The 142,302-nt window shown below is 40.5% G+C and overlaps 9 protein-coding genes and 1 non-coding gene across 16 annotated transcripts; 4 read left to right on the plus strand and 6 right to left on the minus strand.

The window, feature by feature from the left end:
* Positions 1–6,397: 6,397 nt before the first annotated feature.
* LOC115264861 (uncharacterized) lies at positions 6,398–9,298 on the minus strand. Its single transcript, XM_029868896.2, has 5 exons — positions 7,539–9,298; positions 7,312–7,480; positions 7,106–7,252; positions 6,920–7,051; positions 6,398–6,853 (listed from the first exon to the last, which is right to left on the minus strand). The coding sequence occupies exons 1-5, from the start codon at positions 7,922–7,924 to the stop codon at positions 6,431–6,433; spliced, it is 1,257 nt and encodes a 418-aa protein (XP_029724756.2). The 5' UTR covers positions 7,925–9,298; the 3' UTR covers positions 6,398–6,430.
* A 1,751-nt stretch (positions 9,299–11,049) lies between these two features.
* On the minus strand, positions 11,050–22,404 carry LOC109422701 (uncharacterized). The gene is made up of 5 exons (XM_062856864.1): positions 21,908–22,404; positions 11,948–12,116; positions 11,731–11,877; positions 11,542–11,673; positions 11,050–11,487 (listed from the first exon to the last, which is right to left on the minus strand). The coding sequence occupies exons 1-5, from the start codon at positions 22,321–22,323 to the stop codon at positions 11,068–11,070; spliced, it is 1,284 nt and encodes a 427-aa protein (XP_062712848.1). The 5' UTR covers positions 22,324–22,404; the 3' UTR covers positions 11,050–11,067.
* An 11,025-nt stretch (positions 22,405–33,429) lies between these two features.
* LOC109412327 (uncharacterized) lies at positions 33,430–36,546 on the plus strand. Of its 3 annotated transcripts, XM_062860574.1 has the most exons (8): positions 33,430–33,904; positions 33,970–34,138; positions 34,206–34,352; positions 34,410–34,517; positions 35,203–35,226; positions 35,292–35,601; positions 35,780–35,871; positions 35,996–36,542. In XM_062860574.1, the coding sequence occupies exons 1-7, from the start codon at positions 33,525–33,527 to the stop codon at positions 35,836–35,838; spliced, it is 1,197 nt and encodes a 398-aa protein (XP_062716558.1). In that variant the 5' UTR covers positions 33,430–33,524; the 3' UTR covers positions 35,839–35,871; positions 35,996–36,542. The 3 variants fall into 3 exon arrangements, with proteins under 3 accessions (XP_062716558.1, XP_062716557.1, XP_062716556.1); XM_062860573.1 differs by having other exon boundaries at positions 35,780–36,546; XM_062860572.1 differs by lacking the exon at positions 35,996–36,542 and having other exon boundaries at positions 35,292–35,710; positions 35,780–35,804.
* A 13,391-nt stretch (positions 36,547–49,937) lies between these two features.
* LOC109422540 (uncharacterized) lies at positions 49,938–68,349 on the plus strand. The gene is made up of 5 exons (XM_062860576.1): positions 49,938–50,567; positions 50,626–50,794; positions 50,852–50,998; positions 67,732–67,863; positions 67,930–68,349. Exons 1-5 carry the CDS (start codon positions 50,200–50,202, stop codon positions 68,347–68,349), a joined length of 1,236 nt encoding a protein of 411 aa, XP_062716560.1. The 5' UTR covers positions 49,938–50,199.
* Positions 68,326–82,354, minus strand: LOC109412329 (uncharacterized). The gene is made up of 4 exons (XR_003896380.2): positions 81,923–82,354; positions 81,708–81,857; positions 68,702–70,193; positions 68,326–68,642 (listed from the first exon to the last, which is right to left on the minus strand). It is a non-coding gene; the product is annotated as an uncharacterized LOC109412329 (transcript).
* LOC134291987 (uncharacterized) lies at positions 82,355–82,683 on the minus strand. The gene has a single exon (XM_062860575.1). The coding sequence runs from the start codon at positions 82,610–82,612 to the stop codon at positions 82,355–82,357; it is 258 nt and encodes an 85-aa protein (XP_062716559.1). The 5' UTR covers positions 82,613–82,683.
* Positions 82,684–82,717: 34 nt separating this feature from the next.
* On the plus strand, positions 82,718–84,677 carry LOC134283935 (uncharacterized). Of its 2 annotated transcripts, XM_062860583.1 has the most exons (4): positions 82,718–82,871; positions 82,991–83,309; positions 83,368–83,564; positions 83,624–84,677. In XM_062860583.1, the coding sequence occupies exons 1-4, from the start codon at positions 82,859–82,861 to the stop codon at positions 84,529–84,531; spliced, it is 1,437 nt and encodes a 478-aa protein (XP_062716567.1). In that variant the 5' UTR covers positions 82,718–82,858; the 3' UTR covers positions 84,532–84,677. The 2 variants fall into 2 exon arrangements, with proteins under 2 accessions (XP_062716567.1, XP_062716566.1); XM_062860582.1 differs by lacking the exon at positions 82,718–82,871 and having other exon boundaries at positions 82,882–83,309.
* LOC115268117 (uncharacterized) lies at positions 84,583–98,292 on the minus strand. Of its 2 annotated transcripts, XM_062860579.1 has the most exons (4): positions 97,830–98,292; positions 97,510–97,767; positions 97,102–97,434; positions 84,583–85,986 (listed from the first exon to the last, which is right to left on the minus strand). In XM_062860579.1, the coding sequence occupies exons 1-4, from the start codon at positions 98,017–98,019 to the stop codon at positions 84,698–84,700; spliced, it is 2,070 nt and encodes a 689-aa protein (XP_062716563.1). In that variant the 5' UTR covers positions 98,020–98,292; the 3' UTR covers positions 84,583–84,697. The 2 variants fall into 2 exon arrangements, with proteins under 2 accessions (XP_062716563.1, XP_062716564.1); XM_062860580.1 differs by having other exon boundaries at positions 84,584–85,986; positions 97,510–98,291.
* Positions 98,293–98,306: 14 nt separating this feature from the next.
* On the plus strand, positions 98,307–100,116 carry LOC109417047 (uncharacterized). 2 transcript variants are annotated; one of them, XM_029875157.2, is made up of 4 exons: positions 98,307–98,456; positions 98,576–98,894; positions 98,953–99,149; positions 99,209–100,116. In XM_029875157.2, the coding sequence occupies exons 1-4, from the start codon at positions 98,444–98,446 to the stop codon at positions 100,114–100,116; spliced, it is 1,437 nt and encodes a 478-aa protein (XP_029731017.2). In that variant the 5' UTR covers positions 98,307–98,443. The 2 variants fall into 2 exon arrangements, with proteins under 2 accessions (XP_029731017.2, XP_029731016.2); XM_029875156.2 differs by having other exon boundaries at positions 98,340–98,894.
* Positions 100,117–100,281: 165 nt separating this feature from the next.
* On the minus strand, positions 100,282–113,888 carry LOC134291989 (uncharacterized). Of its 2 annotated transcripts, XM_062860577.1 has the most exons (4): positions 113,439–113,888; positions 113,119–113,376; positions 112,711–113,043; positions 100,282–101,571 (listed from the first exon to the last, which is right to left on the minus strand). In XM_062860577.1, the coding sequence occupies exons 1-4, from the start codon at positions 113,626–113,628 to the stop codon at positions 100,283–100,285; spliced, it is 2,070 nt and encodes a 689-aa protein (XP_062716561.1). In that variant the 5' UTR covers positions 113,629–113,888; the 3' UTR covers position 100,282. The 2 variants fall into 2 exon arrangements, with proteins under 2 accessions (XP_062716561.1, XP_062716562.1); XM_062860578.1 differs by having other exon boundaries at positions 113,119–113,888.
* Between the last annotated feature and the right edge of the window lie 28,414 nt (positions 113,889–142,302).

Genomic DNA, 142,302 nt, shown 5'->3' on the forward strand with positions numbered 1-142,302 from the left:
AAGGAGAACCCTTGGATTACGGTTTGAAAGAAGAAGGAGTTGAGAAAAGTGAGGCGGATAGATACGCCAAGGCGCTGAGGGCGAAAATCGTCTCTCACCGCTGGCCGCTGATTTAAAAATTATCCGGTGAACCAGGAGAGATGATGCTAGTGTTGAAGAAGGACCAGAACTAGAGAGATGATGCTAGTGCTGATGAAGAAGGCGGCAATGAAGGCACCCTCTCAAGGCACTATCTCGGGGGGTTTTGGTTAAAAAAAAGTACAGGTAAGAACCCTAACGGCGGAGACGACTCTCCAGTGCAAAAACCTTGACGAGATCGCCGACGCAGAGGTGCTCGCAGCCATACTGAAGCAGCAGTGCGAGGTAGATGCACCAAGTGTATTGATCTGCAGGGTTTGGCAGGCACGCAGATCGCCACGATCAAGCTCCTTGTGAAGCCCGGGTGAACAAGGCGACTGCAGTCGGCATGATCAGAGTAGGCTGGTCAGTGTGCCTGCTCAGCATCTACGAATCTCCAGAGGCGCGCTTCAAGTGCTTTGAGCAAGGACACAAATTGTGGGTGAGTAAATGCCCCGACAGGAGTAAACTCTGCATGAAGTGCGGAGTAGAAGGTCATATCGCCAGGGACTGCAACTTGACACCAAAAGGCCTGATTTGCACAGCCAACAAGGGTAACTCGACGGGCGGGCCTAAATGTCCAGTAGGGTGGGGCTAATTTCAAAAAATCTCTCCGATATATGATTTCTCAAGTGGAAAGTGATCTACTAGTCGAAATAAGTCAGCTGTACAAAAATGAGCGATTTCAGTTGATATTTAGGGGTGGCGCAAAGGGTTCAAGTGAAATTTTTTTGCTAGAACAAACTTTCAAAAATCATTTCAAATTTAATTTTCAAACTTATTTTTTTTAGACTAAATCGGTGATTCTAGAACCCAATTGGGCCAAATTTGTGCTCAAAATTGCGATATCTCTACTGGTTTCCGAGATATTTGAGAAAAATGTCATATTTTGGTACCAAACCCAAAAAATACTGAAAAACGACTTTTTTTTTAAATATGTCAGAAACCAGTAGAGATATCGCAATTTTGAGCACAAATATGGTCCAATTGGGTTCTAGAATCACCGATTTAGTCTAGAAAAAATAAGTTTGAAAATTAAATTTGAAATGATTTTTGAAAGTTTGTTCTAGCAAAAATTTCACTTGAACCCTTTGCGCCACCCCTAAATAACAACCGAAATCGCTAATTTTGTACAGCTGACTTATTTCGACTAGTAGATCATTTTCCACTTGGGAAATCATATATCGGAGAGATTTTTTGAAATTAGCCCCACCCTAATGTCCAGGCACGCGAGGAAGTCAAACCAACCGACGATAATGCAGGTTACACAGCTAAAGGGGCTGTCCATTAATTACGTAAGGGTTGGTGGAGGGAGGGGGGGGGGGGGGGTTGAGAAATCTTACGCGCCATACAAAAATTTTTAGGTTCTCATACAAAAAATCTTACAAGGGGGGGAGGGGGTGTCAGAAAATCGCTAAAATTCCCTTACGTAATTAATGGACAGCCCCAAACCTGAACCACTGTGAAGCAGCTGAACAGTTGCTGTGGCAGTCAGTCTCGGAGTCAAGTACAGACATCGCACCACTATCGGACCCATATCGCATCCCTCCCGATAACGGGAACTGGGTAGCGGGTAAGGCTAAACTAGTGGCGATCTGTACAACCGGTCGTTTTCCGATCCAGGAAATAATTTCCACGTCACACGAGGCCTTCGCAATAGCGAAGATCAACGGGGTATACTACTGCAGTTGTTATGCTCCTCTCAGGTGGCCGATAGACCAGTTCTCGTCTATGCTGGATTCGCTATCAAGCGCACTAGTGGGATTGAGTCCAGTGGAGACTACAACGCCTGGATGCTTTACTAACGCGACACGCTGGCCTCTACTCGAAGCTATGGCTAGACTGAACGTGGATGTCGCGAATGTGGGCGACAAAAATAAACCTACATTAGGAACGGTGCAGAGTCCATCATTGATGTGACCTTCTGGATCCCGAGTCTAAACCCTAGTTCGGAATGGAGGGTCATCGATGGAAACACGCACAGAGACCATCTGGCAATTCGATACAAGGTGGAACACGGAGAAAGACGGCCACAGCCAAAGGTCATCGACCATCATTACGCGTGGAAAAGCTGGCATTTGTTGAGCAACTGCTTCTGGAGGGCAACACCGACTATCTATCCAGCGATGATCTAATCAGAACCCTAAGCCGTGCCTTTGACGCCGCAATACCGAGGCGATCCCTACCCAGAAATGGACGTAAACCGTTATACAGATGGTGTCCAGAAATAGCGGGACTCCGTACATTCTGCCTAAGAGCTAGAAAGAGGATGCAAATAGATCGCACCGATGAGGGTAGAATGGAACGAAATGAAGTCAACAGGGCGGCTCAATTGGCACTGAACAAAGAGATTAAGGCGCGTAGCGGGCGTGCTTCGAAAATCTCCTCCAGGCAGGCAACACAACCCCTTGGGGAGATGCCTACAGAGTAATTATGGCCAAAACGAAGGGCGCGTCAGTACCCCTAAGGTTTATAGGTACCCCTAAGATACTGCAGAAGATCGTGGAAACGTTGCTCCCGTGCCACGATAATAGACCATAGGCCCCCTCCGCTATGGCCAAAACGAGGTCACCCCGGTAACGAACGACGAGCTCATCGCAAAAGCGAAGTCGCTTAAGTTAAACAAGGCTCTGGGCTCGGATGATATCCCGACAGTAGCCATCAAGACGGCCATCGAGCCCAGACATGTTCAGAATGGCTATGCAGCTGTCTCTAGACAGAGGCGAATTTCCGGAGAGGTGGAAAATGACAACGAGGAAGGCAAGAGCACCTACAACATCACCGCGGGGGTACCGCAGGGCTCCATCCTGGGCCCGGTACTATGGAACGCGGCGTATGATGGTTTATTGAGGCTCAAACTTCCACCGTGCGTAAAGCTGGTCGGCTTTGCCGATGATATTACCCTCGTGGTATACGGCGAGTCGATAGAGAAAGTGGAACTGACAGCAACGCACGCAATTGGCATAGTGGAGGACAGGATAAGGTCGAGACAGTTGGCACTCGTGCACCACAAAACGGATGTGGTGGTAGCAAACAACCGCAAGTCTGATCAACAGCAGTGGTCACCACAGGCGGATTCACGATTAATTCTAAGCGCTCACTGAAGCAATTGGGGGTCATGATCGACGATAAGCTGAAATTCGGAAGCCATGTAGCATAAGCCTGCGAAAGGGCAAGCATGGCGAAAATGGCATTGTCAAAGATAATGTCAAATAGCTCGACAATAGTCTCGAGTAAGCGTAAGCTGCTTGGAACCGTAGCGCCGCTGCATGGTCGAATGCGCTAGTGGTCAATCGAAACGTGAAGCGACTCGAGAGTACCCAGAGTATGATGTGCCTTAGGGTGGTCAACGCATACCGCACGGTCTCAAAGGACACGGTATACGTGCTAGCGGGCATGATGCCCAAAGCACTGGTGGTGGCCGAGGACGAATAGTGCTTCGAGCGACGCGGCATAAGAGGCGCGAGACGGACAGCCAGAACATCGCATGTCCGGAGTGTGCAGTGCAGACTGCGACGAGATCGCGGAGCATGTGCTCTTTGAATTCCTATGGAGCGAAGGTCGAGTATACAAAAGGTATGCTGTAGAGATATCATGCCTGACAAAATTGTTGGAAGGATATGTACGGAGGCGGACAAGTGGGATTCGGTTACTTCCACGGTATTTCGAATCGTACTTGAATTACAGAGAAAATGGCGGGCCGACCAACAGCAAGTTTAGTTCGCCTCCCTTCCCATCCTGGAGCTTCAGTTCAACGATTTGTCTAAGTACTAGCCAGGACCCGAGGCTCCAGGGGAAAGTGAACAACTTAAGACGGTAGCTGATAGAATGCTTACTCTTAGAGCGTACTCATGTACGGTACCCTCCTTCTCGAAGTCATCTCTGATGGGCGTACAGCGAAGGTAAGGAAGAGAAACAATGAGTTTTTAGTTGGTCGAAACCCGTATAACAAAATACCCAGGGCCAGTGCTGCAATTTTTCGACAGGCCTTTATTATAGCGATATTTTGCTTTTTTCTTTTTCTCCGTTTTGGTTTTCCTGTCAATGTTGCTTTCCGATCAGCAACACGGGAGCGAAATGAAATAGGTACTCACACTCGCACGCAGCGTGCTGAAATCGACAGCTGACAAGGCTAAATTTCCATTCAATTTTCTGTAGTTGAGTGTTTTCACCCGTGGTAGCGTATAGGGCACTCACTCTCACAAGCCACCGCTTGAGACGAAGCCATTCGTCATGAGTAGTAGTCCTGTTCAACGATGTAGGTTGAACTTGCTCGAAGTTGCTGCATCCTACTCTCACCCGTTTGTTGACTAATGGGTAAGAGCAAGATGTAGCAACTTCGAGCAAGTTCAACCTGCGTCGTTGAACAGGACTAGTGTGTGGATGATTGGGAATTGATCTTGTTGGGTCGCTCGCGAATGGAGCTCTCCGACACTGTCAGTTTTCACATCGAGGAACTGAAAACGACCGCCGCAGTCATTCATTTTCGGCTGAAAAACAGGCACTGAGACTGATATTTTGCAGGACTGCCCAGGGCATGCCAACCCTGTCCACAGGTTGATCCCGAGGGTAGATAGTTAGGTTAACGGACGCCATGGGGAAGTAACATTCCTCCCAAATTCCTCCTGAATCTGGTCCTTTCAGGCCATCGCTGCTTTCGGTTGTCCGGTTTGTGCTGGTTTAGAGGAAACGGCGGAACACGAACAAAAGTACCCACGTTTTCTCACTATGTGTGGCCGCATGCTTGCTACATACGGGGAGGACTCAAATCCGGACAATCTTGTCCAGAGGATGTGTAGGGATGAATTTGGCTGGAATGCTGTTTCAACGGCTATCACCCACATCGTCTGGGAGCTACAGAAGAGGCGGCGCGGAGAATGGCTAGTTCAGATGCGGTACAAGAAGTGGTCCAGAAGGGTTCGGAGTCGGCTTCGTAAGTCATACCGTACTCTACGGTCGAAATCGACCCTTACAGAGATAAAGTGGCCGCGGAGAGGAAGTCCTGGTGGCGTTGCTGTCGTGGCGTCGGTCTACTGGGTTGGATCCGAGCCCGCGGTTGGGAAGAGTTCGCCGTAAGGTCGAGACAGGCGGAGATTCCATGTCATCACGTACTTCTGTATTAGGGTGGCTCAAGCTTGTATGGCAAAACCACATGTCAAAAAGTTCGATGGGCCCCCTTCTCATTTCGTTCTATATGACGCCATAATGCTCTGGCCAAATTTTCAGCTAAATCCGTTAACATTAGGGCGGTGCTAAACTCGTTTGAATTTGTATGGGAGTTTATATGGGAAAACATCGTTTTTTGCAGTTTTCTTCTGAGGGGTTCCAATTTCCCTTAATACACGTAATCAATCCTATAGAAATATAGCCTGGGATATGCCGAAAAACTTTGTCGAAGACCGCTACGTGATCAGATACTTGCGAAAAAAGCTATAGCCTAGACAATACGGGCCCATTTAATGAGATTTTATTGCTATTGTTATTCCTTTACATGTTAAATGTTAAGCACCACCAGATGGTCTGCGTGTAATATCTTTTCCTACAAGCTTCGGATGACTTTGCGGTCTTCGACAAAGTTTTTCAGCACATGTGAGACTTTAGTTCAATACAATCGGTTATGTGTTTTAAGTAAAAATAGTGCCCCTCATGAGAAAATTGCTAAAACCGATGTTTTCCCACATTAACTCCCATACAAAATTCAAATGAGTTAAGCACCGCCCAAATGTTAACGGATTTAGCTGAAAATTTGACCAGAGCATCGTGGCGTCATATAGAACGAAATGAGAAGGGGGCCCATCGAACTTTTTGACATGTGGTATTTTGAGCCACGCTATTATTTGCGGGAAGGTCAAATCGCTGATACTTGAGGACAAAGGGAGTAGTGAGGATCACTCGGGAAGCTGGCTACGAAGGAAGGTGGACTCCCCAAAGCGAATTATCTATGTTCGTTGCTGTAGGTTACGCACATCACCTCGAGGGAGCGATGTGCACTAGCCCCTCTCTGAAGCAATGCCTTCTTGATGGTTCCGGAGAGACGAAGGGTTTGGCGACCTTGGGATTGTTGCTTAGTGGGTCGCAGAAAGAGCAGTACTGGTTTTTACTTTTGTTGTAGAAGACGATCCTTAACCCCCCACTACCTGAACCACCCTGTTCAGGTGTCTGTTGAGCAGATTATCTCCTATGGCTTAGAAGAAAAAAAAAAAACAATCCCTCCCTTCCCCTAATGTTGGACGCACCATGTGAACTTTCTTTAACCAATAACCATGATTATCAAGCGAAATCCTTGTGAAAGTGGCTGTATATATTTACAAATTTACAAACCCTCCGGACATTTCAAATATCCCCGTTCGAACAGGAAAGGCAACAATCGATCCACAACTTCGACAAATTTTTCGTTGTGATATAACTTTCTTCTGAACGCTTCACCTTCCGGCTCCGATGAAGACATAAGGTCCATGCTTAATTCTCCCACCTTACTGTAGGTAATCATTGGTATCGCCTCTATAATAAGGAGTGCCGCCAAAAACCCGTGTCTCTCGATGTCTGCTTGCAAACTTTCTAACGAAGGCGACAAGTCGGAGTGGTTCAATGTGTCAAACGCATCCTTTAGTTCCTGGTGGTAATACTCGACGAGCTCATCAAATCCATTGAGAATTTCGTGTACTTCAACCGTGCACAGGACGAACTCTAGGAAGTCGAACGTGAAGCTTCCAAAAAAGGCAATCTGAAAGTCGATCTGGAATAGAAGGACTCGGTAATAAGTATACTAATTTGTCGGTTATAGATTCACAGCAGATTTTACCATTAGAAGATCGCTGTCACCAAACATCACGTTATTCATCCAGAGATCACCGTGGTTCAAGACATTGAAGTCTATGTCATTCAAGCGAAACAATTTTGCTCCGGAGACATAAGGATTTGCGTTCCATTGATTCTGAAAATATACTGATAAGATTCTTACATGTACGGATTGGAATTGAGCACTTACTATCAAATCCAAGAACTGACTAGATACGTTGCGATCCTTCATGCTCGCCACCAAGGACTTGAACAGATTCCCAATATAAGCCTCACTGTCGCCCGCTGTTGCTTCATCGTACATACCGGTTTTGAAAGACTTGGAATATGATCCATTCTGAAGCAGAGAGATTAATTTCAAATTGTTTATGAGAGATGTATTTGATTGTTCAATACTTGTTTGTAGTACACAGCAGATGCGGCATGGAACTTGGCCAGTTTGGACAACACTGTTCTACTGTCCGACAAACTCAACCGATTGCAACAGTCCTTCATTTCATATCCAGATGCGATCAGATCCTCCAATACCATCACCGTGAATGGCGTTGCAACTGCTTTGAAGAATCTACAATCATAAAAATCGCGTTTTTTTTTTGCTTTTTACCAGTAATTGACAGACGTACCTAGGCCCAAACTGAACTTCATGTTGAAATAACTGTTCAAACTCCGGAATTAGCTTCTGGTACGCTTCAATCTCCTTGTCGAAAACGTTGAACTTCTCCACCCAATCCCCACCGAACACATCGCTGGACTTCTCCTTCACGACGTACGATTTGCGCTCACATTTTCCATTCTTGAACTCGACATCTACCTTGACACGGTGTAGCAGGGACATGAAACCCGACTGCTTACCGGTGGCATCGTTAACTTCCAAGTTGCGCAAGCAGAATTCATCCTTCGAAAGCCCTAAATCTTGTGATACCACATCCCGGAAGAAGTCCAAATTCCGCCAACCTTCAGCAGCCTCGCCGGCGTTGTTGAGTGCGATTATTTCGCCAGTCGAAGTCATTGCAGAGTGAGACGCACGTGAGGCTGTTGATAGGTGCGCGGCTAAATTGATACTGATAACATTTTATGTATGCGCGGTCCTCCGGCGTTTTGCGGTCAGTGTCTAGGTCTGCGTTCATTGGCAGATGGAGACTTCTCACAGAGTTTACTCTGTTCATGATTAGTCAATTTAGATCGCATTGAGCTGATTGCGATTTGCTGAGAACTCTTCAAATTTTTAGATAGCATGTAGTACGCACTAATTTCGAAGCAATCCAAAAAAAATGTTATTTGATCTAACCCCGGGACAAAGTTGAGAAACTGATGATCAAAACGTGATATGGATTTAATTTATATAAAGTAATTCGTAAACCAATTGTTGAACGGTTAGTGAATAATGGTAAAATATCCATTGAACGTCTAGATCAAGTCATTTCCTATACTTCCCATCGAGCTTCATTTACTATTAGAAAATAGAACATTTGTATCGGAAGTCTGGAACCCAAATGTTGAACGCTTCCTTCGTCAGAATTTCATTACCAAATTGCATGGAAGTTTCAGAAGGGTTTCAGAGGAGTTCCTGAGGATTCCTTGGGGCTTCTAAGAAGGGTGCCAGGGATGTTTCATAGGAGTTCCAAGCAGGGATTGGCGGCATGCACCGTGCGGTGCGAAAAAAGCGTGTGTTTCACACAATCGCAGGTGCTCGTCTCCCGTTTTGCCGAGAGACAAGAGACGTATGAGTGAGAGCTTTCGTAATTGTGCGAGAGACAATCGCAGCACTAGCTCTACGGCGCAGGGAGTAATGCGCGGTGCTTGGGACTCTGCTCGTCTCCAAACAGAAAAAAACAATTAATAAACTAATTGAAGAGTTTATATTTTCGGCAAAGTTGTTAAGCTTGTCAAGGGCTGACAAGTGATGGATCGTTTGATTCGAAATTTTTCCAATCATGCGTAGTATCAAGCCAAGTGCAAAGCACAGAGACAAGCACCGAGAGAGTGCATACGACAGAGCGTGAGAGACAGGAGAGCTCCAGCGCGCGGCAAAGTAAGCGAGCAACACACAACCGATTGCGCGTACTCGTCTCCTTCTAGTTTGTTGTGCTGTCTCGTAGCAGAGTGTGCGGCACGCAAAGAGTTTTGAGTCGCACCCTATCCCTGGTTCCAAGGTGTATCAAGGCTTTTCAGGGGCTTTCAGGATGGCTCCAAAGTGTTTTCGGAGAATTCAGAGGAGATTTAAAGGGCTTTCATGAATATTTCAGGGTATTTTAGAGCGTTGAAAAGTTCAAGAGGATATCAAAGATATATCCCTAGAAATGTTCTAGAAACACTGTGGGAAGACCTGGAATACCACGGAACGCCTCTGAAACCCATTGAAACGTCCTGAAACTCTCTGATACCTTCTAACAGCCCTGGAATTCCCTGAAACCACTTCAATACTCCTGAAACGTCCCTGAATTTCCATGGAACACCCATGAAACCCCCTTAGGCTTCCTGGAACGCTACGCTCCTGAAGTCGTTTGAAAATCCCTGGAATACTCCTGGAACGCTCATAGGACTCCCTTAAACTCATAGAACCCCTGTGGAACGCCTCTGGATACCTTTGAGATCCCCTGAAATACATTGGAACACGCCTGGAGCCCCCCAATACCCCATGTAACTACCCAAAAACCCCTTTAATAAACCCCCTGCAACACTCCTGAAGCCCTCTGAAACCTCTTGGAACATCACTCGAACGCTTGAAACCCTCTGAAGCCATATGGCGTTATGGTCTGTTCGTTGATTTTAGAGCAGCAAACGGTTTTGTGAAAAGAAATGTAGCTTGGTAGAGAATGTCTAAAGAGGCTTTTACGATGAAACCAATAAGGCTCACACATATGTGCAACACTGGATGAACCAAAATCAAGTGCTCCAATAGCAGACAAGGTGTCTAAGTCGTAAGTAACCAAGTACGTAGTGAAGCTGAGTGATGCTCTTACAAATTTACTGTTCAACTTTGCCTTTTGAAATTTTACCGAAAATCACCCAAGGGTTTCTAAAATTCCATTACCCAGTTCTTAAAAAAAGAAGCAGTCATTTACATTCCTTGGAAATTCATTGACCTTCCGTAACTTGCGCGGTTGGCCACCACCGTCAGCACCACGCTAATGCAGAGAACAAAAATTGAAATTCTTACAACTTGTTGTACAAAATACAACAGAGCGATCCCTCGAGGGTTAAGGAATTTTTCCAATAGTTTATTCTGAAAATGCATCGATTTTGGGAGAATTTAATCGGTAATTTCTGCGGATGTAGTATTCTTTAGAATTTTTTCGGCAAATTCTGTTGAGATTTCGTTCTAGAACTTCTTTGTGAATTCATTTCTGAACTCCTTGACAATGCCTTAGGAAATTTGTTCAAAAATGCCTTACAGCATTTTTATTTTGATTTCTTTGGAAATTTCAATAAATATTTATTGAGGTACTCCTTCAGCAGCTACTTTCTAATTTATTCCTGGATTTTTTTTCTTTGAAATTTTTTAAAAAATGCCTCCAACAATTGCGTTTGATATTTTTTTATTGAAAACCCTTTTTTTGGTATTTCCCTTCTGGAATTCCTTCCTTGAAAATCTCTATGTAAATTCTTTCGGTAATTACTTTAGGAATTGTTCCGGCAGTTCCACCGGAATTTCTTTTGGGAGCTTTTCGAACAACTTTTTGAAAACTTAATTATTTGAGAATAACTTTGGAAATATTTTCCAACTTTGAACAAATATTTGGAAGACATCTTGGCGGAATTCCTACAGTGATTCCCGGTGTGATAACCTGGAGGTATTCCCAGTGAAAATTTTAGTGGAATTCCCAGTAGAATTCCTGGTGGAATTTCTGGTGTAACTTCTAAATGCATTCGCGGTGAAACTCCTAGAGGAATTCAGTGAAACTCCAATTCAGAAGAATTACAAATGGAACTCATGCATGAATTTTTCGTGAAGCTTCTGGAGGGATTCCTAGCGGAACTCTTAGAAGATATGAATCAACATGTATCTTACGCCACAAGCCTCCATCAAATAAAAATCTTTAGCAATGGTTTTTCTTCTTCAGAAAGTTTTATAATGTATACCAAACAGAAAACCAAGATTACTTCGGAAATGAATGTAAATAGAAGACGATCTAAAACAGTTAAAAACTTTTATTCCATCCCGTCTACCAGAAACCCTTTCTCCCACATAAAAGGCATCAGTTTTTCGATCATCTTAACAAATCGGGCATTTGTAAAAAGTTTCCTCCTAAATTCAACCCCTGCAGGCTCCATCGATCCCAGCAGATCCATGTCCAGCTCCAGATCGGGCATGGCCAACATCATTGCCAGCCCTTCCATGGAAGTGACGCAAACCAGAAATCCATGAGCCTGGATGTCCGCATGAAGTTCTTGAAGCGACGGGCTTGGAGTTTTGGCGTTCAGCTTTTGCATCCCTTCCACCAGATGCCGATGGTAGTGATCGATCAAGTGGTCGAACTGTTCTGTTCGTACATCAAGCGAAGCCGAGTTTATAATGAAGTAGAGCAAGTCGAACGAGGGCGATCCGTAGAATGATATCTGGTAGTCAAGCTGAAATGGATCAAGTTTAGTGAACGTTTCCGTGAGCATGCTTCACTTACTCACTAAGAGAAGATCATGGTCATTGAATTGAATGTTGTTAATCCAAACATCTCCGTGATTCAATACGTTGAACTTCGCTGGATCCAACTTGAATAGTTGACTGGTTTTTGAGTAGATTTTGCCTCTCATCGGTTTCTGCAATTAGTACAGATTCTCAGTTGTCGAAACAATTGACACTAGATAGTCACTTACGAGAGCTTCGATGATTTGCGCTGAATACCCGAGCTCCTCCAACGCCTGTAGATACGAATCGAACAAAGGGGCATAGTACTGTTCGAACTCCGCTATCAACGCTTCAGAGAACATGCCATCCTTGAAGTCGTCTGGGTAGGGACCATTCTTAAAGAAATATTTCAGAATTCAGAGAATGCTGCTCATAAGCTGGAACACAACATAAATGCAGTCATACCTTCTCATGATACACTACTGAAGCAACGTGAAATTTGGCTAATTTCTTCAGAACTGTTTCGCAATCCTGCTGGCTTAATCCATCGTTGCATTCCTTCATTCTGTAACCGGTCAGTTTCAAATCCTCCATCACAATGACAGTGAATGGAGTTGACGTGACTTTGAAAACACTAAAAATTTGAAGAAAAACAGGGTTCTGTAAAGACTGTCAGTAGAAATTATCAACCATTCGTAAGCAGTAACTAATTAGGTGACTCCGTTAACCCTCTGAAGCCGGAATTTTTCGAAGCGTTATTATAGAGTTTTTTCAACGTATTTCAGTAGTTTTGATGCTCAACAGCATAAAAAGGGTAGAATATGATGCAAATATTTTTTTCTGGATATCCTAGGCCATCCAAACTGTTCTGGAGTTTAGATCCTGCAGTCCATGTCCAATAAGTATTATGAAAGTTCAATAGACAGTCGGGATATCATAGGTCATCCAAACTATTCTTGAGTTCAGATCCTAAAGTCTATGGGTGTAACGGTAACTTCTTTCATTATACAAAGCTACGATTTGTAATCTTTCATTCCAGTAAGCCTTTTGAAAGTTTAATAGGCAGTATCAGATCAGTCGGGATATCCTAGATCATCCAATCTGTACTTGAGTTTAGATCCCGAAGTCTTCAAGTGCAACGGTAACTTCGTTTATTATACAAAACTACGATTTGTATTCTATCATGTTCAGTAAGCCTTCTGAAAGTTCAATAGACAGTATCAAATTAGTTGAAATATCCTGGGTCATCCAAACTCTTCTTGAGTTTAGATCATACAGTCAACGGGTGTAACGGTAACTTCTTTCATTAAGCAAAGCTCCGATTTGTATTCTATCATATCCAGTAAGTGTTCTAAAAGTTCAATAGACTGTATCAGATCAGTCGGAATATCCTCGACAATCCAAGCTGTTCTTGAGTTTAGATTCTGAAGTCTACGGATGTAACGGTAATTTATTTTTTATTTAAATCTACGATTTGTATTCTATCATGTCTGTGGTATTGTACATTGATTAATAAAGCAATGAACTATGAACTAAACAATTATAGGATGATTATTTTATTGGACACAGGAAAGTGACAATACGTATGGGAGCCAATGCGTGTGTCCTCCAGTGAAGTCGCTGTCAGGCTGCTTCCTTCAACTATCGGCCTACTAAGTATGATCGGAATCACCACATCTCCCTTTTTCTACCAATTGATCGTGGAAGTAATCTCCGTGCCTGAGGACTGCGGACTGAAATTTGACAGCAGCCAGGCTACTGCCAAACCTCCAAAATGATCAGAGTGTGCCTGGATGCAAGTTCGGTTTGCTTGGTCACGCTAAAACAAGTGAAACGTTAAATGACACACAAACTTTGCCACCAGATACGAAAATGTTTTTCTAACGTTTATTTATTTGAAAATTTTGTGTGAAACTTGTCCAATGTTTGCAAATTATTTTTCCAAGCCTACACAGGACCAAATCAGCTGAATATATACGTTTGATTGTAAGTTTTGCTGTTATTCATCTGTTTAAACATTGTGTGGAGTAGTTTATGCGTGCACTTTTAAATAAATCTCCATAGAGATAAGCAACTCAACAACGGGGAGCACTGGAAGAAAACGTACGCGCTCAAATTGAATGAACAAAAACGTTGAGTCCGCACACCTCAGCTCCGTGCTAGGAAGGTTGAATCATCTTAGGAGGAAGAAGACGTGTCGGTGCCCAACCTTGGTGGTGCATCGGGTTGCAGGATCTATAACGGATGACGTCTTCTCATAAGACTTTGCTTGCCGATTGATCCTCCTGATATGCCCGATATTTCTTCCAAGAATGCTTCCAAAAACAGGATCTATAAGTTTCACATGACCTCATCCTCCCTTCACGACTTTGTAATCTATATTGCTAAATATCGGAGTGACTATTCTGGATGATATGAGATTTTCTTCATTGATTTCTCCCAGGCTTCCGCCAGAAATTTTATTCAGGGATTCAATTATTATTCCCGAAATTCATTTAGGCAGTCCTAAGGAGATTCCAGCTTAATTTTATAGATCGACTAGCTGTCCCGGCAGACGTTGTACTGCCATTTTGGTTGTGGCTGTTTGACAACTGTTGTGGGGTCATTACAGCATCGCACTCTAGATTGATTTTATTGTGATCGTTTTGAATTGCTGCCCTGCTCATAATAATTTCAGTAATTTCACAATTGTTTTCAATTTTAGGTGATTTTCGTAACTTTTTATGCATATAAACACAGCCACCATGAATACGAATCTAACCATGCAAGATTCATTCTGATCGGTTCAGCCGTTCGTGACTTTTGTTGCCTCAAAGGGAAGTCAAACTCATTTTTATATATATAGATGTGCGAGCAGACAGTGCGAACGGCGATGATTTCCTTCTTCACTCCGAAACACTTCTCGACCATCAGCTTCTTCTTGGACACTTTGTAGATATCCAAGTGGCGGAAGCTCTTGGACAGCTTTCCGCGGGGTCCGTACACCGTCCGGCCGAGTCGCTGCTGTTCGAGAAATCCATGGCGTAGCTTTGCATACCGACAGGCGAAAGGAAAGGAGGCGGAACAGATCCGGTAGGGGTCGTGGACGTTGTGGAACCTTTCCCATAGTTCGAGGAGAATCCATCCCGACTGTTGCCCGATGACTGGTGATCTAAATTCGGGGATCGCCTCATCAACATCGAACTGTCATGTCCGGGAAACATCTTCTGCATCACGATTGATAACATGGCCGAACGCAGAGGGGAAACATCCTCTGGCAGCTTGTTGAATGGAAGTGAGAAATTGTTACCACCAGTCGGCGACTGTGCCATTGGAGAGTGGAGTTGTAGGCGCCGAAGAAGACGAAGGATGAGATTCTTGCTTCAGCTTTTCAATATCACTTCCACCGGCATGGCCACTTCCCAATGAGCCACCACCGGAAGATCGGGCAGAGAGTTTCGGGATTTCTACTGGGATACCTTCAGGGATTCCTCTGGGATTTCCGCCAAGATTTCTTTAGAGATTTTTTTGGATTTCTGGGTTGTCTTCCGGGATGCTTTCAGGGACTTTTCCCGGGTTTCCTTCGTGGATTGCTTTCGGAATCAAAGAATTACTCTCATGATTTCGCCATACAGATTCCCGTTTCATCTTTATTGCGTGATGGCTGTACCGGTCAAGGTACCGGCTTCATTTTACTGCCGACAGGATTCATCTCTCTGGGTTTCATTTTTGGAAACATTTCGATCCATACTCGTGTTATAGGCAGTCCATGATCGTATCCCAGTAGAAATCCCGAAATTCTCTGCCCGATCTTCCGGTGGTGGCTCATTGGGAAGTGGCCATGCCGGTGGAAGTGATATTGAAAAGCTGAAGCAAGAATCCCATCCTCGTCGCCATTTGTGGTATTGTACATTGATTAATAAAGCAATGAACTATGAACTAAACAATTATAGGATGATTATTTTATTGGACACAGGAAAGTGACAATACGTATGGGAGCCAATGCGTGTGTCCTCCAGTGAAGTCGCTGTCAGGCTGCTTCCTTCAACTATCGGCCTACTAAGTATGATCGGAATCACCACAATGTCCAATAAGTCTTCTGAAAGTTCGACAGACAGTTGCAGATCAGTCGGGATATCCTAGGTCATCCAAACTGTTCTTGAGTTTTGATCCTAAAGTCTGATCCTAAAGGTGTAACGGTGACTTTTTTCATTATACGAAGCTATGATATGTAATCTATGATGTCCAGTTAATCTTTTGAAAGTATAATAGGCATCATAAGATCAGCTGGGGTCATCCAAAATATTATGATGTCTAAAATCTAGCATTTACAGCAATTGAAGCTTCTGTTTTGGTGATATAGAGTTATGTTACATTATCTATTCTACTTACTGTAACTCAAAGAATATAATCAGAGACTATGAAATAGCTTCAGAATCGTACTCATTGTCATGCAATATATTACATGGAGTCTACAATCGTAATAATATCTTTTTTGTTATTTTGTGTTGCACAACAAGTGTAGGCCTGAGGCTATGGTTTCCGGTGTGGTTTGGTTGATCTGGAAAAACTCAAAAGTATCTTGGAATGACTCATAAAATGCCATCCCAACGTCCGGTCACATTGTGGGAATAACTGCTGTTGCTGTCAAGAGCTAAACATCAAGACAGTTTGGACGACCCTAAATGTCCAAAGGTTTATAATAATATCTAGTAGACTTCAGGTTGGTCCAAAAATGCATGGATTATGCAACGTTATTCAGTATATCAAATATGGTCGCTGTTACTAGTGTAGACCTGAAGTTCTGAACTCCAAGATTAATCTGGAATATCCCTATAGTGTATCTGAATTACATTTAAAATTCCAAGAGCTTCACGGATTTCAGCAGATTATGCAATGCTATTATTTATGGCGAAAACACAAAAAATATTCTTGTAGATTTAAACGACTTCATTATAGACCAGTTTGGACGGCCCTCAATGTCCCAAAGGTTTGTAATAATATCTAGCAGACTTCAGATTTATCCAATAACCGCGGTTGATTATGCAACGTTACTCAGCAGCATAGCAGATATGGCTATTGTTACGAGTGTAGACCTGATGTTCTGAACTCTAAGGTAGTTTGACTGACCTAGAATATGCCTATAGTATCTCTAAATGATATTTGAGGTTTGAAGGGTTCACGTATTCCAGCAGACTATGCAATGCTATTATTTAGGCGAAAACATATGAAGTTCTTCTTGCAGAATTGAACGACTTCGTTATAAGGCAGTTTGGACGACCCTGAATGTCCCAAAGGTTTATAATACTATCCAGTAGACTTCAGGTCGGTCCAGTAGCCGTGGTTGATTATGCAACGTTACTCAGTATAGTAGATATGGCTACTGTTACGAGAGTAGACCTGAAGTTCTGAACTCCAAGGTAGTTTGGTTGACCTGGAATATCCCTATACAGGTACAAATTCGTATAAACGCACATACTTCTTATAAAATTCTCTCCAAGTTGTTGCATAATAAAATTTATGATAATAGTTCAATGAGTATCACTAATAATAGTAATAACAGATATGCGTATTGATATTACTAAATTAGCAATACTGTATCAATAACAATAGCGCCAAAATCGAAAAAAGTGTGTTTAAACGAATTTTCCTGCAAAAAATAGATAATTATTCCTTCTAAGCCGAAAAGAGAGATGAGTTTGTGGAATAGGAGTGTTCACGGTGCGGTTTCGGAGTCAGTTTGGCTTTCTATTCCGCAGAACCATTACCTGTTCTGTGGCTTAGTTGGTTAAAGCGCCGGTCTAGCGAATACGGAGTCGTGGGTTCGAATCCCACCAGAACGCGATTTTTTTTCACAAATTTCATCTCTCAATTTGCCAATTAGCAACATTTCGTGCCTTCTAATTACAAGCTTTTCCAGTATGTTTCAGACATACCAGCTAATCTGGTAAAATGCCAGTAAAATGGGCAATATGTATCATTGAATTATTCCTTTATAAAAATACAACGAATTGATGAGAATTTCTGGCAACTTTAGTAGATTACGCAATTGGCCTTCAAGTAAAGTTTGTGGTTCAAAAATCAAGTGCGTTTCAACGAATTTGTACCACTGTAGTGTCTAGAAATGACATTATAGATTTTAAGAGCATCATAGATTCCAGTAGATTATGTAATGCTATTATTTATGAGGAATTCCACGGAGTCATGTCAGTCGATCCTGAGCGACCATTTCAAAAATATCTGAAACTTTGCACAGTTTTTCAATTTCATCTAAATCGTCATTTTTCGATATCAAACCTTCATATTCACTCACGACTAACTTTTCAGAAGGGTGTATGCTAAAACAGCTCAAAAATATTCTAAAAGCTGTACAGCAAAAACGGATTTTTCGATTGTTATGAATTTTTCAGCAAAGTTAGATAACTAAATGATGATTCCTTAGAAAATATACACTGTAAAAAATTTATTTTTTTACTTAAAAAAAATATGATTTTTGTCACAAAAACTCAAATATCTCAAAACCCTATCTTTTTACCAACGTTAATTTTTTAGGGGAAATGGCCCTTTATATCAGCTATCTACCATAAAATTTTGGTGATGGTAAACTGATAAACAAAAACGTTATGACATTTCAAACATTTCACAATTTTTACATTTAGTAACAAAAACAATTTTTTTTCTGTGTAAATTATTTTGAGAATTATTTTTTGATGCTGATTTTATTGTAAAGGCTACCGCCTGAATTAAACAAGTTGTTTTCATGATACTTTTGTTTGATTATTCATAATTTCTATAGTATCTATTTGAAACTTAGACGCGATCCAGTGTTTTGATCAAAAATATTGAGAGTGTCATACTTTTTATTGTACGTGACTGGTGAAAAAATCCCTTGATAGTGTTGAAAAGCTGTTGATTATAAGAAAAATGGAATTAAACTTATTTTTAAGACAAAAGCTGTATAATAAAAGTTTTATATACGCGTATACGTCTAGTTTATCTTCAAAAAAATACCTCTTAGAGAACAGACTTTATGATCGGAAGAATGCGAGTAACTTCAACAACAACAAATGCATGAGAGTTACCTACCACGCCCAGTTCACACTACCCCCACCTGGTGGAAATGTTTCACGAAATACTGCGATGTGCAATATCGTCATCAGAAGGCGCTAGTGTGAAACGTCAAACGCAAAGAAAAATGATGGGCACTCTTCTGGTTATGAAAGCCACAACCAAGATTCAAAATGATCGTTAAAGGCGTGGTCAATGAAAATTTCGCCAGTGTTACGTTTGTTTGTCTGTATACATACCATGACAATGCTCACGAAAAAGCAAAAAAAAAAATACTACCGCTATGGATATTAAATAGTAAATTTTTTCTTCAGCCAAGCAAACAACACCAAACTAGTCAGTTAAAACTAATAAGTGATTTTGTTTATTATAATCTAACGAACAACATGAACAGTCGCTTTCTCAAAGGTCTTCAACTCAACTCACTCTTGTAGACCGTTTGATGAAAAAAAATGATCAAAGGAGTTACGAAATCTCACCGAAAGCACCATAGATAATCTGAAAGAGACTGGTTATGCCCAAATTGAATCCAAATTTACGCATTTGCACGTCCTGCCGTCTAGACTTTGACAAACGAGCCATCTGTATATCATCGGTAAAGCAGGGCGTAGGAAGTTCGAAAACGACAACAACTGAGAAATTGCCAGAAGTGCTAAGTGCAGAGAGTCATGTCACCGTACCATCAGCGACATCAGTTTAAACAATTAATCACGCCCCTTGTCAAAAATGCTTTGATATATACTTCAACATCTATACCCATTTCAATATTTTTAACGTTGCAAAACACGCTTTCAACATTCATTTTGAAGAAGAGGGAAAACACTTGTCCTCAAATGTAACAGCAAATAATGAATAAACGACTAATGCGCGGAGGGCGTGATAAAATCGGAACATTACTGTACATATAATATACATAATACATATTGCGACATTTGCACCCATTTAGACTCGGCCGAAATTCATTATCATCACAGTCGAATTTCGCACACGACTTCGCAGCGGCTGGCATACACAAGTTCGGTTGAGTTCATGACAAGGGAGTCGGATGCACAACAGGTAAACAAAATAATTTTTGATTAGTGTGAAATTTCGCTGGGAAATGATGATTCAGTGGATTCTCAAATAATCACAGTAGTCTAAACATTAATGAGAAACCCAATAATAAAAACAGCTTGTTTTACTCACGCAAGGCCATTAACAATAAAATCAGCATCAAACTGCGATTTCCGGCCGAAATAAAGGCAGGAACAAATCTCATTTTCTTCTTTTGTCACAGCGCTCGTTGACTCGTTAAGGGGGAGGATGATAAATAATAAATGTATTCGATGGAAAAATATCCAAACAATTAGGCAACATAGATAAACTCATCGGATTTATTAAGAAAGTTTCTGTGGAACTCGAATTACACCTTAAATTTGTTGATTTTCTTGAACATTTTATTTGTGCCCCCCTCAAAATGTTGAATTCCGACCAAAATTTTCCGAGGGGGCGGTGACATAAGAGAAAATCGAAATTTGTATTAGCCTAATTTACACTAAAAAAAATTATTACTAAATGTGAAAATTGTGAAATGTTTGAATTGTCATAACTTTTTTGTTTATTAGTTTATCATCACCAAATTTTTATGGTAGATTGATAATACAATGGACTGTTTTCCCTAAAAAAATTGCGTTGGTAAAAAGATAGGGTTTTGAAATATTTGAGTTTTTGTGACAAAAATGATATTTTTTAATGTTAAAAAAGATTTTTTTTCACAGTGTATATTTTCTTAGGAATCACCATTTAGTTATCTAACTTTGCTGAACAATAAAATCAGCATCAAACTGCGATTTCTGACCGAAATAATTTACACAGAAAAAAATATTTACCAAATGTGAAAATTGTGAAAGGTTTGAAATGTTATAACTTTTTTGTTTATTAGTTTACCATCACCAAATTTTTATGGTAGATTGCTAATACAATGGACCGTCTTCCCTAAAAAAATTGCGTTGGTAAAAAGATAGGGTTTTGAGATATTTGAGTTTTTGTGACAAAAATGATATTTTTAATGTTAAAAAAGATGTTTTTTTCACAGTGTATATTTTCATAGGAATCACCATTTAGTTATCTAACTTTGCTGAAAAATTCATAGCAATCGAACGAACCATTTTGGCTGTACAGATTTTTGAATATTATTGAACCATTTTCACATACACCCTTTCGAAAAGTTAGTCGTGATTCAAAATAAAAATTTGATATCGAAAAATGGCGATTTAGATGGAACTGAAAAACTGTGCAAAGTTTCAGTTCAATAGAAAATCATGAATTAAAAAATTTCCTTAATTTTGATGCTGTTGCTTGGAATCGCTCTTATGACAAAACCACGTAAAATTATTCTTGTAGATTTGAAGGACTTCACTATAGGACAGTTTGAACAACCCTTTATGTCCCAAATATTTACAATAATATCTAGTATACTTCAGATTGGTCGAGTAACCACGGTTGGTTACACAACGTTTCTCAGTATAGCAAATATGGTCACCGTTACGAGAGTAGATTTAAAGTTTTGAACTTCAAAGTAGTTTGACTGACCTGGAATAACCCTATAGTGTCTCTAAATGGCATTTAAGGTTTCAAGAGCTTCATAAATTCCAGTAGATTATGCATTGCTATTATTTATGGCGAAAACACATGAAATTATTCTTGTAGATTCGAAGGACTTTACTTTAGGACAGTTTGGACGACTCTGATTGTCCCAAAGGTTTGTAATAATATCTAGTAGACTTCAGGTCGGTACAGTAACCGTGGTTGATGCAACGTTTCTCAGAATAGCAGATATGGTGGCAACTGTTACGAGTGTAGACCTGTAGTTCTGAACTCTAAAGTAGTTTGGCTGACCTATAATATCCCTAAAGTGTCTCTAAATGACATTTAAGTTTTCAAAAGCTTCATAGATTCCAGCAGATTATGCAATGCTATTGTTTATGGCGAAAACACATAAAATTATTCTTGTAGATTTGAAGGACTCAACTCTAGGACAGTTTGGAACACCTAGAACATCCCAAAATTTAAAACACCTTTTGATCTTCATAACGAAGGTTAAATGAATACATATGAACGTAATCTAGATCCAAATTCAGCTTTAAAAAATATATTCTAATAGAGGACTCAATTTGCCACAACTTTGCTGAAGGCAGTGTTCTGTTTTATGAAATGTGTGATGTGTGAATGTAAACAGCTGTTTTTATGTTGGGGTCAAATATGATCCCTCCGGCTCCAAAGGGTTAAATAAATAAAACGGTTAAGTGCGCCGTTCTCTGCTCGTTATATTACTGAAACACGTTTATACGCAATTTGTGTTCAAATGCGGCATAATTGATTACACTTCACAACACCCACCGTGGTCCAAACTTCACCTCATCACCGACATCCTCCCACAGCTTCTCAAACGCCGGCAACATTGTCGCGTAGACCTCCACCTCCTTCGGAAACGCTCTCATCATATCGACCATCTCCCCGCCAAACGCCTTCTCCGATTTCTCCTTCACGATGAAGCTCAGCTGTTTCAGCTGGCTGTCACCGGTAGCACTGCTGGTTGACTCGTCGCCGCGCACTTGAACGTGAAGCGTGACTCGGTGCATGAGTGACATGTAGCCGGCGGTTTTCTCCGTTGCATTCGCTACGCTCACATCCAATATTGCGAAATCTTCAACCGGCAGTTGCAAATTACTGGAAACCACATCTTGAAAAAAGTCGGCGTTTCTCCAATCAACCACGGTTGTTTTGGTCGACGTAATTTCACAATCGTTGTTCATCGTACTTAGCAGGAGAGATGTGACGAACAGAGCGTTGTGGACTGAACTACGCGTATGATAAGACTGACGCTGAGCGCTGAAATTGGCACGATTATGGAATACACCTAATTCGGCTAGGGTGGTACTTCAATATATGATTATTACTGGAACCACGTTGAACAAGGTGAATAATTCTACCGGTAATATTCTACCGGGTTCCATCCAACATCCAAGTTTGATTGAAACATGATTTCACGAAAAAAAAGAATGTAATGGTGTAGTTCCAAATACATTCTATAATGAAGATCCTCAATATCTGGTATTTTTTTCTGGCTCTATTATAGCACAACTTGTATACTATCTTTGTATTCTTATCCATATAGATACAATGCATCTATAATGAGGTAAAGAGATGAAAAATAAATATTGTCATATGACATTATTACTTAAATGCCGGTGCATCATAAAGTCTATTCCTCTCTGTTTCTCTATTTTTCTTTTACTTTCTCACTCTCATTAGCTCTAACTCACGCTCTGTTGTTGAAATTACTGAAGAAATTGCGGAAGAAATCTCTAGAAAAACTCTGGAAGTAATTCTTGGTTGGATCCCGGAAAGGACAAATGTCGTTAGAAATCCAGCAAGGTCCTGGCAAAATCATGGAATACATCTGGGCGGAAACTTGGGAGAAATTATAAATTGATTCCTGGAGAAATCCTGGAGGAATTCTTCACATGAAAATTCCGGAAGGAATCATTGAAAGTATTCCGACAGGAATTCTTGAAGAATCACGAAAGACAACACTGACGGAATCCCGGAATTAATCATCGAAAGAAGCTCGTCAGAATTCTTAGAAAGATACAAGAGGAATCACTTAAGCAATCCCGAGAGTAATCCCTAGAGAAAGATTCCTTGTAGAAATCCCGGAAGGAATCCCTAAAATCACAGAAGAAACCCATCAAGTAATTCCAGAAGAATTCCCGTAGAGAATCCCTGATTGTATCCTTAAAGAAATCACGAAAGGAATCCCGCAGGAATCTCGGCAGATATTCTTGAAAGAATAATTGAAGCAATCCTTTAATGAATGCCAAAAAACAGAAAGAATTTTCGAAGACACCAGGGCAGGAAGCCTTGCACGAATACCCAAAAGAATCCCGTCAAAATTCCCTGGAAAGGCTCTACAGAAATCCTTTACGAAATCCCGAAAGGGATCTTTGAAGAAATTCGAGCAGTAATTCCTGAAGAAATACTGACTTGAATACCTGATTAATTCTCGGCAGAAATCTTTAAAAGATTAACACGAAGAGTCCGCGAAGTAATTCCAGCAAGATCCCTGAAGCAATACCGACTAGAATTCTTGCAGGTTTTCTAAAGCAATTCTTGCAGAAATCTCTGAGAAGAGCCCTAGTGCACAGTGTTCGAAATCGATGATTATGCGATCAAAATTAAATAACTTTTTTTAGGTTGGTTCTAGAGGTTTGGCGTGTTCTACAAAGTTTTTCTGCATGTTAAAAGGCGTCTTCTGATAAAATGTAATTAATGATTAATCCCCCTAGAAGTGAGATAAAAATTTTATTTTTTCAAAAAAAAAAAATTTAGATGTTTGACGTCTTCGGCAAAGTTGTAGCTCATAATAAGAGAAAAAACTTCGTAGAACATGTCAAAACTCCACCTCTTACGGTTTTCGAGATATGGAGCGTTTTGTGCGAAGTACCCCTAAAACTAGTTTTTTCAGTGTAGCTTTAACAGATAAAATCCTACAGTTTTGTGACCTTCTACAAACTTGTTCAGAACGTCAAAATACACATTTCATCCGAAGATGTCAAGTCATTATATCCTAAAACATAAATGTTATAGGCAAATTTATCATATTTTAAGGTGTACTTTCACCTTAAGTAACTATTTCCGGCGCAAAATGGCGCAGATGGCTCAGTCGGTAGGTGAAAGATTAGACTTTTTGCTATCTCTTGAGAGTGGAAAGCCTCGTGGGCAATAGTGGGAAAGGTGTTTTAAATACAAGGCAAAAACGTATTATTTTGCCTGTAATACTGTAAAAATATATAAAAAAAATATAATTAAGATGCCCGCAGTAATTTTTAATGCACTGTGTTGCTTCCGGCCGAATCTTTACAAAGTTTTTGCAGAAAACAGTGAGTTTTTATCAGTAAAAATTGAAAAATCAGTAGGAAATATTGTTATAATCCGAGAGTTATAACTAAAGCTAGTTCTTAATAAAAGTATTTGAATTTCTTCAAACTTATGACAACATATGCTCAAACGATTGACTACCTACCCAATAGTCATACAATTGAAGGGCTATAATGGTTAGAATAGTAAATGCGTTTTGATAAATACTTTCGCAGTTCTAATTGGCTTCTTTAGCGATGTTGAGACACTTCCATATTCTGAATCTGCATGCCAAACTGAGCCAAAATTCAAATTTTCATTAATTTTAGTGCCCGGGACCCTATTTAAAATTCAATTTCAAGTTTGTATGAGAGCGATTTGTCGAATCACCCCTTGCCGCATTTTGTACTAGGCGGAGCTGTCAAGCAGTTGCCCAGCTGTCAAAAGTTGATCAAAAAATCTCTTTGAAGTTGATTTCGAGTACCGAAATAAAGTTCTAAAAATCTGAAAAAATATAGTGGCTCAGAAAATGGTGCTCTTTCGTATAAAATTAAAAAATCAATAAATTTTCCAATATTTAAAAACACTATTAAGATAGTTGTAATTTCGCACTCTTCAATTCACATTTTGACGATTTTCTGATGAAAAGAAAGCAATATATATTTCAATTGCTCCCCAGTTGAAAGTGAAACTCGTGAATTACCCAAAAAGCTGTTAATTTGCTATCGGGCGAATCAAAGCTTCTCCTGATATTTTCCGATACTGTGTCCGAAGTTGAAAAGTCAAACAACAACAAATATAAATATATGAAATCTACTCTGTGTTTTGATGCATATCTTGAACTGTTAAATATTTCCTCTCTCCTATTCCTATCGCTACATAACTTGAATATTGTCTCGAAGAAAAACTTCAAACAGTTAATTTTAAAGTAACTTTATCAGAAATTACCTGACCATCTGATAGTTAACAATATGAATTCAAAATCATCAAAAAATATTCTGTTTGGTAAGCACAACGCTCAAAAATGTTGTAAAATATTTCCGGAAATTACGCAATGCAGTAAAAATTACTGCGGGCATCTTGATTATTATTATTTTTATTTATTTTTCTTGTATTACAGGCAAAATAATAAGTTTATGCCTTGTATTTAAAACACCTTTCCCACTATTGCCCACGAGGGCTTCCACCCTCAAGAGATAGCAAAAAATCTAATCTTTCACCTACCGACTGAGCCATCTGCGCCATTTTGCGCCGGAAATAGTTACTTAAGGTGAAAGTACACCTTAAAATATGATAAATTTACCTATAACTTTTTTGTTTTAAGATATAATGACTTGATATCTTCGGATAAAATGTGTATTTTGACGTTCTGAACAAGTTTGTAGAAGGTCACAAAACTGTAGGATTTTATCTGTTAAAGCTACACTGAAAAAACTAGTTTTAGGGGTACTTCGCATAATACGCTTCATATCTCGAAAACCGTAAGAGGTGGAGTTTTGACATGTTCTACGAAGTTTTTTCTCTTATTATGAGCTACAACTTTGCCGAAGACCTCAAACCTCTAATAAAATTTTTTGAAAAAATAAAATTTTTATCTCACTTCTCGGGGGATTTATCATTAATTACATTTTATCAGAAGACGCCTTTTAATATACAGGAAAACTTTGTAGAACACGCCAAACCTCTAGAACCAACCTAAAAAAAGTTATTCAATTTTGATCGCAAAATCATCGATTTCGAACACTGTGAGTGGAATACCTGCAAAAATCTTGGAGGAACATCGAGAGGAATCGTGGGAGGAATACCGGGAAGAATCTTGCGAGGAATCCTCGAGGGAATCCCGGAAGTAATCCCTGAAGGTATCTCGAGAAAATCTCATCTCACCTCATATTTAATCATCTTACCCTATCCTCTACCCTACCCTACTTCTTCTTCTTTGTGGCTCTACGTCCCAACTGGGACTTGGCCTGTCTAAGTCTGTCAACTTAGTGATATTTGAGCACTTCCACAGTTGTTAATTGAAGGGCTTTCTTTGCCTGCCATCGCATGAAATTGTATATTGTGAGGCAAGTACAATGATACACTATACCCAGGGAGTCGAGAAAATTTTCCCGACCGGAATGGGAATCGAACCCGCCGTCTCCGGATTGGCGATCGGAAGCCTTAACCACTAGGCTAACAGGAGACCCCTACCCTAGTCTACCCTTGGTGATCAAACTCCGCTTGATCACCAAACACCTGTATGCAAATTTCACTCACTTGGAATCAGAGCGTTCTTGATTAACAAAAAAGTTAAACATTAATTAAGTAATCATCAATGATTAATTAAAGTTTCAATCTCTGTGATTAATGATTAATTTTATTGTTGAGATGATTAAAGATTATGATCAATGATGAAATTAGGGGTTTTCTGTGATTAGTGATTATGATCACACATTTTAAAGAGGATAGAAAATGACAACAGGAATTCACCTGCTTTTTTTTGCGTTCGATTTCGACGACGATGGAACTCCTACTTACCTTATCGGACAGACGAAGGCCTGAGTGTCCTCCTTGGTGTCCTCTGTTGTAAGGACTGTATCGGAAATTAACTATAAACGTTCACAATTGCCTGATAAATAATATGTTCAAAATAAACTTAACTTTATTTTTGGAAATACTATATAAATCTCTTAAATAAAGAATGGCAGTTCTGATTTTCAAAAAATAATCATTTAACTTGGACTTTTATCGCAAAGATTGCACCCATTCTTTTAATATTTTGTACACCTCCTTAAAATTTAAAATTGCGAAAACTGTGGGAAATTTTTTTCCCATTTTTTTCAATTTTTTATCTTATTTTTGCGCAAATATATTCTTTTCCAGAATGCTCATGATATCTTCTTCTTCTTCTTCTTTTATGGCTCTACGTCCCCACTGGGACTTGGCCTGCCTCGCTTCAACTTAGTGTTCTTTGAGCATTTCCACAGTTATTAATTGAAGGGCTTCCTTTGCCTGCCATTGCATGAAATTGTATATTGTGAGGCAAGTACAATGATACACTATGCCCAGGGAGTCGAGAGAATTTTCCCGAACGGAACGGGAATCGAACCCGCCGTCTCCAGATTGGCGATCGAAAGCCTTAACCACTAGGCTAACTGGAGACCCCTCATGATATAGGAAAATTATTTTTACTAAGAAAAACTCCCTCCGTAGTTTAGGGCAATTCTTAAAAATGAAAAAAGGCCATTTTTCGAAGAACTCTTTTTTTATGCGTCATTAAAGAACGATTACGCAAATAAAAAATACATAAAGTTGATAATTTGCATTTTTTTTTGATTGGGTATGTATTTAAATCTATTGAAGAGGTAGTTTTACCAGAGAACGGAATTTTATAACCTCTAAAGATATTTGAAACAGAGCGTCAAAGTTCGACCAAAAAGTAGGTGTTTTTTTGGGATAGACCATATTCTTAATGTTGTAGGTTTTTCTATCCAAAATAAGAATTTTAAAAGTCGGTATTAAGTGATATGCTATGTGTACATAACTGCTAGTGATAACCATTATTTTCCCGATTTTACCCAGTACAGTTTTTTGTCGCTACAAATTATTGAAACGTTAAAAAAATTAAAAAAAATGCAGTTTGTACAGATTGTTATTTTGTGTGAAATACTCATTGTTAGGATTAGAAATCCTGCAAAATAATGTTTAAATTTAATTTAGGTTGCAGAATCCCGCTTCTACTATAATCGCGATTGCAACGCATCCTTGCGCACTATTGTGCACAAACGCACTTTTTTCTATAAACCAATTAGGAGATTTTGTGCTTCCTCCTCTTTGGCTCTATCGCCCAACCAGAGCGGTCACCAACAGTATATAGATATAGATAGTTATAATAAAGCAACCACAGTGAACTGACCCACATGCAATAAAGTGTCTTCTCGTGCAAATAAATTCGGGTTTTCGATCTGTAATCGCGTCGTTTTATGTGCTCAAGTGATCCTCCGAAAAATACGCCCGTGATTTCGACCCCGTACAGAACACTCATAGAACCATATTTTCAATAATACTAAACATTTTCCAAATTTCTTCAAGCTGTTCTAATCTTAACTATATTGTGCAGATTTCATAGAAGAACCGGAATAAAAAGACCAACCGTGCTTCAAGATAGAGCATTTTGAATGTTTATAGTTAATTTCCGATACAGTCCTTACGTAAAGCCTGTGCTCGAAAAAAAAATGCACCACAGAAAAAAAAGTTTAACTTTTGATTGAACGCAACCAAACAGCTGATTTTTAAACAGTTATTGTATAGTAAGTGTAGATTATGCCATGAAAATTTCATAATAATCGGTAAAGTATTGGCGAAGATATCTCAAACTGAAAAAAAATTGAGATTTTTTAAATTTTGTGCACCACTGAAAAAAATGGCTTAGGCTATAACTTTACTGTTAGTTTGTAAAAACGTCTGAAAATTTGACTGCAGGTTCCCAACCTAATACATATTAAGTAGTAAAAATTTCATCAAAATCGGTTCAAAACTCAAACTGCGTCAAAGTTAATTTAGGCATTTTTTTACAACGCCAAGGCCCGTGTGTACTATCTGGACTATAAAATTGTCCGTACTGCCCCGTTTCTTATCAAAATTTGACTATTATATTAAACTGTTCTCAGACAAGTTTTGAGCCATTTTGGATGAATACTTTCAAAGTTAGAACACATTGAATGTCACAATAAAAACAACATGTTTGATTATTGCGACATTTGGCCACATATACGACCACAACTTTTTATAGGTCAGATTAAATTGAATGAAATTACCTCAAAATGTTTTCATGTATTTTCTGTATACTTACAGAAAAAAAACCATCAAAAAAGGATGAGTATTTCTGGCTCTAGAGCTAAAAGAGTAAAAAAGGAATAATTTTTTTAAATCTTCGTTCGCACAAAATGAAAAAAAAATCTCATTTTTGCGTCTGAGATATCTCCGGCTGCAAAATGGTGAGTCGATAAGGAGAGCGTCCAACATAGCTCTGGTCCTCACAAGTTCCTACCTCATGCTTCCACGGGACCGCCAGCTAAGAGTTGTGTGCTTACCTGGTAGTGCAGCCTGGGCACTGTTGTCCTTCTGACTTCAGCTAGATTGAGGAGGTACGATTCGAGCGTTTGTTCACCAAGGAGGTGCGGCTCAAATAGCGTCTGTTCTGGCATCCAGCGGCTGAGTAAGAAACGCTGCACCACGCCCAGCTAGATCCAAGGTGGTAGCCCCATCAGTGTGGTCGCCCTAGTGTTGGTTGGGACGTTAAACAGAACTGGCAGGATGGCCCTCCGGCGAGACAGGAGTGTTGGCGTAGGCCCAATAAGCACACCAATGTGAAGTTAAGCCTATAACCCGCCAGCCTGTCGCGCTTTCCCGTTCGTATGTGGGTGGCTTAAGCGCCACTCCTAAAGGAGACCACCCAACAGTTTGCAGGTTTGCCCGGCCTGAGACCCTTCCGGGGAATGAATTAATTTTATGGAACTGGGGAAAGAAGCTGACTGGCTGCGATAAATAAACCGTTGTACTTCTCAGGGGAGGCGAAAGACCATCAATACCCTACACAGATAAAAATAATGAGATTTACACGTCATGTAACCTTCATTTTAGTCATGTAAACTTAGTGTTATGATGGTTTACATGATATATCATGTAAATTTGTGTTATATGTCATGTAAACACTCAGAGTCATGCTAAATTACATGACATATAATGGAAGTTTACATGATATTTTATGACTTTTACATGATATGTCATGTAAACTTCTGTGATATCCCACGCTCCAATTATGTGCATCGTATGTCACAGAATTTTACACTCTTTTTTCGATCTGTGCAGAAGTCCCAAGTGCAAAAACCTTAAATGCTTCAAAACTTAGAGTCAACTGAGCGGGTTTTATCATCACCGGCCAGCTAGAAAGTCCATCCAATCGAATTACATCCGATTGGAGAGTTGCCAAAGCTTTATTCAAACGGACTAGATGATACACATGTTTATTGATTCGATCGATCTTCCCTTTACATGTTTGCCTAGGTCTTTCTTCCTTTCCCTCTATGTATCTATCTTACCCTAGTGTGTGTTTGCGGTTTATGTCATTCCCCTACCTCGCTGTCGTACTACTAACGCACAGCGGCACCGGCTAGATTCTCCCCTACAGCTGCGAGTGTGTGTTCTGTTCGTTCGGTGTCGTACGGTTCGGGTATCGGTATCGGTGTGTGAAATTGGGGCTACGAAATTACGGAACCCATTCACTGATCGAGACGGCTACGGGCTGTCGATTGTGCCGTACTGTCTCATGCGCATGGACGACACAACGGAAACATGCAAGCTTGGTACTTACGTTACTCTACCATGGATTTACGAGATGTGGGTGGATTGCGGGTGGACTGCGCGGTGACACGCGACGTCGGTGGGCACACGGAGTGTTCTCGGGCCTACTCCGGCCCGGGTTGAACGCGCGATCCGACGGTTCGCGCTTACTCCTACCTCCACTGGAAACGTGGGCTTACGCGTGAACGCGGCACATGCGTTCGCGTCCTACGGAACAATGGTTGTTGGTTGCTGCTCTCCGACGCGGAAAACGATGGCGGCCTGCCTGTCTAGGGCGCGTATCTGGACACGACGCGACCCTCTTCCGGCCACGTGTGCCCCGGGAATCCTTCGAACTCGCAAGGTGGGGTCAAGAGCGGTTTCTATTGGCTGGTGGTGTGTCGGCAATGGCCTGGCTGCCACGAATCCTATTCCCCAAAATCACAACGCACAAGTTTACTACCGGATCACCGGGAAAGCATAATGAAACTCTTACCCTTTCGATACAGGTTTCTACACACACACTTGACACAATCTACTAATCCTCTCTAGCAGAACTGACTACAACTTAGCGAAAACACTATTAGGGAAAGGGAAAGCTAATTAGTTATTCCTACCGTCGATGGGGGTGACAATGGGTCTGGGGGGTGAGATTGGGTCAAAACGGAGAAATATAAAATTTGAAATAGCTTATCAACTATCGCTAATTTATATTGAAAACTTTATATTATTTCAAAGGGAAGATGTTTTTACACGTCATGATGCAGATTAAAATGTTTGGCAATAATCGTTTTTTGTTAAATTTGTGGCTAAACTTATATCATGAAGCTACTAGTAAAAAATTTCTGAAAAAATTTCTCCTTCGGAATGTTTAACACAAGTACCTAACCATAAATTTTCTTATAAGTGGTAAGCTGTAGGTATTACCTGGTTGATGCAATGAAAAAAACGGGCTGTCATTGCTCTTTTTATTTTAAAAGTCAATATTTTCGACCCTATGTCTAAATATTAAAAATGGGGGTGAGATTGGGTCAAGCAAATTATCGAGTGCACATAAACTTAACTAAAAATTCAACTTGTTTTCAAGTCCCCATTTGACGTTAGAGTGGTGCCATGTTACCGTATCTTCATAAAAGCACGTTTTTTTCGAAAATAGTGTCATATAAGGATCATTCATAAAATACATAGAAAATACTGAAGAAAGAAGAATAAGTCTATCGTTTTGCTAGGACTAAAAAAAAATATTCAAAAATCTTTTTAAATGTTATTGCGGGAAAGGATCTAATAATGTGAAATGTTGTGTAACATAATATTTGATCGACCCTCTATCTTGAGATGGAGTGATTTGCTTTGGCTATATAGAGGCCAAAGATCATGTACGTAAGAGTTTATAACGGAGGGTTTGGTTAAACATGTCTTATGCAGTATACTAAAAATATATTTTTTAATCAATCTTTCAATGCGCCCCTCCCTCATTGCAATCCCCCCCTCCTCTCATGGAGGTTGAAACTTTAAATGAGGATGATTATGGTGGCTAAAAATGGCGATACAACATGCAAACGTTATTTTATCAAATTTCAACCATTTTTTCGGATGTATTAGCCCTTTTAGGCGGATTAACCATCTTTTAAAATTACGTAAGTCTTAATTCGTAATGATTACATCGTATTTCAAGTAGCTTTACTAGATATGATCAATAAAATTAACTTATATTTTTGAATAGGCGATTTTGAATACTTTGACCCATTCTCACCCCCTCTAAGGGGTGAGATTGGGTCAATTTTCAATCATTTGTAGTTTAGTAAGCAATTCATTTAATGTGATACTCTCTTGCTAAACTATCATAACCACATAGAAGAGTATACATACCAAATAAAAAGTTATTCTGACTTCAATTGCATTTGTTATTTAACAAACAATCTTTGAGTATCCTTTTTTGACCCATTCTCACCCCCAACGAAGGTACTTAGAATTCTCATGTAGATTCACCTATTAAATCACACCACGACGCGGGACAAGAAAACGAACCACTCTTGCCTCTTCCACATTTCGATTCGAAGTGGACGATCAAGTCTGGGATTAGTCCTCAGATAGGCCGCTAATTTGTGACCTTCGGCTTCGAAATCGCGAAATCAGACGAAGTCCAATTCCGCGAGTGCAACATTCTCAGAATTTGCACCCAAAACTTCAAAGGCATTGTGACCTCTCTTTCCAACGGCCGCCTTAAAACCTTCAGTCAGTTTCTCTCCCCAAGTTCGGTAGGAGTGCGCAAGCCGAACGGGAAAGGTCAATAAATCCTGAAAGGATTTTAGGACAGGTCGATGCCCGCCGATGGCATCACAAATTGCGCGCATTCAATTTTAGCTGGCTTGGGTCCATTGCATTTGGGCGCGTGTAACTGGATATAGGGAACTCATTTGGGCAAGCGTATGCCAATTACAACTCTTGAAGATAGAGATCTTTGTGCGGTGAATCAATTTTAAATTTAAATGAAAAAAAAACGAATGAACATGCAACATAATTAAATTGAAAAAGATTTAATATATTTAACAGAAAACACTTATAAATAACAAAGCGTACTTGTTACAAGCCTGTTATGTCAAACAAACCCATTTTTACCACCCTAGTACATCTGAGTTGTGAAATCAAAAATACGAGTTTAGCTTCCCGATAAAAATATGCCTGTAGATGGTAGGCTAGAGCAATGCGCAAACATTATATCAGTATTAAATAAGCCGCACATCAATCAACAGTTCCACGTCCATTTATCGTGATGTCTTCTACAGGCGAAATCGCATGCAACCACGGAGAAACTGTTGTTGATTGGCGGCATTTGGACTTCTATCGAGATGTGGTATCGCAAGACTTAGGCCTTCCGGAGGATGAATTCTGTTTGCGCAATCTGAGTGTGACTAATGCCACCGATGGCCAATCAGGCTTCACATCCTTGCTGCATCGGGTTCTGGTGGATGTCGAGCTGAAGAATGGAGAATGTGAGCAGAAATCGTACATCGTGAAGGAAAACTCCAACGATGCGATTGGTGGAAATGAGGAGGAAAACTATGCTCTGTTTGAAAAGGAGATCGAAGTTTTCCAGAAGTTGATTCCGGAGTTCGAGAAACTTTTTCAGTACAAGGTCAAATTTGGTCCCCGGTATGTATGAGCGGTATAAAATGAAAGCACAGTAAATAAACTATATATGTGCATATTGATTATAGATTCTATAAAGCAGTTAAAAGTCCTTCTACAGTGATAGTAATGGAAGATCTCAACGCATCTGGGTATATTATGAGAAGCAGTAGCAATCGGTTAAATTTGTCGGACAGTAGAGCAGTGTTGTCTAGACTGGCCAAATTCCATGCCGCATCTGCTGTATACACAAAACAAGTAGGAAATAATTTTCCTACTCTAGACATGAATCATGAATCATTTAAGATAATTTCGCTGATTCTAGAATGAGGCTTATTCGAAGTTCTTCGGAAGTGGTATGTTTGACGGGGATACAGCGGGTGCAGCCGAGGTTTATCTGGAGAACTTGAAGAAGTCCTTCGTTACGAGCTTGAGAGAACGAAACTGTTCCAATGAATTCTTGGATTTGATAGTAAGTACCAAACACAAAATACTTCATTTAGTAAGCATAACAAGAATATATTTCCAGAGTCAATGGAACAAAAACCTGTATGTGGTTGGAGCTGAATTATTTCGCTTGAATGACAATGACTTCAATGTTCTGAATCATGGCGATCTTTGGATGAACAACTTGATGTTTGGTGAAAGCAAATATATTGTATAAACAATATGATTCACTTCTGCGTTCCCCATACATTGAATTGGCGAATAGCTTACAGCACCATCTAGCGTCAAACGTGGCAATCCACCTTAAATTAAACCACATATTTGCTATATATGTTTAACCGTGTCTCCATAACATTTCCTTTTGTTATGGTCGTCAATCATATTTAGGGATGTACAAGATTCAATTCGCACAAACAAAATTATGATATTGGACAAAGCAAACATTAAGTTTATGTTTAGTAACTGTCGTATATCAGTGATGGAACATACGCAATTTGACGTTTCGCAATTATCATTTTTTTCCAGAAGTATATTTGTTTTGGAAGTACTCAGAAGTGAAATATTTTGGTCAAATTGCTGTGGCTACTGGGGATACTTGTTGGTTCATTTTGACTAAAAGTATATTGTGTGCAAAAACTATTACGCAAAGAATATGATTTATTTATTTGAACCCTAAACATTTTGATATTATTTATCGATAACTGAAGAGATTATTGACATCCCTAGTTCATTGATGTTGACAGCGTGTGTAATTCTGAAGGGCATACGTTTTTAGAGTGTAATAGTTGCCACGTTCGTCACAAGCGGCGCCACAAGCACAGAATAAAGGGTCGCCAGAAATAGCTGGAAGTGAGTTATATTATTAATATAGTATATTTGGTGAAAGCGATTTGATGATGGTAAAGCAGGATATAATATCTATCACACATAAGAATAAGAATCACACACGAATATTCTATTTCAGATCGACTTCCAGATTGCCTTCTATGGAAGTTTCTCGTTCGACTTATTGCAGTTCATCTTATGCACGGTCGAAGTCGACGAAATAATCAATAAGTTTGATGAACTCGTTGAATTTTACTGGCAAGAACTTCAAGATGCTTTCCAAATATTGTATCACAGCAGCTTGTTGCCATCGTTGGAAAACTTAAAAGCAGACGTCGACAGACATGGATTTTTCGCAGCAATCCTATTGGTGGAGGCGATTCCACTGATGTCCTACATGACGGTGGGGCAATTAAACATGGATCTGATGTCTTCTCCAGAGTTGAAAGGTGAAGAATTCAGAAGGAAATTGTATCACAATGATAAATTTGTAGATGTTGTAGACCAATTGCTGCCATTTTTATTTGAACGTGGATATCTGAAATGTCCAATGATTAAGTAAAATGAAAATATATTAAAGCTAAAAAATAAGTTATTCGTCTTGTTTTTTTTTGCATTTCTTTTTAGATACATATAAATCGCCTTTTATATGCCACAAACGACATTTTAATGTTTTATTTCGATGATCATACAAAGTCAACCAGGAATCGCAGAAGGATGTACGCATTAAATCGTATAAACTACTATTTCAAGTTACTATCGAATATGTATACGGCGAAGCAACAATTTTCATCGTATATGATTTTTTTCTACTTTTTCTTTTGAAAACCATTCATTTTCCAGTAAAAACTTCACCGGATGGCGTAGCACCACGAGCCAAGCTACGATTCAGCCGGCCAATTGAAATCATCCCGTAGATAAGAAAACCCGTAACAGCGATTTCAAAATGCAGCCGCTCGCGCGCATAGCTTGACTGATTTCACTAGTTTACAGCATTTTTGAACTCGGTAAGCTGATGATTGTTTTTGGTGTAGAATCATGCCCTGAGTTCGAAAACGCGAAGGAAAAAAATTACAGTAGAGCGGAATTTTTTTCGACTTTCCATACAAGGTTGATGATTTGAAATCGATTTTTGTTCTATTTTTAAGAAAAGTCGCTCACTTCACACATCTCATTCTCCGTAATCAATGCTCCGATTGAGCTGAATTTTTTACTGTAACTCGCCTACATGTGATATGTCAAATAAACGTTGAAAAAGAATTTTTAAATTATTTTTTTCTTATTGAAAAAAATAGATTTCTTCATATAATTTTGGAAATTTTGCTAAAATTTAAGGAGATCGACCCCAAAACTCGCCAATATCTTAAATTTCATCAATCTGATGCTAAATCTGTTTTCAGATGATCGGATGGTATTATATTCAGCTTTTAATTTATATAAAAAAGATTAAAAATTGGTTGAACAAAACGCAAGATATTTGAATTTTATTAAATTTCATATTTTAAAAAGTTGCAAAACTCGATATTGAGCTAAAACTCAAAAACTGTTCTACTTTAAATTTTTTGAAGCACGGTTTCGAAATCAGCGCTGAATTATACTTCAAAAATTTTGGTCGTTGACAGAAGTTCATGACTTTTTATTTATTTTTTTATTTATTAAAATTACATTCATCGGATTTTATATCCTAGTGAACATTACTAATTAAAACATTTATAAAAATTAAAACTAATATTCATTGTAAATTTAGAGCAAGAACCTTGTCCCTAAAGCTGGCTAACGACATGTTAAAATTAAAAAGCTGCTGCACTTTATTGAATTCGTTAATCATCGCAGGAAACGGCGCGTAACTTCCATAGTTAGTTCTATGCAGACTGGGGCGCAGGAGAGTGTGATTACGAAGAGCCCTTGGAGGAGCATAAACAGGAAGTAAGGAAAGAAGCGTACAAGAATCAATGTCTCCTTTCAAAAGCTTGGCAACAAAAATTGCTTGGTTCACGTGACGTCGGTGCTCTAATGTATCCAGGTTGAGTAACCGGCAACGATCTCGGTAGGGCGGTAAATCGACTGGGTCCCTCCATGGTAGGTTAGCGAGGGCATGTCGAAGAAAACGTTTTTGGATGCCTTCGATACGTTGAATCCATGTAGACTGATACGGAGTCCATACAACATCAGCAGTTTCGACTACCGATCGTACAAGTGAGCAAAATAGAGATTTCAAACAATAGGGATCCTTGAATTCACGAGAAATTTTGAAAATAAAACCAAGCTGGCGGTTGGCCTTATCAATGACAAAGCTCCTTTGCTGATTAAATGTGAGATTACTGTCCAACAAGACCCCCAGATCTCTTACAACTGATGATCTTTCAAGTGGAATGTCATTTATCTTATAGTTAAATATCACAGGGTTCAACTTCCTATGGAACGAGATCACTGAACATTTACAAATGCTCAGCGACATATGATTGCGTGAACACCAAGCAGCAAATTCATTCAGTAAAGTTTGCAGCAATAGGCAGTCGTTTTTACTCCGAATGACGACGTAGATTTTAAGGTCATCAGCAAACAGTAGTCTGCAGCCATGAGGAAGAATATCCGTGATGTCATTGAAGAAAATGGAGAACAATAATGGCCCTAGATTGCTTCCTTGGGGAACTCCTGATGTGCATGAGAATTCCCGCGAACAGCAAGATCCAATTCTTACTCGAAGTTTACGCCCAACCAGGTAGCTTTTAAGCCACATCACAAAATTATCAGATGCGCCAATTTTCCTGATTTTCTCCAGAAGAATGTGATGATTGATCCGGTCGAAGGCGGCGGTGAGGTCGGTGTAAACCGCATCAACTTGCAGTCCTTGCTCAATACTGGTGAGGCACGTGGTAGTAAATTCAACCAGGTTCGATGTTACAGATCTTCGTGGAAAGAAGCCGTGTTGGTCGGACGAAATGTATTGTTTAACTTTAAAAAACAAGTACTCATTTACGACTATCTCGAAGATCTTAGACCCAGCACTCAATGAAGTTATCCCACGATAGTTGGAGATGTCCCTTTTCGATCCTTTTTTAAATACTGGAAACATGATGGAGCTTTTCCAAACCTCTGGAAACTTACGTTGCCTCAAAGATAGGTTAAAAATAAACCGTAACGGCGCGAGAAGGCACTCGGCACACTTCTTGTAGATTACCGCAGGGATACCATCCGGACCAGGTTTATAGGAACTTTTCAACTTGTCTGTAGCGCGTACGATCATCGAGTCAGTTACTTCAAAAACATCAATATCCACAGCGTCTGTAGCAACATTATTGGTTGCTTGTTTCAGTTCAAAATCGGTACATGATGTATTGTTGAACACACTACAGAACCGTTCAGCAAATAACGTACATTTATCACTAGCCGTAGTACAGTGCTTATCGCCAAAGAACATGTTCACTGGAAAGCCGTAGTCTTTTCGTTTGCTGTTGACAAAAGCCCAAAATGATTTCGGATTACGACGGAGATGATTTTGAGTTCTCAGAACAAAACCACGGTAGCGATAGGTGTTCATCGTCGTATAAGCTCTGCTGATAATCTTAAACTCGGTTCTCAGGAGCGGTGTACGAAATTTTCGCAGTTTACGTAGCGCTGCATTCTTTCTGCGCTTGAGGGTCCGCAATTCGTGATTTTCCCAGGGAGGTAGCCGTGGCTTACGTTTAATTGGAACATGTTCGACTAACCAGTTATTCAGCACACATAGAAAATAGGCAGTAGCTTGATCCACATCACTGCAGTTGTGCATTGGTGACCAGTCAAAGAGGCTGAGATATGTTACGAGAGCATCAACATTTGTCTTTTTGAAATCCAGCTGCTGATCTTCATCATTGGTGCATACATCCTCAACGTAAAATGGTAAGAGTATTTCAAGCGGTGGGTGATGCAAGTCCGGTGCGATAAGTACATCGTTGGTTTCAGACACAGAGAAGTCAATTGAGTTGGAAAAAACCAAATCAAGAGTATGTCCATTTAGATTTTTAGTTGGATTGATCTGATGCAGATTGCAGAAGGCCATTCCATCAATTGTCGAATAACGTGCATGGTTTAGAGAAGAGATTGAATAGTCAATTGTAACTGAACCTTGCTCATCCTTCATCCAATGGATTTCAGAGAAGTTATAATCACCAAAAATGAGAATTGTGTCGTCACAGGAACTACAGGAGTCAATTTCACGTACTGACTTTAGATGAGATTCAATGACTTGTGAATCGTTCGTCTTATCAGGAGGAAGGTAAAACGAAGAAATGTATAGGCACTTGTTGTTGAAGTCGAGCTTGACCCATACTTGTTCCAAGCAGCTATCACAGATGCTGAGCTGCACAGAAGAAATCGTCTTCTTTACGGCAACGAGAACTCCTCCTCCCATGCGTTTAGAACTGTTAACTCCGTTTCGATCGCATCTGTATACGTCATATAGAGGCCCAAATAATTGGACGGAATGTATACGGTTATCCAGCCAGGTTTCAGTCAGCACAATAACATCAAAATCACATCCGGTCACGGCAAGAAACCAAGCATCGATTTTTGTTCGAAGACCTCGAACATTTTGGTAGTAGACTTTTAGAGATGAAGCGGCAGATGCAAGATCAGTGATAGGATTATCGTTCAGATGACTAGGTCGTGGATCACTGCGAGAGGAAGACAAATCACCAAGCCGGAAATGTTCAGATAAACGGTGGTACTTGCCTGGAGAGGCATTTTGGATGCCCCCTCCCGGCCCTTCGACGGCTGAGGTGCCAGGACGACTTTGTGTGTAACGTTGATCAAAATTAGCATTTAGGTCGAGGTGGTCAGGGGCATCCAAAGTGCTTTTTTGTGTGCATCCTGGAAGGCCTGTGCTGGGTTGTGACATGTCAATAAGGCTGGTGGTGTGAGGATGAGTCGCCTGGCTAGATATGTGGAGCGCATCTATGACAGCGCCACAAGTGGTGGTAGTGTTGAAGTAAAGTTGTCTGGGAGAATAATATGAATCACCGGACGGCGGATGCTCGGAAACAGATCTGTACTTGCCTGAGGAGGCATTTTGGATGCCCCCTTCCGTTGTTCCGACGGCTGAGGTGCCAGGACGACTTTGTGAGCAGGGTTCATCAAAATAGGCAGCTGAGACGGAGTGGTCAGGGGCATCCAAAGTGCTTTTTTGTGTGCGTCCTGGGAAATCCGAGCCGGGTTCAGGATTGGTAGTCCAATGATGCTTCATCTGTCTGGTCGTTTGATTAGATTCAGCGGTAGTGGCGTAGCGGGGGTTAGAGTATAATCGACGTTCTCTAGGAAAGTTCAGCAAATCAACGGACGGCAAATGTTCAGAAACAGAATTGTACTTGCCTGAGGAGGCATTTTGGATGCCCCCTTCCATTTCTCCGGAGGCTGAGATGCCAGGACGACTTTGTGAGCAGGATTCATCAGAACAGGCAGCTAAAACGGAGTGGTCAGGGGCATCCAAAGTGCTTTTTTGTGTGCGTCCTGGGGAATCCGAACCGGGTCGCGTTCCGACGAAAAGTTTAGTAGCCCAAGGATGATTCAGATGTTTAGTCGTATGGTGAGGCTCCGCGGTAACGGTGCCGCAGCTGTTAGGGCATACTCGACGTTCACTGGGAAAGATCAGCAAATCAACGGACGGCGAATGTTCAAAAACAGAGTTGTACTTGCCTGAGAAGGCATTTTGGATGCCCCCTTCCGTTCCTGCGACGGCTGAGATGCCAGGACGACTTTGAAAGCATGAATCAACTAATACGGCAGCTGAGTCGAGGTGGTCGGGGAATTCGTTTTATTTCGTAACTAGTGATTTTTAATTGTGCCTTTATTGCAGAAAATTGATAAAAATTACAAAATCTCAGGAATTTCGAAAGGGAGCATCCATTAAGTACGTCACGCTAAAATTGAGAATTTTCAACCCCCCTTCCCCCTTCGTACGGGTTTTCCCATACCTAATACATTGCTTGTCACACTTTCTCAAACACCCCCCCTCCCCCCTCTAAGCGTGACGTACTTAATGGATGACCCCAAACGGGCCTTTGTGAAATGGAAGTTTACGTAGTTTTTCATCATTTGCCATCAAATTCTAAAAAATAATAAATTTTAAGTTGTGTCTCTGTTTCCGTGAGGTCAAAAAAATGCCGGCGAGCCAGAGGAATTTGAACGGATGGGGAATTATGTCCGCGAGACGGTTTATGTATGCAATTTCGACTGCACTGGTAATGTATTTCAACGGCTTCTTTTATACAATGTACATTTCATATCGAAGACAATAATTATTAGCAGATACATTTCACCAAAGGCGTGTTATCATATTGAGGTAGAGAGATTGACATTTTGGAGATTCAATAGAGAAATAGTTGGGTTTCATGTTTAGCGCGAACTACAAAGGTGCCGTCCTCAAATTCTGCTAAAACAGTTTCTATTGCAGAAAACCGACGATACCTGGAGCACAGCGAAAATGATGAGTGGTCCAAGTAGAACGAGATCTAGCGAGCATCGAGCATGATAGAGAATAAAGAGCGAACCACAAACCCGCAAATGGAGTATTGTAGGTTACTTACCTTACCGATCAGGCTAATGGCTAGTTTCCACCTGGTAAGTACTGTGTAAAAGGATAGGACAAGTAATGGTCACGTAAAATTTTTGCAATCAAAATTACTTAAGCGTTCGCAGTTGATAAGTAATTCGCAGCCAGAAAGATTTGCCAACAGATGGCACTGTCATGCAATGCTGTCAGTCATGTTGTCATGTTTTCCGTACGGAATAATATGTCGATGTATTATTCCGTGAGTAAAAGCAAAGAATAAAAATAGATCTATTTTTATTCTTTGGTGTGGGGCTAGCAACTGAATGCGGGAGAACTGCGGTATGTACTAGGGTAAATGTACCAATAGTGGTGCCATTAGTAGCTCCTTGTTGTAAAATAATTGAATAAAATTGATAATACCACAAAATAAAAAGTCTGAAAACGTTAATCGGTAGTTTATCACTTAAATTTGCTAAGAAAAATGTTAAAATCATTGGTTAGGTCAGTTTTTGTTAATAAATTACTTGCATCAACTATAGGTACCCGGTTCCTATAATGGAGGTAAAATTTAACATTGGTTCCTATAGTGGCGCATCCCATTGAACTCTTATGGGACCCACCACTATAGGAACACTACCACCACTATAGGTGCAAAGGAGCAAAAAAGTTAAGGAAAACAATTGTTTAAAATAGTTTTTTCGTCAAATCCTGCACTCAAAACTGAATTAATATTATCAATTAGGTATGATGCATCTATTAAAAATGTCATTTGCAAGATTTTTGGTCGAAATAGTGGTAAATAGCCACTACCACCACTATTGGTACTACCTCCACTAAGGGAGCTTTTACCCTAAAACAATCCGCTGCGGCAAAATGCAATGAGCGCGGATTTCCTGCGGTTGATTCCAAAACAACTTCTGTTTAGTGAATATGTTTGTTTCCAAGAAGAAGTAAATTATGTAAGAATCTGCAGCATTGCTCTTGCTCTATCGAAAGAAATCTGAGGTTTCCTAAAAACGGAGGCTACGGTGGTAATTGTGGGACGATCTCGGGGACGATAATGTAATTATAGAGAGCAAATTAGTGCAGTAGAAATCCAAAGATATTAAGAACGAACTACCTAGCCAATCCGTGAGATATAAAGAAAACTAATACGGAAGGTAATTTCGAAACTCATAAGAGAAAGTTATGATTCTATGGTATTGTCCGCGATTCTACAGGAAGCGGGAAATACTATTTAAAAAAAAAACTATTAATTCGACGAAGCTCCTCAAGTTCTTCAAAGAAGCTGTGGGTCCAAGAGAAACTGATGATATCAAAATAAAGCCCGGGATTCTTGGAGTTTTACAAAGATGGTGTTTATGTGTTCCTCATGAAAATAGCTCCTAATTTCAGAAACAAGCTGACTAGTTCTCAAAATTTCCTAAAAGAGTTCTTTTAAGAGTTCCCCGATAATTCCTCCACAATGTCCCCAGGGGTTCTCGGGAATTTATCGAGACGTTCTCCTAAAGTGTTTCCTCTAGGAGATTATCAGGAATTCATCCAGGAGTTCCCCGGGAATTTCTCCATGGAGTTTCCTGGGAATTCCTCAAAGAGTGATCCGGAAATTCCTCCAGGGATTCTCCAGTATACCATCCAGAAATTGTCAGGTGATTCCTCCAGGAAATCCCCGGTAAATCTTCCGGAAGTTCCCCGAGAATGCCTCCAGAAGTTCCCCGTTAATTCCTTCAGGAGTTCGCCGGGAGTATATCCAGGAGTTCCTCGGAAATTCTTCCAGGAGTTCATCGGGAATTCGTCAAGTGGTTGATGTCTAAGCGATCAACAACCACTAATTTGACAACGTTTACTTCTTTCATTATACGCGAAATGGAGAAAGGTCACCAAGTAGATGCAATTTACACAGATCTCTCAGCAGCATTCGATAAGATGAACCACGATGTCGCTCTCGCCAAATTCCGTAAGTTGGGTATCGGTAATAGTTTGCTGTCTTGGTTACACTCATACCTCACTGGTCGCACAATGTCTGTCAAAATTGGAAATCACGCTTCATCTCCGTTTGCAGTTACCTCAGGTGTCCCTCAAGGCAGCCATCTTGGACCCTTTTTATTCCTTTTGTACATGAACGACGTGAATTATGTACTAGACTGCTTCAAACTGTCATACGCGGATGACCTAAAACTGTACCACATTATCAAGGGCCAACATGATGCAGATTTCTTGCAGCGGCAACTCGCAACATTCGCTAACTGGTGCCATGTCAATCGCATGGTCCTAAATGGGTCCAAATGCTCGATAATTTCATTTGGTCGGAAAAAATCTCTAATTCATTACGATTATTGTCTAAATCACACTCATCTAAAACGAGAGTCTACCGTCAAAGATCTGGGTGTCTTGATGGATTCTCAGTTGACTTTCAAGGACCATGTCGCCTATATGGTTTCCAAGGCGTCTTCACAATTAGGTTTTATATTCCGTTTTGCTAAAAACTTCAAAGATGTTTATTGCCTAAAGTCGTTGTATTGCGCACTTGTTAGACCGTTGCTCGAGTATTGCTCTGTAGTTTGGGCTCCGTTTTATCAAAACGAAATTCAGCGTATCGAGGCGGTGCAACGAAAGTTTATTCGCTTTGCTTTGCGTTTTCTCGCTTGGCAAAACCCCTTGAATCTGCCAAGTTATCCAAGTCGTTGCAAACTCATAAACTTGGAGCTCCTGCATGATAGAAGGAACGTTGCTAAAGCCTGCTTCATATCCGACCTTCTTCAAAATCAGATCGACTGCTCTTCGTTGCTTGGTCAGATTGGAATCCACATTCCAAGTCGGTCTCTTCGTTCCTATTCTTTTCTATCCATTCGCCATGCCAGAGCCAATTACATTATAAATGAGCCGATGCAGAGTATGTGCCGTGTTTTTAATAGTTGTTTTGCTGTTTTTGATTTCAATGTTTCTCGTGTAGTGATTAAGCATAGATTTAAGCAAATTTTATGTTAGTTAATTAAGTTATGTTAGAATAGCTGTGTCATTTGGGTCTGTATTTTTACCTGTTGACAAATAAATAAATGTTAAATGTTAAGTGGATTTTAGAGGGATTTCTGCAAGAGTTCCCCGTGAATTATTGTAAGAGTTCCCCGGGAATTCCTGTATAAAACCAGTTCCTCTGAAATTCCCATGCAATTCCTCCAGAATTCCTGCAGGACTTCCGCGTGAATCCCCAAAGGGATTTCTGGAGGAATTTTCCGGGGGAATCCTCGAAGGAATTTCTGGTGCAATCACCGCTGGATCTTCTGGAGCAAATCTGCAGAAATTCTTTCTGAGATTTCTCGAATAATTGCTCCGGATATTCCTCCAAAACTTCTTTCGAAAATTCCTCCAGGAATTCTTCCGAGGATTCCTCCATCAGGAATTCCTCCGACGATTCCTCCAGGAATTCCTCCAAAGATTTCTCAAATAATTCCTACGGAGATTCCTCAAGGAATTTCTCCGGCAATTCCTCCAGGAATTCCTCCTAGGATTCCTCAAATAATTCCTACGGAGATTCCTCCGGATATTCCTCCAAAAATTCCTCCGGATATTCCTCCAAAAAATCCTCCAGAAATTCCTTCGGAGATTCCTCCAGGAATTCCGTCGGAGATTCTTCCAGGAATTCCTTCAGAGATTCCTCGAGAAATTCCTTCAGAGATTCCTCCAAGAATTTCGTCGGAGATTCCTTCAGGAATTCCTCCGAGGACTCCTCCAGGAATTCCTCTGAGGATTGCTTCAGGAATTCCTTTGGGGATATCAGGAGGAATGTCTGGAAAAATCTCCGGAGGAATATCTGGAGGAGTTATTGGAGAAATCTCCCTGATGCCACTCCTGGTGTAATCTTAAAAGAAAACCCTGGAGAAATCCCAGAAGAAACTATGAGAGGAACCCATAAAGTTACTCCTAGAGGAGACCTAGAAGAAGCTTCTGCAAGAAGTTGCTGGAGGAAGGATTTCCCGGATAAATATAATAAACAATTCCTGGAGCAATCCCAAAAGGAATTCCTTGAAGATTCATATAAGAAACGCCCAGAGAAAACATAGAGGAATAGTTCTATTTTAGAAAAAAATAACTCCTGGAGAAATCTTAGAATGCATTCCTGTAGAAATTCTAGAAGAAACTCTTGGAATAATCCCGGAAGGAATTCCTGCGGAAATCTCCGAATAAATATCTGAGTGAACCCCGGAAAAAATAGTAGAAAAATCCCGGTTGAAATTATAGGAGGGTGGTTCGAATAAACTCCTGGTAGAATCTTAGAAAACACCTCTGGAGAAAACCCTGAAGGAACTCCTAGAAGATCCCATGCTATTATGTCCTGGAAAAAACATTAGAAGAAACTCATGGAGGGATTTTTTGTAGAACTTCTAATAAAAATCTCAGAGACATTTTATGAGAATCCCCGGTGAACTCCTTGTGGGTTTTCTGGTGGAACACCTGGAAGAATTTCTAGAAAATTTTCTGTGAAATCCCAAAGAAAACCCTTCGTATGGAATGCCAGGAGATTTATCACAAAGAATCCTTCGTGGATCCTCAATAAATTCCCCGTGAATCTTTGTCCCAGTATTTCTTCAAGAGCTCCATAAAGTAACCGCCAGAGGTCCAGCAGAATTCCTCCCACCGTAGATCGAACCCCAATATTGCAGAATTTATAATTAGTTTCTAACCATAGTTCTCGCTCTAATACCATCGAAAGTTTCTCTAGAATCCTGGCACAATGTCTCTCATCGGTATTTTCCCTGGAACACTGCACAACTCCGCTGGAATCTTACTATTTGGATTTTCTCCGGAAGCCCACCCAAAAGTTATAAATTAAATCATTTTCCCCAAACGCGCGCAAAAAAGTACATTTCATTTTCATTAGCATTTCCTGAGGAAACGAACAAAATTTCTCTTGTAAGTCCAAATGTAAACAACCAGGTGCTCTTTCCTTCGCATCCTTCTTACAGCATCGTTTCGTTAAAATGCTGTCAGTTAAACAAATGTCAAAGTTACTTTTGGAAAATGGAGGAATTTTACTTGAGTGCTCTACTTGGCAGCAGGAAACTTTGCTTAAGGCCGGGGTGGCTTTTACTGACATAGTAGCCGTCTCCATTCCACTCGATCCATGGCTGTTTGTCTCCAGTTCCGCACTCTGCGTAGGGTCCGCAGATCGTCCTCCACCTAGCTTGCTGTGCACCACGTCTTCTTGTACCGATCGGATGACTCTCGAGAACAATTTTATTCGGGTTGCTATCCGACATCCTGATGACGTGACCCGCCCACCGTAGCCTCCCGATTTTCGTGGTATGGACGATGGTTGGTTCTCTCAGCAGCTGATACAGCTCGTGGTTCATTCGCCTCCTCCAAGTCCCATCTTCCATCCGTCACTCCGCCGTAGATGGCACGCAACACCTTCCGTTCGAAAACTCCAAGGGCGCGTTGGTCCTCTGCACGTAGGGTCAATGTTTCGTGCCCATAGAGAACGACTGGTCTAATCAGCGTTTTGTAGATAGTTAACTTCGTGTTACGGCGAACTTTATTCGATCGTAGACACGGTGTACAATATTTAGAAGGTGATACCTTCCGGAAATCTGACAGTTTTTTGATGACGTAATTCAAATGGTTCATAGGCGTTTCCACAATGATCTAGTACTCCTCACCAATTTGATCAACGTAAAACGATAAGAACGACGTCACATGTTTACATTCAAAAATGATGTTTACATAGGTTACTAGCCTGCCTTGTGATATTTATGCCGTGGATCGTGGAGATCTGCGGAGTCCAAAGGAGATCGCAGCAGTCCGCGGGCGAGGTCGGACGTGAAAAAGTTTCGGCTGTCATATATTTCGCGTTTAAGTATCAGTTTTTTTTAACAAATATTCTTGCTGAAAATCCGCCTAATGTGTACCTTGTCACCGAACGTCCGCGTTTCGTTTATAGTATCATCGCGCAATGATTCGCCATTCAGCTAATTACCACCATAAAGAAGAAAGAGTGTGTTTGTTCTGGTACTCCTACAGCTCGGAGCAGCGTGTTGCTAAGCTACAGCTGCTGCTTGCTTCCCTGTGAACCTCAAGAAGATGGATTGTTGTTCTTTCGGTGAAGGTGGACATGGCACATATAAAAAATTCGTCGGTTCTGATTCCGGATAGTTTTTGGAAGAATCACGGTGGTTTTGTATATTGGTGATTTTGTGCCTTCATGCTCAAACAGTGAAGACAAAATAAACGGCATTTCGGATGTGATATCGAGTTCGGCTGATGCTTTTCAAGTCAAGCAGTTGCAGGAGACTAAACTTGGTGAGCCCGCCCATATAAAACGCCCTGTTTTGCTGTTCTTCTTTGTGTATATTTCAAAATAACTACACTAAATTAATTTCATAACAATTCAGTCCCCTAACTTAATCATACCCGACCTTTCCCGTACCACAATCCCTTCTCCTTTCTATTTACGAGAGCGTCGGTGAGTCGCTTACCATCCACACAACGTGTTTCTTATCGTTTCAGAGAGCGATAAATGGCGCTTAAGCCTAGGCTTGTTAGCCAGGACACATGGTCCAAATGCCTGTGCCCCATCCCGGAAGCAAAAAAAGGCAAATGGAGTGACAAATTTCTTTGCTATGTTACTCCCAACGTTGATGTTAAAAAAAAAAACATTTCCACTCGCATCAACACATCTACATGATCAACTTACAAAATACACTTACACAACCTGAATCTTGCCGCATCACTCGCTTATAGTGAAACCCCAATCAACCCATTTCAAATATCCAACTCCTTGACACCTATGGGGGCGCCGGTGAGTCGCCGGCCTTTCATAAAGTAGGTGTCATGTCATCACATCTTTTCCTTTCCTCGTAATGGAGAAGATGGGCGTGGCCGACAATGAAAATTCTCATGTCTTTTTTTACTTCAACCTCTGATATAGATAGCTGTTTCTTGCTAAATAGCATTCCATAAGCAATTAGAATTGGAGTATTAAAGTTTTAACATGACAACTTTCAGTATGCAATCTACGAATTACTCCGTTACAACGCAACGCAACGTAGAGATCTGCGGAGTCCAAAGTAAGCACGATTTCCTGCCACAATGTTGGGCTGCAAAACGGTGAGTCGATAAGGAGAGCGTCCAACATAGCTCTGGTCCTCACAAGTTCCTACCTCATGCTTCCACGGGTCAAGCGATGACAAAGACCGCCAGCTAAGAGTTGTGTGCTTAGCTGGTTGTGTAGCCTGGGCACTGTTGTTCTTCTGACTTCAGCAAGATTGAGGAGGTACGACTCAAGCGTCTGTTCACCAAAGAGGTGCGGCTCAAACAGCGTCTGTTCTGGCATCCAGCGGCTGAGTAAGAAACACTGCACCACTTCCTGCTAAATCCAAGATGGTAGCCCCATCAGCGTGGTCGTCCCAGTGTTGGTTGGGACGTTAAACAGAACTGCCACGATGGCCCTCTGGTGAGACAGGAGTGTTGGCGTAGGCCCAATAAGCCACCCGTTAAAAACCCCATTGCGAATAGCATAGGAGAAAATACGACTCCATACAATCGGCAAAGAATTGTTACTATTGTTTACTATGCGATATCACATTTGTGATGTAGTTCTAATGAATGTATGTACATATGCAACCCTATCCACATATTGGCCTAGAAATCATTAAGCTTGAGAAGCAGGCTGAGTTTTAAATGAACCGTGCCTCTACGAAAACGGTGACGTAGAATCAGATAAACTTAGACTATTATTAAAACCAAAGTCACATAAAACACTAATTAAATATTCATCCCCAACGACAATGCGAATCATTCATGCTTAGTATTTTGTTAGCAGCGAGTTTGAATACGTGTATTGCACCCCATTTCGCCCACTAACTACGGTGACGCCGCACTGGCCCCGTGGGATAGTGGCTGGGGGTTGGGCGAAGGCAGGCATCCTCATGAAATGGATTGTCAATATGCAGAACAATTTGGTGCCACGATACAACAATTCACGGAACGATTTATATGAATGATATGTGGGGAGGGCGGGGGCTGACCGAACACGCGTGCACTTCGGCGGCGTCCGGATGCGATAAACATCGTTCAACTACAATCGATGAACAAATGACCATTAGGAGCAATGTGACAGAGTCCTTATGGGGGAACACGGTGCAGGACTGCCAAACGGTGTCTCATTTTGGCAGTGTCTTTGATTCATTTTTTGAATTGAATAAGCAGACTGGTTCTTCGAAGTTGTATTATATTTTACTAGTATTTTATGAGAGTTACCACACTTTACATCTACTTGAGATATTTACAATAATGCAGAAGAAATTTCGCCATTGTGTTTTGCACAACTCTCCCCGTAATCTGCCTAGTTGAAAGGGCATCCAGGCACCCCTTTCATTCATGTGCGTTTCGACAGAGCGGGAATAGTGTATCCTGGCCATGAACTACAGTGAAGTGCTTTATGCAATATCATGTGATTGATTGATTCTCCATCAGTACGTAATGATTGTCAGTGGAATTCAGTTGTAGTCAAATACGCAGCATGTCCGAAAGCGTGTACTCAGAAATCACCTCCTGGCGAAATGCCAACTATTTCGAAAATGTGGTCGCCACGGATTACAAGATCAAAACCTCCGAGTTCAAAATCGCCAAGATTCACATCTCAACGGCAGTTCCCAAACACAGTGGAGCTGTATCGCTGGTGCACCGAGTGTTGCTACAGGTTCACTTCAATGGTCGAAGTTCACCGAAACACGTGAGTTACATCGTCAAGGAGCGAGCTGACTCCGACGAGGATCATGAACTAGCTGGGAACTCGTGCACGTTTGCCAAAGAAATTGAGCTATACACTCAAATCCTACCGGGGTTCGAAAAACTGTGGGCGAATGAAAACGTGAAGTTTGGACCGAGGTGATAAATGATCAAAAGTGGATTTCGGAATCAGTTGTAGATTGCCATTTACTTCCAGAGTGCTCAAAGTGACAATAACGCCGTTCAGGTTGATCGTCATGGAGGATCTCAAGTTGGCAGGATTTCGAACCAAAAAGAGTCTGAGGGGATTCAAGACATCCGATTGCGAAAAAGTGTTGGAAAAGTTGGCTAAATTTCACGCTGCTTCGGTTCAATATATCGAAAGAGTAAGTAGATGAACAAAATTCTAGAAATTCCATACAGAGCTTCACTTCAAATTTTAGAAGGGATCATTTTCGGATCAATTTAAAACTGGCATTTTGAACGACAAAACTATGAAGGCTTACGAGGTTTACTACACGCCGTTATTCGATTCATTCTACCAGATGTTGGATGATCTGAAATACCACCCAAAAATACTGGAAAAATTGGTAAGAAATAATAAGACTAAAGCCACCCATGGGCTGTATTATGCGATTTAACGCAAAATAGAGCCCCACTGCTAAGCAGGGCTTAGGTATATAGCCGTTGTCTCCCGTAGTTGAAAAAGCCGGTACCCTGCTTTCCAACTTCACTATACAGTATAAGGTACACCGGGGCAATTTGAAACGGCAAGATGTAACACAAAATTTAAATAAAAATATACATTTCAAACAAATGTAAAAAGGAATTTGGGTAAGTGTACCAATTATGGCTATAGTACCAATTATTCGCCATAGTTGATTTTCACCCTTTAACGAGGTAAATCAGCAAGAAAAATTTTGTGAACAACAGATCACGTTCACAAAAGATGGTTGCACTTATTTAAACTCCACATCATGGTAGAAATAAATCATTTTCCTTAAAATTTCGGCTTCCTTGCACCCTTTTTCGCCATAGTGTACCAGTTATGGCTAACACCATAAGAAATGCATGCAAATAGTGCGAAAAGGAACCGAAGTTAAATAATGTAACTATAACTGGTGCATGGTTCCTATCATTGGCACACGCTGTAAGAAATACTAAAAGTAGTTTTGGCTCAGTTTCGATATTTTTCCTGTAAAGTATGGAAACTAAGCTGTCTTTTAACTTATTGGTGACATTCGTTGGTCTTCTCGTTATTTTTGTATAAATAGCTCTCCTTAGGTAGTGCCATAATTGGTACACGCACCCTACTACCGATAGATTGTTTGGTTCAAAAATGATGTGTTACTCGACCAAGGTTAGATAACGGTTAGATAAAGGTTGCTGTTTCAACTTGCCCCTGTTTACTTAAACAATATACCAACCTATTACGAACATGAGCATATAGACTGGGTCAATAAAGTCGATTTTTCGGAACAAAGCTTTTTCGATTCCTTTCAGCGTCCAAAACAACTGTGCAAAATTTGGCAGCGATTGCTTGCTTCTCCGCATTCCGCATTGCGATTGAAATTTGCATGGAATTTAGTATGGGAAACCCTGCTTTTTTGCATTTATGCCATAAGTTGAAATTTTTCGTCTAAAACGATCTAACTAATGACGTTGAAACATAGCCTAGGATATGTCGAAAAACTTTTGCGGTCTTCAGCACTTGTGAAAAAAGTTATAACGTACAGATTGCCCGGTGGTGCTTAACATTTAACATGTAAAGGAATAACATCAATAACAAAATCTCAATTTTTGGCCCAAGTTTCCAAGCAAATAACTTTTTTCACAAGCGTCGGATCACTTAGCGGTCTTCAACAAAGTTTTTCGGCATATCCTATACTATACTTTAACGTCATTAGTTACATGGTATTATACAAAAGAATTCAACTTATGAGTAGAATGCAAAAAAGTACGTTTTCCCATACTAACTTCCATACAAATTTCAATCGCAATGCGGAATACTGGGACACAACCAATCGCTCCCAAATTTTACACAGTTGTTTTGGACGCTAATATTGATTGAAAAACCTTTGTTCTGGGTTGATATGATCAAATTTAAAGTTTCTCCATACAACGCACAGTGGGAAAAAACAGTGCAAACCAACACTAAATTCTGTAACTCACAAACGCATCCAGTTTTTCTAATGAACAAAACGGTTTTGGGTGTAAAATTGTCTGGAGAATCGAATGAAAGTGTTTAAACAGACCGCACGGATCATAATCCTGCTCATTTTGCCCTAATTCCTCAGTATTTTATTGATTTTTATATGAAACTAGCTCTAAAACACTTCTGAAACATGAATGCGGTTTGCCTTGAAGGACTTTTCTGAAGGACTAAGATGTAGAGTATCAATTCGAAGTGATTGCAGTGACCGCATGAATGTATTTATGCTTATTTTACCCTAATTCCCCACACATATTGTGTTTTATATGAAATTAGCTCTATAACTCACAAGAAACATATGAATGGTATTTTCAGAAGCGTTTATTTGGAGAACTAAGATACAAAGAATCGATTGGAAGTGATGACAGTGACCGCGCGAATGAATTTATGCTCATTTTAACCTCATTCCCCACATTCCACAGTGGTACCGCCATAGGCCAAAAATCGAAAAATTGATTTTCTAATTAATGAGTTTGTATATTTTTTATAAATCAATGATGTTCCCAAGAATGCAGAAAAACCATTTTTATGTATGTTTCTGTTGCATATTTTGCGTGAGAGCGTGGGTACTGTTATGCAATTTGAAATTTTAAAAATTTGTCGAAAAATTACATTAATTTTGAGTTGTACACCGCGTCTTCGTATAACAAAACCAAGTGGATTTTCAAATGTTTTTAAACGCAGAAAATCAGAATACATGTTTATCTTTCAATTTCAAAGCACCAAAAAGTGGAAATGGATGTTTTTGGACTAATGGGGCTGTGAGTAATGGGCACATAATTTTACCCATAGAATATATACACAATAAAAATTCATGTAACACTTCAAACATGTTCTTAACCACATTTAATCAATCGTCAGCCATCAAATGATCAGATTTGAGTAGGAGAATCAATCTGTGAAGGTTGTAGCTGCAGATATCTGCATATAAGTTTGCATGATGTATTGGAAGTTACCCGTTCTTTTTATAAAAAATATATTTTAAAAAAACTATAAAATTAAATATATAAACTTGTCCTTCTGTAACTGCCTGAAATGCGTACCAAAATTACTGCAATTTTAACAGGGGATAGTTCAATGCTTTTTACAATACTTGAGGGATATTTTATTTGAAAACAAATTTTGTAGATGTTTTTTATTAAGAAAAAAAATTAATAAAAAAAAACAGCCATACCTCCAGGCTTAAGGTATGAATAATTTCATAACAACTATTTTCATTTGGCCTTGTCAAAACTTACCTTTGCAATTGTTTTATTACTGCTAACATTGACCAAATTTCCTCAAAATCCATCCAGTACGTAAAACTGTAGTGTTGGGAAAAGAAGAAGTAAATATGTTCTTCGATTAATATTTACTGGACATAATTCTTCATAATCTCTTCTCAAATCTAAATATTTGATCAATTTATTTACGTTAAATCTCAGTGTTTGAATTAATTTCTTTGATACTATTGCAGGCACTTTGTCGTATATTTAGCAATGTAGAGCGATATTTGTATATATTTCGTTTATTGGGTTAGAGCTATCTTTGATTAAAATTCCACGTACTTAATTACTGGATAGCATTTCCAAATCAAATTGCTAGAAACAAAAACGACTGGAAATAGGTACTTTAATCTTTTTCAAAACGCAGGCCCATGAATCATATGATATATAACGGTGTAAAGCATTGTATTTATGGTTTTAAAATTTCCTTTTACGTACGTTATGTGAAATAATCCCGAATATTTGTCTAAAATTTTGCAATTGAAGAAGTAATTGATTCTGTGATTGCAGTATTGCTCTACTGTTTAAAAATTATTACTATTGGTAATTTGACACTGTAGTTATACATACTAATTCGATTTGTGATGATTTTTCTAGCAGTGAGTGCATGATTTAGGCAGTGAAAACTACCTTATTTCTGAGGAAAAGTCCCCAGTTTCATATATTGTTGTATTGCAGCAGAAATAAAACCTACTAATAAAATTACAATTTTAATGCTAATACTGATACTATTCACAAGAATCTATTATGATACTGTCATGTGATACATATTTTAACTTGTTATACTTAGCAGAAACTGATATAATTCGACCCACTCTTCATAATAGTTAAAAATATTTGATTACTGATATCTGTGCAAAATAAAGCTTTTATAATGATAATTTCAAATTCAAAACAGAAATGTCCAAAGTTAATATTTTTCAAGTGATGTTCATGAAAACGTAGTGGAATATGCTGTTTTGGCTATAACATGCTATTTCTGGTCAATAAAAAAGATTTTTCCCTTCAAAAAACGAAGAAAATGATTTATGACCGCTTCCCTGAACAAATGGAACCACTGTGCATTCCGGTGAAGACGTGGAGCCACAAAGAAGAAGAAGAAATTAGCAACCATAATAATAATTTGTACGAGTTTGTATGTTTTGTTGCACATAAAAAAACAAAACAAATATTGTTGTAACTCTGTTACAATAAATTCACTCAAAGTCTATTAGGGTAGGTAATCATTAATCGAATCAAAGTCCGGCTTTTTTAAGTAAATTCGATAATCTTATTACAAGTAATAATTATACAAATGGTCGATTCTACGAGAAAAAAAAAAAACATATGTCATCTTAATGAATTTCAAAATGGTTCAAACTAAGATTAAAAATTGGACTAGCTCAAAGTATGATTTCTTACCCGACAAATATCTTCAAGATCCCTTGGACCAGAACTGCTTTTGGTATTTTTAACATGGATATCATAATTTTGTTGTAATATAGTTGCGTAGTTTTGATCGATTGTTGACCGAAATAGAAATAAAACAATGCAAAATTTAGGAACCGGGCAATTAAATTTTCATCGAATAAGGGGCAGGTTACTGTAGGTAGTATTTTTCTCCAAATTTGAGCTTACCAAGATCTTATATTATTATATTATTATATTATTGTAGATTCTGAAATGACTATTGAGACGGACAGCGATAAAGACGCCTTACCATGCCAAGTTTATTCCAGTTCTGGTATTCTCGTTTGTAAATACGTGGAATCACCAGATATTGAGAATTCGATTTTCCATGTTGTCGAACAAAAGACGGGAAGGGGCATTGAATCAATCATGAAACAAACCGCGCTGTATATACAGAACAACAAAACCCTTCTTAGATGTGATTATTTGGACGAGTTCCATGCCGGAAACTCGTATCTGAATGAGGTTGATTATTATAATGCTACCGCCGTGTCCAACTTGTGCAATGCTAGCTTGATTATATATGACAAGAACGGAACGATCCGGGCACAAATAGAACCGTTTTGTGACAAACGAGACGAAACTATTAAAATTCAGATGTGCTACTTGGAAGATAATGATTACACCGAAAGAAGAAGATTCAATACTATCATACGATTTTATACCACAACATGCAGTACCAGTACTACTGTAGGAACAGCGCCAACAAGTCATCAGATGTCTATTCCAAGGATATGCAGTTGGAACATACGAGGATGCTGCAGCAAATCAAAAAGGGATATTATTGACGAAGAATTAACCAAGCGAGATATCCACGTTGCCTGTCTACAGGAGGTGACCGTGGAAGCTTCACAACTATCCACCGAAAACTATGTTTGGTACATTTCCAAACATAGTAGAAACAAATCGAGAGGACTCGCTTTTTTGGTGAGGAAAGGAACTAGGATTGTAGTTCAAAACGTGCGTTATGAATTCGAAAATATACAAGGAGTAGAGATAATACTACCCGTGCGTGGTAAAATGACTAAGCTGCAAGTGATCAATTTACATGCTACTAGTTCGGGATACGCCAAATTTTTAGGAGATCTTGGATCGTATATAGGGACCATCAAGAATGGAAAAGATCTAATCTGCTTAGGAGATACCAACGCTCAAATAGGTATTTTTTCTGAAAAGTAATTTATTTAGTTTAAATAATGTTTATACATATATAAAACAGGCGTAGATAACCCGAGTGAAGAGGAAAAACAACTCATCGGTAAATTTGTGGGTCATGAACAGTCGAATCAGAATGGAGAGCAATTAAAATTTTTCATCCGGCGTCATTGCTTAGCGTTGCGAACAACAATGGCGAACAAAACGTTGATGAGCACATGGGCATCCGGAAACAGAGCATCACAAATAGACCACATGATGACAAAAATCAATTCCAGAGTATTTCTAAAAAATATCAATGCGCAGTGGGTTCGAAATGTTAGCACAGATCATAAAATCATTTATGGCGGAATCAGCATCGTAAATAACGCAACACCGAATGGTGATAACTTTTCTCAGCTGGATGCGGAGAAATGGGACGTATCATTGCTAAAAGACGAAACGCTCAGAAACAAATACGCAGAAACCTTGGATACCATGCAGATTGACGTGACCTCCGGAGCTATTTCTGATGTCTGGAAAGCATTCATCGATAAGATCAAATCAGCAGCCAGCCGGACGATTGCAGAGAATAAAAAGATACCAACCACCCCGCGGAGGCGCAAAGCTTTGGCAAACGTCAAAAAGTGGTCCTTCAGATTAAAGAGAGATCCATTCAAGAAATCGGCATTGAACAATCTCAAAGATGCAAAACGCAACCTAACGAGCCTTAATAGACGTCACGAAGAGGAGGAGCAAGTGAAGTTCTTTGAAAATCTTCAAACATTCAAGATCGGCGAGAGAATTAACAGGACCCACGCGTACATGAAAAAACACCGGAAGCGAAACAACAAAGCAAATAAGCCTTACATCCCTATGCAAAATTGGCAGACTGGACATAACAATGAATCAATGCTCCCCAATCGTTTGACCGGGTCGGAGTATGACACAAACGAGGTCCCCAGTCTTGATAGAATAGAAATCATTCTGAAACAGAGCAAAAACGGTAAAGCCCCCGGGATTGATACTATAAATATGGAATTGCTGAAGTACGCATCTGAAAACACGATTGAAGAACTCAAGCAAATTTTCAAAAGGATATGGAAGGAGAACGAAATACCGGCCCAATGGAAAGAAACGCTACTAATACCAATTCCGAAAATACCTCACCCCAAAAATGTGGCGGACTATCGCAGAATCTGTCTTAGCAGTGTTGGTTATAAGTTATACGCATCATGGATACTGCACGAGTTAACGGCGAATACGACTCCTATAGGAACCCACCAAGCAGCGTTCCTGCAAGGAAGATCCACAATGGACCATGCCTTTGTAACAAAACGTGTGCTAGAAGAAAGATGGAATGCGGGGGATGATACGATACTAATGGCTCTTGATATCAGTAAAGCTTTCGACAAGGTAATGTCTTTATTGTTCTCAAAGTAAATTATTAGGCTCAATCGATTGAAATCCGTGATTGGTCAGGGACAGCTCAAAAAGATATTTGAGTTGTCATTTACATTTTGGATCACTATGAACAGTGCTGAAAAATTCATTTCATCATATCTAAGTTCGATCACCTACAGCTCATTTTATAAGCTGAACCTGAGAGTATGGTATATGAGAGGCTTGTGCGGATGGACCGGTTCTGCAGGAGGGTCACGGAAGGACCGCTATTTTTCGAGTACTTGGGGTGAATGTCACGGACTACCTTCGAAAAATGCAAATGATATTCACGGTGAATGTCATTTGGCATTTTCCGAAGGTAGTCCGCGACATTTACTTTGAATGTTCGAGGAATAGCGGTTTTTTCATGACTTTCTTGCGGAATTGGTCTAGCCGCACAAGTTTTCCATATACCATATTCTCAGGTTCAGCTTCTAAAATGAGCTGTGGGTGGTTGAATTTACATATGACGAAATGAAATTTTCAGCACTGACTATGAATAGTCAGGTGAAAGCTTTTGAGAAAACTAAATGTTGTAAATGGCTGATCGGCGGAAGGACAAGGACAAATGGTGGAAAGACCAGAGTGGACTGCCGAAATTCAAAAAGAAGAAAGAAGTATCTAAATACACAATATTAGTTCAACCTATGTTATATCAGCCATTGTTAATTTATCGGAGGTCAATTGAATATCTGTTCGAAAACCGTCTATTCATCTTTGTTAGAAATTTGAAACATGAAATGGATTGAAAGCGATAGCATGTCAATTATTTATTGAGTGGTGTATTCTCAGACTAGTCACGGTATTTTGATCATTAGTTTATGAGTGTCTAAGTAATTGAGGTCAAGAATATTTAATCTCATCTTCTTATTGAAATTTTTCTTAATTAAGGTGTCGCTGTTGAAGATCCCTGAAATTTTGAGGAAAAAGTCCGCTCCTCCTCACCTCATAGCGAGAGTAGTTGAATGCATAAGGGAAGAAACATTCGAAACTTTGTGGGACGGACAAAGATCTATTGCGGAAAACAGAAGAATGGGAATAAAATAAGGTTGTCCCCTTTCCCCTTATTTATTCGACCTCATAATAGAAGACGCACTACAAGCAGCCCAGCGAGAAATAGGAGAATCATTTGTCGTAGACCAGCAGACAGCACTAAAATTTCCTATAATATTAGTTTACGCAGACGACGTCTTAATTATTGCCCAGAACAAAGAACAATTGGACAAGATTGTTCCTATACTACTGAAACACTTAGAGCAGGCCAATTTACATCTAAACAAAGATAAAACAAAAGTGCTGATAAGAACACCTTTGGGAACACCTCCAGATAAAATCGTGATTGGAAACACGACCTATGAGGTAACCTCTGAACTGATATACCTAGGTATCACTATCACGTCCACGTTAAGCCGACCAAAAACCACGAGAGCGAGGTGTAAGAAAGCGGTTAGAGCTTCGAAGGTGGCGGTAGATTTTGCTCGGCAAAATAAGCCTTCAGTAGAAGTAGTATGTGCTCTATATGAGGCAATAGTAGCTCCCACTATGCTGTACGGTACACAGGTATCGACACTTACCAAAAGGAACCGCATATCAATGCGAAAATATGAAAAGCAGATAGTTGAGGAGTTGGCATCCTGTTGCAGGGACACTACAGGAAGGATAACGTTAGACCAAATGCTACGAGGGAAAAGTATCACAAAAAAAGTACGTGCTCTACAAATGCGTTATTGGAGTCACATCGTGCGGATGGATGACACACACATACTAAAGTTAGCAGCTAAATATAGGAAGCCGTACAAGAAACGAGGTAGACCGCCGTACACCTGGCTCGACGTAGTTCAACAGAACATGGACCGATTTGGAGATTTGAGTCAGTTGGAATGGGAGCAGTTAGCTTTAGACAAAGAAAAAGTTACGCAAAAAATTGAAGGAATATACTCTACTTGGGAATCTGCGGATTCGGATGAATAGCCTTCAAGAACAATAATATGTAATAAATTGAATATTTAAATAAATTAAACCAAACAAACACGTAGAATAAAAAGTAAATCCTTAACAACCCCCTAGCTTGAAAGTTGGCTGTCCCACTGAATGAGTGAAAGAATGAATGTAAAATAATAAAGTCCAAAATGCCTCTATATCATCAATTACAAGCAGATCAACACAGGCGCAGCGAACAGAAGCAATGGACCACATTACAAGCTGGCCACAAACTCAGGAAAGACCAACCGCTGAATTTGACACTGAAGATTAACATCCGACAAGCTGGAACTAGGTGAGATCTTTCTGATTATACCCTATATTATTATATGACTACATGTATTGAAAATTCGCTATTTTCAACATCCTATCATCTATTGGAAGCTGCTTCAGTTCTGGGCTCTTTCTAAGTTGATGAAGGGATCTATAAATGCTTGCAAGGACTTGGCCAGGTGTGTGGAGTTGAGTGGGTCTGTGTCATTGCAGATAGTAGCGACATCAGCAATGCCAATGGATATATTCAACTTTGCGACTCCATCCAAGATTTGTGCAAGTATTCATGCTATGCTATGCTATGCTATTTTAACCTCATTCCCCACATATATTAAGTATTATATATTATGGCTTTTCTGAAGGATTATGATACAAGAAATCGATTTGAAGTGATTTCAATGACCGCGCGAATGTAATTATGCTCATTCTACCCTCATTCCCCACATATATTGAGTTTTGAATGAAATTAGCTGTATAACTCACAAGAAATTTAAGGGTGGTATGCTAAGCAGGGGTTCTTCAGTGGATAGTACAAGGAATCGATTAGAAGTGATGGCAGTGTCCGCGCGAATGTAGATATGCTCATTTTACCCTAATTCCCCACATATATTGAGTTTTGAATGAAATTAGCTATATAGCTCACAAAAAAACTTATGGGCGGTATTCTGTGAAGTAGTCCTTTAGTGAATCAATACAAGGAATCGATTAGAAGTGACATCAGTGTCCGCGCGAATGTAATTGTGCTCATTTTATCTTAATTCCCCACATATATTGAGTTTTGTATGAAATAAGCTCCATAACTCACAAGGAAATTATGAGTGGGTAAACTAAGTCTGAATGGAATCCTAGAGGAATCCCTCAAGAAATCCCTGGAGGAACTCTTGGAGGAATGCCTGGAGAAATTCCTGGAGTCATGTTTGTAGGAATTCCTGGAGGATTCTCTTGAGATTTTTTTTAGAAATCTCCAGAGGAATTCCTGGAGGAATCCCTGGAGAAATTCTTAGAGAATTTATTCGAAGAACCAATGGAGCACTTTCGGGAGGAATCCCTAAACGAATTCCTGGAGGAATTCCTGGGGGAGTCCCTGGAGGAATCTCTAGAGGAATTCCTTGAGGTATTTCTAGTGGAATACTTGTAGGAATCTCTTGAGGAATTCTTAAATGAATTTCTGGACGAATCCCTGTGGGATCTTTCAGAGGAATTTTTGGAAGAATCCCTGGAAGAATTCTTGGAAGAATTCCTGAAGAAATCCAAGGATCAATTTGTGATGCAATTCTAGAAGGAGTTTTTGAAGAAATCCCACGAGGCAGTACTGAAGAAATCGAAACTGTGAAGAAACTGTTGAAATTGATGAGAAAATCCTGAAGGAATCCTTAAAAGAGTACGTAGAGGAACTCTTGGAGGAATCTCTACTGCAGTTCCTGAAGGGAGTGTAGAAACAGCAAACGTTAAAATACACAAAAATAAAAATTAAAAAAAAAGTTCCTGAAGAAATCCCTGGAAGAGTTCCACAAAAAAAAACCAGGAGGAATCTCGGAAGCAATCCCAAGATGAATTCCATAGGGAATCTCCAAGGGAATTTCCTGGAAAAAGTCTTGGATTAATTCTTTGAGAAGTTTCTGAAAGAATTCCAGAAGAAATTACTGAAGGAATCCCAAGAAGAATTCTACAACTCTGGAAGTTGTCCTGTAGGAATTCTTGGACGAATTTGTTAAGAATCCCCATGTTGAATCCCGAAAGCAATCCCAAGATGAATTCCATAGGGAATCTCATAAGAGATTTCTTAGCGAATTTCTGGAATAATTTCTGTAGGAATCCTTGGATAAAAATATCTCAAGAAATCCATGTCTGCAGTAATTTCTGGAAGAATTATTGGAGGATTACTTGGATGGACTCCCAAAGGGTTTTTGTACAATTTTTTTAAAGAAATTCCTGGTTAAATTTTTGGAAAATCTGTAGTAAAATTTTCTGAAAGAATTTCTGGAAGACATTCCTGCAGAAATACTTTAAATTATTCCAGATGGACCTATTAGAGCAATATCTAGCGGAATTATGGAAGGAATATATGGAGAAATCCCTGAAGAAATCTCTGAAGGAATACCTGCAGCCATACCTTAAAGGATCTCTCTGAGTAAATTCCTAAAGGAAATCTCGAAAACAGCATCTGAACAATCACTGGAGGAACCTCTAAAGATATCCCAGGACAAATCTCCGAATAAATGTGTGGTTGAATCCCTAGATGAATTCTTGAAGGAATCTCTGGAGGTATTCATGATGGAATCACTGCAGTAAGCTATGGAAAAAAAAACAGTTAACTAGAAACAAACCCAGCCATTTTGATTCCTCAAAACTTCAATGCCGATTTGCATATACACATATCGGGGGCCCATGCCACTTAGAAGTTTTCTCAAGTCTGGCCCCCTCTGGGCTCCCTCCAGAAAATAATCCTAGCTAATGAGAAGGGTATTGATATCTCACCAAAAACTACCATCGAACCGATGCTTGGAGGGCCGAGTCTCATATAGCTCAATCAATTCAGCGCGACGAACTGAGAAAATGTCTGTATGTGTGTGTAAAAAACACTCACGTTTCTCAGCCGCTTATCAACTAATTTAGGTTCTCTAAGCACCAAATGAAAGCTACACATCCTAGAAGAACGCTCTGGAATTTTATTTCGATTGGGAATTCAAATACTGAGATATTTTTCGAAAAGTACTTGGGGGTAATTTCAATAAATTCTGTTTTTCCTGCAATTCATATTGCAAATGGGTCTAGGTCTAACTAAACATCATTCACCATCATATAATTATTTTATTCGCATCTTAGACAAAAACTCCTCCGTTTTTCAGTAGATCTCTCAGGTATTCTGACAGGAGTTGCTTCAGAGATTATTACAGGAGCTCCTTCAGATATTGTTTCGGAAGGATTTGAAGATGCCTCCAGGAGATCCATCAGTCATACATCCAGAAAATCCTTATGGGATTCCTGTAGGAGATCCTTCAAACGATTAGTCTTGGAGATCCTTCGGGGATTGCTTCTGGAGTTCCTTCAGGAATTTCTACGGGAGTTCCTTCATGATTTAGTCCAGGTGTTCCTATAGAGATTCCTCCAGAAGTTCCTTCAGGAATTCCTCTAGAATTTCAATCGGAGATTTCCGGCGTTCCTTCAAGGGTCTCCCTAAAAGTTACTTCAGGGATCGCTTCAGGAGTTCCTTCACGAATCACTCCAGGAGTTCCATCAAGGGTCTCTACAGGAGTTCTTTTTGGGCTTCCTCCTGGAATTTCCTCACCCAAAAAATATGTTTAAGTCGAGTAGATTCCAAGAGGTTATAAACACCATCATAAAGCCAAAATAAAATCATGTTGGTTTTATAGCGGTTTTCAAAATCTCTTGAATGCAAATAAGGCATCAATTTATTTCTTGGGCAAGGATCACTGCTGTAATTCATTCGAATATTTCTCTTGGAATTCCGAAGGTCTTTTAGGAACTTATCTAAGAGTTTCTGCAAGGTATTCTTTTAGAAGTTCCTCGAGGATTAAACACAGATACTCTTTTCCTTTGAGGATTCCTGCAATATAGAAGTTTAAGTAGCAGTTGAGGTTGCTCCAGAGGTTCCTTCAGGGATCTCTCCAGGAGTTCCAGGAGGATTCTGGGATGTCACCAGATGTTTCTGTCGTATCCGAATTCCGAAAACACCTCACACTCTCGTAACCGTACCAAACACAATTTCTCCTATTTTTCCACTTCCGAACCGAAAACACCATAACCGCGCGGAACCTAACGTCCGTTCATCACGAATTTCTTCAATAGACTAACGATATTCTTCTTATTCATACCAGCTTCACTTTCCTTTTTCCCAACACATTTTCATCTCTCCTCCTTTTGCTCAAACGCATTCCTCTGTCAAAAGCCATCCTTTCACTCATCATCGGCCAGTCGTTGTTGAACGAGACAATTCATATTCGTTCAAAACAACATTGGGCGATGCGATACACTTTTATCGACTGGCTTAAACAACTACACTGAAAATGATTCGTTATTTAATTTCTCACGAGGTTACATAAGCTTTATTTAGTTTCTTCTTGGTCGTCTATTACACTACGGTTCCCTCAGGCAATCCTTCAGAAGTTTCCTTAGATATTCCTCCAGAAGTTCTTTAGAGATTCTTCCAGAAGGATTCAGGGATGTCTCCGGGTAATCCACCAGGAATTTCTCCAGAAGTTTCTTCAGAAACATCTACAGGAGTTCCTACAGGGATTAGTCCTTAAGAGATTCCTCAACCAGTTTCAGGGATTCGTGTAGATGTTTCTTCAGAGATTTCTTTTGGAATTCTTTCAGGGATTATCCAGAAGTTTCTTCAGGATTCAGAAGTTCACTCAGGGATAATTCCAGGAATTGCAACTTCCAGGAAAAACAACTTCAGAGATTTCTCCAGAAGTACTTTTAGTGATTCTTCCAGAAGTTTTTGCAGGGATCGCTACTGGAGTCTATGCTGAGTTTTTTCTTGGGGAATTCAGGGATGCCCCCAAGGGATAGATAAGAGGTTACCCCTTCCTTTAGGAATTCTTCGTGGAGTTACTACAATTTTTCTTTAGAATCATAATCACTAATCAGGCAATTCTCCAGGATTTCCTCATGGAGTCACTCTAAGAGCTCCTCCGGGATGTGTTTCAGAGAATTCTCTAGGTTTTCCTTCTAGAATTCCTCCAGGAATTTCTTCGGGAACATCTCCTAAATTTTTTTCGGGATTCCTCTTAAAAATTTTTCAGAGATTTCTCTTGGAAATCCTTCGGGTATTCCTCCTGGAAATCCTTCATGGACTCCTCCTGGAAATTCTTCGGTGGTTCCTTCGGATGTTGCTTCTGGGAATGCTTAGAGGATTTCTCCTGGAATTCCTTCAGGGATTCCTCCTGGAAAGCCTTAAGGATTTCGTCAAGGAAATCCTTCAGGGATTCCTCATGGAAATCCTTCGAGGTTTACTCATAGATGTCCTTCAGATATTCCTCCTGGAAATACTTCGGCGATTCCTCCTGAAATTCCTTTGAAAATTTCCTCTGGAAATCCTTCGAGAATTCTTCATGGAAATCCTTGGAGGATTCCACCTGGAAATCCTTCGAATATTCCTCCTGGAAATTCTTCGGCGATTTCATCTAAAATTTCTTTGGGGATTTCTTCTGGGAATTCTTTGGATATTCCTCCTGAAAATCCTTAAAGGATTCCTCATGGCAATCCTGAGAGAACTTCTTCCGGATTCCTCCTAGAAATCTTTGGGTATTTTTACCTGGAAATCCTTCGGCGATTCCTTCAGAAATTTCTTCGGAGTTTACTTCTGGGAATCCTTAGGGGATAACTCTTGGGATCCCTTAGAGGATTCCCCATGAAAATCCTTAGAGGACTTCTCCTGGAATTCCTTTAAGGATTTCTTCTTAAAACCCTTCGGAATTTCTTTCTGGAAATATTTCGGAGATTCCTCCTGTAAAGCCTTAGAGGATTCCTCATGGAAATCCTTCGGCGATTCCTTCTGGAGCTCCTTCGGAGACTACTCTTGGGAATCCTTAGAGTATTCCTCATGGAAATCCTTCAAGGATTTCTCATGGAAATCCTTCAGGGATTCCTCCTGAAAATGCTTTAGAGATTCCTCCTGGAAAATCCTTTGGGATTTTCACCTGGAAATCCTTCGCAGATTACTCCTGGAAATTCTTCGGCGATTGCTTCAGAAATTCGTTCGGAGTTTACTTCAAGGAATCCTTCGGGAATTACTCCTGGAAATCCTCAGAGTATTTCACTTGAAAATCCTTAGAGGATTTCTCCTGGAAAATCTTAGGGATTCCTCCTGGAAATGCTTTAGACAGAGGTTCCTTCTGGAAATCCTTCGAAATTTCTTCCTGGAAATCTTTCGGGGATTCCTCCTGGAAAGCCTCAGAGGATTCCTCATGGAAATCCTTCAACGATTGTTCCTGAAAATCCTTCGGCGATTCCTGCTGGAATTCCTTCAGAAATTACTCTTGGAAATCCTTAGAGGATTCCTCTTGGAAATCTTTAAAGGATTTCTCATGGAAATTCTTTAGGGATTCCTCCTGGAAATCCTTCTGGGTTTCCTCATGGAAATCCATCGGTGATTCCTCCTGAAATTCCTTCGACGATTTCTCCTGGAAATCCTTCGAGGATTCCTCATGGAATTCCATCGACGATTTCTTATGAAATTCCTCCAGGGATTCCTCCTGGAAATCCTTCGTTGATTCCTAATGGAAATCCTTAAGCGGTTCTCCATGGAAATTCTTCGGGGAATCCTCCTGGAATCTCTTCTGATATTCTTCCTGGAAATCCTTCAGCGGTTTCTACAGAAATTCCTTCGGAGAATACTTCTGGGAATTCTTCGGGGAATCCTCCTGGAAATTCCTTGAAGATTCCTCATGGAAATCCTACGAGAATTCCTTCTGGAAATCCTTCCGCGATTTCTTCTGGAAATCCTTCGGGGCTCCTCCTGCAAATTCTTCGCCGATTTTTCATGGAAATCCTTCGAAGATTCCTTCTGTAAATCCTTCGGCGATTTCTGCTGGACATTCTTCGGGAATTCTTCCTGGAAATCATTCGATGATTTTTTTACGTTTTAGTTTTTTTAAGGCTCGGCGCCACATGAGCATATCAGAGCCGAAGCCTTCGATGGTTCCTCGTGAAAATCCTTCAGAGATGCCTCTCAGAAATCTTTCGAAAATTCCTTTTAAAAATCCTTCGGGGTTTCCTCCTTCTAGGAAATCCTTCGCCGAATCCTCCTGGAAATCCACCAGGGATTCTTCCTGGAAATCTACCAGGGATTGCTCCTGGAAATCCTTCGGAGATTCCTCCTGGAAATCCTTCGAAGATTCTTCTTGAAAATCCTTCAGGGATTCCTCATGGAAATTCTTCAGGGATCCCTCCTGGAAATCCTTCTGGGTTTCCTCATGGAATCTTCCAGGGATTCCCTCTGGAATTCCATCGACAATTTCTTATGAAATTCCTTCGGGGATTCCTCTTGGAAATCCTTCGTTGATTCCTAATGGAAATCCTTAAGTGATTCCTCCTGGAAATTCCTCCACGGGTTTTTCCTCGAATTGATTTAAAAGTTTCCTCTTGAAAATCCTTTGGAGATTCCGAAAGGAAATCCTTTGGAGATTCCGAAAGGAAATCCTTTGGGAATTCCACCTGGAATTCCATCGAGGGTTCTACCTGGATATCCTTCGAAAATTCCTTCTGGAAATTCTTCGGGGCTTTCTTCTTGAATTTCAATTGAAACCTTCTGATTCCTCCTAAGAAACTCCCCTGAGACTCTTGAAACTTCCTGAATTCTCATGAAACAGACTCCCATGAGACCCCTTGAAATGCCCCTGAAACACCCGAAACATACGAAATCCCTCGAAATGCTCCTGAAAATGTCCCTGAGATGTCCCTGAGCTGTCCCTGAGATTCACTGGAAATGCCCTGAAAATAGGATATTGTAGTTAATACGACTTCCTCATTTCACTACACATGAATTACTCGCTATTATCAAAGCTTAAGCTGAGATGTACTAAACGTTTCTTTTTTCTAGCTACCTCTGAAAGGAAAAGCGTACGCAACAACTTGCAACCTATTTCGACTCAACCCTACAAAGTTCAACGTTCTCAATCATGGTGATCTACGAATGACCAATATTCATATCAGGGAATTTGACAAATTACTCGTAAGTACTTCAAGCTACTATGCACAACGTAGGTTTTAACACCATCCTATTTCCCCCGCTTCATAGCTCAATTACCAGACATCCTTCTACGGATCGCCATCGTTCGACCTGATCTACTTCCTGACGATGTCGGCTTCTTTCTGCACCCGGATAGACCGATTCGATCACCTAATCGACCACTACTACAAGCACCTGAAGGCCGGTCTACAGAAGCTAGGGGTGATGACTGCGATACCTACTCAACGCCAGCTTCGGGAAGATCTCGCTGCCCATGGATTTCTGATGTGCCTCAAATCCATCGAGGCACTGGCCGTTACGCTGGAAATGCCCAAACTGGAACTGGATATGAAGCTGTTTCGGTCGACGGGACCGGACGGAGCCGAGTTCCGGCGGAATCTGTACGCTAATGTGCAGTTTGAGAAAACGCTGGAGAGGCTTGTGATGTTCATGTGGAAAAGAGGCTTTTTTAATTTTTCTCAGATGTGAAGTTCATCTGAGGTGTCGTTTAATAAAAAATGTCGTTTCAGTTGGGATAAAAAGCTAAACACTTGGTTTACTCTTTCTGGTAAAACTGCAAAATTCCGCTCCCTCTTTGAAGGCTCCTCGCTCTCCGAAATAGGGAAGCAGAAGCTCCAACGCCTTGATGTACCGCTCGTTATTGTAGATACGCTTGCGCAACTCTCTACCCGCTTCACTGTCCTGCTGAATAAGTTCAAAACTGATGTCTTCCGATGGGTCGAGACACATAACAGCCATGATACCGAACATGTTGGATGATCCTGTGGAAGAGAATGGTCACTAGACAAGGTCAGAATAATTTAATTTATAAAACTCATACCGTAAACCATACGATCGTAGAAATCGTACTGCAGCTTCTTCAAAGTGGGCAATGCTTTGTCGTAACCAAGCAGCGCTAGATTGTCCACGAGTTTCTCGTGATAGTAGCGGATGAAGTAGTTCAGCTTGGAAAGGCGGATGTCCAGTTTAACACAGGAGAACAAGAAATAGTTCAAATCTAAAGCTGGTGATCCATAGAAGCACACTTGGAAATCCAGAAGCTTCGAATCAATCAGACGATCTTCACTGTCGTACTGGAACATCACATTGTTCATCCAGAAATCGCCATGGTTCAGCACGTTAAATCCTTCTGGATCGAGAGCGAAGTTTTCAAGTGTTCTACTAAATACGACGGGACGGAGCTTCTCCAGGTCGTCTAGGTAATCTTTTGCAAAGGCATGTGTTTTCAAGACTTCAAGACCTGTCTCGTAAGCTGGTCTGAACATGTATTCCATCGTCGACAGGTTGCTCCTGTTATACAGACCTTCGTTGAAGGAACTTGAATAGCTGCCATTTCGCTCATGATACACCGCTGACGCAGCGTGGAACTCGGCTAGCTTCCGAAGAATCGATTCAACATGCTTCTGATCGACACCCTCCTGTCTATCACCAAGCTTATAGTTTAAGCTGCACAAATCCTCCATTACGATGATGTCACTTGGAACTCCTTGGCAGATTTTCAAGCATCGTGGACCCATTTCTACGTACACGCCCTTATCCTCATACAATTTTTCAAAGGCTGGAATGATCTTTTGATACATCTCGATTTCCTTAGAAAATATATCCAGCTTGCTGCTGAACTCCGCAGCCATCCCGGTTGGACGGCTCTTGACGATGACGGAAAACTGACTCGTTGCTGATGTGGCTTTGACCAACACATCCAGTTTCGCTCGGTACATGGTTGATCCGTAGTTGTCTCCCTTTTTGGTTGCCATTTCCACCCAAATCTTCTCGATCGAGAACTGATCCCGATCCAGACCCAGCTTCCGCTCCACAACCTCCCCGAAGAACTCCTTCCGCATCCATCCCGGCAGCATCAAGTAATCACTCCAAACCTTACTTGGGGACTGGTATCCGCTGTGACGACAGTCGAACGCCCCATTGTCGTAGAAATACGGCAAAAGCTCCTCCAGTTGCTTCACATACACCGGGTTGCCGTACATCTTCTCTCGGAAGAGGTGCCCGGCCTCCCCGTCGGACATCATCGTATCGATGGACGCATTGTCGGTCTTTTCCATCAGACATATAGGCAGCACCGAAAACGACGACGAAAAGCCATACAGGATCTTGTCGATGAAGTCCAGGTGGAGGTCTTTCAGGGTTGGAATGGCTTTCGAGTAGCCTAGCAGTTTCAGATTGTCCACCAAGTGGCGGTAGTAGAACCCGATGATGTTGTTCATCTGCGGCATCCGAATCGTGGGGTTGATGGACGTGAAGATGAAGTAGTGCAGATCGATGACGGGCGATGACCATACGCACATTTGGAAGTCGACCTGTGGGGAAAATGAATATAAACTGAAGTTATTCAAATACATTTTTTTCTATAAAGCTGAGATAAACTGACCACTAAGAATATTCTTGTCTAGGTCATCCAAAAACTTTTCAGAGTATAAGCCTTTATGGAGTTGAGCCGAGCAGAGGATAGAATCCAATCATTTCTGGAAGTCCAGACCTTTAGAGCTTCAGATCTACACAAAGAGTCAATGGATATTGTTGTATTCTGTGTGATATAATAATAATAATCGCATACAAGGATGGAAATCTAGTGATCATGATCAGATCTCGAATGTGTCGCGGTTGAAAGGCATCGCGCGATCATAGCAACAACGATAACATTTTGTCGTCAAGCATCATAACAAACTACGGTCCGAGAAGAATGATTCGCTCGGCATGTGCGGGCGCGATGCGATCGCTATTATGAAGGTGAAATGATAAATTCGCGATTTCATTCACTTTTTGAGCATTCTTACTTATTCAACTTCAAGATATGCTTATGAATGTGTTATTTCTAATAATGAATGCGGTTTACGGGTACATAAGTGGCCTAAATTGTGATGAATAAAATTTATCACGACTTGTAACATGATCCGATAACGGGTCATCACGCGATAAAGCCGGCATCAGATGCTTTGATTGCTCTATGATACGAGTACGGTGTGAGGCGTCGGCATCATGCTACTGCAAGAACAAGGCTATCTTGGATTATTCGTATCCTGCATCATTCATCGCTTGAAGTGATTTTCTTCCATCCTTGATCGCATATCTTGCAATTTGTGTTAATATTGCGGATTTTTAGAAAAATTTCCACTCTGCGGTAGCCGCCGAGTTCTACCGCACTGAAGGCCAAATCAAAGCATGCTTGCAAGGTGAATTGAACTGAAAACAAACAACAAACAATGATCATCGGCGTCGTATCCAAGGCTATCCAAGGCATCGCTAGGGCTTGCTAGGGTAGATCGATGATACCTCAGTGAAAATCAGTAGTCTGACAGCTGCGGTAGCTTTTCGTAGTAAATGCTACCATTTAGATTTAGAGTGTTTGCTTTGTGTGTGAGAGAGTCAACCATACAGCTGGTTGTGATGCACGATACTTGGCTGTGTGGACGATGGAAACCTGATGCATTTTGTTCAGTTCTTTTATGTCGCTCAGGCGACTGCAGATCAGTTGACAGAGTAGGTACTACAGATATTATATAACACTAGCTGTACCCGGCAAACTTTGTTTCAAGCTTCTATCCAAAACCAAGTCCCCGGTCACAAAATGTATGGAAGATCGATTTTCAAAAACTCTCAATATTTCCATGTTTTTTGCCTCATAAACCTTCCTTGGGTGAAAACTTACAGAACAAAACTAAGACGATCAAAATCGGACCTTCCGTTCGCAAGTTATGCGCGGTCCCACGTATGCCACTACATTTTTATATATATAGATATAGATAAGTTTATGCCCCTAATCAAACACAATCGATTTAATTTCAGAGAAAACAAAACAGTAGTACTGATATTCATCCATGCATTGGAGCTCAAGGCCCATCCATGTCTTGCTTCTAGTTCCAGGACAACAAAGAAAAACCAAGAACTTCAGGCTAGTTGCAAAACTTAAATTAGAATATGTGTTCAGCAATAAGAATACACATGAGCCCTTGAATTATCAGTATTTATCAGCCCTTAATGGGTTAGTATGCAATTAGATATGAAAAGTATGATTGATTTCCTAACATCAAGTATAGTCTCGGGTAGGCAAAATCCAAGTCTTTAAGCTTCACGTACCCGCCCCAGAACCCAGAAATTGCACCAAGAATTCTTTAAAAAACAACCTTCCATGCTTGAAAAATTCCTTCAAGGATTATTTCAGAAATTTCTACGGAAATTATTTCAGAAAACCATCCATTAATTCTAGAAATTCTAACAGCGTTTTAGGGTATGTGTACCATCAGTAATCTCACACTCCCATATTCATCCTTTTCGAAAACAAGCGAATACGACACCGATTGATTCCGTTCCTTTTGTTTTCATACGTGCTCACTTCTAACAAAAAATACAAAAATAAGAAACAAAACAAACGCGCTTCAATATTTTGATTTTCGTAGGATGAAAATGGGAGCCACATGCTTGATAAGGGAACCAATACCCTATTTTCAGAAACACGAAAGTTTAAAATTCTTTCAGAAATTTCTCCAGAGATTTCTTCAAAAAATTCTCCGAATATTCATTCAGAAATATTTTGTGGGATGTCTTAAGTTCCTCCATAAATTTTCCAAAGATCCTCTTAATATGGCTCCATGAATTCCTTAGAAATTCCATAAATTAGGTCACGCGAAAGACAGCCATCTTCAACTTATTCCCCACAATGGCACACTTTTTGTAATGGACCTCCTCTGAAGTTTGTTCATGGATTTTCACACTTTTGTGAACCCCCTCCCATAACGTAATTCATAGAAGTTCCCCATTCATAAATAAAGCCAGGAATTAAATTTTCAAAGAAGTCTACAGGTTCTTTTAGGTATTCCTCGTCCTCCATCGATTGTTTCGAAATTTCTCCCAGGACTTTTTGAAAATGGTTTTTATGAAATTTCTCCAGGAAATTTTCCAGATGTTCTTTTATGATTTTGTTTAGTGATTCCAGCTGATATTCTTCCAGAGATGTATGCAGAAATTTATAGAAAGATTCCTTCATGAGCTCCTCCAGGTATTCCCTCATTTATTTCACCAAAAATTCCTCCTGGATTTCTTCCAAGGGTACCTTTAGGCAGTTGACTCGGATTTTTTAAGAAATTCAGGAATTTGTTCACATACAATTTCTTTGAAAATTTCTCATGTAGTTTGTCTAGGAATCTTTACATGAGTATCAGAGTTTCTCCAGACATTCTTCCAGGGACTCCTTTAAAATGCGTTCATGAATTCCTACGCAAACTGTTATACAGAAAATCCTCCATGAATTTCAAAAAGATGTTTCTCTTGGAAATTTTCAAAATATTTATAAATAAATTCTAATAGAAATTTCTCCAAGGATTTCTGAGGAATTGTTTCCAGAAATTTCATAAGCAGCTCTTTCCTGAATTTTGTCAGGAATTGCAGGGATTCGTTTAAAAATATCTTCAGGAATTTCTACAGGATTTGTAGAGTTATTTTTTCTATCAAAATTTCTCCAAGGATTCTTTCAATTTCCTGACAACATTCCTGAACAAATTTCATTGAAGCAATTTCAGTAACAATCGTTGGAGGAATTACTGGAGGAATCCCTCCGGAAAAACCTTGAAGAACTCCTTGAGATGGGAAAATATAGAAGAATTTTATGAGAAACTTTTGGACAAATGATCTGATTGCTTATCGACTGTAGGCTTGAACGGATATGGGGATTCTCTTGGCTTTTGCAGTCGTTGACAGCAGCGAAAATAAGTTTGCTTCAACTTCCGACGGTTTCGGTTTATTTTAAGTCCTCTTCAGGGGGTTCTAAAATAGAAGGGGGCATTTTAATCAGTTTTCAGTTGCCCCAACGAACGAACACGGTTCGCTAATCGGTAGTGACCCAACCAGCGAATCCAGGCTATAGCATAAAGTAAGTACCCTAGAGGAGTTTTGGGAGCAAATTTTAATCAAATGGAAGAACTCTTGAAGCAATCACCAAAAGAAATTTCATATTTTTTTTTAAGGAATCTCTGAAGCAATGCCATTTAAGGACAAACGTCTTGAAATCCCGCTTCAACAGTGCTTCAGAACTTCAGACGCACAAATATCAAGAAGCAATCTTCAAACAACAGTGCATTTTATTATTCAGCTATTGCTTGTAATAAGCTTAAAATAATGAGATCAGGTGCACTGGTTTTGTTAACGAAGAGATTTGTGCCATCCAAATCGTGAGTAGGTGCCATTGTCGGCCATTGTGGCGGCATGTTGGGATTCTAACAAGTCTGTCCTTAAGCCGGAGAATGCTGTGCAGTAATTATAAGAAGAATTTCTAGGGATATTTCTGGAGAAACGGCAAGAAATAAATACTGAAGTAATTTCTGTAGCAGCTCCTGAACGAATCTCTGAACGTTCCCCTGAAATTAAAAAAAAAGCACCTGAAGAAAGGCTTCTATAAATCACAAAACATGTTTAGTCTCTTGAGAATTATCTGGTTAAATTCCTGAAGAAACACCAAAAACAATCCCTGAAGAAATTCCTGAAAATAACCCAAAGGAAATATATAACGAAAATCATTTAGGAAACTTTCGAGGAACTCCAACACAAAAATCGGAACTTTGAATTTCTCAGAAGTCGATTTTATTATAAAGAACTATTGTCCTGATTGGGAAAAATCATTAAAACAATATAAATAAGGTTTAATTTTAAAATAATTCCTTAGGGCACATCAGTACTGGGAATTTTGGGATTTGAAAACCTTGATCTTCATCTCTGATAGTTAATAAAGGCTTGCAAGTGGCATGTGTACGGAAAAGTTTTAAATTACAGTCAGGTTTTAATTACGCGGTTTTCATTTATGCGGCCGTAAATGAAAACTCCATACAATTTTTTTTTTCATCGTCTTATTTTTGCATGATTCGTCAAGAAATGGTGACGCGGTTTTTCGAATTTTGAACTGAGTTTTTTTTACGCGGTACGTATCCCCCACATAAAAAAACCTGACTCTCAGCTGTTGTTTATTTGTGAGCGGTTGAACTTTAATCTTAATTATCTCGGACATGATCTCGGAATAAACTTTTTGGCCCTTAGTTCGGTTAAGCAGAACTCCGACAATACATAATATGTGTTGCTTGTGATTCAAGGTCATCCAAGAACTCCCGGGAACACAGGTTGCCATATCTACAATTATAGCTGCCGTCTAAAAAGATTCGCCACCGCACCAAATGTACCATGTACAAAACGAACGACTCGTGCTAAACATGATCTTCTGGCGGTGTGCTGGAGAACGGTGTGTGGTGGAGAAGGATAAATCACGAGCTCACTACACGTTAGAGCGCATCCAGCATCCATAAGGTGGCCAAAGCCGAAAGGGTACAGTAGGTAGTGAGTTGCAAGAATGCAGGATAACAACCCTGCAAAGTTGGTGTCCGCTTTCGTTCTGGTTGGCACGAAAAGGCGTGAAGCGTAGAGAGCACGATCAGCGGACCAGGTGGAGCGTAATCTGGCGAGCATTGGACATGACCGAGGATGAAGAGCGGCACCCACAAACTGAGTATTGTGGCGGATTATTGTTGATTATGTCTTATCTTAAATTTTGCATGCATGTTATAACGTTTCAGAGGGTTTTATGTAGAATTTTTGAATATTTCTGGGGATTCCAGGAGGGTTATTAAAACGGTTCAGGTGTTATGGACATTCCAAGACACTTCAGGCCATTTCAAAAGCGATTTAGGAGTCAGAGGCGTTTCAGGGGATGTCTGAAGTGTCTGTAAAGGCGCTTCATGTCGTTTCAGGTTGTTTCAGGGTATCTCAGTGGGTTTTAGGGGGTCTCAGGGACGTTTAGGGGGGGTCCGAAAAATTCCAGGTGGTCAGGTGGTCTCAGGGGGATCAATGGATCTCTGGAGAAGTCAAGGGGTTTCTGGAGTTTTAGTGACGAGTCAGAGTGTTTCAGATATTTCCTTAAGGATCCCCAGGACTATTTCAGGGTATTTCAGGGGGTTTCAGGAGGTTTACATGGTGTTTCAGAGAGCTTTGTGGTATCCATTAGGGACTTCAACTCTTTGAAACTTGGGTTTTTGGAAAATTCAAGAGCTTTTCCTAGAGCTCCCTTTAAACTCATCTAAAACTCCTAGAACCCCCTTCTTCTGGGCTCCCCTGGAACTCCTGAAAAGTTTCTTGGCCCCATTTTACACCTATTCTCACGAACGAAGAACTACTAAAGTTCTATATTATCAAAAAAAATCTCTGGAGTACTTATTTTAGTACATATTTTCTGGCGTAACCAATGATTGATCAAGGTTTTTGTGGTTACACAAAGGTTCATGGAGCGGAGCTAAACAGAGAATTGGGTTTTAGATTTAAAATAAATCAATGATTTTTAATTTTTTAAACAAAAGAGCACGTTTTTCAGAGCCACTATGATTTTTTTCCAGATTTTTAGAGCTCTGTTTGGTACCCAAAACAAATTTCTTGGAGATTTTCCGAAATCACCCTTTGACAGCTGGGCTTGACAGCTCTGCCCAGTACAAAATGCGACAAAGAGTGTTTCGAAAAATCGCTCCCATGCAAACTTTAAAGTGATTTTTAAATAGGTTCACGGGTATCAAAATTCATGAAAACTTGGATTTTGTCTCAGTTTGGCGTGCAAATTCAGAATATGGTATAATCTGCACACCTTTGAAGAAGCTAATTGCATTTGATGGATTTCAGAATTCGTACAGAAAAATAGTTTTGATTTTTTTAGATTTCTTCGCCAGATTTTTTCACCTTAGCCTTCCACTTTTTAAAATGATTGATTGATTGATTTATCTTTATTATAGAGACTTTCAGCCCTTGGCTGGTTCGTCTTTTTTTTTCTAATGTCTGGTGGGCCAGAAGGGCTCACCGAAAGAAAAATACAGAGTTTTCCTAAAATGAAATTTTGCCTAAAGTTGTCTTTAACATACTGTAAAAAAAGTATACGCTTCAAAAAATTCCCCCAACGGTGCCTCTAATATTTTGTTACACAAATTGGTTGAGATAAATTTGCCGAGGATTTTGCTTTAAACTTTGTCATAAATGTACTCAGAAAATGTATCATCAAAATTAAGGCACAACTTACTCTAAGACTTCAATTTTGAAATTAAACCTGTAAGAATGAGAAATCGGTATACTCTCTGAAGTTCATTTTACTTTACTGTCATATCCCTTTCGTGACAGAGCGCAAAAACGCAAAATTTCCATACAAATGGCTCAACTTTGGCTCTTCAGAACTCTTAGAATTCCCAACAAAACAACAATTATTGTTCCTCATTTGGAAGAACTGCTCTTTATCTTTCGATTTCTGGCTTTTACTGCCTAGAAAAATCGGAAATAAAAAATATGCGACGGATAAAACTTGTTCATGTTTTACCGTTTTTGTCAACTTCTTGTTCAACTTGTTGTGGAAAATCTCACATGCAACGTAAACAAAAGTATGTTTGCACGCTTACTACTATAAGTAATGACTGAATTATTAAAACAGTTTACATCACATAAAACAAAAGCTGAACAGAAGAAAAAAATATGCAAAACTGCTATCGCTCAAAAGCACAATTGTGCTGATTCGGCACGAAAGGGTATAGGATTTGCTAATGTGTCAGAACGTACTTGCAAAAACTTGAAAATTAGAAAACCCAAAATGATGATTACTTAATAGGCAAATTTAGAGACGAAGTTGTGATAAAAATCACATTCAAAAAAAAAATGTCGAAAGAGAGATAGAATTGTGAAAAAATAGATGTCATGGTGTGGGGTTTCATTCAGTTTGGCTATCTATTCCGCAGAATCATTACCTGTTATGTAGCTTAGTTGGTTAAAGTGCCGGTCTGGCGTACACAGAGTCGTGGGTTCGAAAGACAACAGAACGTACTTTTTCACAATTTCATCTCTGAATTTGTCAATTAATCAGCATTTTGTGTCTTCCAACTTTCAACTTTCAAGTATTTTTTTTTTATTCTGTTAGAAATTTTGTCAAAAACTGTCCTGGAATTCAATAGTAAATTCCTCGAGTAATTTCTGCATAATTCTTTTGCCGAAATCGGCTACAAATTCATGCAAACATTTTACAATAAATCATGTCTACATTTTTTTTCAGTGAACGCCTCCATTGAACCACAGATAACAGACGTTTATGCTTATATTGGCAATGTGTGTATAAATGCTCAACAGCCATTTTGTATGTAACGAGCAGCTGAGACTCATGTGGCAATCATTTAGAGATGGCGCAGTGATCGATAGTCAGTGATTGCTTTCAAGATTGCATGCACTACGCGATTTTACACTCAAGATTGTATTCGGTCTTGAATGAAACTGGAACTTTGAACTATTCTTGCATTCAAGTTCGATGTAATGTCGCAATAAGTTGAGTAGATGGCGGTAGTGAGCCAACGTATATCGTTTTGAACATTTACACAGGATTCTGCGAAAAAATTGTACTAGCATAAACATCTGTTATCTGTGATTGAACCCCTTAGAAAATTCACCAGAAATAAAGTAAAAAATTCAGGAATCTTACAAAACACAAAAATTCAACCTTCCAGGGGTTCGTTTAAAACTATCTTAAAGTCAACCATAAATTGCGAAAACAATTCTCAGAGTTCTAACATTTTTATAGTAAAGTATTGGAGGAACTTGATATAAAAACCTCATAATGGGGCACGTTCGGTGTAGTACTAGATTTGTAGTAATGAGCTGAATTTCAGTATGGTGAGATGGTCAATTCTCCGTTTCTTCAATAAAATGGTGCAAAAAGCGTGGGTATTATGATTCCTTGCCTAATTTGATGCTGTTTGAGCTACACTTTGGATAACTATGTTGTTTATGTTGCAAGAAATGGAGAAAATAACAACACTGTTGCCCAAAGTTTTGCTCAAACAGCATCAAATTAGACAAGGAATCATAATACCCACGCGTTTTGCACCATTTTATTGCAGAAACGGAGAACTGACCTTCTCATCATACTAAAATTCAGCTCATTACTACAAAGCTAGTACTGCACCGATCTGTCCTATTGCAGTCAGAAATTCCCGAAAATCTTCCAAAGCTGGAATTTACATTTAATTTCACTAAGAATGATAAGAAATGTCTTAGAATTGTATCGTACTCTTTTTTGGGTCTAGATTAATTATATTTAGATAAAAAAAAGACACTACACTGTTTTGAACCAGAGGTAGCACAGACTGAATTATTACTAACAAAAGAAAACGGAAAACACACGAAACACCCAGTGGTTCAGTGGAGAGTTTTCCGTATGACGAAAAGTTTTCACCGACTAGAGCAGGAATCGAACCCACACTCCTAGGCTTACGAAATGCCTAGCCAACTGACACCGCTAACCGCACGGCCGCGAAGCCCACAAAGCGTTGGCATTATTTTTTTTTCTTTTTTTTTGCAAAACTTCCAACTAATTTGTCCAAGTTCATTGTCTCAATATAGTATAATAATGGCAATGAACTACAAAAGCTTTAAAACATGAAAAAATGAAAAACCAAGTTCTAACATTGTCAATATCTTGGTAATTCCAGGTTTAGGCTTAAGCTTAGCTTTGATATACCATTGTTCACGCTACGCGTGTTAAAGATTATCTATAACGGTATAACGTATGCTGCCGGCTTAGAATAGCACTACGGACCACCTGTTCCGGGGGTAAAAGCCCACCAAACAGGTAACCCCAATCCAAGGTGTCAGGCGACCCGTGCTAAGGGATGAATGGTTGAGGGGGTTTAAAATATGCTCAATCTTTAACGGAGCCCGTAGCGTGGGTAGATCACCTTTTTAGGTTGAGTTGCGGTGAAAGATCTACCAAACCGAAATCTAGTGTCGTCCTATTTTTCAATATTGGAATATGTGTTCTGGTAATTAAAGGCATTATAGTATTTAGTCCTTGCTACTGGTGTTGTTTTGACTTCCAGTCTTTGAATAAAACTAAGTTTACCAACTTTGCTTTGCATATAGTTAAAAACCTCACCATCTGAGGCTAAACTCAATGCAAAGGAAATCAAATTGGGTTAGGGATCCATGTATGTACTAACTCTTCGAAGACTGGAAAGTGCTAGTACGTAAGGAATATACTAGAATCCTTATTACTGAACACATGTTCCATTATTGAAATGGTATTGCTGCTCTTGTTAAAACCCGGCTCTTTTTACTGGGGATAATTTAGCGGTAAACAAGGGTGATGCTAGGTTTCCTATGCATGGCCAATTATCAGTGCTCTTGTTTCGTTTTTTATAAGAAAGAATTTTTTTAAGAAAGCAAAACAAAAACTGTATCAAAATCGATACTTTATTGCCCTTCAATGGCAATTGAGTAATGCGACATGCACTACACTAAGGATACGGGTAATGTCGCAATCAGTGGCGTAGCCAGAAATTTGCTCTGGGAGGGGTTTTCGGTGTTCAATAATACCTTTTTTATTTGACACTCACATATTGTAAAAATATACATTGAATTTGAGCCGTGGGTAAAAAATAGCGGCGCAGCCGAAAATTTTTTTCATCATAAAGCGTTTTATACTGGAAATTTGTTCCAGAAATGTTGGCTCTGGGGGGGGGGGGGGGGGGGTTTAACCCTAAAACCCCCTCCCGTGGCTACGCCAGTGGTCGCAATAGATCTAAAAACTGGTCGCAGTGACAGACCCGAACAGGAATAAAAAAATGCAGAAGAACGTAAAATATGAACCACGCTATACTCTATGGCGAACCAAGTACAGCAGACATTCGTTAACAGTAACATGTTCAAGTTTCTCATATCGAATGAAATTCGATAACTGCAAAACCTGTGCCAGATGTTCAGACATCAGCCTATCTTTTCTTGCTCATTCTATCGAAATCAAGAAGATTGATACGTCGCATAACATGTTTGAGTTGGGCCCCGGCTGAACCTGTTGCAGATGTTTCGGAGTGGCCGTATCAGTTTATACTGACTAGTTCATTTTTCTGCCTCATTCTTTCGGTATCATGAAGATTGATACGTCACATATCATGTTTTGGTTGAAAACAAGAAGTATCCCCAAAGGAGGTTTCCACGGAACCTGTCACGGTAACACGACGGTTGGGCTACCAACATTTTGAAAACGAGTCGTCGGGGGTCAGGGCCGTGAAGGTTAAAAATGTCAACTGATCTTTCAGCCAGGATATTAAATCATAACGGATGTCCTACGCTTTATATAGCTAAAACTGCTAAATACGAATTAACAGTGTAGAGTCTAAGTTCTGCATAACAGAATAGTTTTGATGATCTGGACTGAAATATCATGTCTATTAATTCCCCCTTTCAGTGCTTTGATTCAACTTGCACCTCCTCCTCTCCAGCGTTATCTGAATCTAAATCAATGCTAGTACCATCTCAACCATTATAATGGCAAACGACCAACTCAGCTTGACCAAGGGATCTCGTTGTTTATGGCTTTGAACGATGCTTGAGTTCAAACCCCTATCTACCTTTGCTATCGCAATCATTGAGTGATGTCATTCAGTTGTGATTAAAGCCTGTAAATATCATTCCGTGGATAGCAGCAAGATAACGCAGGGCTATCGCATTTTTCACGGTGGTCGATAACTCCGCACTCGCTGCAGGTGGAAAAGTTCCAAAGGCAAACTCGCTTTCAGATGAAGATATGTCGAAGCCACACCTCAAATTTTCAAGAGCGCAAATCTGAAGAATCGAATGTCGGTTTGCGTTGAAAAGTTAATCGATTGGTCACCATCAACAATTGGAAATTAAAACTTCAGATTTCATCATAACTCAGAATTCAAATATGCTAATAACTATTGAGAAAACTTGAAACTCAGTTTTAAAAGAGTCAACTCTTCAAGAAATAGAGGACTTATTAATTTATAGACGCTAACAAAAATACTCACCAAAGTGATTTCTTCGATCGTGTTGTCCTCTCCATATCGGAACAGGAAATTGTTGCACCATGCATCACCGTGGTTCAGCACATTAAATGCATTCGGGTCGGCTTTTACGATTCTGATCATCTCGAAGAACATGTTGAGGCCGAAGTCATTCTGCATAATAAAATGTTAAGCCATTTATCACTCCGAAGACTTCCTTTCCTTTGAAATGCACTCACCATAACTTCATAGTAGAATTCTCCGTTCGGCCAAGAGTTTCGAATGATTTTCGACACCGACTCCATGTGCGACTTCATGTGTCCTTCGAACATAACCAGCGATCTCTCCGCGTACATGCCTTCATGAAACTGAGCACTGTATTCACCATGCTTCTCGTGATAAACGGCCGATGCAGCGTGCAATTGCGCCAACTTTTTCAAAAACATATCCACGTGCGCCCGGTCGAGCCCCTCGCGTCGATTGGCCATCCGGAAATCTCTCTCGCTGAGATCCTCCATGACGATGATGTCCGTTGGTTTGGTGCTGTTCTTCAAACACTTTGGCCCGAAGCTCACTTCTACGCCCTTCTCGCGGTACAATTCCTCAAACTGAGGCAAGTGATCCACGTACATCGCAGTTTCCTTCGGGAAGATGTTCAGCATCTGAATCATCTATTCGGCCAGCCCCAGGTTGGGCAAGGCCTTCACAATCAAAGGCACCTTCTTCGAGGATCCATCACTGCAGCTGACCTCTACCGCCACACGGTACAGCTTCGAAGCGAAGTTATCCCCAGACTCGGTGGCAGGTTTCACATCAAGAGCACTAATTTGCACTTCACTCTCAGCGATGCCCAGTTTCTGCGCCACAACGTCACTGAAATACTCCTTAGTCATCCACGAGGGGATCTCGCTGCTCGGAATTTGTGCCATCCTGTTCTACGCTCAACCTGCCGCCGACTGAACGGTGCGAAATCGACACAACCCGTAAATAATCTAATGGACGATGGCGTCTCAATTGGGAAATTGACGTAAAGCTACCACAGTGCATGCGACCCCTACGTGTGGAGTTGAGAACTAGCGTTTGGTATATTGTTGTTTATTATCTACTGGAGAGTGAATTAACAATATTTAACTTCGTTTGGTTTTTAAGTAATAAAATCAATTTACTGTGAAAAAATGACAGATTCAGGTAGGAAATTCATAATTTTTTCATATTAATGCACTTGATTTATTATATACGTGAAAGTAATGATGTACTGAACGTTTTCAAAACACAGATATCAAACATGATTTCCATAACAATTTCAGAACATTCTCGGGAGGATATCAGAGTGGATATCACGTTGGTGGACATCCTCGATTACGTAGGCGATAGTGTCCGCCCAGTTCGTGAGGGTTGTGCTGTATTTGATGCCGGACACGTCGTCTGTATAGGATATACTGACAGAACAGACTACTCAGTAGCTTTTTGCGGCTATGTTCTACAGTCGTCAAATCCTGGCCTAATCCCACACAAAACCAATCTCACCATATCAACGAATGTTTCGAAATGGGTTTGCATTTGTTCATGCAAAGCAGGAACATCCCGATGTAAACACATTATCGCATGTTTGTTATCACTGAATAGGTAATTTTCTTTAACTTTCATTAACAAATACTGGAACTAAATTATAGCAACATTGCAGATCAGGAAGTGCGTCGTATTTGTCATGCACCGACACAGTTCAGGCATGGGGGATCACAAAAAGTGAAAGAACAGTGCCTTGGGGTGCCAAACCGGTTGATGACCTTTGCTGTGTAAACCATCCTAAGAAAATTATCTGTACGGACAACACGTTGGAGCACAACATCTTAGTGGAGTCATTTAACCGCATTTTAATGGGTAAGTAATTAACCGATTTCAGATTCATGTAGATAAAGCAAAAAATTTTCAACTTTCAGTGGCCAAAGAATCTGCTATCTATAAACATCGACTAGGCCGGAGCCTCAATACACCTCCAATCGATCCGAATCGAGCTGAGCAATCGCGCGGTAATGGAGAAGACTTCTGTACTAAAGACGACTTGCGGTCACTGCTGAACGGGTATTTGGATGTTGTGGTAGCTGATGCTCCATTTAATACAACTGCAGAGAAGGATTGGTACACAGAAAATGTAGCGGTTGATATCGGGCGAATCATAGAAATTGCAGAAGAAACTCAAGAACAGTCAACCAACTATTGGAAGATACAAAGAAAAATACGTATCACCGCTAGCTCTTGCTATCAATTGTATACGTATCTGTTCAATAAAAATCCTGACTGGGACAAAAAAATAAGCCGTTATTGGAGTGCTTCCAACATAAAAACCGCTGCCATCAAGTATGGAAAGGATAATGAACCAAAGGCGTATGCGTGTTATAAGCGAAAACGTAACCCACTGGTCAAAAAGTGTGGGTTGGTTGTAAAATCGGATGAAAATTGGTTTGCTGCATCACCGGATGGAGTTGACCCGTTGACGAACGTCATTCTTGAGATCAAATGCCCGGTTTCAGGAGAATCAGGAACTTTAGTCGACATTGAGAAAAATGAAGCTGTTAAAAAGTACTTGAGACGTTGCCCTATAACAAACCAGTTGAAGTTGAATAACAATCATGCATACTATTGTCAGGTTCAATTAAACATGTGGGCCCTAAACTGTAAAAACTGCGATTTTGTGCTGTACTCTGTCTTGGAGGATGATTTTTTGTTGATTGAAGTGGATTTCGATAAACTCTTCGTTGAGAATGTAGTGAACGGATTAAAAGGGCTATATTTTACGCTAATGTTAAAATTTTTGGTTCCTCAGGACACGGCTAAGATTGGTATTTAAGGTGTATGATTACTTATGTAAAACAGCACAAAAGTGACCAATAAAAGAATAAAGTATTTAAAATAACACACACCAGTTTGGTTTAATTCTACACATTTTAATTAACGAAAACTATTTCGATTTATTCTTTATTTGTATATACGACAGAAGAGAAACACGGTACAAGTCAAAATTTGTCATCGCGAAGAATTGGTTTCGTTAAATTTACTAGTCCACAGACTATTGACATCATTTCGTCAGTGTAACCTAACATATACACTTCTAGTGTATCTTGAAATATTGCGAAGGTTTTTATTCGTTGCATTATGCGCTCAACGTGAACTCGTGCTTTTGCTATGGCTTCGTTTAAGTAGGCCTCTGATGGTGATAGCCGACTGCCTTTCATGAATGGTGGCCTATGAAGCTTGATTCCCTTTGTAGACAACTCATTCTCTATCATGAAGCCTTTGTCCACCATGACCTCGTCAAGATGAGGATAAAGATGGTCGATCAGCTTCTCCGCGTTGAATATATATTTGTCGGAAGCTTTTCCTGAGTATGCTTTGCTTCGGTAGGAAATAAGTCCTGCAGGGGTTACACCGATCATAAACTTAGCTGTCCTTCTACTTTTGTACTGCGAATATGTAGCTATTCGACAATTCAGACAGTTGAGTGTACCTATTGGTACTTCTGTACAGTCCAAGATGATCGTAACATTAGAAAATCCTCTGAAGCAGAGGGGAATGTTTTTTCGGATTTCTTCCTTCGGTGGCATATATACAAATGCTTGGAGAACTGTACTCAAGATCTGAACAGTATGCGAAAAATAATTTGCTACTGTAGCTGCGTGTATCCGAAATAGTGTTCCAATGGCTGCAAAACTCAGGTTTTGTTTCAATTTAACCAACACCAGAATTACTCGATCCGTGCAGTTCATAGAAAATTTTCGTGGATACACATTCTCCATTTTCTTGACAGCCAAACAGATTTCTTCTAGAAGTTCCGTTGTCGGTAGTCCAGTCCAAGTATTCAATGATTCATTCGTGAAAAGCATGTCGGGTAAAATTGTGTCTCGATTGGTAGACGTACTTGGGATGTCAGCGGCCTTTACTAGCGTTGTTACTGCATTCCTCTTCATACACGTTGGGCATTGTCTGAAATCGGCGTTACTTCCATCCTTGTTGGTTTCAGTAGGAGCAGTTTCCGAAAGCTCATACTGTTCGTTTACATTGTTGTTCACATCGGAAATCCTTGTTTGATCGAGCGAACTACTCAGCTCTTCAATCGATGCAGCAGCCCCATAGCTGGATATTGCAGATGACGTGAAAGAAGTTTCATTCCGTTCCCTTTCCACAGGGAATCTGGTCTTCCGGTACGATTTCCTCGGTATAATATACTCGTTAACGCTAATGTCTAGCTCAGCCACCTGAGGTAAGTTTTTCGATGGAATGGCAGTTTTCTTTAAACGTTCAGATCCTGGAAAAAAATAAAAACAGAAAAATGAACTATATTCTGACAAGTGAACTAAATAAATTAAAATAATGTAAATTAAATAGAATTTTACAGTGGGTCGAGTCCTAACCAAACATCAGTTTAAAAAAAAAATATTATACTGCTACTTTTATCTAGGAACTGGTTCCTTGACCTGAGCAAAAGTTTTGTAACTAGCAGGCTATCGTACTTACTTAAATAAATTACAAAAAAATTACAAATTAGGAACAAGCATAATCAAACATGGATGACTCAGATAATAAGTGTACTGCGTCCAATTGCTGAAGCAATTACTGAAGCTATTATCCAAAGAACTCTTATTGAAATTTCTTACGGAATCCCCAAAAAAAATTGTCAAAGCGATTTCTAAATAAATCATCGAAGAAATATCAAAATAACTAATCGATCAAATTCGCAAAGAATCCCTTAAGATATTGAAAAGCATTTCCCAAAGAAATCGTGTCAAAAATTTGCAAAAGTTGCCAAAGATGTTCCCAAAGGGATTCCCGTAAAAAAGGGTTACTGAATAAATTCAAAGTGAAATTACTGAAAAAAATCCAAAAAAATTTTTGAAATAAAAAAAAATATTTGGCGAAGGAATTCCTCTAGGAATTTCTCCAGGGATTCATCTAGTTATTCCTCTAGGAATTGCTCCAAGGACTCTTCCGTAGATTTCTCAAGGAATTCTTCCAGAGATTTTTCCAGGAATTCCTCCATAATTCTTCCTTCAAAAATTCTTCCAGGGAATACTCCACAAACTCCTTTAGTTATTGCTACACGAATTTCTCCGGGGGTTCCTTCAAGAATTCTTTCAGGCATTTCTTCAGGAATTCCTCCCGGATTTGCTCCAAAGACTCCTCCGAGGATTGCTCCAAGGATTCCTCCAGGAACTGTTCCGAAAATTACTCAAGAAATTCTTCAACTTTTCCAAGGATTCCTCCAGGGATTTCTCCAGGAATTCTAGTAATTGTTCCAGAATTTCTGGCTGAATCCCAAAAGCAATTCCTGCAGAAATTCCAGAATATTTCCAGGAATTCCTCCCAGAAATTATTCAGGAACTCCTCCCGGAATTTCCCTTGAGGATATCCTCCAAAGATTCCAGGACACCCTCCAGGCATTTCTCAAGAATCTTTTTCAGGGATTCAACCAGGAAAAATCTCAAGAGATTTCTCCAGAAAATCCTCCAGAGAATTTTACAGCAATTTTTCCAGGAACTGGGAAGAATCCTAAGAAAAACACTTAGATAAATCCCTGGTGGAATTCTGGATGAACTTTCTGAAAAAAACACTGGAGGAATTTGGATAGGAATTCCGGAAGGAATTCCAGGTGAAATTCCTGGACGAATCTCTGGAGGAATCTTTGAACGAATCCTTAGAGGAAATCCTGGAGATATTCTTAAACTAATTCATGAAAGCATCTATGACGGAATCCCCTCCAGGAATTCTTCAAGGAATTCCTCCAGGGATTCTTCCAGGAGTTAATCCAGGAATTCTTCCAGGAATTCCTACAGGAATACTTCCAGGACTTCCTCCAGAAATTTCTCAAGGAATTCTTCCAGGACTTCCTCCAGGGATTCTTCCAGGATTTCCTCCAGAAATCCTTCCAGGAATTCCTCCAGAAATTCTTCCAGGAATTCTTTCAGGAATTCTTCCAGGACTTCTTCCAGAAACTCTTCAAGGAATTCCTCCCAGGAATTCTTCCAGGTATTCCTCCAGGAATTCTTCCAGGAATTCCTCCAGGAATTCTTCCAGGAATTCTTCCAGGAATTCCTCCAGGAATTTTTCCAGGAATTCTTCCAGGACTTCCTCCACAAATTCCTCAAGGAATTCTTCCGGGAATTCTTCCAGGAATTGTTCCAGGATTTCCTCCAGAATTTCCTCCAGGAATTCTTCCAGGAATTCCTCCAGGAATTCTTCCAGGGATTCCTCCAGGAATTCTTCCAGGAATTCCTCCAGGAATTCTTCCAGGACTTCCTCCAGGAATTCTTCCAGGACTTCCTTCAGGAATTCTTTCAGGAATTCCTCCACAAATTCCTCAAGGAATTCTTCCAGGAATTCCTCCAGGAATTCTTCCAGGAATTCCTCCAGGAATTCTTCCAGGAATTCCTCCAGGAATTCTTCCAGGAATTCCTCCAGGAATTCTTCTAGGAATTCCTCCAGGAATTCTTCCAGGAATTCCTCCAGAAATTCCTCCAGGAATTGTTCCAGGAATTCCTCCAGGAATTCTTCCAGGAATTCCTCCAGAAATTCTTCCGGGAATTCCTCCAGGAATACTTTCAGAAATTCCTCCAGAAACTCCTCCAGGAATTCTTCTAGGAATTCCTTTTGAAATTCCTCCAGGAATTCTTCATGAAGTTCCTCCAGGAATTCTTCACGATATTCCTCCAAGTATTCTTCCTCCAGAATTTTCTCCAGGAATTCCTCTAGGAATCCTTCCAGGAATTCCTCCAGAAATTCTTCCGGGAATTCCTCCAGAAATACTTCCAGAAATTCCTCCAGAAATTCCTCTAGAAATTCCTCCATGAATTCTTCATGGAATTCCTCCTGGAATTCTTCCAGGAATTCCTCCAGGATTTCTTCCAGGAATTCCTCCAGGACTTCTTCCAGAAATTCCTCCAGGAATTCTTCCAGGAACTCCTCTAGCAATCCCTAAAGGAATTCCTCCTGAAATTCTTCAAGGAATTCCTCCACGAATTCTCCATGAAATTCCTCCAGGAAGACTTTATATTCCTCCACGAATTCTTTATGGAATACCTCCAGGAATTCGTCCAGGATTTTCTCCAAGAATTCTTCATGGCATTCCTTCAGGAATTCTTCCAGGAATTCCTCCAGGATTTCTTCCAGGAATTCCTCTAGGACTTCTTCCAGGAATTCCTCCAGGACTTCTTCCAGGAACTCCTCTAGCAATCCCTAAAGGAATTCCTCCTGAAATTCTTCAAGAAATTCCTCCACGAATTCTCCATGAAATTCCTCCAGGAAGACTTTATTATCCTCCAGGAATTCTTTATGGAATACCTCCAGGAATTCGTCAAGGATTTTCTCCAGGAATTCTTCATGGCATTCCTTCAGGAATTCTTCCAGGAATTCCTCCAGGTATTCCTCCAGGATTTCTTCCAGAATTACTTCAGGAATTCTTCCAGGACTTCCTCCAGGAATTCTTCCAGGACTTCCTCCAGGAATTCTTCCAGGACTTCCTCCAGGAATTCTTCCAGGACTTCCTTCAGGAATTCTTCCAGGAACTCCTCCAGAAATCCCTAAAGGAATTCCTCCAGAAATTCTTCCAGGAATTCTTTCAGGAATTCTTCCAGGACTTCCTTCAAGAATTCTTCAAGGAATTCTTCCAGAAACTCTTCAAGGAATTCCTCCCAGGAGTTCTTCAAGGTATTCCTCCAGGAATTCTTCCAGGAATTCCTCCAGGAATTCTTCCAGGAATTCCTCCAGAAATTCCTCCAGGATTTCCTCCAGGAATTCCTCCAGGAGTTCTTCCAGGAATACCTCCAGGAATTCTTCCAGGAATTCCTCCAGAAATTTTTCCGGGAATTCCTCCAGGAACACTTCCAGAAATTCCTCCAGAAACTCCTCCAGGAATTCTTCTAAGAATTCCTCTAGAAATTCCTCCAGGAATTCTTCATGAAGTTCCTCCAGGAATTCTTCACGATATTCCTCCAAGTATTCTTCCTCCAGGATTTCCTCCAGGAAAGGAATACTTCCAGAAATTCCTCCAGAAATTCCTCCATGAATTCTTCATGGAATTCCTCCTGGAATTCTTCCAGGAATTCCTCCAGGATTTCTTCCAGGAATTCCTCTAGGACTTCTTCCAGGAATTCCTCCAGGAATTCTTCCAGGAACTCCTCTAGCAATCCCTAAAGGAATTCCTCCTGAAATTTTTCAAGGAATTCCTCCACGAATTCTCCATGAAATTCCTCCAGGAAGAATGAAAGACCTCCAGGAATTCGTCCAGGATTTCCTCCAGGAATTCTTCATGGAATCCCTTCAGGAATTCTTCCAGGAATTCCTCCAGGTATTCCTCCAGGATTTCTTCCAGGAATTCCTCCAGGAATTCTTCCAGGAATTCCTCCAGAAATTCCTCCAGGATTTCCTCCAGGAATTCCTCCAGGAGTTCTTCCAGGAATACCTCCAGGAATTCTTCCAGGAATTCCTCCAGAAATTCTTCCGGGAATTCCTCCAGGAATACTTCCAGAAATTCCTCCAGAAACTCCTCCAGGAATTCTTCTAAGAATTCCTCTAGAAATTCCTCCAGGAATTCTTCATGAAGTTCCTCCAGGAATTCTTCACGATATTCCTCCAAGTATTCTTCCTCCAGGATTTCCTCCAGGAATTCCTCTAAGAATTCTTCCAGGAATTCCTCCAGAAATTCTTCCGGGAATTCCTCCAGGAATACTTCCAGAAATTCCTCCAGAAATTCCTCCATGAATTCTTCATGGAATTCCTCCTGGAATTCTTCAAGGAATTCCTCCAGGATTTCTTCCAGGAATTCCTCTAGGACTTCTTCCAGGAATTCCTCCAGGAATTCTTCCAGGAATTCCTGCAGGAATTCTTCCAGGAATTCCTGCAGGAACTCTTCCAGGAATTCCTCCAGGGATTCCTCCAGGGATTCCTCCAGGAATTCCTTCAGGGACTCCTGCAGGAATTTCTTCAGGGAATCCTCCAGGAATTCCTTTAGGGATTCCTCCAGGAAATCCTTTAGGGATTCCTTCTGGAAATCCTTTAGGGATTCTTCCAGGAAATCTTTTAGGGTTTCCTCCAGGAATTCCTTTAGGGTTTCCTCCAGGAAATCCTTGAGGGTTTCCTCCAGGAAATCCTTGAGGGTTTCCTCCAGGAAATCCTTGAGGGTTTCCTCCAGGAAATCCTTTAGGGAATCTTCCAGAAAATCTTTTAGGGAATCTTCCAGGAAATCCTTTAGGGAATCCTCCAGGAAATCCTTTAAGGTTTCCTCCAGGAAATACTTTAGGGTTTCCTCCAGGAAATCCTTTAGGGTTTCTTCCAGAAATTCCTTTAGGGAATTCCTGGAGGAATTCCTGGAAAAATTCTTGATGGAATTTCTGGAAAAAATCCGTGACGAATTTCTGGAGGAATTCCTGGAAGAATTCCTGGAGGAAGTCCTGGAAGAATTCCTTAAAGAACTCCTGGAGGAATTTTTGGAGGAATATCTGTAAGAATTCCTGGAGGAAGTCCTGGAAGAATTCCTGGAGGAAGTCCTGGAAGAATCCCTGGAGAAAGTCCTGGAAGAATTTTTGGAAGAATTTCTGGAGGAATACTTTTAAGAATTCCTTGAGGAATTTCTGGAGTAAGTCCTGGAAGAATTCCTGGAGGAATTCCTGGAAGAATTCCTGGAGAAATTCCTGGAAGAATTCCTGGAGGAATTCCTGGAGGAATTTCTGGAGGAATTCCTGGGAGAATTCCTGGAGGAATTCCTGGAGGTTCCTGGAAGAATTCCTTGAGGAGTTTCTGGAAGAAGCCCTGGAAGTATTCCTGGAGAAATTCCTGAAAGAATTCCTGGAGGAATTCCTGGAGAAATTTCTGGAGGAATTTTTGGAAGAATTTCTGGAGGAATTCCTGGAAGAATTCCTTGAGGAATTTCTGGATGAATTTCTGGAAAAAATCCTTGACGAATTTTTGGAGGAATTCCTGGAAGAATTCCTGGAAGAAGTCCTGGAAGAATTCCAAAAAGAATTCCTGGAGGAATTTCTGGAGGAATATGTGGAGGAATTCCTGGAAGAATTCCTGGAAGAATCCCTGGAGAAAGTCCTGGAAGAATTCCTGTAGGAATTTTTGGAAGAATTTCTGGACGAATACTTTTAAGAATTCCTTGAGAAATTTCTGGAGGAAGTCCTGGAAGAATTCCTGGAGGAATTCCTGGAAGAATTCCTGGAGAAATTCCTGGAAGAATTCCTGCAGGAATTCCTGGAGGAATTTCTGGAGGAATTCCTGGAAGAATTCCTGGAGGAATTCCTGGAGGTTCCTGGAAGAATTCCTTGAGGAGTTTCTGGAAGAAGCCCTGGAAGTATTCCTGTAGGAATTCCTGGAAGAATTCCTGGAAGAATTTCTAGAGGAATTCCTGGAGGAAATTCTGGAGGAATTCCTTGAAGAATTCCTGGAGGAATTCCTGGAAGAATTTCTGGAGAAATTCCTGGAAGAAACTCTGGAGGAAGTCCTGGAAGAATTCCTAGAGGAATTCCTGGAAGAATTCCTGGAGAAATTCCTGGAAGAATTCCTCCAGGAATTCCTGGAATAATTCCTGGAGAAATTCCCGGAAGAATTCCTGAAGGAATTCCTGGAAGAATTCCTGGTGGAATTCCTGGAAGAATTCCTTGTGGAATTTTTGGAGGAATTCCTGGAAGAATTCCTTGTGGAATTTTTGGAGGAATTCCTGAAGGAAGACCTGGAAGAATTCCACGTAGAATTCCTGGAGGAAATCGTGGAGGAATTTCTGGAGGAATTCCTTGAAGAATTCCTGGAGGAATTCCTGGAAGAATTTCTGGAGAAATTCCTGGAAGAATCCCTGGAGGAAGTCCTGGGACAATTCCTAGAGGAATCCCTGGAAGAATTGCTGGAGAAATTCCTGGAAGAATTCCTGGAGGAATTCCCGGAAGAATTCCTGGAGGAATACCTGGAAGAATTCCGGGAAGAATTCCTGGAGGAATTCCTGGAGGTTCCTGGAAGAATTCCTTGAGGAGTTTCTGGAAGAAGCCCTGGAAGTATTCCTGTAGGAATTCCTGGAAGAATTCCTGGAAGAATTTCTAGAGGAATTCCTGGAGGAATTTCTGGAGGAATTCCATGAAGAATTCCTGGAGGAATTCCTGGAAGAATTTCTGGAGAAATTCCTGGAAGAAACTCTGGAGGAAGTCCTGGAAGAATTCCTAGAGGAATTCCTGGAAGAATTCCTGGAGAAATTCCTGGAAGAATTCCTCCAGGAATTCCTGGAATAATTCCTGGAGAAATTCCCGGAAGAATTCCTGAAGGAATTCCTGGAGGAATACCTGGAGAATTCTTTGAAGAATTCCTGGAAGAATTCCTGGTGGATTTCCTGGAAGAATTCCTTGTGGAATTTTTGGAGGAATTCCTGGAGGAAGACCTGGAAGAATTCCACGTAGAATTCCTGGAGGAAATCGTGGAGGAATTTCTGGAGGAATTCCTTGAAGAATTCCTGGAGGAATTCCTGGAAGAATTTCTGGAGAAATTCCTGGAAGAATCCCTGGAGGAAGTCCTGGGACAATTCCTAGAGGAATCCCTGGAAGAATTGCTGGAGGAATTCCTGGAAGAATTCCTGGAGGAATTCCCGGAAGAATTCCTGGAGGAATACCTGGAAGAATTCCTGGAAGAATTCCTGGAGGAATTCCTGGAAGAATTCCTTGAGGAATTTCTGGAGGAATTCCTGGAGAAATACCTGGAAGAATTCCTGGAGGAATTCCAGGGGGAATTCCTGGAGGAATCCCTGGAGAAATACCTGGAAGAATTCCTGGAGGAATTCCTGGGGGAATTCCTGGAGGAATTCCTGGAGGTATCCCTGGAGGAATTCCTGGAGGAATCCCTGGTGGAATTCCTGAAGGCATCCCTGGAGGAATTCCTGGAGGAATTCCTGGAGGAATTCTTCGAGGAATGCCTGGAGGAGTTCCTGGAGGAATGCCTGGAGGAGTTCCTGGAGGAATGCCTGGAGGAGTTCCTGGAGGAATGCCTGGAGGAATTCCTGGAGGAATCCCTTGAGGAATTCCTGGAGGAATCCCTGGAGGAATTCCTGGAGGAATCCCTGGAGGAATTCCTGGAGGAATCCCTGGAGGAATTCCTGGAGGAATCCCTGGAGGAATTCCTGGAGGAATCCCTGGAGGAATTCCTGGAGGAATCCCTGGAGGAATTCCTGGAGGAATCCCTGGAGGAATTCCTGGAGGAATCCCTGGAGGAATTCCTGGAGGAATCCCTGGAGGAATTCCTGGAGGAATCCCTGGAGGAATTCCTGGAGGAATCCCTGGAGGAATTCCTGGAGGAATCCCTGGAGGAATTCCTGGAGGAATCCCTGGAAGAATTCCTGGAGGAATCCCTGGAAGAATTCCTGGAGGAATCCCTGGAGGAATTCCTGGAGGAATCCCTGGAGGAATTCCTGGAAGAATTTCTGAAGAAATTCCTGGAAGAATCCCTGGAGGAAGTTCTGGAACAATTCCTAGAGGAATCTCTGGAAGAATTGCTGGTGGAATTCCTGGAACAATTCCTGGAGGAATTCCCGGAAAAATTCCTGGAGGAATTCCTGGAGAAATACCTGGAAGAATTCGTGGAACAATTCCTGGAGGAATTTCTGGAGGAATCCCTTGAGGAATTTCTGGAGGAATTCCTGTAGAAATACCTGGAGGAATTTCTGGAGGAATTCCTGGAGAATTCTTGGAGGAATACCTGGAGGAATTCCTTGAGGAAAGTCCTGGAAGAATTCCTGGAGGAATACCTTTAAGAATTCTTTGAGGAATTTCTGGAGGAAGTCCTGGAAGAATCCCTGGAGAAGTCCTGGAAGAATTCCTGGAGGAATTTTTGGAAGGATTTCTGGAGGAATACTTTTAAGAATTCCTTGAGGAAGTCCTGGAAGAATTCCTGGAGGAATTCCTGGAAGAATTCTTGGAGAAATTTCTGGAAGAATTCCTGGAGGAATTTCTGGAGGAATTCCTGGAAGAATTCTTGGAGGAGTTTCTGGAGGATGCCCTGGAAGTATTCCTGGAGGAATTCCTTGAAGAATTCCTGGAGGAATACCTGGAAGAATTCCTAGAGGAATTCCTGGAGGAATTTCTGGAGAAATTCCTTGGAGAATTCCTGGAGGAATTTCTGGAAGAATTTCTGGAGAAATTCCTGGAAGAATCCCTGGAGGAAGTCCTGGAAGAATTCCTAGAGGAATTCCTGGAAGAATTCCTGGAGAAATTCCTGGAAGAATTCCTCCAGGAATTCCTGGAACAATTCCTGGAGAAATTCCCGGAAGAATTCCTGAAGGAATTCCTGGAGGAATACCTGGAGAATTCTTGGAAGAATTCCTGGAGGAATTCCTGAAAGAATTCCTTGTGGAATTTTTGGAGGAATTCCTGGAGGAAGACCTGGAAGAATTCCACGTAGAATTCCTGGAGGAAATCGTGGAGGAATTCCTTGAAGAATTCCTGGAGGAGTTCCTGGAAGAATTTCTGGATAAATTCCTGGAAGAATCCCTGGAGGAAGTCCTGGAACAATTCCTAGAGGAATCCCTGGAAGAATTGCTGGAGGAATTCCTGGAAGAATTCCTGGAGGAATTCCCGAAAGAATTCCTGAAGGAATACCTGGAAGAATTCCTGGAAGAATTCCTTGAGGAATTTCTGGAGGAATTGCTGGAGAAATACCAGGAAGAATTCCTGGAGGAATTCCTGGGGGAATTCCTGGAGGAATCCCTGGAGAAATACCTAGAAGAATTCCTGGAGGAATTTCTGGGGGAATTCCTGGAGGAATTCCTGGAGGTATCCCTGGAGGAATTCCTGGAGGAATCCCTGGTGGAATTCCTGAAGGCATCCCTGGAGGAATTCCTGGAGGAATTCCTGGAGGAATTCTTCGAGGAATGCCTGGAGGAATTCCTGGAGGAATGCCTGGAGGAATTCCTGGAGGAATCCCTTGAGGAATTCCTGGAGGAATCCCTGGAGGAATTTCTGGAGAAATCCCTGGAGGAATTCCTGGAGGAATTCCTGGAGGAATCCCTGGAGGAATTCCTGGAGGAATCCCTGGAGGAATTCCTGGAGGAATCCCTGGAGGAATTCCTGGAGGAATCCCTGGAGGAATTCCTGGAGGAATCCCTGGAGGAATTTCTGGAGGAATCCCTGGAGGATTTCCTGGAGGAATCCCTGGAGGAATTCCTGGAGGAATTCCTGGAGGAATCCCTGGAGAAATTCCTGGAGGAATCCCAGGAGGAATTCCTGGAAGAATCCCTGGAGGAATTCCTGGAGGAATCCCTGGAGGAATTCCTGGAGGAATCCCTAGAGGAATTCCTGGAGGAATTTGTGGAGGAATTCCTGGAGGAATCCCTGGAAGAATCCTTGAAGGATTTCCTGGAGATGTTTCGTCAAATATTACAGTAGAATTGGTGGGAGGAATTTTTAAAGAAATACCTGAGCAATCCTGAAGGAATCCCAATAGAAAAACTGTTGAAATACCGGAAGGAATTTATGGAGAAATTTCGGAAAAATTCCTGCAGACATCACGGGGAAGATTTCTGGAAAAAATCTCAAAGAAATTCCGGAAGGCATCCTTAAAGATATTCCGGAAGAATTCCTGAATGAACTCCTGAAGGAATTCCTGAATGAACTCCTGAAGGAATTCCTGGAGAAATCTCAGGAGGAATCCCCGAAGGAATTCATGAAGCAATCGTTGAAGGAATTCCTGGAGGAATACCTGAAGGAATCCCTGGAGGAATTCCTGAAGGAATCCTTGCAAAAAATCCTAGAGGAATCCCTTAAAGAATTCCTGGAGGAACCCCCGAAGGAATTCCTGGAGGAATTCCTGAAGGAATTCCTGGAGGAATTCCTGGAGGAATTCGTGGAGGAATTCCTGGAGGAATTCCTGGAGGAAGTTCTGGAGAAATCCCCGAAGGAATTCTTGAAGAATGTATTGGTGGAATCCTTGAAGGAATTCCTGGATGAATCCCCGAAGGAATTCATGGAGGAATCCTTGGAGGAGTCCCCGAAGGAATAATTGGAGGAGTTTGTGGAGGAGTCCTCAGACGAATTCCTGGAAAAATCCCTGGAAAATTTTTTGGAGGAATCCCTGGAATTTTGTTTTTGCTTACTTTATTTTTGTAATGAAAGAATCGTTGACCAAAACAGAAACATTGCTCTAGTCTTGACCATATTCTTAATTTTTATTTCTATATTGGCTTATTTCATGAAAGGAATTACCAAATCAGAAACTCTGGGAGTCAGCATAGAACACTTAGCTGCGAAGCAGGCTTTGTCCCAGTTGAGACGTTACGCCTTGAAGAGAACTATGTCCTAGTTGTGATTTTAATATCGCTATTTTTGTAATATAATATCGCTATTTTTGAAACTAACGTGAAGATGTCATAAATCTTTTTAAAAGGAATTATTGTCCTTACCTGTTATGAAGTCGTTTTTAGTGAAATGTTTGCTGCATACTCTAGCATTCGATGATGGTTGTTTTGCACTTCGTAACACTCTTTTCCATTCTTTGTAGCGATGTTTATCCTTCGGAAAAGTGTGTAAATGAACACTGTTTCCAGCTCGCAATTTGCATCCAACGACGGAACAGATACGATTGCTTCGTGGTATAAAACAATCTTTAAAATAAGAATGGTCCTCCAGCTGTGCGGAAGCAGCTGTTACATTCGGAATTCGCCTTCGAGGACATTTCACCAAGCGCTGTACACGTAAACTGGGTATTGCGTGGGGCCTCAGATAATATGATTTCACTGAAAGAAAAGATACATTGACCATTAGTCACATGAACTAAACATATATTCTTGTTCTTATATATTAGTTCCTACCTGTAACGAAATCAGTTGGTTGAAAGTGTTTTGGACAAATCCTCAATCCCGCAGTGGCTTCAGTTTCCGGTAAATGTAAAACTTTTTTCCATTGCTTATGGGAGCGCAGGTTCTTCCGTGCGGGAAACGGTAGAAGAGTCCTCAGCATTTTACTTTTGCATGTAGCAATACAGCAATACCCGTTCTGCCTTACAAACGGGGGCTTATCCGGTAAACATCTTGATGGGGCCACGGTGTCCTTCACTTTCCGGCGTGAGTCTATAATATCAACAGCATTCTGTCATAATTCCCGGAATTTGGCGCTGATATGTGATACTTACATGTGATAAAATCACTATCCCGAAAGTGTGCTTTGCATATTTTTTCGTCTCGTTCTCCACCTAGTTCCGTGAAAACGCACCACTTCTTAAAAACTTTGTTGTTTTTAGCAGGAACCGGAAAAAATAAAGTAGCTGATCCTGGTCCACTTCGATTTTTACACCCCGGAACAACACATTTCCGTGAATCCATCGCGGCTGGTTAAGGCTGGAATGAGAACAACAATTTAGTGCTAAAAACACACCAAAATACGGAAAAATCACTTACCGGTTGACTGCTCAGCAGTTTTCCTACCCAATTCCAGCGTTTAATTTGGGTATTTGGCTGCAATTGTGCGGTAAACAGGCTAATTTATTAATTTGTTATTGAATCGCCACTCGACATGACTGTTGTTTACAAACGATAATCTCAAACACCGCAGCGCCTCCTGTGTGTCGTTTTGACGTGTATTTCCCTTGGGAAATTGACGTAAAGCTACCACAGTGCATGCGACCCCTACGTGTGGAGTTGAGAACTAGCGTTTGGTATATTGTTGTTTATTATCTACTGGAGAGTGAATTAACAATATTTAACTTCGTTTGGTTTTTAAGTAATAAAATCAATTTACTGTGAAAAAATGACAGATTCAGGTAGGAAATTCATAATTTTTTCATATTAATGCACTTGATTTATTATATACGTGAAAGTAATGATGTACTGAACGTTTTCAAAACACAGATATCAAACATGATTTCCATAACAATTTCAGAACATTCTCGGGAGGATATCAGAGTGGATATCACGTTGGTGGACATCCTCGATTACGTAGGCGATAGTGTCCGCCCAGTTCGTGAGGGTTGTGCTGTATTTGATGCCGGACACGTCGTCTGTATAGGATATACTGACAGAACAGACTACTCAGTAGCTTTTTGCGGCTATGTTCTACAGTCGTCAAATCCTGGCCTAATCCCACACAAAACCAATCTCACCATATCAACGAATGTTTCGAAATGGGTTTGCATTTGTTCATGCAAAGCAGGAACATCCCGATGTAAACACATTATCGCATGTTTGTTATCACTGAATAGGTAATTTTCTTTAACTTTCATTAACAAATACTGGAACTAAATTATAGCAACATTGCAGATCAGGAAGTGCGTCGTATTTGTCATGCACCGACACAGTTCAGGCATGGGGGATCACAAAAAGTGAAAGAACAGTGCCTTGGGGTGCCAAACCGGTTGATGACCTTTGCTGTGTAAACCATCCTAAGAAAATTATCTGTACGGACAACACGTTGGAGCACAACATCTTAGTGGAGTCATTTAACCGCATTTTAATGGGTAAGTAATTAACCGATTTCAGATTCATGTAGATAAAGCAAAAAATTTTCAACTTTCAGTGGCCAAAGAATCTGCTATCTATAAACATCGACTAGGCCGGAGCCTCAATACACCTCCAATCGATCCGAATCGAGCTGAGCAATCGCGCGGTAATGGAGAAGACTTCTGTACTAAAGACGACTTGCGGTCACTGCTGAACGGGTATTTGGATGTTGTGGTAGCTGATGCTCCATTTAATACAACTGCAGAGAAGGATTGGTACACAGAAAATGTAGCGGTTGATATCGGGCGAATCATAGAAATTGCAGAAGAAACTCAAGAACAGTCAACCAACTATTGGAAGATACAAAGAAAAATACGTATCACCGCTAGCTCTTGCTATCAATTGTATACGTATCTGTTCAATAAAAATCCTGACTGGGACAAAAAAATAAGCCGTTATTGGAGTGCTTCCAACATAAAAACCGCTGCCATCAAGTATGGAAAGGATAATGAACCAAAGGCGTATGCGTGTTATAAGCGAAAACGTAACCCACTGGTCAAAAAGTGTGGGTTGGTTGTAAAATCGGATGAAAATTGGTTTGCTGCATCACCGGATGGAGTTGACCCGTTGACGAACGTCATTCTTGAGATCAAATGCCCGGTTTCAGGAGAATCAGGAACTTTAGTCGACATTGAGAAAAATGAAGCTGTTAAAAAGTACTTGAGACGTTGCCCTATAACAAACCAGTTGAAGTTGAATAACAATCATGCATACTATTGTCAGGTTCAATTAAACATGTGGGCCCTAAACTGTAAAAACTGCGATTTTGTGCTGTACTCTGTCTTGGAGGATGATTTTTTGTTGATTGAAGTGGATTTCGATAAACTCTTCGTTGAGAATGTAGTGAACGGATTAAAAGGGCTATATTTTACGCTAATGTTAAAATTTTTGGTTCCTCAGGACACGGCTAAGATTGGTATTTAAGGTGTATGATTACTTATGTAAAACAGCACAAAAGTGACCAATAAAAGAATAAAGTATTTAAAATAACACACACCAGTTTGGTTTAATTCTACACATTTTAATTAACGAAAACTATTTCGATTTATTCTTTATTTGTATATACGACAGAAGAGAAACACGGTACAAGTCAAAATTTGTCATCGCGAAGAATTGGTTTCGTTAAATTTACTAGTCCACAGACTATTGACATCATTTCGTCAGTGTAACCTAACATATACACTTCTAGTGTATCTTGAAATATTGCGAAGGTTTTTATTCGTTGCATTATGCGCTCAACGTGAACTCGTGCTTTTGCTATGGCTTCGTTTAAGTAGGCCTCTGATGGTGATAGCCGACTGCCTTTCATGAATGGTGGCCTATGAAGCTTGATTCCCTTTGTAGACAACTCATTCTCTATCATGAAGCCTTTGTCCACCATGACCTCGTCAAGATGAGGATAAAGATGGTCGATCAGCTTCTCCGCGTTGAATATATATTTGTCGGAAGCTTTTCCTGAGTATGCTTTGCTTCGGTAGGAAATAAGTCCTGCAGGGGTTACACCGATCATAAACTTAGCTGTCCTTCTACTTTTGTACTGCGAATATGTAGCTATTCGACAATTCAGACAGTTGAGTGTACCTATTGGTACTTCTGTACAGTCCAAGATGATCGTAACATTAGAAAATCCTCTGAAGCAGAGGGGAATGTTTTTTCGGATTTCTTCCTTCGGTGGCATATATACAAATGCTTGGAGAACTGTACTCAAGATCTGAACAGTATGCGAAAAATAATTTGCTACTGTAGCTGCGTGTATCCGAAATAGTGTTCCAATGGCTGCAAAACTCAGGTTTTGTTTCAATTTAACCAACACCAGAATTACTCGATCCGTGCAGTTCATAGAAAATTTTCGTGGATACACATTCTCCATTTTCTTGACAGCCAAACAGATTTCTTCTAGAAGTTCCGTTGTCGGTAGTCCAGTCCAAGTATTCAATGATTCATTCGTGAAAAGCATGTCGGGTAAAATTGTGTCTCGATTGGTAGACGTACTTGGGATGTCAGCGGCCTTTACTAGCGTTGTTACTGCATTCCTCTTCATACACGTTGGGCATTGTCTGAAATCGGCGTTACTTCCATCCTTGTTGGTTTCAGTAGGAGCAGTTTCCGAAAGCTCATACTGTTCGTTTACATTGTTGTTCACATCGGAAATCCTTGTTTGATCGAGCGAACTACTCAGCTCTTCAATCGATGCAGCAGCCCCATAGCTGGATATTGCAGATGACGTGAAAGAAGTTTCATTCCGTTCCCTTTCCACAGGGAATCTGGTCTTCCGGTACGATTTCCTCGGTATAATATACTCGTTAACGCTAATGTCTAGCTCAGCCACCTGAGGTAAGTTTTTCGATGGAATGGCAGTTTTCTTTAAACGTTCAGATCCTGGAAAAAAATAAAAACAGAAAAATGAACTATATTCTGACAAGTGAACTAAATAAATTAAAATAATGTAAATTAAATAGAATTTTACAGTGGGTCGAGTCCTAACCAAACATCAGTTTAAAAAAAAAATATTATACTGCTACTTTTATCTAGGAACTGGTTCCTTGACCTGAGCAAAAGTTTTGTAACTAGCAGGCTATCGTACTTACTTAAATAAATTACAAAAAAATTACAAATTAGGAACAAGCATAATCAAACATGGATGACTCAGATAATAAGTGTACTGCGTCCAATTGCTGAAGCAATTACTGAAGCTATTATCCAAAGAACTCTTATTGAAATTTCTTACGGAATCCCCAAAAAAAATTGTCAAAGCGATTTCTAAATAAATCATCGAAGAAATATCAAAATAACTAATCGATCAAATTCGCAAAGAATCCCTTAAGATATTGAAAAGCATTTCCCAAAGAAATCGTGTCAAAAATTTGCAAAAGTTGCCAAAGATGTTCCCAAAGGGATTCCCGTAAAAAAGGGTTACTGAATAAATTCAAAGTGAAATTACTGAAAAAAATCCAAAAAAATTTTTGAAATAAAAAAAAATATTTGGCGAAGGAATTCCTCTAGGAATTTCTCCAGGGATTCATCTAGTTATTCCTCTAGGAATTGCTCCAAGGACTCTTCCGTAGATTTCTCAAGGAATTCTTCCAGAGATTTTTCCAGGAATTCCTCCATAATTCTTCCTTCAAAAATTCTTCCAGGGAATACTCCACAAACTCCTTTAGTTATTGCTACACGAATTTCTCCGGGGGTTCCTTCAAGAATTCTTTCAGGCATTTCTTCAGGAATTCCTCCCGGATTTGCTCCAAAGACTCCTCCGAGGATTGCTCCAAGGATTCCTCCAGGAACTGTTCCGAAAATTACTCAAGAAATTCTTCAACTTTTCCAAGGATTCCTCCAGGGATTTCTCCAGGAATTCTAGTAATTGTTCCAGAATTTCTGGCTGAATCCCAAAAGCAATTCCTGCAGAAATTCCAGAATATTTCCAGGAATTCCTCCCAGAAATTATTCAGGAACTCCTCCCGGAATTTCCCTTGAGGATATCCTCCAAAGATTCCAGGACACCCTCCAGGCATTTCTCAAGAATCTTTTTCAGGGATTCAACCAGGAAAAATCTCAAGAGATTTCTCCAGAAAATCCTCCAGAGAATTTTACAGCAATTTTTCCAGGAACTGGGAAGAATCCTAAGAAAAACACTTAGATAAATCCCTGGTGGAATTCTGGATGAACTTTCTGAAAAAAACACTGGAGGAATTTGGATAGGAATTCCGGAAGGAATTCCAGGTGAAATTCCTGGACGAATCTCTGGAGGAATCTTTGAACGAATCCTTAGAGGAAATCCTGGAGATATTCTTAAACTAATTCATGAAAGCATCTATGACGGAATCCCCTCCAGGAATTCTTCAAGGAATTCCTCCAGGGATTCTTCCAGGAGTTAATCCAGGAATTCTTCCAGGAATTCCTACAGGAATACTTCCAGGACTTCCTCCAGAAATTTCTCAAGGAATTCTTCCAGGACTTCCTCCAGGGATTCTTCCAGGATTTCCTCCAGAAATCCTTCCAGGAATTCCTCCAGAAATTCTTCCAGGAATTCTTTCAGGAATTCTTCCAGGACTTCTTCCAGAAACTCTTCAAGGAATTCCTCCCAGGAATTCTTCCAGGTATTCCTCCAGGAATTCTTCCAGGAATTCCTCCAGGAATTCTTCCAGGAATTCTTCCAGGAATTCCTCCAGGAATTTTTCCAGGAATTCTTCCAGGACTTCCTCCACAAATTCCTCAAGGAATTCTTCCGGGAATTCTTCCAGGAATTGTTCCAGGATTTCCTCCAGAATTTCCTCCAGGAATTCTTCCAGGAATTCCTCCAGGAATTCTTCCAGGGATTCCTCCAGGAATTCTTCCAGGAATTCCTCCAGGAATTCTTCCAGGACTTCCTCCAGGAATTCTTCCAGGACTTCCTTCAGGAATTCTTTCAGGAATTCCTCCACAAATTCCTCAAGGAATTCTTCCAGGAATTCCTCCAGGAATTCTTCCAGGAATTCCTCCAGGAATTCTTCCAGGAATTCCTCCAGGAATTCTTCCAGGAATTCCTCCAGGAATTCTTCTAGGAATTCCTCCAGGAATTCTTCCAGGAATTCCTCCAGAAATTCCTCCAGGAATTGTTCCAGGAATTCCTCCAGGAATTCTTCCAGGAATTCCTCCAGAAATTCTTCCGGGAATTCCTCCAGGAATACTTTCAGAAATTCCTCCAGAAACTCCTCCAGGAATTCTTCTAGGAATTCCTTTTGAAATTCCTCCAGGAATTCTTCATGAAGTTCCTCCAGGAATTCTTCACGATATTCCTCCAAGTATTCTTCCTCCAGAATTTTCTCCAGGAATTCCTCTAGGAATCCTTCCAGGAATTCCTCCAGAAATTCTTCCGGGAATTCCTCCAGAAATACTTCCAGAAATTCCTCCAGAAATTCCTCTAGAAATTCCTCCATGAATTCTTCATGGAATTCCTCCTGGAATTCTTCCAGGAATTCCTCCAGGATTTCTTCCAGGAATTCCTCCAGGACTTCTTCCAGAAATTCCTCCAGGAATTCTTCCAGGAACTCCTCTAGCAATCCCTAAAGGAATTCCTCCTGAAATTCTTCAAGGAATTCCTCCACGAATTCTCCATGAAATTCCTCCAGGAAGACTTTATATTCCTCCACGAATTCTTTATGGAATACCTCCAGGAATTCGTCCAGGATTTTCTCCAAGAATTCTTCATGGCATTCCTTCAGGAATTCTTCCAGGAATTCCTCCAGGATTTCTTCCAGGAATTCCTCTAGGACTTCTTCCAGGAATTCCTCCAGGACTTCTTCCAGGAACTCCTCTAGCAATCCCTAAAGGAATTCCTCCTGAAATTCTTCAAGAAATTCCTCCACGAATTCTCCATGAAATTCCTCCAGGAAGACTTTATTATCCTCCAGGAATTCTTTATGGAATACCTCCAGGAATTCGTCAAGGATTTTCTCCAGGAATTCTTCATGGCATTCCTTCAGGAATTCTTCCAGGAATTCCTCCAGGTATTCCTCCAGGATTTCTTCCAGAATTACTTCAGGAATTCTTCCAGGACTTCCTCCAGGAATTCTTCCAGGACTTCCTCCAGGAATTCTTCCAGGACTTCCTCCAGGAATTCTTCCAGGACTTCCTTCAGGAATTCTTCCAGGAACTCCTCCAGAAATCCCTAAAGGAATTCCTCCAGAAATTCTTCCAGGAATTCTTTCAGGAATTCTTCCAGGACTTCCTTCAAGAATTCTTCAAGGAATTCTTCCAGAAACTCTTCAAGGAATTCCTCCCAGGAGTTCTTCAAGGTATTCCTCCAGGAATTCTTCCAGGAATTCCTCCAGGAATTCTTCCAGGAATTCCTCCAGAAATTCCTCCAGGATTTCCTCCAGGAATTCCTCCAGGAGTTCTTCCAGGAATACCTCCAGGAATTCTTCCAGGAATTCCTCCAGAAATTTTTCCGGGAATTCCTCCAGGAACACTTCCAGAAATTCCTCCAGAAACTCCTCCAGGAATTCTTCTAAGAATTCCTCTAGAAATTCCTCCAGGAATTCTTCATGAAGTTCCTCCAGGAATTCTTCACGATATTCCTCCAAGTATTCTTCCTCCAGGATTTCCTCCAGGAAAGGAATACTTCCAGAAATTCCTCCAGAAATTCCTCCATGAATTCTTCATGGAATTCCTCCTGGAATTCTTCCAGGAATTCCTCCAGGATTTCTTCCAGGAATTCCTCTAGGACTTCTTCCAGGAATTCCTCCAGGAATTCTTCCAGGAACTCCTCTAGCAATCCCTAAAGGAATTCCTCCTGAAATTTTTCAAGGAATTCCTCCACGAATTCTCCATGAAATTCCTCCAGGAAGAATGAAAGACCTCCAGGAATTCGTCCAGGATTTCCTCCAGGAATTCTTCATGGAATCCCTTCAGGAATTCTTCCAGGAATTCCTCCAGGTATTCCTCCAGGATTTCTTCCAGGAATTCCTCCAGGAATTCTTCCAGGAATTCCTCCAGAAATTCCTCCAGGATTTCCTCCAGGAATTCCTCCAGGAGTTCTTCCAGGAATACCTCCAGGAATTCTTCCAGGAATTCCTCCAGAAATTCTTCCGGGAATTCCTCCAGGAATACTTCCAGAAATTCCTCCAGAAACTCCTCCAGGAATTCTTCTAAGAATTCCTCTAGAAATTCCTCCAGGAATTCTTCATGAAGTTCCTCCAGGAATTCTTCACGATATTCCTCCAAGTATTCTTCCTCCAGGATTTCCTCCAGGAATTCCTCTAAGAATTCTTCCAGGAATTCCTCCAGAAATTCTTCCGGGAATTCCTCCAGGAATACTTCCAGAAATTCCTCCAGAAATTCCTCCATGAATTCTTCATGGAATTCCTCCTGGAATTCTTCAAGGAATTCCTCCAGGATTTCTTCCAGGAATTCCTCTAGGACTTCTTCCAGGAATTCCTCCAGGAATTCTTCCAGGAATTCCTGCAGGAATTCTTCCAGGAATTCCTGCAGGAACTCTTCCAGGAATTCCTCCAGGGATTCCTCCAGGGATTCCTCCAGGAATTCCTTCAGGGACTCCTGCAGGAATTTCTTCAGGGAATCCTCCAGGAATTCCTTTAGGGATTCCTCCAGGAAATCCTTTAGGGATTCCTTCTGGAAATCCTTTAGGGATTCTTCCAGGAAATCTTTTAGGGTTTCCTCCAGGAATTCCTTTAGGGTTTCCTCCAGGAAATCCTTGAGGGTTTCCTCCAGGAAATCCTTGAGGGTTTCCTCCAGGAAATCCTTGAGGGTTTCCTCCAGGAAATCCTTTAGGGAATCTTCCAGAAAATCTTTTAGGGAATCTTCCAGGAAATCCTTTAGGGAATCCTCCAGGAAATCCTTTAAGGTTTCCTCCAGGAAATACTTTAGGGTTTCCTCCAGGAAATCCTTTAGGGTTTCTTCCAGAAATTCCTTTAGGGAATTCCTGGAGGAATTCCTGGAAAAATTCTTGATGGAATTTCTGGAAAAAATCCGTGACGAATTTCTGGAGGAATTCCTGGAAGAATTCCTGGAGGAAGTCCTGGAAGAATTCCTTAAAGAACTCCTGGAGGAATTTTTGGAGGAATATCTGTAAGAATTCCTGGAGGAAGTCCTGGAAGAATTCCTGGAGGAAGTCCTGGAAGAATCCCTGGAGAAAGTCCTGGAAGAATTTTTGGAAGAATTTCTGGAGGAATACTTTTAAGAATTCCTTGAGGAATTTCTGGAGTAAGTCCTGGAAGAATTCCTGGAGGAATTCCTGGAAGAATTCCTGGAGAAATTCCTGGAAGAATTCCTGGAGGAATTCCTGGAGGAATTTCTGGAGGAATTCCTGGGAGAATTCCTGGAGGAATTCCTGGAGGTTCCTGGAAGAATTCCTTGAGGAGTTTCTGGAAGAAGCCCTGGAAGTATTCCTGGAGAAATTCCTGAAAGAATTCCTGGAGGAATTCCTGGAGAAATTTCTGGAGGAATTTTTGGAAGAATTTCTGGAGGAATTCCTGGAAGAATTCCTTGAGGAATTTCTGGATGAATTTCTGGAAAAAATCCTTGACGAATTTTTGGAGGAATTCCTGGAAGAATTCCTGGAAGAAGTCCTGGAAGAATTCCAAAAAGAATTCCTGGAGGAATTTCTGGAGGAATATGTGGAGGAATTCCTGGAAGAATTCCTGGAAGAATCCCTGGAGAAAGTCCTGGAAGAATTCCTGTAGGAATTTTTGGAAGAATTTCTGGACGAATACTTTTAAGAATTCCTTGAGAAATTTCTGGAGGAAGTCCTGGAAGAATTCCTGGAGGAATTCCTGGAAGAATTCCTGGAGAAATTCCTGGAAGAATTCCTGCAGGAATTCCTGGAGGAATTTCTGGAGGAATTCCTGGAAGAATTCCTGGAGGAATTCCTGGAGGTTCCTGGAAGAATTCCTTGAGGAGTTTCTGGAAGAAGCCCTGGAAGTATTCCTGTAGGAATTCCTGGAAGAATTCCTGGAAGAATTTCTAGAGGAATTCCTGGAGGAAATTCTGGAGGAATTCCTTGAAGAATTCCTGGAGGAATTCCTGGAAGAATTTCTGGAGAAATTCCTGGAAGAAACTCTGGAGGAAGTCCTGGAAGAATTCCTAGAGGAATTCCTGGAAGAATTCCTGGAGAAATTCCTGGAAGAATTCCTCCAGGAATTCCTGGAATAATTCCTGGAGAAATTCCCGGAAGAATTCCTGAAGGAATTCCTGGAAGAATTCCTGGTGGAATTCCTGGAAGAATTCCTTGTGGAATTTTTGGAGGAATTCCTGGAAGAATTCCTTGTGGAATTTTTGGAGGAATTCCTGAAGGAAGACCTGGAAGAATTCCACGTAGAATTCCTGGAGGAAATCGTGGAGGAATTTCTGGAGGAATTCCTTGAAGAATTCCTGGAGGAATTCCTGGAAGAATTTCTGGAGAAATTCCTGGAAGAATCCCTGGAGGAAGTCCTGGGACAATTCCTAGAGGAATCCCTGGAAGAATTGCTGGAGAAATTCCTGGAAGAATTCCTGGAGGAATTCCCGGAAGAATTCCTGGAGGAATACCTGGAAGAATTCCGGGAAGAATTCCTGGAGGAATTCCTGGAGGTTCCTGGAAGAATTCCTTGAGGAGTTTCTGGAAGAAGCCCTGGAAGTATTCCTGTAGGAATTCCTGGAAGAATTCCTGGAAGAATTTCTAGAGGAATTCCTGGAGGAATTTCTGGAGGAATTCCATGAAGAATTCCTGGAGGAATTCCTGGAAGAATTTCTGGAGAAATTCCTGGAAGAAACTCTGGAGGAAGTCCTGGAAGAATTCCTAGAGGAATTCCTGGAAGAATTCCTGGAGAAATTCCTGGAAGAATTCCTCCAGGAATTCCTGGAATAATTCCTGGAGAAATTCCCGGAAGAATTCCTGAAGGAATTCCTGGAGGAATACCTGGAGAATTCTTTGAAGAATTCCTGGAAGAATTCCTGGTGGATTTCCTGGAAGAATTCCTTGTGGAATTTTTGGAGGAATTCCTGGAGGAAGACCTGGAAGAATTCCACGTAGAATTCCTGGAGGAAATCGTGGAGGAATTTCTGGAGGAATTCCTTGAAGAATTCCTGGAGGAATTCCTGGAAGAATTTCTGGAGAAATTCCTGGAAGAATCCCTGGAGGAAGTCCTGGGACAATTCCTAGAGGAATCCCTGGAAGAATTGCTGGAGGAATTCCTGGAAGAATTCCTGGAGGAATTCCCGGAAGAATTCCTGGAGGAATACCTGGAAGAATTCCTGGAAGAATTCCTGGAGGAATTCCTGGAAGAATTCCTTGAGGAATTTCTGGAGGAATTCCTGGAGAAATACCTGGAAGAATTCCTGGAGGAATTCCAGGGGGAATTCCTGGAGGAATCCCTGGAGAAATACCTGGAAGAATTCCTGGAGGAATTCCTGGGGGAATTCCTGGAGGAATTCCTGGAGGTATCCCTGGAGGAATTCCTGGAGGAATCCCTGGTGGAATTCCTGAAGGCATCCCTGGAGGAATTCCTGGAGGAATTCCTGGAGGAATTCTTCGAGGAATGCCTGGAGGAGTTCCTGGAGGAATGCCTGGAGGAGTTCCTGGAGGAATGCCTGGAGGAGTTCCTGGAGGAATGCCTGGAGGAATTCCTGGAGGAATCCCTTGAGGAATTCCTGGAGGAATCCCTGGAGGAATTCCTGGAGGAATCCCTGGAGGAATTCCTGGAGGAATCCCTGGAGGAATTCCTGGAGGAATCCCTGGAGGAATTCCTGGAGGAATCCCTGGAGGAATTCCTGGAGGAATCCCTGGAGGAATTCCTGGAGGAATCCCTGGAGGAATTCCTGGAGGAATCCCTGGAGGAATTCCTGGAGGAATCCCTGGAGGAATTCCTGGAGGAATCCCTGGAGGAATTCCTGGAGGAATCCCTGGAGGAATTCCTGGAGGAATCCCTGGAGGAATTCCTGGAGGAATCCCTGGAGGAATTCCTGGAGGAATCCCTGGAAGAATTCCTGGAGGAATCCCTGGAAGAATTCCTGGAGGAATCCCTGGAGGAATTCCTGGAGGAATCCCTGGAGGAATTCCTGGAAGAATTTCTGAAGAAATTCCTGGAAGAATCCCTGGAGGAAGTTCTGGAACAATTCCTAGAGGAATCTCTGGAAGAATTGCTGGTGGAATTCCTGGAACAATTCCTGGAGGAATTCCCGGAAAAATTCCTGGAGGAATTCCTGGAGAAATACCTGGAAGAATTCGTGGAACAATTCCTGGAGGAATTTCTGGAGGAATCCCTTGAGGAATTTCTGGAGGAATTCCTGTAGAAATACCTGGAGGAATTTCTGGAGGAATTCCTGGAGAATTCTTGGAGGAATACCTGGAGGAATTCCTTGAGGAAAGTCCTGGAAGAATTCCTGGAGGAATACCTTTAAGAATTCTTTGAGGAATTTCTGGAGGAAGTCCTGGAAGAATCCCTGGAGAAGTCCTGGAAGAATTCCTGGAGGAATTTTTGGAAGGATTTCTGGAGGAATACTTTTAAGAATTCCTTGAGGAAGTCCTGGAAGAATTCCTGGAGGAATTCCTGGAAGAATTCTTGGAGAAATTTCTGGAAGAATTCCTGGAGGAATTTCTGGAGGAATTCCTGGAAGAATTCTTGGAGGAGTTTCTGGAGGATGCCCTGGAAGTATTCCTGGAGGAATTCCTTGAAGAATTCCTGGAGGAATACCTGGAAGAATTCCTAGAGGAATTCCTGGAGGAATTTCTGGAGAAATTCCTTGGAGAATTCCTGGAGGAATTTCTGGAAGAATTTCTGGAGAAATTCCTGGAAGAATCCCTGGAGGAAGTCCTGGAAGAATTCCTAGAGGAATTCCTGGAAGAATTCCTGGAGAAATTCCTGGAAGAATTCCTCCAGGAATTCCTGGAACAATTCCTGGAGAAATTCCCGGAAGAATTCCTGAAGGAATTCCTGGAGGAATACCTGGAGAATTCTTGGAAGAATTCCTGGAGGAATTCCTGAAAGAATTCCTTGTGGAATTTTTGGAGGAATTCCTGGAGGAAGACCTGGAAGAATTCCACGTAGAATTCCTGGAGGAAATCGTGGAGGAATTCCTTGAAGAATTCCTGGAGGAGTTCCTGGAAGAATTTCTGGATAAATTCCTGGAAGAATCCCTGGAGGAAGTCCTGGAACAATTCCTAGAGGAATCCCTGGAAGAATTGCTGGAGGAATTCCTGGAAGAATTCCTGGAGGAATTCCCGAAAGAATTCCTGAAGGAATACCTGGAAGAATTCCTGGAAGAATTCCTTGAGGAATTTCTGGAGGAATTGCTGGAGAAATACCAGGAAGAATTCCTGGAGGAATTCCTGGGGGAATTCCTGGAGGAATCCCTGGAGAAATACCTAGAAGAATTCCTGGAGGAATTTCTGGGGGAATTCCTGGAGGAATTCCTGGAGGTATCCCTGGAGGAATTCCTGGAGGAATCCCTGGTGGAATTCCTGAAGGCATCCCTGGAGGAATTCCTGGAGGAATTCCTGGAGGAATTCTTCGAGGAATGCCTGGAGGAATTCCTGGAGGAATGCCTGGAGGAATTCCTGGAGGAATCCCTTGAGGAATTCCTGGAGGAATCCCTGGAGGAATTTCTGGAGAAATCCCTGGAGGAATTCCTGGAGGAATTCCTGGAGGAATCCCTGGAGGAATTCCTGGAGGAATCCCTGGAGGAATTCCTGGAGGAATCCCTGGAGGAATTCCTGGAGGAATCCCTGGAGGAATTCCTGGAGGAATCCCTGGAGGAATTTCTGGAGGAATCCCTGGAGGATTTCCTGGAGGAATCCCTGGAGGAATTCCTGGAGGAATTCCTGGAGGAATCCCTGGAGAAATTCCTGGAGGAATCCCAGGAGGAATTCCTGGAAGAATCCCTGGAGGAATTCCTGGAGGAATCCCTGGAGGAATTCCTGGAGGAATCCCTAGAGGAATTCCTGGAGGAATTTGTGGAGGAATTCCTGGAGGAATCCCTGGAAGAATCCTTGAAGGATTTCCTGGAGATGTTTCGTCAAATATTACAGTAGAATTGGTGGGAGGAATTTTTAAAGAAATACCTGAGCAATCCTGAAGGAATCCCAATAGAAAAACTGTTGAAATACCGGAAGGAATTTATGGAGAAATTTCGGAAAAATTCCTGCAGACATCACGGGGAAGATTTCTGGAAAAAATCTCAAAGAAATTCCGGAAGGCATCCTTAAAGATATTCCGGAAGAATTCCTGAATGAACTCCTGAAGGAATTCCTGAATGAACTCCTGAAGGAATTCCTGGAGAAATCTCAGGAGGAATCCCCGAAGGAATTCATGAAGCAATCGTTGAAGGAATTCCTGGAGGAATACCTGAAGGAATCCCTGGAGGAATTCCTGAAGGAATCCTTGCAAAAAATCCTAGAGGAATCCCTTAAAGAATTCCTGGAGGAACCCCCGAAGGAATTCCTGGAGGAATTCCTGAAGGAATTCCTGGAGGAATTCCTGGAGGAATTCGTGGAGGAATTCCTGGAGGAATTCCTGGAGGAAGTTCTGGAGAAATCCCCGAAGGAATTCTTGAAGAATGTATTGGTGGAATCCTTGAAGGAATTCCTGGATGAATCCCCGAAGGAATTCATGGAGGAATCCTTGGAGGAGTCCCCGAAGGAATAATTGGAGGAGTTTGTGGAGGAGTCCTCAGACGAATTCCTGGAAAAATCCCTGGAAAATTTTTTGGAGGAATCCCTGGAATTTTGTTTTTGCTTACTTTATTTTTGTAATGAAAGAATCGTTGACCAAAACAGAAACATTGCTCTAGTCTTGACCATATTCTTAATTTTTATTTCTATATTGGCTTATTTCATGAAAGGAATTACCAAATCAGAAACTCTGGGAGTCAGCATAGAACACTTAGCTGCGAAGCAGGCTTTGTCCCAGTTGAGACGTTACGCCTTGAAGAGAACTATGTCCTAGTTGTGATTTTAATATCGCTATTTTTGTAATATAATATCGCTATTTTTGAAACTAACGTGAAGATGTCATAAATCTTTTTAAAAGGAATTATTGTCCTTACCTGTTATGAAGTCGTTTTTAGTGAAATGTTTGCTGCATACTCTAGCATTCGATGATGGTTGTTTTGCACTTCGTAACACTCTTTTCCATTCTTTGTAGCGATGTTTATCCTTCGGAAAAGTGTGTAAATGAACACTGTTTCCAGCTCGCAATTTGCATCCAACGACGGAACAGATACGATTGCTTCGTGGTATAAAACAATCTTTAAAATAAGAATGGTCCTCCAGCTGTGCGGAAGCAGCTGTTACATTCGGAATTCGCCTTCGAGGACATTTCACCAAGCGCTGTACACGTAAACTGGGTATTGCGTGGGGCCTCAGATAATATGATTTCACTGAAAGAAAAGATACATTGACCATTAGTCACATGAACTAAACATATATTCTTGTTCTTATATATTAGTTCCTACCTGTAACGAAATCAGTTGGTTGAAAGTGTTTTGGACAAATCCTCAATCCCGCAGTGGCTTCAGTTTCCGGTAAATGTAAAACTTTTTTCCATTGCTTATGGGAGCGCAGGTTCTTCCGTGCGGGAAACGGTAGAAGAGTCCTCAGCATTTTACTTTTGCATGTAGCAATACAGCAATACCCGTTCTGCCTTACAAACGGGGGCTTATCCGGTAAACATCTTGATGGGGCCACGGTGTCCTTCACTTTCCGGCGTGAGTCTATAATATCAACAGCATTCTGTCATAATTCCCGGAATTTGGCGCTGATATGTGATACTTACATGTGATAAAATCACTATCCCGAAAGTGTGCTTTGCATATTTTTTCGTCTCGTTCTCCACCTAGTTCCGTGAAAACGCACCACTTCTTAAAAACTTTGTTGTTTTTAGCAGGAACCGGAAAAAATAAAGTAGCTGATCCTGGTCCACTTCGATTTTTACACCCCGGAACAACACATTTCCGTGAATCCATCGCGGCTGGTTAAGGCTGGAATGAGAACAACAATTTAGTGCTAAAAACACACCAAAATACGGAAAAATCACTTACCGGTTGACTGCTCAGCAGTTTTCCTACCCAATTCCAGCGTTTAATTTGGGTATTTGGCTGCAATTGTGCGGTAAACAGGCTAATTTATTAATTTGTTATTGAATCGCCACTCGACATGACTGTTGTTTACAAACGATAATCTCAAACACCGCAGCGCCTCCTGTGTGTCGTTTTGACGTGTATTTCCCTATCAAGCAACGACCAACTAGGCTCGGACTGACCCCAGAGGGGCGTCCATTAATTACGTAAGCGTTTATGGGGCACTTTTTCGCGTCATACAAACAATCTTATCATGACACAAAAAGGAAGGCGGTAAAAACATAATTAAACTTCTCTTACGTAATCAATGAACAGTCCCCGGCCAGCTGTGCGATCGGGATTAATAAGCATGTTTATTGTCTCGGTGTTTGTTTCGTTTATTTAGATTTGGCGAACACAATATCTCATATCGTCGCGCGAGCCTTAGATATTTCACGAACCATGGCGATACGATACGATGACTTCGACAGAATTCGCAACAGAAGCCAGAGATTAGCCGTGTGGGTACGTGTGTACCACCACCGTGTCTTTGACTTGTTGCCAGACGTGTGCGTTCCAAATTAGCGGGTTCGTATCAACTGAAAGATACCAATTAGAGATAATTTTGGTCAAACCTCGCTTTTTTAAAGGGGTATAATCACTGGAGAACTACTGTTGCAATTTCTGATATCTCATGAATGACATTTCTGTCATGGTCACAATGCAATATGAAGTCATGATACTTGTGATAGAACATTAATTTCACCAGCAAATTATTACCCGAGCAGAGGAGAATACCAAGTTAATAACTACGAAATCACATAACCTGTTTTTATATCTTGTTTTGTAATTATTAAATTATCAAGGCATAGCTTTTCCATAACAAATTTTGTTGGACAATCTCATTTTGTTATAATCAAGCTATTGATATACATTAACTAAAATACATTTAAATAACATGATTTGTTATACTATTGATCAACTTATCAGCAATAATACAACAGTAATAAATTTTGAAATCACAGCAACAATTCGACGATTATGACCTGTCCTTTTGTGTTGTTCCATTTTTGTATTCAGGTTAGAAGGAAATTTCTTAACGACTCCTTTTAAGAATTCCTTTAATAATTTTCGCATAAGCACTTGGAAGTTCTGGAGGAACCTTTCGATAAATCCCTGGAGAAGTCTTCAAGAGAACTCCTGGCGCAATTTTCTTAGAAATTTCGAAGGTAATTCTTCTGAGCAATGTTTAGAATTCTTGGCAAAATCTTTTGAAAAACACCTGGAGAAATATTCGGAAAAACTCCTGATGAAATCCTCAAAGAAATTTTCAGAGAAATTTTAAGATGAACTTCAGGACTAATGATCACAGGAAATTCTGAAGAAATCCTTGAAGGGATTCTATGCAGGATTCTGGAGGAATTTCTAGAGGAGTCTTTGAAAATCCATGAAAGATTCCGTCGAAGAACTTTCGGAGAAATTTCTGGAATATTTTTGAAGTTATTTATGGAAAAGTTTATGATCAGATCTGTCGACGAATTTCTGGAAGAATTTTATGACAAAGTCACTTGACAAACACAAAAGGAGTTTTTGACGGAATCCTTAGAGAAATAAATAGAGGAATTTAAGAAAAAAATATTGCAAACATTTCTAGTGAAAGTCTTGTAGGAATCATCAGAGGAAGTTCAAAAGAAATAATAGCAAAATTTTTGGCGGAATCCTTGTAGAACCCAGGAGGAATATTCGACATAATTCTAGAATCCAGGGAAAATCGGAGGAATTAAAACAAAATTTCCAGAAAAGTTTTAGTAATCTGTACTATATTTTCAATATCCCAAAAATTGTCTGCAAAACTGTTGATTATTCTAAAAATTCTTCAGTTTCTACGCTAGAAAAAAAAAAACAAAAGTCACAAATTGCTATCGACGATCAAAATTTTTCAAATAACGTGTTGATTTCAAAACCGTGCTCCGAAAACAATTAAAGTTGAACAGATTATGAATTACAGGTGGAAATCGAAGCTCGTCGTATTTGATAATATAGAAATTACTAAAGTTCGATTATCTTGCGACTTCAAATCTCTTAGAATGAATGAAAAGCTGAATATAGTATTCTTCGATCATTTGAAAATATTTCTTACGTCAGAGTCAGCAAGCCTCGTTGGATAAATGTACGACTCGTGCTGAAAAAATCAACTTTTCGCAACTCGTTACATAAATAACTATTTCGATAGTGTTTATAATTTTTAAATTTTTGATAGTTTTTTTTTTAAGAGGCTTTACCGCAATGCGGCATTCGCCTCTAAAATTTTGATAGTTTTGTTTTTGTTTGTTCCATATTTCCCCCTCCGTACCTGATGAGAGGTCACGGACATAAAAGAATAATATTTTCATCGGCCTAAGTATTATAACTTATTTAGTAACGAGTTTGATATCATTGCAAATTATGCTCTCCGATTTCTATCAATAACATATTAATATCAAAATTGGTTATGGAAATATTTTTCGAATTCACTGTTATTAAGTTATTCTTGAAACTAACAAAACAAGTTATTGAAATGGTTTTCCAGGAACATTTTTTTTTGTTATGGAATTTGTTATTTTGCAGCTTATGACAGACAAGTTATTTTTTTTTTTCAATCGATTTATTTGTCAGGCTCATACGTGCTGTACACTTAACGGAGCCGATTAACTGTTTTATAAAAAAATATATTTTTACAATGTTTCAACAAAAAAAATCAACTTTTTCTTGCTGTCTTTTTCGGACGCAAAACTTCTGTGGACGACGACGATCCATTCGCTGCAAATTTACTCCGACGCTCGTTTGCCTCATGTTTCTCCATTGCGGCCTCAAACGCATTGGCAATTTTAGCCAGGCCGGCCATCGCCTTTTCCTGCCTTAGTCTCTGCTGTTCCGCTTCTTCTTCTTCCTTTCTATTAAGTTCCGCTCTTACCAGTTCCGCTATATCTTCTCTAGGTTGTCGAATTACTTGTTCCGGTATGGTTTCCACTTCTATGATTTCCACCTCATCGGACATCACTGATGCACCGGATTCCACGACGTCCGCATACGAAACTGGTTTTCCGATCTTCTTTTCCTTTGGTTTTTTGTTCTTCCGCTTGGGACAAGTACCCCTAAGGTGTCCTTACAGGCCGCAAGAAAAACACTTGTCTCTGAGACCTTCGTAGAAGATTCTCACCTTCCAGCCACTGATGTCTAAAGAAGGCGGTATTTCCCTTTCAATTTCTATGTACACTCCTCTTACACCTGTGTACAAATGGTCCAGCCCCATACCGGTTGGAATACTCTCCACTTTCCCGTACTCCGCAAACGCCTGAACCAAATTGTTGTCGGGTATCTCCGGTGCGATATCGAAAAAAAAATAACCGAATGTGTTCACATTGAGAAAAGGCGACCAAACAAAAGCCTTCCGATAGACTGACCGAACGGGATCAAACAGTTCCCAGTACGGAGGGTTAGCCTAACATTAGCCTAATGTGAGACTAACTGGCCAGCATGTTAGGCTAACTTTTTGTCTCACTTTTGGCTAATGTTAGTCTAAAATTAGACAGATATGACACATTTTTGTTAGACATGTTGCAAATTCGAAACATGTTTGTTAGTCTAACATTAGACTAACGTTAGACATGTTTTACTATGGGCTGTTAGACAAATGTTAGGCATAAATTTTATGCTGCTTGTTTTCATTCCAGCTGTCATCCGAGCAAGAAGTATGATTGTAGTAGTGAACTTTTGTCGACGTTCACTACTACAACCGTACTCTTGCCTCGAATGAAAGCTGGACGAAACAAATTCAATAAAAAAAACTCGGAGCCTGTTAAATTTCAATTTTAACTTTAATTTAATTTAATTTAAACTTGAATTTGAGTTTGAATTAAATAAAAATTAAATTAAATTAAATTTAAATTAAATTAAATTAAAATTAAATTAAAATTAAATTAAAATTAAATTAAAATTAAATTAAAATTAAATTAAAATTAAATTAAAATTAAATTAAAATTAAATTAAAATTAAATTAAAATTAAATTAAAATTAAATTAAAATTAAATTAAAATTAAATTAAAATTAAATTAAAATTAAATTAAAATTAAATTAAAATTAAGTTAAAATTAAATTAAAATTAAATTAAAATTAAATTAAAATTAAATTAAAATTAAATTAAAATTAAATTAAAATTAAATTAAAATTAAATTAAAATTAAATTAAAATTAAATTAAAATTAAATTAAAATTAAATTAAAATTAAATTAAAATTAAATTAAAATTAAATTAAAATTAAATTAAAATTAAATTAAAATTAAATTAAAATTTTATTAAAATTTTAATTGAAATTTAATTAAAATTTAATTAACATTTAATTAAAATTTAATTATAATTTAATTAAAATTTAATTAAAATATAATTAAAATTAAATTAAAATTGAATTCAAATTAAATTAAAATTTTATTAAAATTTTATAAAAATTTCATTAGAATTTTATTAAAGTTTTATTGAAATTTTATTAAAATTTAAAAAAAAAATGAAAATTTAATTAAAATTTAATTGAAATTTAATTAAAATTTTATTTAAAATTTTCTTTAAATTTTATTAAAGTTTTATTAATAATTTTATTAAAATTTTGTTAAAATTTCAATAAAATTAAATGAAAATTTTATTAAAATTTGATTAAAATTTATTTAAAATTAAATAAAAATGAAATAAAAATTAAATGAAAAATAAATCAAATTAAAATTAAAATGACTCACCGACACGATGAGGCCAAACTTAACGGAATCGGACACTGTTTTGCAGATGACTGGTTCCGGCAACGGTACGACGAGAACGAACCGGACTTATTGGCCAGTTGCAGCGGCGAGGAACTGACGGGTCGGACGACGGAACGACTAAAATGGTTCTTACCAGGTTGTTACGGTTTTAACTAATTGAAACGCGCAATTTTTATCATTTTCCCGACCGACGAACGCTGCCGCAATCGACAAAGTTATTTTTTTAACTGCCGTTCAGGCAACTGTCAACAATGCGCGAAAGAATCGAACACTGAGCATAATTTCGGGGTTATGATTTATGCTCTCCAGAAATTTTCGATGAGCAACATATCTAACAAATGCCTAACAGTGTCGAACGCCTAACTTCCTCCGTGCTGGGTTGCTGCGTCGAATCTACGACAAAAGGTCGAAAGACATAAGGTCGAAGGACAAAAGGTCGAATGGACAAAAGGTCGAATGGACAAAAGGTCGGGGGGTTCTGAGATGGCCAAATTTTGGTCTACGTGGTTTATGAACAGCCCCTTAGAGTGCTGCGTGAGAGCAATGAGAGCCCGCAGGTCATAATCCCAGTGCGCAATTTCTGCGCGCACGCAGAAAAAAACCAGAACTCAGTGCACACGCAATGTGCTTAAAGGGGTCAGTGTTGTTTGAGCATTTTGCGAACCGAAAGCATGCCAGTAAGTCCAAAACCCGCTAAGGGGCATCAAATCCTTGATATCAAAGACAAGCAGACGTCTTAAGCTGGTCAAGGACTTACAGTTGATGTATATTTTGGTTCCAAATTCCACCAACAGGTGGTGCTAGTGAGCTAACAAATTTTGTTTTTCATATATATCAGGAAAATTTGCAAAACATTGCAACTAGCGCCACCTAGCTGCAGAAACTCGAACCAAACGATAATTATCCTGAAAGCCCTTGATCTACCAAACAATTTTGCCGAAGACACCATCTTTCTAAAGAATCAGAATGCTGAGATATGTGAAATGTAAAATTTGTACGCTATTTAGCGCCGCCTAGCGGTGAAATCACAAATCACACGGCCCATATTCTGAAAGCCCTTGACCAGTTGAACAACTTTGCCGAAGAAACCAACTCTCTAAGTAATCAGGTTCCTGAGATATATAGGATGGAAATTTTGTCAGTATTGCATCTGCTTGTCTAAGATATCACATAAATCACAGACAAGTAGATGTGGCCCTAGTGAAATTTCAATCTCATATATCTCATGATCCTGATTACTTAGAGAGTTGGTGTCTTCGGCAAAGTTGTTTGGCTGGTCAAGGGCTAACCGATAATAAGACTTAAGATTCAAAATTCTACCACTAGGCGGCGCTAGAGAGCAAACAAATTTTAAATTTCGCATATCTCAGCATCCTCATTTTGTAGAAAGATGGTGTCTTCGGCAATATGGTTTGGTAGATCAAAGGCTTTCAGAATAATTACCGTTTGGTTCAAGTTTCAACAGCTTCTCGGCGCTAGTTGCATTTTTTGGCAAATTTTCCTGATATTTATGAAAAACAAAATTTTTTTAGCTCACTAGCACCGCCTAGCGGCGGAATTTTGAATCTTAAATCTTATTATCGGTTAGTCCTTGACCCAAACAACTTTGCCGAAGACACAAACTTTCTAAGTAATCAGGATCATGAGATATATGAGATTGAAATTTCGTTAGTGTCACATCTATTTGTCTGTGATTTATGTGATATCTTAGACAAGCAAGTACTTTTATACTCCTGTGGTACACACAGTATTGCATTGGAAGCACGACTGAGTGCGCTCTCAACACGAATATGTGTGTGCATTTTCTGCGCGCACAAAATGTGCACGCAGAAGCTGAAAAAAACATGTTTGTGCTAACATTTGTTTGAGCACTCATTTTGAGGGTGAGCGGGTGGTTTGTGCGTGAAAAAAGTTGCGTAGTTCACCCTCGCTCTCGTTGAAAGTCGTGCACGAAAAGAAAAGTAATAATTTTAATTATTAGATAAAGGTCATATATTTCATTCCACTCTTGCTAATAAACTTCATTACGCCACTTTATTCACTCTAAAATATATCTTCATGAAACGTATAACACATCTGAATGAAGAGTATAAGTTTTGCCTAATGGGAAAACTATATTAGGCAAAACTTATACTTTTAATAATGTTTGGGATTGAAAATTTCCAACATGGCAGTCAACGCAGGAACATCTAAAAACAAAGATCGTTTCGTATTTCAGAGATTTTTCCGGGTAAGTTACAATTAAATTGTTTAACTACGGCATTTGGTAATCTATTTATGCTTCCACGTGCGATATTTTTTGTTGAATTTTGCAGTCAATCTTTCCGCAATAAATCCTCGGCGAGCGGCTGCGTATAATGGTGGCGGTTCATCGTTATTTCGTGGAGATTCTCGATCACAAGCGCGACAATGAGGAAGTGGCCATCATTTCCGCGTCTAAGATTCCCACCAAGCCCCTGCGCAACAAGTTTGTGAACTCATCTGATAAAGCATCGGCGCCGCTCACAAGTCCATTGTATCTATACCAAGCCGCAGGAGGAGGAAGGAGAGCCGGAAGCTATGAACGGGATCAGTGCTGAAAATTTCATTTCGTCATATCTAAATTCAACCACCTACAGCTCATTTTTGAAGCTGAACCTGAGAATATGGTACATGAAAAACTTGTGCTGCTAGACCAGTTCTGCAAGAAAGTCACGGAAAAACTGCTATTTTTCGAATATTTAAAGTAAATGTCACGGACTACCTTTGAAAAATGCCAAATGATATTCACCGTGAATATCATTGGCATTTTTCGAAGGTAGTCCGTGACTTTTACCTTAAATATTCGAAAAATAGCGTTTTTTCCGTGACTTTCTTGCAGAACCGGCCTAGCTGCACAAGTTTTTCATATACCATATTCTCAGGTTCAGCTTCTAAAATGAGCTGCAAGTGATTGAATTTAGATACGACAAAATGAATTTTTCAGCACTGAACGGGATGATCCGGAGACAAAGAAGATATTAAAACAATTGGATTCCATCAAAATCATCATCCTGGTCATCAGCCAATCGCCGCAACTAATGCTGCCAGTTGGGAATCGGTCCTGGGTGCCCGTTGGGATGGTGTTGTTGTTTTTCCAAAATCCACGAGTATTTTAAGTGAAATAATATGATTTATACCAAACCATTCGAAAATAAACATTCAAGATGATCATATCTAAGTTTTGATTTTAAATTAAAATTTTAATAAAAAGTATGAGCAATCATTCAAAACAAAACATAGTATATTGTATTACTTTTCCCGTATAACTTTTATAAGGCGTGTAATGATCTATATTAGAAAAAGAACACGAAAGGTATAAGGCAAACTTATACTTTTCACAACGTTTTTCTAATAGGATTTAAAAACACCCTGCATACTGCTCATTAGGTAAACGAAATGGCAAAAATGTATAACATTTTCTAATACATTTATTAAGGTTTTTTTTCTTCGTGTGTGTAGAGTGTATGTTTTCTCTTCACACGTTTCGCACTGAGGAGCATGCCATCTCTGATTCCTTGAAAGAACAGCCTATGGGTTGAAGAAGGATGAATCAAAGATCGGAATATTCTCATTTGAAATTCCAATCATTAATGCGATTAAATAAAGTCAAGCAGTCTATAAATTAGAAAAGGACAAATCTCTGGGTATTATAGGGGTGATCCATGAAGTACGTCACGATTATAGGGGGAGGGTGGTTTGCAAAAGTGTAACAAGCAATATAGTTAGTATAGGACAGGGAGAGGGGGATCGAAAATTCTCAATTTTTGGCGTAACGCCTGTATGAGCAAACAAAATGATTTTTTTTTTCTTTTACAGTATAATCACAGACAAACAGACGTATCACTTGGAGCAAAATGCGATAAAAATCATCGTCACGCAAACATAATCGCCCAATGCTAATTTTGCTGTGGTACGCAAATCCACTGAGTAGATGGCGGTAGTGAGCAAACGTCAAACAAAAGCAAAAACGATGCGAGCGCCATGAGCGAGCAATTTGCGAACTACGGAATATTTGAATAATCCGTTAAAAAGGGAAACGATGGGAAGTGAGTAGAGTGAGACGTCTGTTTGTCTGTGGTATAATTATTAGGATCTACCTATCAATTCAAGAGGGGATGATCACTAAGCACAAGTAGTTATTGAATGTTTCTGCAGTACAGATAGAAAGAACAGATATTGAAAAGAAGAAGGCGAAATTTCTGATTGAAAAATAAGTCCCTAAGGAATCAATAATTATTTCACTAACAAAAGCTAAAAGAACAGCCTATAAATTTAAGAAGGAAAAATTCCTGAACAAAAAACCAAACTAAATTGCCATTAAATAAATATTACATTAACAGAACTTGAAAGAACAGCCTACAAACAAAAGAAGGAAAAATTTCCTATGGTAATGTTAGTGACTGAAATGCATATGATTTCTATAACAGCACTACAATGTTTCTTTCAATGAGCGGCAACAAAGAATTTTCAAAAATGTTTGTCTTATAAGCGAGAAATACCAGCTGGTAAATTGGTCTACTAAAATTCGACCTTTTGTCCCATTCGACCTTTTGTCCCTTCGACCTTATGCCCATTCGACCTTATGTACATTCGACCTTTTGTCCATTCGACCTTTTGTCCATTCGACCTTTTGTCCATTCGACCTTTTGTCCATTCGACCTTTTGTCCATTCGACCTTTTGTCCTTCGACCTTTTGTCCTTCGACCATTTGTCCTTCGGCCTTCTGTCCCAAAGCCGCTGCGTCCGATGCAGACCAAAGCAGAAATGAAACTGTCAGACAAGTTATGGTAATAACGTAATAATCGATTTTATTATTCAGTTATTTTGCCCAAATAACACAGCTCCTTATGCTGTTGTTATTCCCTTCTGCTCGGGTATTTAACCCACTACACGGAAAAATATTATAACCTAAAGAATAAGTTTTAAAAACTCAAATTTGGCTAAACTGGTTTTAGTTTTAACTCAAAGTTGGGTTGTTTTCTCCCTCGCCTCACCGCAATGTTGTCGAAAACAAAGAGAGACGCATCCGCTGCTCTTCCGTGGAAGAAGCCAAATTTGGGTTTTCTTGAGTTAACCCAAATTTGCGTCATTTGAGGCCTCCGTTGGGTGAAAATAACTTACCAGTGGGTCAATTTTTTTTTGGCGCTCTCAAACGAGAACTACTCACTCACCACTTTCGCTGTTTAACGCAAATTTGAGTAATTCCACGGAAGACCGGGATTGCGTCAAAACAACTTAAATTTGGATTGATTTGTAGTTCCGTGTAAGTTTTAAATTTTGATCTATACACTAAAAAATCTCAAATTTGTTAATGACATTATTAAAAAAACAAAAATACGCAACGATTTTTTTTACATCTTTGGAGACGTAAGTAGACGTGGTCTACTTACTTACTTTCAGTTCTGAGCACCCATGATGCACCAGAGGGCCGCGAGATTTCGTTCCCGGTGTTCTAGCGTAGAGTGTGGCCGATCAACACTGTGAGGGAGTGTTCAACCTAGAGGAAGCGAAGGATTTCCTCTTTATTGCCGTCGAGCAGATACAGAATTTCCGTACCTCAAAAACTCTTACGACAATAACCATCAAGGTCGGTGGCCTCCTCCAAAAGGGACTGGCTACCCGAAGAGCTTCACTGATCTTTCCCTCGATGGGTTAATCCTCCTCCAAAAGGGACTGGTTACCCGAAGAGGATTAAGGTTGAACTTCTCTTCCAAAAGGGACTGGTTACCCGAAGAGAATTAGGTGGTTTCGGATATTTCAAAACAAAGAGTCTGACTTGACTCGTACTAGAATCTACCGCGAATGCTTTATTCATGAAACGGGGTCCCCTTATATGCCCTCGTCCAGACCTGTCCAGACTTTTTCGCACCCTCTTTTCAACATGTTTTTTTCCTGATCGTGTGGAAAACTAATCCATTTGTATATGTGCCGTCCAGAAAGTATGCTCATCCTTTTCACATCATTAATTTGCCATGATCTATCGAGATTCTAACTTGCATACATATAATCTTGCTATAAACCTTCCAAGCAAATCTTGCTTACAATTAATTTAGCCGAGTTGAGAATCTTTTCAGCAATTAAGCCTCTGCAATAGATTAGAGTTTTCCTGGATTAACTCTTGGTGGTGAGCATGGATAGTTGCATACAATTGTAATCCTAGCGGTGCTTGTCTGGTTTAATAGGGTTTCACAATATTGCTTAAGCATAGTGCTTATGTATAAGTGGCAAGTCTTTATCTGAGTGCGCAATATCAAATCCGATCGCATAATTAATCTCACGCATGCGTATTACCGGAGATGCCTATATACATGAATCGATCTAATTTCTGTACTACCACACATCTGGAATTCTTGCATCATATGGAATATGGATCATGAATGAACCTGAATATGAAAACGCGTAATAAAGATCATGATTGATCCTGAATATGAAAACGTTTTCATTCAATACAACTTGATCATTCATTCCCTATAATATTCTGAATGTATGCGATCTGCGTATCATACGCTTAATAATTGACATTGACATTGATCTTGCGCTAGAGCTCCATTGCCAAGCATAACCGTAGTAGCATCAGGGAAGTGGAAAGCAAATGATTTGTTTATAAATATGTGCTCTGGACTAATCGTTTACTACGCGCGGTTTGTTCCGCGCTGGATTATGTGTTTATCCAAAACAGTCTCTTCCATAACGCTACGCGATCAAAGCATAATGGTGATAACGTTTGGTGGAACGTTGTCTCGTTTCCAATCGATTCAGATTGATTTTTGCACATTGGAATTTACACCGGTCTACAGGAATTTGTGACCAACGCGATTCATCAAACGTTATTTTTACAATTATTATGTTCTATAAATCATTATAAATCATTATAATAATTTGTGTGGCACTTCTCTTGCCATTACTATAATCAAGTGAAGAGTAAGCGTTGAATACATTGTGCTTACAATAGATAAATGAGACTTTGACCAAACCATCGACGTGGCGACAAACACCCACTTTCGCACTTGAATTTGTGTCACTATCGGCTTTTGATGACATCGACGATGAAGTTCTAATTGTGAGGCCACCATGCACGAATTATATACCGCAGGCATCTATTGATGAAGACCTGCAGCCGTTGAGTGTTCTCCACTGATATACATCAGGTTTCACTGGTGTACAGCAGCACAGTGATGCGTCGACTAATCGCAATTCCAGGTTCTAAAATCAATGATTTTAGTAGAATGGGGTATTCTTTTTTATTCTTATTCACTTAACCTAATAACCGGTTCTTTTATCCACTAGGGCACTCCGTGAACGATTCCAATTGACAGCTGCACTTTAACTTTTGTACAGAGGCTAAATGTAGTCTATTATTCAACTAGGTATATCGAGCTGGTTCCTTTTGGGACGGCCTATTGAGCAGGGCATGTTGTAAGAATTAGGTAAACAAGGTTAAGTAATTTATGGAAGTTCTTCTTCTTCTTCTTCTTCTTCTTCTTCTTCTTCTTCTTCTTCTTCTGCTTCTTCTTCTTCTTCTTCATCATCTTCATCAGCTACTTATTCTTTTTCTTCTTCTTCTTCTTCTTATTTATGCCCCCATTGGGACTTGGCCTGCTTCGCTTCACCTTAGTGTCCTTTGAGCACTTCCACAGTTATTAAGTGCAAACAAACCATCAGGACAAACGTCTTGAAATCCCGCTTCAACAGTGCATCAGAACCTCACAAACGCACAAATCCCAAGAAGCAAGCTTCAAGCAACGATGCATTTTATTTATATACCGTCAAGGCGCCATTCACCGTGGGGGCTCCATTCACCGTGTGCCTTCGAATTTTTTTTCATTATTTCCATATTATGATTGAATGATATGACAATTTCCCTTCAATTTCACCAATACAGCATTGTATTGGTGAAATTGAAGGGAAATTGTCATATCATTCAATCATAATATGGAAATAATGAAAAAATATTCGAAGGTACACGGTGAATGGAGCCCCCACGGTGAATGGCGCCTTGACGGTAGTTGCTCACTTGTAATAAGTTTCAAATAAGAAGGTCCGCTGGTTTTGTTTACGAAGAGATTTGTGCGCTCGAAATCATGAGTAGGGACCAAAGTCGGCCATTGTGGCTGCCATTTTGGGATTCTAACAAGTCTGTCCTTAAGTGGGAAACTCAAAAGCAGTTTTCTCGCTGAAATCTCAACCAATGTTAATAAAAATTTATCACTGCACTCTGACTCCCATTTAGACAGGATAACAGTTGTTCCTTCCGGCTAGCCCCGCGGCTACACCCCTCAGGGTCGGCGACTGCTTGCCTCGAGAAACTCACTTACCGTTTTTCGGAACAGAGGTGGACAAAACAAAGGATAGCAGACCCACTAATAGGGAAACCAAGGCGGTCATAGGAAAAGAAAAACGGTACGAAACAATACAAAGTTAAGCTTAAACATATTTATTAATAAAAATTAAGGTGTGGGTCTGTATGTGTGTGGGTGTATGTGATTCGTTGCGGCCGTGTTGATCCCGTAGGTCCAGTGTAGAAAGAGAGGAGAGGTTAGGTTCGGTTACTTGCCACCTTCTGCATTCGGACCTCAGCAGGCAATCCGGGAAATCCTCCATTGCAGGCATTGGTGACGCGGGTAACAATCCATGCTGGTTGTCTTGGGTGTTTCGTGGGTGCTACTTCGTCGTGGATGGGCCTTCTTCACACGGGGTAGTTGTGGGTTTCGGAGCTGTGCTGTGACCTTCGTCGACGTCCCAGCGCCCGCAGACGGGGTGGTGACTCATAGGATGTTGAGCGGCGGCAAGCGGGGCAAGCCCACGGACCTCACCGTCGCCCTCACCGCAAAGTCGTCCGTCACCGAGCCCTCGTTGCGTGTGATCCAGTGATAGCAAAACTCACTGTCCACCGGCACTGAACTCGCCGACCTTTCCACGCGTTGCTACTAGACGAAGGAACAAAATGGTGTCCGATCGGCGTCCGACTTCATCGGTTCCGCCCGCTTACTTGTGCTTCCTGGATCGGCGTCCTACAAAATCCTCCCAAAATCCAGGCTATCGGTTATCTCGAAGTGGCCACCGGACTTTCACGGTTGAAACTCGGCCGATGTTCTCTTCCACCGTACACTTCACGCTTCTTTTCTCGTCCTGATTTAGAACTTGCTCAACTTTACTTTTTCTGTCCAATCTTCAGTTTTTCCGTCACCTGCTTTCTTCGAGATTCAGCTACTGACTCCCCGTCGTCGTCTCCGCCTCTCTCCTTCCTTTCCTTTTCCTCTCCTCTTCCTTTTTTCCTCCTCTCTTGTCATTTTCCGGGATTATTATTTTGGGCAGGGTTGCCACTCTCGTAGACGTTAATATTGGTAAAGATGTGAGACGTGCTCACTAATCATGGGTGTAGCAAGGGTATGTGTTATACTGTCAAGTGTTTTCTAGCTATAATTTTCCTACCTTACACAATTCATTCAACAACGCTCCTATCTTTTCTGAACTAGTGCAACCTTCTTGGTCTCCACAAAGTGGGTCATATTGTATTGTTCCGATTGGTCGGTAACAATCATCCCTCCTCCCAAGGAAAAATTGCCAAGCTAGATGTTCTTGATTGGTAATTTTTCTTGGATTCATCCTTTTATGAGTCGTAGTGTTCGATTTGTAGTATGCTCTGGGTAAGTAGTTCTCCGGATCCTTTGGCTTTTATTTTTATTTTTTTGTTTTTTTCAATTATAGACACTTATTGTATAATTTGTGACGTTTACTTTCGTGTTGTTGTACTTCGATTTAACTGTTTTTTTTTTTTTTTCATTTAATACTGAGGTTGCTGTGAATCGCATTCCTTTTCATTTAATTTCTTGATTCTTAGTTCCGTGTTCTTGTTCCTTTACTTAGATTATTTCCTATTATTATCTACCTTATCTTCATTCACACTCTCAAACATTTGGGTACCCTTTAATCACTTACATTCTTTCATTCATTTATCATTCATTCATACTGGCTTACTCAACTTTTACTTTAATCTACTTTATCTTGAAGATCTATCCTCTCTTCAGAGATGGTTTATATTGGAAGACAATTGTCCTCTTCCAATAGGACGACCAGGCTAACTTTTTTTCTACCTCATCGTTAGTTTTAAGGTAGGAAAACATTTCGTCTTTCTCTTGGAAAGAGAAAGTTTTCCATCTTTCTTTTATCTGTGACCACGTCATTTTCGTCAAAACGACGGGTCCCTCTTATTTCCCTTTTTTTAAGAGAAGATGTGAACCGTAATGCTAGTGGTTCATTTTTTTTGAACGCGCACGGAACGGGGAATTTCCAACAAAACGAAAACGCGGAACAAAACAAAATATGAACAAAAACAACATTCTATTCTAGCTTCATCACTTCAAGAGCAACTAAATTTAGCAGCCGCAGCAGCAGCCGCCGTGGATCTTTATTTTGCTGTTTTTCCTACCGAAACTGGCCTATTTTGGAGAATGAAGAACTACTATTCGCAGTAGCAACTTGGTAGAGGACCAACCGACGTCTATGAGCGATCCTGTTGTGATGCTACAAGGAAATCCGGGAGTGAAAGTGATTGCAGCCCAACAACCTGGTGTTGTTTTTCGAAGGTCAATGAACTCAGGCCAAGTAGCCGGGCTGGGTTCGATGTAAACAAGGAGGACAATGACCTTTATCGGCTAGGTGGATTGATTCGGGAAATTAGTGTTATGCCGGTTTTAGATGAACGGCCGGCCATACACCAAGAGATTTTCCGTCCAGATCCTCTATTTCGTAGGACGATGAACCAATCTTTCGGACCACCTTCGCTGGGAGATATTGCGGTCCATATTTCGCGTTATAATCTTCTAGTGCGCTTGATTGTTTCATATTGCGTCGATATATCATTTGACCAGCTTGCAAAACCTTGCCATAGGCACGATGACGTAGATCGTACCGTTTGTGGCTTTCTTGATGGGCTTTTTCGAGTTTATCCTGAATTACGTTTTTAATTTCGCCAAATATTTCAGCTTGACGCTTTCCCCGCTCTGCAAGGGAGATTTTGGGATCATCTTCACCGAGCTGGTGGTCAGATCCTTTCAAAAACATTTCATGGCCATGCGTCACGAAAAAAGGGGTAAAATCTATTGCCGAGTGCTCGGACGTGTTTAAGACGGCTTCTATCTCGGACAACTTTGTGTCCCAGAGTTTCTGATCACTTTTTACGTAGGTTCGTATGGCGGCATTGACTGTTCTATTGACCCGCTCGACAGGGTTTGCCTGTGAGTGGTACTTAGAATTCAGCCAATGCCGAATATCGAACCTAGTACAAAGTGAACGAAACTCATGGGACAGGAAGCACGAAGCATTATCCGTAATTAGCACTTCTGGCACTGAATTACGGTAAAACCATTGGTCCCGCAGCGCCTTGCAGAGGCCTTTGCTATCTATTTTCCTAAATGGGAGTAGTAAGACCCATTTGCTGAACAAGTCAACCACGGAAAGGATGTATTGGTTCTGGTTTCGGCTTCTCGGTAGAGGGCCGATAAAATCCAAGGCGATGATCTGCCAGGGGTGGGATGTGATACGTTGTTCCCCCATCTGTGGGGCCAGGGCAATATTTGGGGCTTTCGTCTCTTTGCAAGTTTCACATTTCCCTACGTATTCCCTGACATCTAAGACCATACGAGGCCAGAAATATCTCAAACGGATTCGGCTTAGGGTTCGATCTGTCCCTGGGTGCATCGAACCATCGTGACACTCGTGGATTATGTCGCTACGTTGGGCTGGGTGAGGAATGATTTTCCAATCGAACCGATCATCGTGTGGTTCACTGGTATTGGCCACGTATTTATACAATACACCATCTCGTAGTTGAAAGTCAACATATTCGTCTGGGTTTTCGGAGACTTTTTCCACCAGACCTTCGTAGCTAGCTAGAGCTACGTTAGTGGGCTTAGGGTTCATTGTTGAAGTGCTAGGGGAGTCCAAGCGTCCGGTCGTATTCACCGAGGCAACACTGCGCGAGAGGGCATCCGCCACGACATTCTCTTTCCCACGACGATGACGTATCGTCATATCGTAGTGTTGTAGCTCTAAACACCAACGACTACATCGGGAGGCTGTTTTCCACTTCGCCGTCATAATGTGTGTTAGAGCTGAGGAATCCGTAATGACCGTGAAATGAGATCCCTCTATATATCCCCGGAAAGCCTCGATGGATAAAAGAACAGCCAATGCTTCCTTTTCGCAAGCGTGGTAGTTCTTTTGCGGTGTTGTCAACTTATGCGAATAGAATGCGATGACTCTCTCATATCCCTCTTGGATTTGAGTTAGAATCCCCGCGACTGCAACGTCGCTCGCATCGGTCTGCAAAGTGAACTCCTTCGAAAAATCTGGACACGCGAGGACTGGGGCTGAGATGAGTTTCTCCTTGATAAGATTGAACGAATCTTCGGCAGCCTCATTCCACCCCAAAATCTTGGACTTTGTTTTTAGCAAGTCGGTGAGGGCGGACGTAATCCCACTGAAATCCTCTATAAAACGGCGATAGTAATTTGCCATTCCTAGGAACCGTCTTAGTTTGGTGACCGTGGTAGGCCGTTCATATTCCACAATGGAGCGGACTTTCTCAGGATTGGCCCTTAGGCCATCTGTTGACAGAAGGTATCCTAGACGTCTCGCTACTTCCTGAAGGAGCTGCACGTGACGCTCGAACGTCTCCGATACAATGACTATGTCGTCAAGGTATACGAAGACGTTCGGTTCCAATTCACCATGTCCTAAAACTCTATCCATGAGTCGGGACAGGGTTGCTGGACTGTTCACTAATCCGAACGGCAACCTGGTGAATTGGAACATACCCTTGCCCTGAATACTAAATGCTGTGTATCGTCGGGAAGCTTTCTCCAACGGGATTTGGAGAAAGGCTTCTGATAAATCTATTGTACTCAGATATTTGGCTCTGGGCAACTGACCAAGAATGCGGCCGGGGTGGGGCAAGGGATAAGCGTCACGTACAGTCCTTTCATTTATTTTGCGAGCATCTAGGCAGAGTCGAACCTTTCCGGTGGGTTTAATTACCGGTACCACGTTCGAACACCAATCGGAGTTTGCTCTCTCGATAATGCCGATGGACTTCATCCGTTCCAACTCATCCGCTACTTTCTGCTGTACTTTTGGAGAAAGGGTGTAGGGGTATTGCCGTACCGGTGGTTTGCCTTTCCACTCTTCGGCTATTTCAATCCGGTGATCTATTAGAGGTGTGATAGTTAACCTATCCGGACGAGCCGGCAGAAATAACTTTTTAGTCTCCTCCAACTGAGAACGCTCTGATTCTGTGATCGGATTTTGGTCTAGTTCGTCTGGGGGTGAGTTGCTAACTTCCACGGTAGCGCAGTCCTTTACGGTGGGCCAGATTTGAAATTTCTGCCAAAAATCCATACCAAGTATGCATTCGGCCGAAAGGGTTTTCACTACTAGGGTAGGAATTATTTTGATTCGCCCTGCGAAGTTAAAAGGGATCGAGAGTTGACCCAGGACTTCTAGTTCTGACCCGTTTGCGGACTTAACCACTACCGGTTGACTACATGGACGCAATCTTTGGTGATTGAGTTTGCTATAGACACCTTCGCTTATCAACGTTAGCTGACTTCCAGAGTCTAAAAGACCCTTAGACGGTCGACCATAAATTTTTATTCGAGCGTAAGGCCGGTTATCGTGAGTGTCACCAATACAAATGTTGAGAACCTGGGACTCATCACTTGAGTAAAACTCTTCCCGAACTGGTTCCCAAAATTCGGCAAGGGTGATTCCTTTTGGAACCTGATTTACGCGCTTGGGGTCGACGGTTGGCGTTTTTGAACCGTCTGCAAGCCGTTTTTTTGACAATAGGGACAGTTTTGGGTTTCAAAACCTTTGAACCCACAAACCATACAAATAGAGCCTCTGTAGTTTCTACATTGCTCTAAGGCGTGGTTTGTCTGCCGACAATATAGGCACTCGTAACTCCGAGGAGGCCGATGCGCTTCAATAAGCGTCGCCAAAGTCCTCGTCGGTTTGGATGGACCCTCCTTTGGATCGTGTTCTTTTGACTTACTTGGTTGAGGAGGAGGAGCAAGTTTCTTGTTCTCCGATTCGTCCTTTTTCTTCGGGTAAGCTTCTTTAGTCTTTTGGTTAAAGTTGGCTCCCTGGCTCTGACCTGGTTTAAAAGGCGGCCTGCTATTCTGCCCTTTAAAATCACCTCTCCCTGGTTTCGACTCCGAAATAGCATTCGTTGATTTTTCATTACCAAACACTTTAGCGAATAACGAGAAATTAGAAGCATCGATCATGTGACCGGCTTCCAACAAATCCGGTAAACTAAGAATCGGCTTCCATAAAAGCGTTTTCTTGTAGTCAGCTCTCATATTCCTTTTCAGGATATCTAGCTGTTCATGATCGCTCATGGGGACGATCATCGACCGAAACATGCTCTCCATATCGTAGTAATATTCTTGGAATGTTTCATTCCTTTGCTGGCGCCTTTGATAAACTCTAGTGCGTACCAGCGAATCAAGTTCGGGGTGTGCAAACGTTTTCCGGAGTTCACTGACCAGATGTGGCCAGTTGACAAGTCGTCCCGAGGAACGCATTGTCATGTACCAGTTGAGCGCTGGTCCGGTAAATAAATGAAATGCGGAATCGAATAACTCAGCTTCCGAGGTTCGTTCCGATAATGCCAACTGGGACACTAGAACCAGAAACTCATTTAATTTGAGCCCCTGATCGGTTCCAGCATACTTGTCAAGCTTCCACTTCGAAACAGGCAACGATTTGTGTGAAAACTGACCACGAACAGGATCAGCAGCACTCACATACTGATGTGAAACTGGTATTTGACCTGAAAAAGGTTGGCTAGGGAGAGTCTGAGGAATTTGTACATTCTTCACACCCGGTAGGATCGCCGTACTTCCGGCCGATCCTAACAGAGGGTGAAAACTCGCCGTTGAATGCCCTGTGGTTCGCCAAGGGTCTACGTAAGGCGGCCAAACCTGACTTCGCTCATACTGCGAGGCAGAAGCGGCGGCCGAAAAAGCTGTGGTTGTCGCAACAAACGGGACCTGTGCTTCCGGCAGGTGCCCCATGGCCAAATATGGACTAGAATAAGCGGAAGTCGAAACACGAGGGATCGGGTTCGTGGTTGTAGTCAATGTCTGGAATTGAATCGTTGGATATGCCATGGAAACCTCAGCGTTAAAGCCGGACACACTCGTCGTAGTAACTGCGTTGTACGGTATTGTAGCTGGGATTCTATAATCGCCAACTGCGCGTTGGGTAGGGGTGAAAGGCTGTAAATATGGGTTTTGCAGACCTGACTGGCTTGTTTCTAAACCCAGCGACCTTGCGGGTAGATTCCAGCCTGAGCTAACTATCTCTGGTCCCGATTGCTTGGGTATTGTTCCCGTATACGTTGTGGGGTTCGCAAGCGACAGCGCGGCCGCCTGTGACACATTTGTAACTGTATTGACGGTCATAGTCGAATGCAGCTCTTTAAATCTCCTAAGCAAATAGATTTCATGTTCAAGTGTTAGCAGCGCTTCTTTGACATCGGTGGTTTCTACCTGTTGCACATCGCCTTTCAATAGGGTAAATGTACCAATAGTGGTGCTATTAGTAGCTCCTTGTAGAAAAATAATTGAATAAAATTGATAATACCACAAAATAAAGGGTCTGAAAACGTTAATCGGTAGTTTTTCCCTTAAATTTGCTAGGAAAAATGTAAAAACCATTGTTTATTTCAGTTTTTGCTAATAAATCACTTGCACCAACTATAGGTACACGGTTCCTATTATGGAGGTAAAATTTAACATTGGTTCCTATTGTGGCGCATGCCATTGAATTCTTATGGGACCCACAACTATAGGAACACTACCACCACTATAGGTGCAAAGGAGCAAAAAAATTAAGGAAAATAATTATTTAAAATAGGTTTTTCGGCAAATCCTGAACACAAAACTGAATTAATGTTACTAATTAGTTATGATGCATCTACTAAAAATGTCATTTGCAAGCTTTTTGTTCGAAATAGTGCTAAATTGGCACTACCACCACTATTGGTACTACCTCCACTAAGGGAGCTTTTACCCTAAGCCCAGTCTACGCAAAGACTCCGCGATATCTACCTCATCACCTGACAACGATTCGTTTTCGTTTTGTCTCGGAACCGACGTTGATCTCGCGGGGTTCCCTACCGTATGCCCTACTGAATTGTCCGCGTCCCTAAACAGTTTATCTATTCCTGCCTCTTCTTGTTCGGTTGACAAAGCAGCTCTTTTTCCGTAAAAGCATTCGTTCAACCGCGTCAGAACCACTTCCTGCATTTTAGCTACCTCTACTCTTCCTTCTTCGGCCAAATGATCTTCCAACAGAATCAAACGATTTCCTAGGTGTAACAACCTCGATTGGTACCTAGGTGGCACTGCTTTAGCCGAGACTCTAATAGTACCGTCTATTTCCGCGAACTTATTGACACACAATTCGAAATCTTCCGCGGGATCGCGCCCGAAATGTAGGAACGGCTCTTCAACTGTCTTCTCAGCTTTCAGTGCTTCCCGAAGAGCACGTCTCTTCCTCGCAATCGCTTCATTATCGCTGAAAACTATTTTCCTCACTTCCAGTTCAAAATCCAATTCATCTTCTGCTAAATGATCCACCCTAATGTCATAGAACAACTGCTTCAGTTTCATCACTATCAAATTCTGATTACTAACCGCCATTTTGAAAAATATTCACGTTTTATCCTCTAACCGATTGCTACAATACACTCTCTCACTCAATTCACCGTCGAAATTCAATCTCTATACTAAGTAAAAGTTTAAATTCAGTTTTTAATTCAATTTCCTTAATCCTAGTTTCAAGTTCAATTCAAATCAGCTTAATTTCAATTCAATTCACTAATTTTACCTTACTCAGTATTGTTTAATAGAAAAATAGTACAACTATGAAAAAATAAACTCGATTATCGAAAAAAGCATCTATAATTGATTTAATTCACTAATTTGGATCAAACAGATAGTTTATCTTACCTTTTTGCTACTATTTTGACGAAACACAACGAAACATTCACGATGAATAGAGGAACGAATCGTGAGTCTCCCGGAGCAAGCAGAAAAAATGTTCTTGGAACAAGGAGATTTTTTTAGTTGGATCGCCAATTGTTCCTTCCGGCTAGCCCCGCGGCTACACCCCTCAGGGTCGGCGACTGCTTGCCTCGAGAAACTCACTTACCGTTTTTCGGAACAGAGGTGGACAAAACAAAGGATAGCAGACCCACTAATAGGGAAACCAAGGCGGTCATAGGAAAAGAAAAACGGTACGAAACAATACAAAGTTAAGCTTAAACATATTTATTAATAAAAATTAAGGTGTGGGTCTGTATGTGTGTGGGTGTATGTGATTCGTTGCGGCCGTGTTGATCCCGTAGGTCCAGTGTAGAAAGAGAGGAGAGGTTAGGTTCGGTTACTTGCCACCTTCTGCATTCGGACCTCAGCAGGCAATCCGGGAAATCCTCCATTGCAGGCATTGGTGACGCGGGTAACAATCCATGCTGGTTGTCTTGGGTGTTTCGTGGGTGCTACTTCGTCGTGGATGGGCCTTCTTCACACGGGGTAGTTGTGGGTTTCGGAGCTGTGCTGTGACCTTCGTCGACGTCCCAGCGCCCGCAGACGGGGTGGTGACTCATAGGATGTTGAGCGGCGGCAAGCGGGGCAAGCCCACGGACCTCACCGTCGCCCTCACCGCAAAGTCGTCCGTCACCGAGCCCTCGTTGCGTGTGATCCAGTGATAGCAAAACTCACTGTCCACCGGCACTGAACTCGCCGACCTTTCCACGCGTTGCTACTAGACGAAGGAACAAAATGGTGTCCGATCGGCGTCCGACTTCATCGGTTCCGCCCGCTTACTTGTGCTTCCTGGATCGGCGTCCTACAAAATCCTCCCAAAATCCAGGCTATCGGTTATCTCGAAGTGGCCACCGGACTTTCACGGTTGAAACTCGGCCGATGTTCTCTTCCACCGTACACTTCACGCTTCTTTTCTCGTCCTGATTTAGAACTTGCTCAACTTTACTTTTTCTGTCCAATCTTCAGTTTTTCCGTCACCTGCTTTCTTCGAGATTCAGCTACTGACTCCCCGTCGTCGTCTCCGCCTCTCTCCTTCCTTTCCTTTTCCCCTCCTCTTCCTTTTTTCCTCCTCTCTTGTCATTTTCCGGGATTATTATTTTGGGCAGGGTTGCCACTCTCGTAGACGTTAATATTGGTAAAGATGTGAGACGTGCTCACTAATCATGGGTGTAGCAAGGGTATGTGTTATACTGTCAAGTGTTTTCTAGCTATAATTTTCCTACCTTACACAATTCATTCAACAACGCTCCTATCTTTTCTGAACTAGTGCAACCTTCTTGGTCTCCACAAAGTGGGTCATATTGTATTGTTCCGATTGGTCGGTAACACAGTGAAATAATTATCAATGTCGGTTTGGTGACTTAGAGGAAGAAAACTGCTTTTGAATAATTGGTGATTGCTTATGACTGAATGATGGTTATTTGAGCCTTAATTGAAGGGCTTTCTTTGCCTGCCATTGCATGAATTTGTATAGTGTGAGGCAAGCACAATAATACACTATGTCCAGGGAGTCGAGAAAATTTTCCCGACCGGAACGAGAATCGAACCCGCCGTTTCCAGATTGGAGTAATTCTTCAAAGGCAGGTCCGTGCACAGAAAAGGCGACAAGAATTTCTGATGTAATCTTCTAAGTAATCCCTAAGAAAAGACGAGCAACTTTGAGAAATCTTTTGTAAATTTCCTAGTACATATCCTCAGGGAATCTATCTCTCAAAAAATTAAAGCAAAATTCTTGTGGCAATATTGAAACCCCTGATTTCATTACGTTTAAACCTTCGCCTAAGGTAGGCGAAAATTGTAGTTTTTTATACGGAAAACAAATTATTCTGTGTTGTCGTTTTTTAAGAACTTGCAGAAGCGGAATTAAATTTAAAAAAAAAGCGAATAAAAGAAGTCGACAGAAATGAACACATGTTGACCTGGACACATGTCAACGCGATGGCTGGCAATCGCCCAGGATGGAGAACTTTCAATTCGGCCCTCTGCACCACCATGGGTGCTCAGAACTGAAAGTAAGAAAGTTAAAACCAGTCCCTAGCTTAGTAGAAAAAATACTACTTTATAACGCAAAGCGCAATCTACACCTTCGCTACAATTTAGCGATATCAACAAAAAAGATAATTTCATCAACACAAATAAAGCAATTACGAATCCATACTTATTGATGCCTTATCACCGACCACTTGGGAACGCATCACTGTTTGTGTTTGTAATTTGCACTTTGAAGATACAGATTCTAATATGCAGTGCGCAAGCCGCTATATAGACCAAAACAGGTTTTAGTCAGCGTCATCCATTAATGACGTACCGCAAGAAGACGCAATAATGTAGGTTATTTTGTAACGTTAGACAGGTCATAACACCTGGTTCACACAACAACGTCACATTATTTACAAAAAGAGACCAAGGCTTTGTCCACTGCAGAATACTTACTTCTAATCACGTCCTTATCAGCATCCCTTATATGGAGCGTACGTTGAACTGTTGATATACCTACTGATAACAATTTACCTCCTTTTTTGGAGAGCACTGATACCTTAGCAGATAAAAATTTACAAGTCATCGGTTTCATAAATACGGGTTTCAAGGCATTTTGGAGCAAAATTGTTTATGTATTTCATCATCATAATTCTTTTTCCATACACTTCATTCACATATTATTATATTATGTTCAACTTTGCCACACTGTTATTTTCCAAAGAGGCTGGGCCTTTCCAACGGGGTTTTCCAATACCTAAGACATTGCTCGTCACACTATCGAGACACCCTTCTCCCACTCGTCGTGCTCTATGGATCACCCTTAGGGAACGTTAGTCGAAGCGTTTACGTCTCATATGATGATCTATTCTAGATTTCGTGGCTTGGGCTGCAGTTGTACTCGCCTTCAAATGCGCGTCAAATGCGTCCTTGTCATCATCTGTGCTTATGGAGTGAGGGCTGTGCACGTGTGATTATGCTGAAGTTGAACTTGCCTGGAAGAATTCTCTAAGGAGTTTCGGTTTTCAGTTGTACTCGCCTTCAAATGCGCGTCAAATGCGTCCTTGTCATCATCTGTGCTTATGGAGTGAGGGCTGTGCACGTGTGATTATGCTGAAGTTGAACTTGCCTGGAAGAATTCTCTAAGGAGTTTCGGGAGGTATTCCCTAAAATCGCTGTAAAAATTCCGCAAAGAATCTATTAAAAAAAATATCGATAAAATACCTGGGAAGATTCTGCCGCTGGATGAGTTTTTAGAGAAATGTGTCGAACATTCGTAAAAAAGTTCCACACAGAATCGCGGAAGAATTATTCAAAGAATTCTACAAGACTGCGGCGTGGGAGGAATTTCTCAAAGAAATAAAATGGTGCGTGACGCAGACGCATGAGTCACGATCTACAGTTAGAGAATACAATGAAGCGAATATTGTGAAGCGTGTAAAATACGGCAGACTTCAGTGTCCAATGACGAAAAAAAGAATAGCGAAAACAATATTCAGGTTGGATGCCGGTAGAGGTCGGTGACCTCGTGGGCGGCCGCGAATGCGCTGGCTGCACGTGATTGAAGAAGTCTTGGAAACCCTAAACGTGCAGGGAAACTGGAGGAACATTGCCCAAGATCAACGAAGGTGGTGCCGCACTATACGCTTGGGGTTGTAGTGAAGTTACAATGTAGCTAACGAGATATAAAGGTAGTTAATACTGTTTGTTCGGTGAGGCGTCCCTCTTTGCTTAACACTTTTAATAATTTTCCTCGCTGCGACTATATATGATATTTTTTCTAAGCTGAAGCTCCAAGATTTCCAACAATATATAAAAAAAGATTAATCCACATCGTGGTGATAGTGCTTTCTCGACGTAGGCCATAAGATACGGCGGTTTGGTTCACATTAAATTTTATATCTGAGAAAATCCGGCGGGACACACTGAACCGGTTCTGGAGTAGGGGAGACTGGGGAGACTTGATCCCTTTTTCTTAATTTACCTGAAACTTAAAGAAAAACACAAAACTAGATCCGATTTCCGTACAAAATGGCAGGTAAACATCTATTGCAAGTTAATGCACAACAGAAAGCCTTTAAATTATTGTTAAAGTTTTCAAAACTGTGTTTTTATGAAGGCATGTCTTATGATGCATTTTCCAAAAATGGGTGACACTTGATCCCCCTATGAGCACATGGTTCATTTAAAGGGAAAATAATTCCAGAGTCTTCCTATTCATTTTCTTTTCGAGTTTTCTTGTTTTTTTGATGAATATGGAGTGTTTGAAATTGTAAGATTTCCTTAAATTTTTAAGGATATGCCCTATTTTCAAAATGGGGAGACTTGATCCCCCTTTTCTTGGTTTTTACTAAAGTTATAATTATCTGACAGATTTTATCGTTGAATAGACTAGAATTCCAAGTAAATAGAGGCAATTGAATTTTATTTTTCACATGTATAATGTGTGTGTAATCTTCGAGGGATCAAGTCTCCCCATGTCACTGTTGTGTATACTAAACTGAATTAATTGAAATGTGTTAACAACAGCCTTATTTGGATAAATAAGTTTGAAAGTATTTTATTCAAACTATGTGCTGTGAAATTTTGACACGATTTGGTTCAATTTTCACAAAGTTATTGAGATTTTTCGGAATCACCTAAAAGATTTCTGAAGGACTGAAAACAAATCATCAGCCGTTAAAAAATAATGCAATGTACAATCGAAATCACTTATAGCCAAAACATAGTCGTTTGTCCAGGAGTAGTTTCGGAAAAAATATGCTACAAGAAAAATGTTTTTGATTCCGAGCAAATATAGGGGGAACAAGGATCAAGTCTCCTCAGTCTCCCCTACTGCCAGTAATCTCAAATGTGGTTTGTGAGAGTTTTCTTACTAACTATTCATTTCATTTATTAAGTATTACATCAAATTCAAGATAAAACTGAATCAACAATATTTCTCCATATACACGGACCGTGGCTGCTGTTCTCCATTCTCGGTCACGCCCAATGCTCGCCACCCAAGTAACCACAAGCATTATATCATAACATTAATTCAATCGTATTATAGTTTAGCTAATGCAACATAACTTTTATTTTACATCTGTCAAGTAATGAAGCGTTTAATCTACATAATGAAAGCATTGAAGCATTACGAGATTTTGACAGTTCTGTATAGTTCTATAGAGCCGTTGTAAAATGCTTCATTGCATTACCACGTTGAAAGCTTTATAGCAATCAATAATGAAAGCATTTATTACTTTATATATGCCTTTACTAAAGCTTCCATCGTTGTAAACAGAAAAATATCGCTCAGTTCGAAAAAATAAAAACTGTAAAACACTTTTAGAAACAGAACCATTCAAAACAAAAGAAAAACAAACCAAATTTTTCATGGATTGCTGCGGAGCACTTAGATTATCATGCTCAGATGTTGATGTTTGAAAATTTATATTATATATGGGCTTTTGAGTTTCTGGTTGGGACATGAATACAATCAGATGCTGAGGGAACAAAAATTATGTGGGGTATCGGTTTCCTTATTTAACATAACGCCCCGAATTCATAAAAGGAAGGATTAAATAGTTGTTTGTATTGTTTCTTATTTATTGTATTTAGGTAGAAGTGAGCACGTATGAAAACAAAAAAAAAACTGAATCAATATGGACTAATATATATTCGAGAGTAACATAACTGATGGCATTCAGACCCCAGCACATTTTTTAGAGCTGCTGAAAACACAACTCAATAAGGCACGAGCTAAGTATACGTTACTTTATGTTGCACATTTTTCCAGGTGCAAAATACATGGTATCGTAGCACACAACGTTAGCGCGTCCGAGTTTCATCGTGGTTCAGTTTCAGCAGTCTTGGTTCAATTCAATTCCCGAAATACAATAAAAAACATCAAAGTGAGAGTATCGGAAGATGAAAATAGATAGAAAAATGAAAAACATACTTTTTTTCTTTTTTGACATGATGCATTAAGTATGCACTCCATACGATTTGATTGCATTAGTTATAAGGTACAAGCATTTTATATGCTTTAGCAATCACCACAGTAAAGCTTGCTTTAACTCAACAATAGCAGCGCCACTTTCGACTTTAAACCTACTTTAATGGTGCCTATATGACAAAACAACTTTATATTGCATGTCATATAATACACTATAAAGCAAAATTAATGCTCTATATACAGCGTCATGGTTACTTGGGTTATTAGCGTTTTGTACATGGTGCATTTTGTGCGTGGGCGAATCTTTTCAGACCGCAGCTTCTTCTGGAGCCCGTAGTAGGCCCGACTTCCGCTGATGATGCGCCTCCGAATTTCACGGCTCACGTTGTTGTCAGCCGTCAGTAAGGATCCGAGGTAGACGAATTCCTCCACCACCTCGAAAGTATCACCGTATATCGTAACATTACAACCCAGACGGATCCGGTCGTGTTCGATTCCGCCTAGCAACATGTACTTTGTTTTTGAGGCATTCACCACCAGTCCGACCTTTGCTGCTTCGCGTTTCAGGCGGGTGTACAGCTCTGCCATTGTTCCAAATGTTCTGGCAGTAATGTCCATGCCGTCCGCAAAGCACACAAATTGACCGGATTTTGTGAAAATCGTTCCCCGCCTGTTGAGCCCGGCTTGTCGCATCACACTTTCCAAAGCGATGTTGAAGAGTAGGCAGAAGAGTCCATCACCTT

Source organism: Aedes albopictus, chromosome 3 (assembly GCF_035046485.1).
Source record: "Aedes albopictus strain Foshan chromosome 3, AalbF5, whole genome shotgun sequence".
Lineage (NCBI taxonomy): Eukaryota > Metazoa > Arthropoda > Insecta > Diptera > Culicidae > Aedes > Aedes albopictus.

Excerpts from the sequence above, each read along its gene's own strand:
- LOC109422540 (XM_062860576.1), top strand. The coding sequence starts at position 50,200 with ATGTCCGAAAGCGTGTACTCAGAAATCACCTCCTGGCGAAATGCCAAC. Across the intron at positions 50,795-50,851 it reads CGGTTCAATATATCGAAAGA|AAGGGATCATTTTCGGATCA; the intron begins GTAAGTAGATGA and ends TTCAAATTTTAG. Across the intron at positions 67,864-67,929 it reads GGGAATTTGACAAATTACTC|CTCAATTACCAGACATCCTT; the intron begins GTAAGTACTTCA and ends CCCGCTTCATAG.
- LOC115264861 (XM_029868896.2), bottom strand. The coding sequence starts at position 7,924 with ATGACTTCGACTGGCGAAATAATCGCACTCAACAACGCCGGCGAGGCT. Across the intron at positions 7,481-7,538 it reads GAAGTTCAGTTTGGGCCTAG|ATTCTTCAAAGCAGTTGCAA; the intron begins GTACGTCTGTCA and ends TTATGATTGTAG. Across the intron at positions 7,052-7,105 it reads GTCAGTTCTTGGATTTGATA|AATCAATGGAACGCAAATCC; the intron begins GTAAGTGCTCAA and ends GTATATTTTCAG.
- LOC134283935 (XM_062860582.1), top strand. The coding sequence starts at position 82,900 with ATGCACTTGATTTATTATATACGTGAAAGTAATGATGTACTGAACGTT. Across the intron at positions 83,310-83,367 it reads TGTTTGTTATCACTGAATAG|ATCAGGAAGTGCGTCGTATT; the intron begins GTAATTTTCTTT and ends GCAACATTGCAG. Across the intron at positions 83,565-83,623 it reads ATTTAACCGCATTTTAATGG|TGGCCAAAGAATCTGCTATC; the intron begins GTAAGTAATTAA and ends TTCAACTTTCAG.
- LOC109412327 (XM_062860572.1), top strand. The coding sequence starts at position 33,525 with ATGTCTTCTACAGGCGAAATCGCATGCAACCACGGAGAAACTGTTGTT. Across the intron at positions 34,353-34,409 it reads ATGAATTCTTGGATTTGATA|AGTCAATGGAACAAAAACCT; the intron begins GTAAGTACCAAA and ends ATATATTTCCAG. Across the intron at positions 35,227-35,291 it reads GTGAAAGCGATTTGATGATG|ATCGACTTCCAGATTGCCTT; the intron begins GTAAAGCAGGAT and ends ATTCTATTTCAG.
- LOC134291989 (XM_062860577.1), bottom strand. The coding sequence starts at position 113,628 with ATGGATTCACGGAAATGTGTTGTTCCGGGGTGTAAAAATCGAAGTGGA. Across the intron at positions 113,377-113,438 it reads GGATAGTGATTTTATCACAT|ACTCACGCCGGAAAGTGAAG; the intron begins GTAAGTATCACA and ends TTGATATTATAG. Across the intron at positions 101,572-112,710 it reads TAAAAACGACTTCATAACAG|GATCTGAACGTTTAAAGAAA; the intron begins GTAAGGACAATA and ends ATTTTTTTCCAG.
- LOC109417047 (XM_029875156.2), top strand. The coding sequence starts at position 98,485 with ATGCACTTGATTTATTATATACGTGAAAGTAATGATGTACTGAACGTT. Across the intron at positions 98,895-98,952 it reads TGTTTGTTATCACTGAATAG|ATCAGGAAGTGCGTCGTATT; the intron begins GTAATTTTCTTT and ends GCAACATTGCAG. Across the intron at positions 99,150-99,208 it reads ATTTAACCGCATTTTAATGG|TGGCCAAAGAATCTGCTATC; the intron begins GTAAGTAATTAA and ends TTCAACTTTCAG.
- LOC134291987 (XM_062860575.1), bottom strand. The coding sequence starts at position 82,612 with ATGGCACAAATTCCGAGCAGCGAGATCCCCTCGTGGATGACTAAGGAG.
- LOC109422701 (XM_062856864.1), bottom strand. The coding sequence starts at position 22,323 with ATGAACAACGATTGTGAAATTACGTCGACCAAAACAACCGTGGTTGAT. Across the intron at positions 12,117-21,907 it reads GAGGTGAAGTTTGGACCACG|TGTTTTCAAAGTCACGTCAA; the intron begins GTGGGTGTTGTG and ends TCAAATTTTTAG. Across the intron at positions 11,878-11,947 it reads CAGTAGTGTATCATGAGAAG|AATGGTCCCTACCCAGACGA; the intron begins GTATGACTGCAT and ends TATTTCTTTAAG.
- LOC115268117 (XM_062860579.1), bottom strand. The coding sequence starts at position 98,019 with ATGGATTCACGGAAATGTGTTGTTCCGGGGTGTAAAAATCGAAGTGGA. Across the intron at positions 97,768-97,829 it reads GGATAGTGATTTTATCACAT|ACTCACGCCGGAAAGTGAAG; the intron begins GTAAGTATCACA and ends TTGATATTATAG. Across the intron at positions 85,987-97,101 it reads TAAAAACGACTTCATAACAG|GATCTGAACGTTTAAAGAAA; the intron begins GTAAGGACAATA and ends ATTTTTTTCCAG.